At 44.7% G+C, this 142,654-nt stretch overlaps 4 protein-coding genes, 1 long non-coding RNA gene and 1 pseudogene across 19 annotated transcripts; 2 read left to right on the forward strand and 4 right to left on the reverse strand.

The window, feature by feature from the left end:
• Nucleotides 1–26,468: 26,468 nt before the first annotated feature.
• Nucleotides 26,469–26,568, reverse strand: LOC117066204 (annotated as a pseudogene).
• Nucleotides 26,569–27,520: 952 nt separating this feature from the next.
• Nucleotides 27,521–29,688, reverse strand: LOC117066023 (butyrophilin-like protein 3). Its single transcript, XM_033181534.1, is given in 5 exon segments — nt 27,521–28,046; nt 28,048–28,544; nt 29,129–29,155; nt 29,444–29,470; nt 29,685–29,688. Coding segments are annotated over 5 exon segments (762 nt in total). The 3' UTR covers nt 27,521–27,839.
• A 5,901-nt stretch (nt 29,689–35,589) lies between these two features.
• Nucleotides 35,590–51,663, forward strand: ZFP62 (ZFP62 zinc finger protein). Of its 6 annotated transcripts, none has more exons than XM_033178858.1 (3): nt 35,841–36,004; nt 37,124–37,163; nt 45,519–49,409. In XM_033178858.1, exon 3 carries the CDS (start codon nt 45,629–45,631, stop codon nt 48,230–48,232), a length of 2,604 nt encoding a protein of 867 aa, XP_033034749.1. In that variant the 5' UTR covers nt 35,841–36,004; nt 37,124–37,163; nt 45,519–45,628; the 3' UTR covers nt 48,233–49,409. The 6 variants fall into 6 exon arrangements, with proteins under 6 accessions (XP_033034747.1, XP_033034749.1, XP_033034750.1 ...); XM_033178857.1 differs by lacking the exon at nt 37,124–37,163 and adding an exon at nt 50,627–51,663 and having other exon boundaries at nt 35,876–36,004; nt 45,519–47,870; XM_033178856.1 differs by lacking the exons at nt 35,841–36,004; nt 37,124–37,163 and adding an exon at nt 35,590–35,685.
• A 7,846-nt stretch (nt 51,664–59,509) lies between these two features.
• LOC117064801 lies at nt 59,510–69,145 on the reverse strand. Of its 3 annotated transcripts, none has more exons than XR_004429689.1 (5): nt 68,863–69,145; nt 66,582–66,693; nt 63,090–63,384; nt 62,051–62,093; nt 59,510–60,298 (listed from the first exon to the last, which is right to left on the reverse strand). It is a non-coding gene; the product is annotated as an uncharacterized LOC117064801 (long non-coding RNA). The 3 variants fall into 3 exon arrangements; XR_004429690.1 differs by lacking the exon at nt 68,863–69,145 and adding an exon at nt 68,032–68,346; XR_004429691.1 differs by lacking the exon at nt 66,582–66,693.
• An 18,880-nt stretch (nt 69,146–88,025) lies between these two features.
• LOC117064803 lies at nt 88,026–96,320 on the reverse strand. Of its 3 annotated transcripts, none has more exons than XR_004429693.1 (3): nt 95,070–95,210; nt 94,777–94,927; nt 88,026–88,520 (listed from the first exon to the last, which is right to left on the reverse strand). XR_004429693.1 is itself a non-coding variant. In XM_033178867.1 (3 exons), exons 1-3 carry the CDS (start codon nt 95,808–95,810, stop codon nt 88,070–88,072), a joined length of 654 nt encoding a protein of 217 aa, XP_033034758.1. In that variant the 5' UTR covers nt 95,811–96,320; the 3' UTR covers nt 88,026–88,069. The 3 variants fall into 3 exon arrangements, 1 of the variants encoding a protein (XP_033034758.1); XM_033178867.1 differs by lacking the exon at nt 95,070–95,210 and adding an exon at nt 95,759–96,320; XR_004429692.1 differs by lacking the exons at nt 94,777–94,927; nt 95,070–95,210 and adding an exon at nt 88,861–89,000.
• MGAT1 (alpha-1,3-mannosyl-glycoprotein 2-beta-N-acetylglucosaminyltransferase) lies at nt 89,471–108,954 on the forward strand. 6 transcript variants are annotated; one of them, XM_033178863.1, is made up of 3 exons: nt 89,471–89,966; nt 90,247–90,670; nt 106,399–108,954. In XM_033178863.1, exon 3 carries the CDS (start codon nt 106,525–106,527, stop codon nt 107,860–107,862), a length of 1,338 nt encoding a protein of 445 aa, XP_033034754.1. In that variant the 5' UTR covers nt 89,471–89,966; nt 90,247–90,670; nt 106,399–106,524; the 3' UTR covers nt 107,863–108,954. The 6 variants fall into 6 exon arrangements, with proteins under 6 accessions (XP_033034754.1, XP_033034753.1, XP_033034757.1 ...); XM_033178862.1 differs by having other exon boundaries at nt 89,471–89,683; XM_033178865.1 differs by lacking the exons at nt 89,471–89,966; nt 90,247–90,670 and adding exons at nt 96,456–96,600; nt 99,206–99,324.
• The last annotated feature ends 33,700 nt before the right edge of the window (nt 108,955–142,654 follow it).

Here is a 142,654-nt window from a genome sequence, read left to right on the forward strand (position 1 = left end):
GGCCGCTGCAGACCCGAACGACTCTGTCTGACAGCTTTGGGGAGAGCCGTGGATCTCCTAACGCGGAGGTTGAGATCTGAGAACGGACAGACTGCCTGCTCAGGTGGGTCCCTGACCCCTGAGTAGCCTAGCTGGGAGACATCCCCCACTAGGGGCAGTCTGATACCCCACACCTCACAGGGTGGCGTCACCCCTGAGAGGAAACTTCCAAAGAAAGAATCAGACAGGTACACTCGCTGTTCAGCAATATTCTATCTTCGGCAACCTCTGCTGCTGATACCCAGGCAAACAGGGTCTGGAGTGGACCTCAAGCAATCTCTAACAGACCAACAGACAGTCCTTCTGACTGTCAGATGGAAAACTATCAAACAGGAAGGACACCTATACCAAAACCCCATCAGTATGTCACCATCATCAAAGTCCAGAGACAGATAAAACCACAAGGATGGGGAAGAAGCAGGGCAGAAAAGCTGGAAATTCAAAAAATAAGAGCGCATCTCCCCCTGCAAAGGAGCGCAGCCCATCGCCAGCAACGGATCAAAGCTGGTCAGAGAATGACTTTGACGAGATGAGAGAAGAAGGCTTCAGTCCATCAAACCTCTCAGAGCTAAAGGAGGAATTACGTACCCAGCGCAAAGAAACTAAAAATCTTGAAAAAAAAGTGGAAGAATTGACAGCTAGACTAATTAATGCAGAGAAGATCATAAACGAAATGACAGAGATGAAAACCATGACACGAGAAATACGTGACAAATGCACAAGCTTCGGTAACCGACTCGATCAACTGGAGGAAAGAGTATCAGTGATTGAGGATCAAATGAATGAAATGAAGCGAGAAGAGAAACCAAAAGAAAAAAGAAGAAAAAGAAATGAACAAAGCCTGCAAGAAGTATGGGATTATGTAAAAAGACCAAATCTACGTCTGATTGGGGTGCCTGAAAGTGAGGGGGAAAATGGAACCAAGTGGAAAACACTCTTCAGGATATCATCCAGGAGAACTTCCCCAACCTAGTAGGGCAGGCCAACATTCAAATTCAGGAAATACAGAGAACACCACAAAGATACTCCTCCAGAAGAGCAACTCCAAGACATATAATTGCCAGATTCACCAAAGTTGAAATGAAGGAAAAAATCTTAAGGGCAGCCAGAGAGAAAGGTCGGGTTACCCACAAAGGGAAGCCCATCAGAATAACAGCAGACCTCTCGGCAGAAACTCTACAAGCCAGAAGAGAGTGGGGGCCAATATTCAACGTTCTTAAAGAAAAGAATTTTCAACCGAGAATTTCATATCCAGCCAAACTAAGCTTCATCAGTGAAGGAGAAATAAAATCCTTTACAGATAAGCAAATGCTTAGAGATTTTGTCACCACCAGGCCTGCCTTACAAGAGACCCTGAAGGACATATAATTGCCAAGACACATAATTGCCAGATTCACCAAAGTTGAAATGAAGGAAAAAATCTTAAGGGCAGCCAGAGAGAAAGGTCGGGTTACCCACAAAGGGAAGCCCATCAGAATAACAGCAGACCTCTCGGCAGAAACTCTACAAGCCAGAAGAGAGTGGGGGCCAATATTCAACGTTCTTAAAGAAAAGAATTTTCAACCGAGAATTTCATATCCAGCCAAACTAAGCTTCATCAGTGAAGGAGAAATAAAATCCTTTACAGATAAGCAAATGCTTAGAGATTTTGTCACCACCAGGCCTGCCTTACAAGAGACCCTGAAGGAAGCCATAAACATGGAAAGGAACAACCGGTACCAGCCATTGCAAAAACATGCCAAAATGTAAAGACCATCGAGGCTAGGAAGAAACTGCATCAACTAACGAGCAAAATAACCAGTTAATATCATAATGACAGGATCAAGTTCACACATAACAATATTAACCTTAAATGTCAATGGACTAAATGCTCCAATTAAAAGACACAGACTGGCAAACTGGATCAAGAGTCAAGACCCATCAGTCTGCTGTATTCAGGAGACCCATCTCACATGCAGAGACATACATAGGCTCAAAATAAAGGGATGGAGGAAGATCTACCAAGCAAATGGAGAACAAAAAAAGCAGGGGTTGCAATCCTAGTCTCTGATAAAACAGACTTGAAACCATCAAAGATCAAAAGAGACAAAGAAGGCCATTACATAATGGTAAAGGGATCAATTCAACAGGAAGAGCTAACTCTCCTAAATATATATGCACCCAATACAGGAGCACCCAGATTCATAAAGCAAGTCCTTAGAGACCTACAAAGAGACTTAGACTCCCATACATAATAATGGGAGACTTCAACACTCCACTGTCAACATTAGACAGATCAACGAGACAGAAAGTTAACAAGGATATCCAGGAATTGAACTCATCTCTGCACCAAGCGGACCTAATAGACATCTATAGAACTCTCCACCCCAAATCAACAGAATATACATTCTTCTCAGCACCACATCGCACTTATTCCAAAATTGACCACATAATTGGAAGTAAAGCACTCCTCAGCAAATGTACAAGAACTGAAATTATAACAAACTGTCTCTCAGACCACAGTGCAATCAAACTAGAACTCAGGACTAAGAAACTCAATCAAAACCGCTCAACTACATGGAAACTGAACAACCTGCTCCTGAATGACTACTGGGTACATAACGAAATGAAAGCAGAAATAAAGATGTTCTTTGAAACCAATGAGAACAAAGATACAACATACCAGAATCTCTGGGACACATTTAAAGCAGTGTGTAGAGGGAAATTTATAGCACTAAATGCCCACAAGAGAAAGCAGGAGAGATCTAAAATTGACACTCTAACATCACAATTAAAAGAACTACAGAGGCAAGAGCAAACACATTCAAAAGCTAGCAGAAGGCAAGAAATAACTAAGATCAGAGCAGAACTGAAGGAGATAGAGACACAAAAAACCCTCCAAAAAATCAATGAATCCAGGAGTTGGTTTTTTGAAAAGATAAACAAAATTGACAGACCGCTAGCTAGACTAATAAAGAAGAAAAGAGAGAAGAATCAAATAGACGCAATAAAAAATGATAAAGGGGATATCACCACCGACCCCACAGAAATACAAACAACCATCAGAGAATACTATAAATGCCTCTACGCAAATCAACTAGAAAATCTAGAAGAAATGGATAATTTCCTGGACACTTACACTCTCCCAAGACTAAACCAGGAAGAAGTTGAATCCCTGAATAGACCAATAGCAGGCTCTGAAATTGAGGCAACAATTAATAGCCTACCCACCAAAAAAAGTCCAGGACCAGATGGATTCACAGCTGAATTCTACCAGAGGTACAAGGAGGAGCTGGTACCATTCCTTCTGAAACTATTTCAATCAATAGAAAAAGAGGGAATCCTCCCTAACTCTTTTTATGAGGCCAACATCATCCTGATACCAAAGCCTGGCAGAGACACAACAAAAAGAGAGAATTTTAGACCAATATCCCTGATGAACATCGATGCAAAAATCCTCAATAAAATACTGGCAAACCGGATTCAGCAGCACATCAAAAAGCTTATCCACCATGATCAAGTGGGCTTCATCCCTGGGATGCAAGGCTGGTTCAACATTCGCAAATCAATAAACGTAATCCAGCATATAAACAGAACCAAAGACAAGAACCACATGATTATCTCAATAGATGCAGAAAAGGCTTTTGACAAAATTCAACAGCCCTTTATGCTAAAAACGCTCAATAAATTTGGTATTGATGGAACGTACCTCAAAATAATAAGAGCTATTTATGAAAAACCCACAGCTAATATCATACTGAATGGGCAAAAACTGGAAAAATTCCCTTTGAAAACTGGCACAAGACAGGGATGCCCTCTCTCACCACTCCTATTCAACATAGTGTTGGAAGTTCTGGCTAGGGCAATCAGGCAAGAGAAAGAAATCAAGGGTATCCAGTTAGGAAAAGAAGAAGTCAAATTGTCCCTGTTTGCAGATGACATGATTGTATATTTAGAAAACCCCATCGTCTCAGCCCAAAATCTCCTTAAGCTGATAAGCAACTTCAGCAAAGTCTCAGGATACAAAATTAATGTGCAAAAATCACAAGCATTCTTATACACCAGTAACAGACAAGCAGAGAGCCAAATCAGGAATGAACTTCCATTCACAATTGCTTCAAAGAGAATAAAATACCTAGGAATCCAGCTTACAAGGGATGTAAAGGACCTCTTCAAGGAGAACTACAAACCACTGCTCAGTGAAATCAAAGAGGACACAAACAAATGGAAGAACATACCATGCTCATGGATAGGAAGAATCAATATCGTGAAAATGGCCATACTGCCCAAGGTGATTTATAGATTCAATGCCATCCCCATCAAGCTACCAATGACTTTCTTCACAGAATTGGAAAAAACGGCTTTAAAGTTCATATGGAACCAAAAAAGAGCCCGCATTGCCAAGACAATCCTAAGTCAAAAGGACAAAGCTGGAGGCGTCACGCTACCTGACTTCAAACTATACTACAAGGCTACAGTAACCAAAACAGCATGGTACTGGTACCACAACAGAGATATAGACCAATGGAACAGAACAGAGTCCTCAGAAATAATACCACACATCTACAGCCATCTGATCTTTGACAAACCTGAGAGAAACAAGAAATGGGGAAAGGATTCCCTATTTAATAAATGGTGCTGGGAAAATTGGCTAGCCATAAGTAGAAAGCTGAAACTGGATCCTTTCCTTACCCCTTATACGAAGATTAATTCAAGATGGATTAGAGACTTAAATGTTAGACCTAATACCATAAAAACCCTAGAAGAAAATCTAGGTGGTACCATTCAGGACATAGGCATGGGCAAGGACTTCATGTCTAAAACACCAAAAGCAACAGCAGCAAAAGCAAAAATTGACACATGGGATCTAATTAAACTAAAGAGCTTTTGCACAGCTAAAGAAACTACCATCAGAGTGAACAGGCAACCTACAGAATGGGAAAAAATTTTTGCAACCTACTCATCTGACAAAGGGCTAATATCCAGAATCTACCAAGAACTCAAACAAATATACAAGAAAAAAACAAACAACCCCATCAAAAAGTGGGGAAAGGATATGAACAGACATTTCTCAAAAGAAGACATCCATACAGCCAACAGACACATGAAAAAATGCTCATCATCACTGGCCATCAGAGAAATGCAAATCAAAACCACAATGAGATACCATCTCACACCAGTTAGAATGGCAATCATTAAGAAGTCAGGAAACAACAGATGTTGGAGAGGATGTGGAGAAATAGGAACACTTTTACACTGTTGGTGGGATTGTAAACTAGTTCAACCATTATGGAAAACAGTATGGCGATTCCTCAAGGATCTAGAACTAGATGTACCATATTACCCAGCCATCCCACTACTGGGTATATACCCAAAGGATTATAAATTACTCTACTACAAAGATACATGCACACGTATGTTTATTGCGGCACTGTTCACAATAGCAAAGACTTGGAATCAACCCAAATGTCCATCTGTGACAGACTGGATTAAGAAAATGTGGCACATATACACCATGGAATACTATGCAGCCATAAAAAAGGATGAGTTTGCATCCTTTGTAGGGACATGGATGCAGCTGGAAACCATCATTCTTAGCAAACTATCACAAGAAGAGAAACCAAACACCGCATGTTCTCACTCATAGGTGGGAACTGAACAATGAGATCACTTGGACTCGGGAAGGGGAACATCACACACTGGGGCCTATCATGGGGAGGGGGGAGGAGGGAGGGATTGCATTGGGGAGTTATACATGATATAAAAGTCATGCACATGTACCCTAGAACTTAAAGTATAATAAAAAAAAAAAAAAGAAAATAACCATTCAAACAGCTATAAAGTGATATCTCATTGTTGTCTTAATTTGCATTTATCTGATGATTAGCGAGGTTCAGCATTTTTTCATGTTCTTGGCCTTTTGTATGTCTTCTTTTGAGAAACATTGATTCAAGCCCTTTTCCCACTTTTAAATTGGGTTATCCTTGCACTTTTGAGGTCGTATCCAAAATATCATTTCCCAGACTAATGTTGTGGAGTTTTCCCCTATGTTTTCTTCTAGTAGTTTTATAGGTTCAGATCTTATAATTAAGTCTTCAACCCATTTGGAGTTAATTTTGATATATGATGTGAGACAGGGGTCTAATTTTTTTTTTTTTTGCATATGGATATTCAGATATCCTAATAGCCTTTATTAAAGGGACTAGTTTTTTTTTTTTTATAATTATTATGTGTTCTTGGCAACTTTGTCCAAAATACATTGACCATAAAATTGTGGGTTTATTTCTGGGCTCTCTATTCTGTTCCATTGGTCTACATGTCTATTTTTATGCCAGGACCATGGTGAATTACCATCATTTTGTAATATAGTTTGAAATCAATTATTGGGATGCCTTCAGCTTGGTTCTATTTGCTCAAGATTGCCTTGGGTTTTGTCTTTTGTGATTCCATATACATTTTAGGATATTTTTTCTATTTCTGTGAAAAAATACATTTCACCCATGAAGCCATTAGACTTGGGCCTTTTTTTTTGGATGGAAAATTTTTTTTATTACTGATTCAATTTCCTCACTCATTATTGGCCTACTCAGATTTTCTATTTTTTCATTATTCTTTCTTGGATGGTTGTGTGTTCAGGAATTTATCCATTTCTTCTAGGTTATTCAATTTTTAGCATACAATTTTTTTATAACAGTCTCTCATGATTCTTTGTATTTCTGTGGTATCAATTGTAATTTCTCCTTTTTCATCCCTGATTTTATTTATTTTAGTCTTCTCTCTTTTTTTTATAGTTTGTCTTGCTAAAGGTATGTTGATTTTGTTTATATCTTCAAAAAACTAAGCCTTTGTTTCATTGGCCTTTTGTATTTTTAGTCTCTATTTTACTTATTTCTGCTCTAATAGCAATTATTTCTTTTCTGCTGCTAATTTCGGATTTAGTTTTTCTTATTTTTCTAGCTCCTTGGGGCGCATATTAGGTTGTTTTTTTGGGGTCTTTCTTCTTTTTTTAATGTAGGTTTTTTGTTTGTTTGTTTGTTTGAGTCAGAGTCTCTCTCTGTTGTCCAGGCTAGAGTGCAGTGGCGGGATCTCGGCTCACTGCAACTTCTGCCTTCCAGGATTCTCATGTCTCAGCCTTCCAAGTAGCTGGGATTACAGGCATGTGCCACCATGCCCAGCTAATTTTTGTACTTTTAGTAGAGATAGGGTTTTGCCATGTTGGCTGTGCTGGTCTCAGACTCCTGGCCCCAGGTGATCCATCTGCCTCTGTCTCCCAAACTGCTACAATTATAGGCGTGAGTCACCACACATGGCTAATATACATGTCTGCTGCTATAAACTTCCCTCTTAGAACTGCTTAGAACTGCATCTCAGAGGTTTTGGTATGTTGTGTTTTCAATTTTACCTGTTTTAAGACAGTTTAAATTTGCTCTTTTAATTTTTTAATTGATCCATTGGTTGTTGAGGAGCATGCTGTTTAATTTCCATGTATTTATAAAGTTTACAAATTTCCTCCTGATGTTGATTTCTAGTTTTATACCATCGTAGTTAGAAAATATACTTGAAATGATTTAGATCTTAAATTTGTTAAAGCTTTGTTTTGTGACCTAAAATATGATCTGTTCAGGAGACTGTTCCATGTGCTATGGAGATAGATGTGTATTCTGCAGCTTTTGTCATGTTTGCTTGTTTTTGAGACAGAATCTTGCTTTGTCGTCCAGGGTGGAGTGCAGTGGTGCGATCTCGGCTCGCTGCAACCTCCACCTTTCAAGTTCAAGCGATTCTCGTGCCTCAGTCACCCAAGTAACTGGGATTACAGGAGTGCACCACCATGCCCAGCAGATTTTTGTGTTTTTAGTAGAGACAGGGTTTCGCCATGTTGGCCAGGTTGGTCTCTAACTCCTGGGCTCTGTGATCCACCTGCCTCAGCCTCCCAAAGTGCTGGGATTATAGGCGTGCATCACCGCACCCGGCCTTGAACAGCATGTTCTGTAAATGTCTGATAGGTTCATTTAGTCTAGTGTGTGGTTTAGATCTGATGTTTCTTTGTTTACATCCTGTCTGATGAGCTGGTCATTGCTAAGAGCGTGAGGCTGAAGTCTCCCGCTATTGAGACTGAAGGGAAGTGCTGGGAAGGGAAGCGTGTGGTCCCTTTAAACGATACAGAAGCGGAAGGGAAGCGCAGGTAGATGAGGGCGTGGCTAGGGCTCCACCCCCAGGGATCGAGGTGCTGACGGGCCTTTCCCGCCCAAATGTTGTATTTCCCAAGACCACCCTGGCCTGCCACGCCCTCTTCCTGTGCATATAAAAACCTCCCAGACCTGGCGGGCAGACACACAGGCTGCTGGACGTCTAGAGAAGCTGACACCAAAGGCCGACGACCAGCCGAAGCACAACGATGATGCAGCGTTTTGCGGGGCAGCTGGAGACGAGCCCAGGATGCTAAGCGGCCTGGCCCCAGGGGAAAACCTTCCCACTCCATGTTGAGCTGGTTAACACAAACCGCCTATATAGCCTGCAAAACTAAAAGAACACCCTATAACACACGTCCACTGCGGCTTCCGGAGCTGTGAACACTGACCCCTAGACACTGCGTGGGCCCGGAGCCCGACAGCCTGCCCGTCTGTACGCTCCGCTAGAGGTATGAGCAGCGGGGCGCCAAAGGAGTGAGCCACAAGCCTTGCTTTGGGGACAAGGGAACTTTTCCTGTTTCACTATTGTTGTATTGTAGTACCGTATTATTTTATTGCCATCTCTTTTTAAATCTAATAATAGTTGCTTATATATTTGCTTCAATGTTGGGTGTACATGTATTTACTATTATTATATCTTGTTGAATTGACCTGTTTATTATTATATAGTGACTTTGTCTCTTTTTACCAAAGTCTAATTTAAGTGAACTTAGCTACTCCTATTCTTGTTTGTTTCCCACTTATGTGGAATATTATTTTCCATTCCTTCATTTTTCATTTATATGTGTCCTTACAGGTGATGTGAGTTTTTTGTGGGCAGCATATAGTTGGATCTTTAAAAAAAAAAAAAAAAAAAAAAAACAACCCTTCAGCCACTCTGTATCTTTTAATTGAAGCATTTAATCCATTTACATTCAAGGTTATTACTGATAGGTAAGAACTTACCCCAGTCATTTTTTAAATTTCTGGTTGTTTTATAGATTCTTTTCCTTTTATTAGTTCCATTTGCGATTTGTTGGTTTTCTCTAGTGATAAGCTTTGATTCCTTTTACTTTTCATTTGTGTATCTGCTGTAATTTTTTCTTTGTGGTTACTCTGGGATTTATATAAAAATCTTATAGTTATAATAGACTTTTAAACTGATGCCAACTTAACTTTTGTCACAAACAAATACTCTAGACTTTTGCTTTCTCACAATTGATATCTTGTTGCTTCAATTTAGATCTTTCTATACTGTGTGGCCCTTAACAATTTATAGTTATCACTGATCGTTTTGACGTTTTATACTGGAGATATGAAAGATTATATACCTCCATTTCAGTAAACAGTATTCTGAGTTTGATTATTAATTTATGTCTACCAGTGAGGATTATACCTTCATATGTTTTCATGTTGGTAGTTATTGTCCTTTCACTTCCAGGTGAAGCACTTTATTTTTGTTTTTTATTTTTGAGATGGAATCTTGCTCTGTCGCCCAGGCTGGAGTGCAGTGACACGACCTTGGCTCATTGCAAGCTCCGCCTCCCAGGTTCACGCCATTCTCCTGCCTCAGCCTCCCGAGTAGCTGGAACTACAGGCGCCCGCTACCACGCCCGGCTAGTTTTTTTGTATTTTTGGTAGAGACTGGGTTTCACCATGTTAGCCAGGGTGGTCTCGACCTCCTGACCTCGTGGTCCGCCTGCCTTGCCCTCCCAAAGTGCTAGGATTACAGGTGTGAACCACTGCGCCAGGCTGATGAAGCACTTTCTTAAATGTTTCTTGTAAGGCCAGTCTTGTGGTGATGAATTCTCTCTGCTTTTGCTTGTCTGGGAAGTACTGTTAGCACTTGGAATAAATCATCCCTTTCCCTCCTATTGTGCAATATTTCTGCTAAGAAATGCACTGACAGTCTATTGTAGCTTTCCTTATGTGTAATTTGTTACTTTTCTCTTGCTGATTTTAGAACTCTCTCTTTGTAGTTGATTTCTGACAGTTTGAATATAATATACCTCAAAGACCACCCATTTAGATTGAATCTATAAAGGATCCTTTAAGATTTATGGATCTAGTCGTTCATATCTCTTCCAAGGCTTGGGCAGATTTCAGCTATTATTTTCTTAAATAAGCTTTCTGTGCCTTTCAACATCTCTTCTTCCTCTAGAACTCTCATAATGCAAAAGTTTCTTTGCTTAATAGTCATTTAAGTCCTGTAGGCTTTCTTTGTTCTTTTTTGTTTTTTTCCTTTTTCATTCCTCTGACTAGGCTACTTCAAAAGACCTGTCTTTGAGTTTATAAATTCTTCCTTCTGTTTGATATAGCCTGTTGTGAAGCTCTCAATTGCATTTTTTTGGTCATTGAATTCTTCAGTTCCAGGATTTCTATTTGGTTCTTTATTATTTCTATCTCTGTTGAATTTACTGTTCGGATCATAGCTTATTTTTTCATTTTGTTGTCTTTCTGTATTCTGTTGCTTCTCACTGCATTTCTTAAGATCATTATTTTGAATTCCTTTTCAGGCAATTCATAACTTTCCATTTCTTTGGGGTCAGTTACTGGAGAATTATTGTCCTCTTTCGTTGATTTCATGTTTCCTTTTTCATGTTTCTTGTGTCCCTGCATTAATATCTGTGGATCTGGTGCAATGGTTGCCTCCTCTGATATTATGGAGTGACTTTTGCAGGGAAAGTTTCGCCTGCAGATATGTCTTAGAGTGTCATTTGGGTAGAGTTCATTGGCTTTGGTTTTGAATGGGCACAGTAGTCTCTGTGCAGTTTTTCAGCCGTAGTGGTCTAGGCTGCAGAAGTTTGTGCAACTGGCCTGCCAGATCTGAATGGGGATCACCTGGGAGTTGTGTGCCTCGCCAGTAAGTGCAGGGGCCAAGCTGCCTGTGATTGGAACCTGCTGGAAGCAACACCCTGGCTGGTGAGGTGCTGGTGGCACACAGGGGCTGATCTGGCTTGGGGTGGGGCTTTCTTGGGAGTGGTTCACTTGACTGATGAGCACATGGCTGCATGCATTGACAGGTCCATCAGCTCACAGCCGGGCTCCCCTGGGTGGTGTGCCTGGCTGGTGAACATGCTGGCTGCATGCATTGACAGGTCTGCTGGCTCACAGCAGGCCTCCCCCCGCAGCACCACACTGGCCTGATGAGTATGCCAGCAGTGCATGGGGGCCAATTTGCTGGCTCAGGGCCAGGCTCCCATGAAAGTGGCGTGTCTGGCTGGTGAGCATGCTGGTGGCATATGGGCATCCATATGCCATTTGCTGGCTTGGGGTGGGGTCCCCCTGGAAGTGATGTGCACAGTTAGTGACCATGTAGGTGGCATGCAGGAGCTAGTTTGCCAGTTTGGGGATGAGGTCCCCCTAGAAAGTGGCGCACCAGACTGGTGATTGCATCAGGACACATGAGGGCCTACTGGCTCAGATTCGCCAGCTCACCTGGCTATTGAGTGTGCTGAATGTGTACACAGCTGGTAAAGACTCAGCTTCTTTGCTGGGCAAGATTGTCTCTTCTTTTACAGGCAGAGTGTCATGTGGATTATGATGCTGGGGTGCTGGATGTAGGTTCTGAAGGGTTGAAGTTGGGGCTCTGCAGTCATTAGGATGCAGAAGGTGAGGTGCCTCCTTGGTAGCTTATTCCCAGGAAGTAGTAACCTGTAGAAGCTTGGCTGGGGAATGGTGCAGTACTGTGTGTAAACATGATGTAATGGCTGCATACCCTCAGGGACGAAAAGGTGCAGTGGTTACTGGCTCCTGCAGCAGGGTGCACTGTAGCTGTGGATCCAGTTTCAAGATGGTGCCATACAGCAGCAGCTTTGGTAATGTGTTTGGGAGTGGCCTACAAAGTGGGTCCCTTCTCTGGGGTAGTGCAGTTGCATGGATGCCAGGCGGCTCCCCCAACTGGTCTCAGGGCCTGTGGGCACTGCAGGATTCTCTAGCAGCAAAGGTTGCAGGTGTCTATAACATTAGTGGGGATTCCTGGGGGCCTCCTGGTTACCTTTTTCCTGCTGGGGGAAGTGCCTTTTTGTTTTAAGTTAATCCTGGCTTGGAAGACAGTGTAGCAGAGGCTGAGCGTCTTCATTTCTTTTCTATGCAGCCCTCCCAAATGGTCCAGTTAGGTCATAGGTTTCCTGTCTTTTCCCTGCTGTACTCCAGCATTCTCCCTCATACACTACAGTCCAAATGGAGTTATTTATTCATTATTTGGGTCCCTTTTTTTTTTGGTGTGGAGAGTCCAGGCATTAGGGTCCTCTAGCAAACCATCTTTTGAACTCATCCTTTTTATCAGGAACTCATTGCTGTGATTACTGATCCACTCCTGTGATAATAGCATTAATCTCAGAACCATAAGACAAGGCAATTATAAATTTTTTGAAAATAGCAGCATTAATCTATTCATGAGACCAGAGAGTCCTTATGACTTAATCACCTCTTAAAAGTCCCATCACTTAACACTGTTACAATGGCAATTAAGTTTCAACATGTATTTTGGCAGGGACATTTAAACCATAGCACAGTATATATAGTTGGGTCTTTTTAAAAAAAATTTCATTCAGCCACTATTTTTTTTTTTGAATGGAGAATTTAATTCATTTTCATTCAAAGTAAACACTGATAAGTATTTACTATTACCATTTTGTAATTTTTGTTTTGTCGGTTCTCTTTCTTTCTTTCTCTTTCTTTCTTTCTTTCTCTCTCTCTTTCTCTTTTTCAGTCTCCTTTTGTAGTTTTATAGTTCTTTTGTAGTGCCATGCTCTGAATCCTATTTATGTTTGTTTTGTGCATCTACTAGGTGTTTTTGCTTTGTGGTTATGAGGTTTAACTAAAATATCTAAGTGCTCTACATTTTTGTCCCCTACACACATACATGTTATGTTTTGAAATCAGAATTTATGTAATCTTGCAATTTGTATTCCTTAACAATTTATTTTTTAATTGTTTTGTCTCTTAACCGTCATACTAGAGATAAAATTGCTTTAACACCACCTTTCTAGTCCTAGAGTATTCTGAATATGACTCTCTTACTTGTACCATTGTTTTGTGCTTTCACGTGTTTTATGGTATTCTTTAGTGGCCTTTCGTTTCAGTGTAAAGCACTCTCTTTCCTGTAAGTCAGGCATAGTAGTGATGAATTACCTTAGCTTTTATTTGTGGTATGTTTCTAATCTCTTTTTGCTTTCAATTTTTCCTTTGCTTTTTGGTAGTTTGACTATTATGTGTCTTGGTGAACTCTTCTTCAGTTTAAATTTGATTGGGCACCTCTGAGCTTTCTGTACATGAATGTTGGTATCTCTTCCCGGATTTGGGACTTTTTAGCTATTATTTCTCTAACATTTTTTCTCATCTTTTTTATTTCTTTTCTCCTTCTGCAACTCCTTTTATGCAAAAATTAGTTCTCTTGATAGTGTTCCATAACTCTTCTAGTCTTTCTTCACTTTTATTCTTATTCTTTTTGCTCTTCTGACTGGATCATTTTTAAAATTTCTGTCTTTGAGCTCATCAATTCTTTATTTGCCCTGATTGAGCCTGCTGTTGAAGTTTTCTGTTGACTTTTTTTAGTTCAATCATTGTATTCTTAATCTCTAGGATTTATATTTGGTTTCTAAAAATTTGTTTCTATTTCTTGGTCATACTTCTTGGTTTATTGACCTATTGTTTTCCAAATTTCATTTAATTTTTTATCTGTATATTCTTACAGTTCATTGAAATTCTTTAAGAGAATTATCCTGAATTTTTTTGCTAGTTATTACATAAATCTATATTTTTACAGTTTATACTTCCCTAGTTTTTTCTAATCCTTGTGTCCCCATGTTGGCAGCTATACATTTGAGGAGACTGCCACCTCTTCCAGCCTTTACAGGTGTTCATTCACAGGAATTAACCTTCACTATTTAGTTTAGCCTGTGATTCTGGATGGGCCAACTGGTAGTGACCACAGGCAGGCAGAGCTTGCTGTTGAGTTCTCTAGTTGGGTGGGCTGATGCCTTTTCTCTGAGGTCAAGTGGGGCTGCTGGCTGGGCTCTACTGTCCAGCGAGACCACTGGCTGGGCTCTGCAATCATGAGGTACTGCAGTTACCACTAATGAGGCCAGGTCACAGCATATATTCCCTGGCCAAGCAGTTTTGCTATTTGAGTTCTGCAATTGGACAGGACTGCAGGATGGACCCAAAAGTGAAGCAGAATGTTGCTCAGGATGAACTAGACTAGAGGCTGTGCTCAGTAAAAATGGATGATATGGGCTTGCTCTCCAGCTTTGGAGTGAACTCTGGGGTTGGTTCAGACTGCTGTGTGGTCTCCTGTGTTGGTCAGGTCCAGCCCCTGTGCTCTGCAAAAATGTCTGGTGGCAGGTATCTCCCTGCTTGGGCAGAGTCTTGGGTGGGCTTTGTAGCTGGGTCAAGTGTCTGTTTGGCCTCTCATGTCAAGTACATGTGGCCCTTGTGCTTTGCCTAAACGCACTGTGATGGGAATTTTCATGCCCGCGTATGGCCTTGGCATGGGCTGTGAGGCTGGTCATGGAGGCTGGCCATCTAGGTACTCAAGCCAGTTGGAACAACTTCTGGGAGAAACTAGCTGAGGTTTGTGGGTGGATCCTGCCATTGGCTGGCACTTCTGACTGGGCACCACCACTGGCAGGAACACAGACCTATCCCAACAATCCATGTTATCATCACTGTGACCTCTGCTTCACTTCTTTGTTTCTGCCTGACCCAAGATAGTCTAGTCTTGCCTGTACTTTCACTGTTCCCCATGAGGAAGGGCCACAGTGGTGGGCTTCCTGGGAAGCATTTTAGAATGCTAGGGAAGCTGGATGTCCACCTCTGGCCCTCTTCTCACTGTAGAAATGATGCATCAAAGTGAATCTTCTCTGTGTGGTGCTGTGTGGACTTGGGGGAGGGGAAGGAGCAAAGTGGTCAAAGCGAGACCATACCTCTTACCCTTCTAATGTGGTTTTTATTTGGCCCTATGGTCCACATAGGTGTCTCAGGCTCACTCCCAAGTTTTGGAGTTTCACAGAGGTGTTCTTGTCTGTGGATGGTTTCTAGTTGAACTTTCTGTTGGGGAGGAAGTGAACATGGGACTTCCTGTTCTGCCGTCTTGCTGATATTGCCCTCTGGCCTAACTTCTGATTTGGGACCTAGGACACAGCTCCCTACCCACTACCCTAAGGGGAAAACTCAGAGGAAGGCCCCAGGAGCCAGGGTCCTTAGAGCCTCCAATAGCTCATTTCTACAGAGATTTGACCCTGGAACTATTCTGGGTCTCAGTAACAGCCACCAGGACCTGTGTTCCTGTCTATAGCTGCTTTGATTTGTTTTATTCACCTTTTTGTAATGAAAAGCAACATGGTGGTTGGAATTTTTGAGGGGAGAGGTTCATTATATTGGCACTCATTGATTCCATTTTGACTACCATTATTATGTAGTATTAACTTTTTCACTTACTGTTTCTTGTTCATAATATTTGTCCTTATTTACTTTGGGAGGTATAGTGAATGGCATCCTTCAGTTATGATTAAAGATAATTGTTCTAATATTGGAAGTGAGGAATTTTTTAAAAGCCTTGTTTCATTACTATTTGATGTGTGCTAACACTAGTTGAATCTCTGAAACTGTTTCACATTTCCTGATTTCAACTGCCAATATAATGAACTGAGACTCAGATGAATCATGTTTTTCATTAAACTTTTCATTTTGAGATAATTGTACACTTAAAGCTGCTTTTTAAGTGAAACTAGTTTGCATTTTCTAGAGTTTTATTGTAAATTGAGTCAGACAATATCTTGGGAGGGAGTCTGTCTCTTTTTACTTGGAGTAATTTAAAAAACTGTTTTTTTAAAAAAATTTTACTTTAAGTTCTGGGATACATGTGCTGAACATGTAGGTTTGTTACATAGGTATATATGTGCCATGGTGGTTTGCTGCAGCTATCAACCCATCATCTAGGTTTTAAGCCCCACATGCATTAGATATTTGCCCTAATGCTCTCCTTCCCCTTTCCCCCTCCATCCCCCGAAAGGCCCCAGTGTGTGATATTCCCCTCCCTGTGTCCATGTGTTCTCATTGTTCAACTCCCACTTATGAGTGAGAACATGCAGTGTTTGGTTCCTGTGTTAGTTTGCTGAAGACGATGGTTTCCAGCTTCATCCATATCCCTGCAAAGGACATGAATTCATTCCTTTTTATGGCTGCCACATTTTCTTTATTCAGTCTATCATTGATGGACATGTTGGTTGGTTCCAAGTCTTTGTTATTGTAAATAGTGATGCAGTAAACATACATGTGCATGTGTCTTTATAGTAGAATAATTTATAATCCTTTGGGTATATACTCAGTAATGGGATTGCTAGGTCAAAAGGTATTTCTGATTCTAGATCCTTGAGGAATCACCACACTATCTTACACAATGGTTGAATTAATTTACACTCCCACCAACAGTGTAAAAGCGTTCCTATTTCTCCAGATCCTCTTTAGCATCTGTTGTTTCCTGACTTTTTAATGATCGCCATTCTAACTGGCATGAGATGGTATCTCATTGTGGTGTTGGTTTGCATTTCTCTAATGACCAGTGATGATGAACTCTTTTTCATATATGTGTTGGCTGCATAAATGTCTTCTTTTTGCCCACTTTTTGATGGGGTTGGTTTTTTTTTCTTATAAATTTGTTTAAGTTCCTTGTAGATTCTGCATATTAGCTCTTTGTCAGAAGGATAGATTGCAAAAATTCTCTCCCATTCTGTAGGTTGCCTGTTAACTCTGATGATAGTTTCTTTTGCTGTGCAGAAGCTCTTTAGTTTAATTAGATCTCATTTGTCAATTCTGGCTTTTGTTGTACTTGCTTTTGGTGTTTTAGCCATAAAGTCTTTGGCCAGGCCTCTGTCCTGAATGATATTGCCTAGGTTTTCTTCTAGGGTTTTTAAGGTTTTAGGTTCTAAGTTTAAGTCTTTAATCCATCTTGATTTAATTTTTGTGTAAGATGTAAGCAAGGGGTCCAGTTTTTGTTTTCTGCATATGAATAGCCAGTTTTCCCAGAACCATTTATTAAATAGGGAATCCTTTCCCTATTGCTTGTTTTTGTCAGGGTCATCAAAGATCAGATGTTTGTAGATGTGTGTTTTCTTCTGGGGCATCTGTTCTGTTCCATTGGTCTATGTATCTGTTTTGGTACCAGTACCATGCTGTTTTTGTTACTGTAACCTTGTAGTACAGTTTGAAGTCAGGTAACACAATGCTTCCAACTTTGTTCTTTTTGCTTAGGATTGCCTTGGCCATACAGGCTCTTATTAGGTTCCATATGTGATTTAAAATAGTTGTTTCTAGTTCTGTGAGGAAAGTCAATGGTAGCTTGATGGGAGTAGCACTGAATCTATAAATTACTTTGGGCAGTATGGCCATTTCATGATATTGATTCTTCCTGTCCATGAGCATGGAATGTTTTTTCCATTTGTTTTTGTCCTCTCTTATTTCCTTGAGCAGTGGTTTGTAGTTCTCCTTGAAGAGGTCCTTCATGTCCCTGGTAAGTTGTCTTCCTAGGTATTTTATTTTCTTTGTAGCAGTTTTGAATGATAGTTCACTCATGATTTGGCTCTCTGCTTATTTTTGGTGTATAGGAATGCTGGTGGTTTTTTTTTTTTTTTTTAATTATACTTTAAGTTCTGGGCTACATGTGCAGAACGTGCAGTTTCGTTACATGGGTATACACATGCCATGGTGATTTGCTGCACCTATCAACCCGTCACCTACATTAAGTATTACTCCTAATGTCATCCCTCCCCAGCCCCCCAACCCCCAACAGGTCCCGGTGTGTGATGTTCCCCTCTCTATGTCCATGTGTTCTCATTGTTCAACTCCCACAGAACGTGCAGTGTTTGGTTTTCTGTTCTTCTGATAGTGTGCTGAGAATGATGGTTTCCAGCTTCATCCATGTCCCTGCAAAGGACATGAACTCATTCTTTTTTATGACTGCATAGTATTCCGTGGTGTATATGTGTCACATTTTCTTTATCTAGTCTATTATTGATGGATGTTTGGGTTGGTTCCAAGTCTTTGCTATTGTGAATAGTGCTGCAATAAACATACATGTGCATGTGTCTTTATAGTAGAATGACTTATAATCTTTGGGTATATACCCAGTAATGGGATTGCTGGGTCAAATGGTATTTCTAGTTCTAGATCCTTGAGGAATCACCATACTGTCTTCCACAATGGTTGCACTAATTAACACTCTCACCAGCAATGTAAAAGTGTTTCTATTTCTCCACATCCTCTCCAGCATCTGTTGTTTCCTGACTTTTTAATGATCGCCATTCTAACTGGCATGAGATAGTATCTCATTGTGGTTTTGATATGCATTTCTTTAATGACCAGTGATGATGAGCAGTTTTTCATATGTCTGTTGGCTGCATAAAAGTCTTCTTTTCAGACGTGTCTGTTCCTATTCTTTGCCCACTTTCTGATGAGGTTGTTTTCTTCTTGTAAATTTGTTTAAGTTCTTTGTAGATTCTGGATATTAGCCCTTTGTCAGATGGATAGATTGCAAAATTTTTCTCCCATTCTGTAGGTTGCCTGTTCACTCTGATGATAGTTTCTTTTGCTGTGCAGAAGCTCTTTAGTTTAATTAGATCCCATTTGTCAATTTTGGTTTTGTTTTTGTTTTTTTAATTATACTTTAAATTCTAGGGTACATGTGCACAACATGCAGGTTTGTTGCATAGGTATACATGTGCCATGGTGGTTTGCTGCACCCAACAACTCATCGTTTACATTAGGTATTTCTCCTAATGCTATCCATCTCCCAGCTCCCTACCCCACAACAGACCCCAGTGTGTGATGTTCCTTGCCCTGTGTCCAAGTGTTCTGATTGTTCAATTCCCACCTATGACTGAGAATATGTGGTCTTTGATTTTCTGTCCTTGTGATAGTTTGCTAAGAATGGTGGTTTCCAGCTTCATCCATGTCCATGCAAAGGACATGAACTCATCCTTTTTTATGGCTGCATAGTATTCCATGGTGTGTATGTGCCACATTTTCTTTATCCAGTCTATCATTGATGGACATTTGGGTGGGTTCCAAGTCTTTGCTGTTGTGAATAATGCCACAATAAACATAAAGTGTGTGCATGTGTCTTTATAGTAGCATGATTTGCAATTTTTTGGGTATATACCCAGTAATGGGATCGCTGAATCAAATGGTATTTCTAGTTCTAGATCCTTGAGGAATAGCCACACTGTCTTCCACAATGGTTGAACAAATTTACACTCCCAACAGTGTAAAAGTGTTCCTATTTCTCCACATCCTCTTTAGCATCTGTTGTTTCCTGACTTTTTAATGATCACAATTCTAACCAGCCTGAGATGGTATCCAATGACTTTCTTCACAGAATTGGAAAAAACTACTTTAAAGTTCATATGGAACCACAAAAGAGCCTGCATAGCCAAGACAATCCTAAGCAAAATGAACAAAGCTGGAGGCATCATGCTACCTGACTTCAAACTATACTACAAGGCTACAGTAACAAAAACAGCATGGTACTGGTACCAACACAGATATATAGACCAATGGAACAGAACAGAGGCCTCAGAAATAACACTACACATCTACAACCACTTGACTTTTGACAAACCTGACCCAAACAAGCAATGGGGAAAGGATTCCCTCTTTAATAAATGGTGCTGGAAAAACCAGCTAGCCATATGTAGAAACCTGAAACTGGGTCCCTTCCTTACACTTTATACAAACATTAATTCAAGATGGATTAAAGACTTAAATTTTTGACCTAAAACCATAAAAACCCTAGAAGAAAACCTAGGCAATATCATTCAGGACATAAGCATGGGCAAAGACTTGATGACTAAAACACTAAAAGCAATGGCAACAAAAGCCAAAATTGAGAAGTGGGATCTAATTAAACAAAAGAGCTTCTGCACAGCAAAAGAAACTACCATCAGAGTAAACAGGCGACCTACAGAATGGGAGAAAATTTTTGCAATTTAGTCATCTGACCAAGGGCTAATATCCAGAATCTACAAAGAACTTAAACAAATTTACAAGAAGAAAACAAGCAACCCCATCAAAAAAGTGGGCAAAGGATATGAACAGACACTTCTGAAAAGAAGACATTTATGCAGCCAACAGACACATGAAAAAATGCTCATCATAACTGGTCATCAGAGAAATGCAAATTTTGTTTTTTGTTGCCATTGCTTTTGGTGTTTTAGAGATAAAGTCTTTGCCCTTGCCTACATCCTGAATGGTATTGCCCATGTTTTCTTCTAGGATTTTTATGGTCCTAGGTCTTACGTTTAAGTCTTTGATCCATCTTGAGTTAATTTTTGTATAAGGTGTAAGGAAGGGATCCAGTTTCAGTCTTCTGCGTATGGTTAGCCAGTTTTCCCAAGACCATTTATTAAACAGGGAATATTTCTTCCACTGCTTGTTTGTGTCAGGTTTGTCAAAGATCAGTTGGTTTTATATGTATGATGTTATCTCTCAGGCCTCTCTGTTCTCTGTTCCATTGGCCTAAGTATCTGTTTCGGTCACAGTACCATGCTGTTTTTGTTACTGTAGCCTTGTAGTACAGTTTGAAGTCAGGTAGCATGATACCTCCAGCTTTCTTCTTCTTGCCCAGGATTGTCTTGGCTATGCAGGCTCTTTTTTGGTTCCATATGAAGTTTAAAGTAGTTCTTTCCAATTCTGTGAAGAAAGTCAGTGGTAGCTTGATGGGGATAGCATTGAATCTATAAATTACTTTGGGCAGTGTGGCCATTTTCATGATATTGATTCTTGCTATCCATGAGCATGGACTGTTTTTCCATTTGTTTGCTCTCTTATTTCCTTGAACAGTGGTTTGTAGTTGTCCTTGAAGAGGTCCTTCACATCCCTTGTGACTTGGATTCCTAGGTATTTTATTCTCTTAGTAGCAGTTGTGAATAGGAGTTCACTCATGATTTGGCTCTCTGTTTGTCTATTATTGGTGTATAGGAATGCTTGTGATTTTTGCACATTGATTTTGTATCCTGAGACTTTGCTGAAGTTGCTTATCAGCTTAAGGAAATTTTGGGCTGAGATGATGGGGTTTTCTAAATATACAATCATGTCATCTGCACATAGAGACAATTTGACTTCCTCTTTTCCTATCTGAATACCCTTTATGTCTTTCTCTTGCCTGATTGCCCTGGCCAGAACTTCCAATACTATGTTGAATAGGAATGGTGAGAGAGGGCATCCTTGTCTTGTGCCGGTTTTCAAAAGGGATACTTCCAGCTTTTGCCCATTCCGTATGATATTGGCTGTGGGTTTGTCATAAATAGCTCTTATTATTTTGAGATATGTTCCATCAATACCTAGTTTATTGAGAGTTTTTAGCATGAAGGGGTGTTGAATTTTATTGAAGGCCTTTTCTGCATCTATTTAGATTATCATGTGGTTTTTGTCATTTGTTCTCTCTATGTGTTGATTGTGTTTATTGATTTGCATACATTGAACCAGGCTTGCATTCCAGAGATGAAGCCCACCTGATCGTGGTGGATAAGCTTTTTGACGTGCTGCTGGATTCTGTTTGCCAGTTTTTGTTGAGGATTTTCGCATAGATGTTCATCAGGCATATTGACCTGAAATTTCCTTTTTTTATTGTGTCTCTGCCTTGTTTTGGAATTAGGATGATGCTGACCTCATACAATGAGTTAGGGAGGATTCTCTCTTTTTCTATTGTTTGGAATAGTTTCAGAAGGAATGGTACCAGTTCTTCTTTGTATCTCTGGTAGAATTGGTCTGTGAATCTGTCTGGTCCTGGGCTTTTTTGTTGTTGTTAGTAGGCTATTAATTACTGCCTCAACTTCAGAACTTGTTATTGGTCTATTGAGGTATTTGATTTCTTCCTGGTTTAGTGTTGGGAGGGTGTGTGTGTCCAGAAATTTGTCCATTTCTTGTAGATTTTCTAGTTTATTTGCATAGAGGTGTTTATAGTATTCTCGGATGGTAGTTTGTATTTCTGTGGGATCAGTGTTGATGTCCCCTTTATCATTTTTTATTGTGTCTATTTTATTGTCTATTGTGTCTATTTTATTGTGTCTCTCTTTTCTTCTATATTAGTCTAGCTAGTGGTCTATCTATTTTGTTAATCTTTTCACAAAAGATTAACTCCTGGATTCATTGATTTTTTGAAGGGTTTTTCATGTCTCTATGTCCTTCAGTTCTGCTCTGATAGTAATTATTTCTCATCTGCTGCTAGCTTTTGAATTTGTTTCCTCTTGCTTCTCTAGTTCTTTTAATTGTGAGTTAGAGTGTCAATTTTACTTCTTTTCCACTTTCTGATGTGGGCATTTAGTGCTATAAATTTTTCTCTTAACACTGCTTTGGCTGTGTCCCAGAGATTCTGGTATGTTGTGTCTTTGTTCTCATTGGTTTCAAATAACTTTGTTATTTCCGCCTTGATTTTGTTATTTACCTAGTAGTCATTCATGAGTAGCCTGTTCAGTTTCCATGTAATTGTGTGGTTTTGAGTGAGTTTCTTAATCCTGAGTTCTAATTTGACTGCAGTGTGGTCTGAGAGACTGTTATGATTTCCATTCTTTTGCATTTGTGGAGGAGTGTTTTACTTCCAATTATGTGGCCAATTTTAGAATAAGTGCTATGTGGTGCTAGGAAGAATGTGTATTCTGTTGATTTTGGGTGAAGAGTTCTGTAGATGTCTATTAGGTCTGTTTGGTCCAGAGCTGAGTTCAAGTCCTGAATATCCATGTTGATTTTCTGTCTCGTTGATCTATCTAATATTGACAGGGGGGTGTTGAAGTCTCCCACTATTATTATGTGGGAGTCTAAGTCTCTTTGTAGGTCTCTAAGAACTTCTTTTATGAATCTGAGTGCTCCTGTATTTGGTGCATGTATATTTAGGATAGTTAGCTCTTCTTATTGCATTGATCCCTTTACTGTTATATAATGCCCTCCCTTGTCTTCATTGCTTTAAAGTCTGTTTTATCAGAGACTAGGATTGCAACCCCTGCTCTTTTTGCTTTCCATTTGCTTGGTAAATATTCCTCTATCTCTTTATTTTGAGCCTATGTGTGTCTTTGCATGTGAGCTGGGTCTCCTGAATACAGCACACTGATGGGTCTTGACTCTATCCAGTTTGCCAGTCTGTGTCTTTTAATTGGGGCAGTTAGCCCATTTACGTTTAAGGTTAACATTGTTATGTGTAAATTTGATCCTGTCATCATGACGCTAGCTGATTATTTTGCACATTCCTTGATGCAGTTTCTTCACAGTGTCGTTGGTCTTTATATTCTGGTGTGTTTTTGCAGTGGCTGGTACCAGTTTTTCCTTTCCGTATTTATTGCTTCCTTCAGGAGCTCTTGTAGGGCAGGATTGGTGGTGACAAAATCCCTCAGCATTTACTTGTCTGTAAAGGACTATATTTCTTCTTCACTTATGAAGGTTAGTTTGGCTGGATATGAAATTCTGGGTTGAAATTTTTTTTTTTTTTTGAGACGGAGTCTCGCAGTCGCCCAGGCTGGAGTGCAGTGGCCGGATCTCAGCTCACTGCAAGCTCCGCCTCCCGGGTTTACGCCATTCTCCTGCCTCAGCCTCCCGAGTAGCTGGGACTACAGGCGCCTGCCAACTCGCCCGGCTAGTTTTTTTTTTTTTTCTATTTTTTAGTAGAGACGGGGTTTCGCCGTGTTAGCCAGGATGGTCTCGATCTCCTGACCTCGCGATCCACCCGTCTCGGCCTCCCAAAGTGCTGGGAGAAATTTTTTTTAAGAATGTTGAATATTGGCCGCCACTCTCTTCTGGCTTGTAGGGTTTCTGCAGAGAGATCCACTGTTAGTCTGATGGGCTTCCCTTTGTAGGTAACCTGACCCTTCTCTCTGGCTGCCCTTAATATTTTTTCCTTCATTTCAACCTTGGTGAATCTGACAATTATGTGTCTTGGGGTTGTTCTTCTCAAGAAGTATCTTAGTGATTTTCTCTGTATTTCCTGAATTTGAATGTTGGCCTGTCTTGCAAGGTTGGGGAGGTTCTCCTGAATAATATTCTGAAGTGTGTTTTCCAACTTGGTTCCATTTTCCCTGTCACTTTCAGGGACCCTGATCAAGCATAGGTTTGGTCTTTTCACATAGTCCCCTATTTCTTGGAGGCGTTGTTTGTTCCTTTTCATTCTTTTTCTCTAATCTTGTTTTAATGCCTTATTTCAGTAAGTTGTTCTTCAGTCTCTGATATACTTTCTTCCTCTTGATCGATTCGGCTATTGATACTTGTGTATGCTTCACGAAGTTCTCGTGCTGTGTTTTTCAGCTCCATCAGGTCACTTATGTTCTTCTTTAAACTGATTATTCTAGTTAGCAGTTCCTGTAACCTTTTGTCAAGGTTCTTAGCTTCATTGCATTGGGTTAGAACATGCTCCTTTACCTCAGAGGAGTTTGTTATTACCCATCTTCTGAAGCCTACTTCTGTCAATTCGTCAATTCTGTCAAACCCATTTTCTGTCCAATTTTGTGCCCTTGCTGGAGAGGAGTTACGGTCATGTGGGGAAGAAACATTCTGGTTTTTGAAATTTCCAGCTATTTTGAGCTGGTTTTTCCTCAGCTTTGTGGATTTACATACCTTTGATCTTTGAGGCTGATGACTTTTGGATGGGGTTTTTGTGTGGGGGTCCTTTTGTTGATGTTGATGTTACTGCTTTCTGTTTGTTAGTTTTTCTTCTAACACTCAGGCCCCTTTTCTGCAGGTGTGCTGCAGTTTTCTGGAGGTCCACTCCAGACCCTATTTGCCTGGGTATCACCAGTGCAGGCTGCAGAACAGCAAAGACTGCTGCCTGCTTCTTCCTCTGGAAGCTTCATCTTAGAGGGCCACTGGCCTGATTCCAACCAGAGCTCCTTTGTATGAGATGTCTGTCAACCCCCGTTGGGAGGTCTTTCCCCGTCAGGTGGCACAGGGGTCAGGGATCCACTTGAGGAGGCAGTCTGTCCCTTAGCAGAGCTCGAGCACTGTGCTGGAAGAACCCTCCTTGTCAGCATCCACTGCTCTCTGCAGAGCCAGCAGGCAGGAACGTTTAAGTCCACTGAAACTGCACCCACAGCCACCCCTTCCCCCAGGTGCTCTGTCCAAGGGAGATGGGAGTTTTGTCTATAAGCCCCTGACTGGGACTGCTGCCTTTCTTTTTTTTCTTTTTTTTTTTTTGAGACGGAGTCTTGCTCTGTGGCCCGGGCTGGAGTGCAGTGGCCGGATCTCAGCTCACTGCAAGCTCTGCCTCCCGGGTTCACGCCATTCTCCTGCCTCAGCCTCCCGAGTAGCTGGGACTACAGGCACCCGCCACCTCGCCCGGCTAGTTTTTTGTATTTTTTTTAGTAGAGACGGGGTTTCACCATGTTAGCCAGGATGGTCTTGATCTCCTGACCTCGTGATCCGCCCACCTCGGCCTCCCAAAGTGCTGGGATTACAGGCTTGAGCCACCGCGCCTGGCTGGGACTGCTGCCTTTCTTTCAGAGATGGCCTGCCCGGTGAGGAGGAATCGAGTGACACAGTCTAGCCACAGCCTCTTTGCCATGCTGTGTTGAGTTCTGCCCAGTCCGAACTTCTAGGCCTCTTTAGCACTGTCAGGGGAAAACCGCCTACTCAAGCCTCAGTAATGACAGATGCCCCTCCCCGCACCAAGCTCCATCGTCCCAGGTCACCTCCAGACTGCTGTGCTGGCAGCGAGAATTTCAAGCCAGTTGTTCTCAGCTTGCCGGGATCTGTGGGAGTGGGACCTGCTGTGTGTGCCCACTTGGCTCCCTGACTTCAGCCCCCCTTCCAGGGGGTGAACAGTTCTGTCTCACTGTGGTTCCAGGCGCCACTGGGGTATGAAAAAAGAAAAGCCTGCAGCTAGCTCAGTGTCTGCCCAAACAGCCAGCCAGTTTTGTGCTTGAAACCCAGGGCCCTGGTGGTATAGGCACATGAGGAACTCTCCTTTTCTGTGGATTGCAAAAATTGTGAGAAAAGCATAGTGTCTGGGCCAGATAGCACAGTCCCTCACAGCTTCCCTTGGCTGGCGGAGGGAGGCCCGGAGGGAGGTCCCCCACTCCTTGCAGTTCCTGGGTGAGGCAACGCCCCACCTTGCTTCTGCTTGCACTCCATGGGCTGCACTCACTGCCTAACCAGTCCTCATGAGATGAACAGGGTACCTCAGTTGGAAATGCAGAAATCACCTGCCTTCTGCATTGGTCTCGCTGGGAGCTGCAAGCCAGAGCTGTTCCTATTCAGACATCTTGCCAGATCCTTCCAATGTTTTTCTTTATCATAAAATTAAATTTAACTATGGAACACTTCATGGATTTGCACGTCCTCCTTGTGCAGGGGCCTAATCTCTGTATCATTACAGTTTTAGTAAACGTGCTGCCGAAGCAAGCACTACTTGGAATAATTCCTGTGAGATTTAATGATTTTGTGTGTATAAAATAGCTTATTCTTTTTTGTTTCTGAGTAGCACTTTATATGCATGGATATATCATAATTTGTTCATCAACTAGTGAGCTTTGTGTTGTTTTCAAATTTTGGCTGTTACAAATAAAGCTGCTATCAACATTCACATATTTCCTTTTCTCTTGGAAAAATAATTAGAAGGCCATGCTGGATCATATGGTTAGTGACTGTTTAACTTTTAAGGAAACTACTGAACTGTTTTCCAAAGTGACTACATTATTTGACATTCCCATGAGCAGTGCATGAGAGTTTCCCTCCTTCTACATCCTCACCAATGCTTGCTATGGTCAGTCTTTGTCATTTTAGCCACTCTAATAGATGATAATGGTATGTTGTTGTGGTTTTAGTTTGCATTTCCTTAATATTTAATGACATTGAGTGTCTCTTCATGTGCTTATTTTTCATCTGTATATCTTCTTTGTTGACAGGTTTTATCAGTAATGATGGTGGCTTTATAAAACTTTTGTTCTGTATTGAAATGATCATATGGTTTTCTTTTTTACTTCATTAATGTGCTGAATTACAGGGTTTCATGCAGGGTTGATATTTAAATATTAAACCAACCCTGCATTTGTGGGACAAACCACGCTGAGTAGTTATATGTCATCTTTAAATAAATTATTTAGTTTAATTTGCTAAAATTTTATTTAGAATTTGTGTCTATGTTAATGAGGGATATGGACCTGTAGTTTTCCTTCCCCTTCTTCTGTTTTCTTTGCCTGGTTTTGGTATCAGTTAATGCTGGGCTTATAGAATCAGTGAAAAATCCTCCCTCCTCATTATTCTTTGAGCCTCACATAGCAGGTGTTCAATAACTATTCCATGGGCGATTTGGTATAGAGAAAAGTAAATTAATGTGGAATAAGCAAACAGAGTTTATGGTGGGAAAATGTATAATATAAAAACACATCATTAGCAAACACTGTGCCATCAAACCTGCAAGCAGGATTCACATTCATCGTCTCTTTAATCTTTACCTGTGAGGTGGGAATCACTATTCCTGACTAACAAGTGAGGAGCCTGGGAGGTTGTGACTTGTTCAAGATCACTTAGCTGGATGGAGTTTTCACAAAGTAAATCTTACGTGAGTCTATTCCATCCCCACTTCAGGGCAGCCATGGCTTCTGACTCCCACAGGGACAGGCCAATCCTCCCTCATCTGGAAGCTGCTGCCACTGCCGGGCTTAGGAGAGAAGAACCTCAGCACCCTGAAGGAGAGTGGGAGGCGTGACTTCCTGTGGAGAGTGGGAGGCGTGACTTCCTGTGCGCAGGCTTCGGAGAGGAAGCTGGGGTCACCTGTGGGGAGCACTCTCCCTTGGCTGTGTATGGGTCTGCGGTGTCGGGCCCTTTAAGCAGGGTCTTCTCTCTCTGATCCCAGGGCACTGGACATAGGAATATGGGAGTGCCCATTTTTCTCTTCATAGATCACATGCTGGATATAGGGTCTCAAGAAGCCTTCAAACTGACATGTTAGGGTACAAATGCAGGACTGGTCATTTGTATTGAAGAAGGAGATTTTCCCACCCTCATAGTCCAGTAAGACCCCTACTCGTGTAGGAGGGGTCCTGGGGGAGAGGTTGATAAAATGGGGATTGAATGTGAAATACAAATATTTTGTCATCAGTCCGAAGACCCAGTACCCATGATTGGGAGACAAAGTGACAGAGTCCTTCCTCCTGTCTGCGTCGTCCTGGCACACTCCCACACACTACCCTACATTTTGTCCCACGTCTACCTCCCAGTAATGTTTCCCTGCCTGGAAACCCTGAGAAGCCACCACACTCTTCCTTGTGAATCTCTTCGTAGAGTAAGGCACCTGCTGGGGAGCTTTTCTATGGGTTACAGTCTTCAGATCAGAAATGCAGAGCTGTGGGTGAGCCGTCTCTGAGTCCAGAGTCACCTCCACTGGGGTGCGGTGGGGAAGAGAGGAAGCGTGAGTTACTGAAGAGGAAATCTGGGCTGGAATAAGAGGTCGACCCTCCCACTGCAGACTGGCTCCGGGTAGGATCCGGCCAGTGCCACTATCCCCCGAGCCACGTCTCTTCTCCAGGACAGCTCCTGTGCCTCACTGATGCTTGGAGATACTCAATCACCAGAGGTTCAACTCCTCTATATCACCCAGCCCAACCACTGCCCTCCCAGGTAAGCCCATATTTGACTTTGTGAGACGTTGAGTGACTCCAGGATTCACCTTCCTTCCACCCACCCATTTCTGCTGACTTCACTTCTTTCCCCTTAGCACAGACCCCTGGAAGCCAGCTACTGGTGCCCTCAGTTCCCTGGCGTCTTGCCTGTGACCCCTCCGAGCTGACCCAGTCCCTATGCTTTTCCTTCCAAGTCCTGGGCCAAGAAGTGCATTTAGAGGCAGCGGCACCCTGGGGTGGATTGGCGCATCACAGATTTGCTGTCTGCAAGCCGGGTGGGCTCCATATTTGTCACTAGTCATCTTCCTACTCCATGCCCACTGTCACCCTCTCAGGCATCGGTACCTGCGTGTTTCCGGGCATCTCTCAATTCTGAAAGCAAGCAGACAGAACAGGCAGTTCAGCACTCCCATGGGGAACAGGACACAGGGAGAAGGGAGAGACCAAGGATTAGGACCTTTGTGAGTGTCATGGGCCCTCTCAAGAGATCTGAAGAAGGCTATGGGGCTTTTCTACAAAATGCACCTCCCCCAGAATCTAGACAATTCAGGGTCCCCATCACAAACTTGGTTCTGCAGGGACCCATGGGCCTCAGGATATAAAAATCCATAAATGAGGAACTTGGAAGAGAGAATAAGTTGAGGGAGGAGAGTCTCTCACCTGCCTGTTTGTGTATCTTCCCCAAGTCTGAAACAAAAAGAAAAAAAGAAACACACATAAGAGGCTGACATCACAGAGTGGGGTCCCAAGGGGAGCGTGGGAGGAAAGCCCTGCATGTGATAACGCTCTCACCCAGTTTATCCTGCAGTTCCCACCAAACAAAAAGCAGATGATTTGATGGTTGACACAGGACTGGGTAAAGTCTCAAAGCATCAGGCCAGGGAGGTTGAGGATCACCCACCCATTTTTCTCAGGTTCCTCCCTGTGGTCCACACACCCTCAGAGCTTGTGATCAACACCTCCCCCTACCACACACACAGCGGACCAACGGGCAACAGGCACAGACGGGGACTTCCAGGCCCTGAGGCCTATCCTAAGCCCTCCAGATATCTGAGGGGCACCTCATTAGCAGTGGATGGAGACAGCGAGGCAGCTGCTCTCCTCCACCTGCTGGTACTTCCTGTCCAGCCTGGAGCCAGGGTCTCCAGAGGCTCATGCTGTGGATCAGGGAGGTACCCGGGAGAACCGTGTGGGAGGCTCAGGACGTGACACACACACACCCAATTCTGCCTGGATTTTCCCTGAAACAGAAACAGTATATTCAGTGGTGGACACAGGAGTGTGCAAGGTACAAACATGACCCTGGCTGCTTGCACAAGTGGGACAAGCTGCAGGTGTGAAGGGCAGGGCCTCTCCTAGAATACTTAACATGTGCTCATCTCCGCAGCCCCTGCACGGAGTGTAGCTGTCTTGGGGGGAGCAAGAGATCGGGAAGGTTCATGCTAAGGAGAGGGACAACAGGTGGGGATGGAAATGGGAGAAGGCGGCTGGGAGGGGAGGCGGGGGGATGGAGATGGGAGAAGGCGGCTGGGAGGGGAGGCGGGGACAGCCTCATCCCCAGGGGGAAGTGTCACTCCCAAGGAGGAAATTTGTTCTGGGGTGAAGACTCTTATTGAGATTATCATTTTATCTCAGTCAGTCAGTTTTATTTCCTCTTTTATGAAGTCTTTGCAACTACCCTGAAATTTTCTTATAAGACTCTTGTTGTAGCTAGTAGAAATTTATTTATTTTTATATATTTATTTTTTGAGTCAGGGTCTCACTCTGTTGCCCAGGCTGGTGTGCAGTGGTGCGAACATGGCTCACTAAAGCCTTGACCTCCTGTGCTCAAGCCAGCCTCCCATCTCAACCTCCTGAGTAGCTGGGACCACAGTCATGAACCACCACACCCGGCTATTTTATTTTATTTTTAAAAATTTTTTTGTAGAGAGGAGTTCTCGCCATGTTGCCCAGGATGGTCTTACACTCCTGGGCTCAAATGATCCTCCCACGTCGGCCTGGCAAAGTGCTGGGATTACAGACACGAGCCAATGCACTCAGCCTGTTTGATTTCTGTATGTTAATTTTGAAACTACACATCTTACAGCATTCTCGTTTATTCTAGTTTTTTTAATTCTTGTGTTTTCCAAAAATGAAATCTTAACTGCAAATAAGACAATTACACCTCTGCGTTCCAATGTTTATATTCTGATTTCTTTTTTCTTTGTTTAATCCAGCTGCAATGGGAAATAATAGTGATGGGTAACGACCTTGTCTAGTTCTTTACTCTGATTGCTTCCAGTGTTTATCTAATAAGCTTATTAGTGTTTCTAATTCTCTATTGTTCTTAAGACTCTTAAAAATGTTTTGTCTATTGAACCAGTGATTCCTCTTCTTGTCAATTATTCCAAGGAAAATACGATGAAAGCGTTATGCACGCCACTATCTAAAACAACACTAATTTATTTTTTTAAAAAGACATACTTAGGAAAAAACCTCAGTGAGTCACACAGAATAGTTAAGGAGACTGTAGTTTAATGGAATATCACAGAGTAAAATTTAACATGAAAAATGCTAATGCATAATATTATTTGTAAAAATGCTATATAAAAATACAGATATAGTATGATTATGACACTATCTGAAAAACACTCACAAATTGGTGACAAAAAAAGTTTACTAAGCTAAAGTTTACTAAGTAAGAAAATTTACTAAATTATGGGCTGGGTGTGGTGGCACATGCTTGTAATCCCAGCACTTTGGGAGGCCGAGGCAGGGGGATCATCTGAGCTCAGGAGTTCAAGACCAGCCTGGGCAACATAGTAAGACCTTGTCTCTATTTTTTTAAAAAATGAAAGTTTAGGCTGGGTGTGGTGGCTCACGCCTATAATTCCAGCACTCTGGGAGGCTGAGGCGGGTGAATCACCTGAGGTCAGGAGATCAAGACCAGCCTGGCCAACATGATGAAACCCCATCTCTACTAAAAATACAAAAACTTAGCTGGGCATGGTGGCGGGTGCCTGTAATCCCAGCTACTCAGGAGGCTGAGGCAGGAGAATCCCTTGAACCTGGGAGGGGGAGGTTGCAGTGAGCTGAGATCGTGCCACTGCACTTCAGCCCGGGAAACAGGAGCAAAAACTCCACGTTAAAAAAAAAAAGAAAGAAAGTTTACTAAATTAAGAATAATTTTTCTGTTTTCCAGATTTAACATAATGAAGTGATATTATGGTACAGTGGGAGGAGAGATTTTATTTTAAAATAAACTTGCAGTTGGGCATGGTGGTTCACATCTGTAATCTCAGCACTTTTGGAAGCCAAGGTGGGAGGATCACTTGAGGCCCAGGAATTTGAGACCAGCCTGGTCAACACAGCAAGACCCTACAGCTCCAAAAAAGTTAAAAAAGTAATATGAGGTCGGGAGCGGTGGCTCATGCCTGTAATCCCAGCACTTTGGAAGGCCGAGGTGGGCAGATCACCTGAGGTCAGGAATCTCGTCTGGCCAACATGGTGAAATCTCGTCTCTACTAAAATACAAACATTAGCCGAGTATGGTGGTGGGTGCCTGTAATCCCAGCTACTCAGGAGGCTGAGGCAGGAGAACTGCTTGAACCTGGGAAACGGAGGGTGCACTGAGTCGAGGTCATGCCACTGCACTCCAGCCTGAGCAACAAAGTGAGACTCCGTCTACAAAAAAAAAAAAAAAATTAATCTGGATCTAGTGGTGCACACTTACAGTCCTAGCTACTCAGGAGGCTGAAGCAGGAGGATTGATTGAGCCCAGGAGATTGAGGTTGCAGTGAGCTATGTGATGACACCACTGCACTCCATCCTGGGTGACAGAGCAAGACCCTGTCTCTAAAAAAAACAAAAACAAATAAATCTGTGACCAAATTCAGTGGCTACACACAGAGTGGGAATTAAGCCCTATGGGCATAGCTCAACATTAGTTTGTACTTAAACCACTCCAAAGGGAGGTAGATGAGCCCCCAAAGCAAAAGCAAACCCAGACAACCTCATTGCTGTACCTGTTGGCCTCCTAGAGCAGTGCTGTTCAATGGAAAAGTAATGTGAGCCATGTATGTGGCTTCTGATCTTCTAGTAGATGCATTTAAAGTAGAAAGGAACAGGTAAAATTCATTGTAACCATGTATTTGATCTACCCAATATACTCAAAATATTTCAGCATGTAATCAACATTTAAAAATTATTAATAAGACAGTTTACATTCTCCTTTCCTACAAAGTCTTAGAAATGTGGTGTGGATTTTACATTTACAGCACATCTCAATTCACACTACCATAAGCTACATGTGAATAGTGACTGCCCTACTGAACTCAGCTCTGACCTGTAGATATCCCTAAAAGACAGGTGTTAGGCAAGTGTGTGTCCTGTGTCTGTGTGTATGTGTGTCTGTGTGTGTTATATAGACATAGTTCAAATGAAAGGTGCCTGCAATATAACAAGACTCAAGGAGGAAAAATTATCACCTAAAATAAAAAGTATCTGACAGGCACGGTGGTTCACACCTGTAACTCTTTTTTTTTTTTTTTTTGAGACGGAGTCTGGCTCTGTCGCCCAGGCTGGAGTGAGTGGCGCAATCTCAGCTCACTGCAAGCTCCGCCTCCCGGGTTCACGCCATTCTCCTGCCTCAGCCTCCCGAGTAGCTGGGACTACAGGCGCCCGCCACCACGCCTGGCTAGTTTTTTGTATTTTTAGTAGAGACGGGGTTTCACCGTGTTAGCCAGGATGGTCTCGATCTCCTGACCTCGTGATCCACCCGTCTCAGCCTCCCAAAGTGCTGGGATTACAGGCTTGAGCCACCGCGCCCAGCCTCACACCTGTACTTCTAATACTTCCGGAGGCCAAGACAGATGGATCACTCGAGCCCAGCAGTTTGAGGCCAGCCTGGGCAACATATTGAGGGCCCATCTCTACAAAAAATACAAAAATTAGTGGGGCTGTGGTGGCATGCACTTGTAGTCCCAGCTACTTGGGAGGCTGTGGTGGGAGGATCCCTTGAGCCTGGGAGGTCGAGGCTGCAGTGAGCCATGATCGTGCCACACCACTCCAGCCTGGGCAACAAAGTGAGAGCTTGTCTCAAAACAAACTATGATAAAATAAAAAGCATCTGACTTAAGATGATTTATGTGGGTTTCCCATAATCCCTTCCGCACACATACCACCTTTCATTGAGCGAAGTGTTCCAACCTGGATGTGAATATTTTTCTGTCTTGCTGCCTAGAGGTAAAAACCCAGGCTTTGACTACCATGAACCTTTAAGGGCAGCTTTAATTCTGGAGGCCTGTGAGGACCACCCAAAGCTCCTTCTAGAGCTGTGCTAGCCAATAAGGTGGCCATAGCCACATGCGGCTATTTAAATTAAATGTAATTAAAAATTCAGATCCTCAGCAGCACTGCCCACATTTCAAGGGTTCAACAGCTGCCTGCGTCTCGCTGTCCTTTGGGGGAAGCTCTAGGGGAATCAATCACCTCCCAATCCTCTACTGGCCCTGGTGCTCTCACCTAAAGCTGCAGGCCTGGGCCTGGGGCTCTGCTCCTCCTTAAAAGTCGCTGCTGCCTGTTAACTCGCCCAGACTTTCTTTGAGGTGGGTGGGGTTGTGGCGTGAAGCCCAAATGCGGTCAAGGGCTTAGTGCTACAATGAAACGCCCATTCCCTCTACTTAAGTGAACACTGTGTCTCAGCACCTACGTGTATGAAAACCAAAAATAGGCGTCCAGCTGATGCCAAACACCGGCTCACCCCAGCAATATGTAAAATTCATTCAAATAATATAAATAATTTGAGCTGTAAAACAAAATCCATCTCATTACAAGTTGTGTTGTGCTTCCAAAGCATTTCACTTTTTGTCTAAGAATTAACAGTAAACATTTTGATATATATATATAATTTTGCTAATAATCCAGAAAATAATTAACCCTAAGAGGGAAAAAAGTGTAATCTAATTCGTTACAGAGATACATGCTAGGGTAAACAATAAACAATAAAACTTAATGCATAAAACTATTTTACACTAGTATCTGACAGGCAGGTGTCAGATACACTAGGATAAAATTATACACTAGGATAAAATTCAATGAGGCACATAGAGTGAAAATATTTTTACAGTAGAATAAAAAGCCGGTGAGGAACATAAAAGTTCAAGGAAAAAAACCCTAAAAGATGTAAAACTTATGAGTGTTAAAAGTGGATAATACCAAATCTTCAGGGATTTAGATACCAAATCTTCAGGGATTTAGATTCCATTGGATACCCTTGAAAGAATAAAGCAACTTTGTTGTTTTTAATATTAACAGCATTCCAAAATATACCCTTTGCAATTATTTAAATATAGATGTTGCTGTTTTTAAAAAAGGCTGACTATAGCCAATAACTTAGTTGTATATTTTAAAATAACTAAGAATATAATTTGATTGCTTGTAACACAAAGGATAAATGCTTGAAGTGATGGATACTCCGTTAACCCTGATATGACTATTACGCATTGCATTCCTGTCTGTCTCAAGATACCTCACGTACTCGACCAATAGGGACACCTACTATGTACCCACAAAAATTAATTTTAAAAAAAAAATGTCTTCAAATTCATTTTAGGCCCTAGATTTGGAAGCCGACACCGGGGGTGGGGTGGGCAGGGGGCGAGGTCGCTGCCAAGCGGCGCCCCGGGTGGGAGTGTGGCCCGGTCCCAGGGACCGCTCCAGGGGCGCGCTCCCTCTTCGCATCCCCAGTGCCCAGCCGGGGGCGCTTCTGGTGCTGACGACCAGGAAGGGCTGGTGCTCTCGGGCCAGCAGCCCAGCGCTGTCCTGCGCCCCTCCCGGATTCCCCATTTCCCGCCAGGCCCCCCTTTCCGGGAACGTCCCCGCACCCACCTGGCAACTAATCACGTGTTCAGGAACACCTGCAGGTGGGTAGGCAGGTATTTACTTTATTACCTGTGCCCCTCCCCCAGCCCCCCCCAAGGTAAAATGCACGGAAACAGGAAGCCCCGCCCACGGTCTCCTGGCCGCGCCCCGAGCGCGCGCCCTGCCGCTGGCACTCAATAAATAGCCGAGGAAGGCGCTCCCCTGCCTCCCGCCGGCGCGGGCGGCCGGACCATCGAGTCAGTCCTCCAGCGTCCCAGAGAGGGCGCGGAAGTGCCCCAGGGCCGGCGCGGGTTCTTCCGGCCGTGCGGTCCGCGCTTTTGTCCCGCCGGCGGCCGGGCTCCCGCGGCGCCGCCACAGCCAGTACGTGAGTCCGCGGCCGCCCGCGCTCCCGCCCCCGGCCCTCGCCTGCCACGCCCTTCCCTTTTTGGCCGAGTCTTGGCTGCCCCGCGGGTCTCGGGCGGGATCTGGGAGTAAGCGTGCCCCCTCCCTGTACAGATCTCAGTAGGCGCGTTCCTGGGGAGCGGAGGGGAGGGGAGGGAGGACTTCGGGCAGGCAGAGGGGTGCAGGGCGCGCCCCTGGAACAGACTGGGCTCCCTGTGGGCCACAACTGCGACCTCTGAACGGACCAGCGTCATGTTAGGTCTGCTCAGTGTTCCGAGAAGGGCCAGGGCCCCGCTCCAGTGTTCCGCAACTATTCATCCCTGTCTTGGATGGGAGGGGATTCCTAAAAATTAGCGCTTCAAAATACCCACCATTTCGTGCTCCCTCTGTAGTTCAGTTTGGTACTCTAGGACTTGAGAGTGATGGCGAGGGCAGAGAGACCTCTAGGGGTGATCTGATTCGACCTTCTCCCCCCCCCACACACACACCTTTTTGTTTTGATCCGTGAGTGATGATGATAAGCTCCTGCTGCAGGGTGAATGGAGACCCCGGAGGCGCGTCCTGGCCCTCACCTGGGGAAGCGCACCTGCATCCAGACGGGTGCACCGGGAGGAGGCGACCTGCCGCGGGTTCCTGCAAGCAGAAAAGGAGTTAACTAGGGAGGGAGAGGAAAGTCGAGGAGTTTCTTAGACCCAGGGGCACAGCCTGCGGGAACCCGGGCGGGGGACGGAAAAGATCACTGGGGAATGCCAGGGCTGGGTGTGCTGCTCTAAGACGTTTAAAGTAGTTGGCCAGCAGGAGCATTTCTTTGTGAAAGCCCAAGGCTTAAAAAAAAAAATATGAAATATGTAATACATTCATATGGCTGGGATATTAAAAATATAAAAAGTTACCAGTGAAAGATTTCCTCCATCCCTCTTAGCTATCTTCCTAGGCCCTACCCTCTTAGGTCATTTGTTCCTTTGTATCTTTTCCGAATTTCTTTCTGCAAGTACTGGCGAATATCACTGGTTAGTGCCCGCTTTTATCACACAGGTGATAGAAATCCTTCTAACCCCTTAATTCTTTCACTTTATCTTACCGGTCTCTACATATCAGAACGCAGAAGTTTTGTTCTGTTTTGTTTTACAGAGCTGTGGTAAGTATTGGATGGGCCATTGTTTGGATGTTCTCGGTGTTCTATCCTTTTTTAGATCTATTCGGGGGCATTTGGGTTGTCTCCAATTTTTCGTTATTTCAAACAATGGTATACTCAATACAGTGTATTAGGGCAAGGATTTTTAAAGAAGAAACCTCACAGCCGTTAGAAAATTCTTTTTTTACATTAACTCAACCAGTTATTGGCAGGTTGTTACATATGACAAGTCATTCTCAAAATCACTGATGTAGAGTGTTTAAAGAACAAATAAGACTTAAGTAGTCCTTCCCTCCTGAGACTTGTCACTCTATTTAGTGTTACACTAGCCTAACAGACTATGTCAGTGACTCCAAGCCAGTCCCTGCTGGGTTTAATTCAGAAAATCAGCCTCCCTTTTAGTATCTCCTTTGCTCACCTGCTCCCTAGAAATCTCTTCTCCACTACTTGGTTTGAGAATGTTCTACTTCAGATTTTTACTTTAAGGAAAAATCAGCTTTCATTCTTATTTCTATATTTAAGCAATAGAACCAACTCACAGTAACCATCTACATTCCTAACATTCATAAGACAAATGCAACAATAGCTAGAACACAAACCATATTCTTTTCTCATCTGCATATCACTTCTCTATTCCTTAGTCCCATCTTTCCTTTGCACATTTTCCCCCTCCTAGGTACTCTTTCTTCTGGGTTGATAAGCATTTTGTGGTCACTTTCTCTTGTCTTTTTTCCTTTCTTTGGTCATCTCCAAATCAAATACAGTATCCAAGAACTTAAGGTATAGAATCCACGCGTGAACCTTGAGGTGGTAAAATTGTCTTGTGGAATATGGTTGGACTCTGCAAATTCAAAGTAGTTCCAGGCTAGTTGCAATCTGCTAATAGGAAGGAATTTTCAGCCAGAGCAGGCCACAGTTCCTGTCTTACAAGTTGTCTAGGCTCTTGAAAAGTGTCTCCTGAGTCTTGGAGGCAGAGACAGCAAGAATTTAGGGCAGGTTCTTACTGTTTGCATTCACTTTTCTAGGCCTTGGCGATAGACCATGAACAAGAAGCACAGAAGTATCCAGAGGTTGTTGGTCATATATAGTTTGGAAGGAGTGGATGGCATTCTATGTCTGACACTTTTGACTGATGTAACCAGGCTATTAGAGTCATGCTACGTGTTGAAAACTGGTTAGAAAGGGCCTGCCCATTCCGCCTTTAGAACTTTTAAGAAATTCAAAAGTTTCTGGGTCTTTCTATGGACGAATTGTGTTTTGGGGGGAATTCCTTACTTGTGTCATAGGGGACACATGACTTAGCCACCACATCAGTCTTGATTGGATTAGTGACTTATTCCTGGAACTCCAGGACTCAGTCCTGTCTCACCTCAATCCATTCTCCCACTGCAACTAGTATGAGTCATCTTTCTTTTCTTTTTTTGAGACAGTCTCACTGTGTCACCTAGGCTGGAATGCAATGGCGCTATCTTGGCTCACTGCAACCTCCGCCTCCCAGGTTCAGGCGATTCTTGTGCCTCACCCTCCCAAGTCAAGTAGCTGGAACTACAGGTGTGCACCACCACACTTGGCTAATTTTTGTGTTTTTAGTAGAGACAAGGATTCGCCTCCTTGGCCAGGCTGGTCTTCAACTCCTAGCCTCAAGTGATCTGTCTGCCTCAGCCTCCCAAAGTGCTGAGATTACAGGTGTGAGCCACTGCACCTTGCCTGATCTTTCTTTTTAAATTTTTTCTTTTTTTTTTTTTTTTTTTGAGACAGACATACAGGCGCCCACCACCACACCCAGCTAATTTTCTTTGTTTTTTGTTTGTTTGTTTTAGTAGAGACGGGGTTTGACCATGTTGGCCAGGCTGGTCTCAAACTCCTGACCTCAGGTGACCCGCCTGCCTCAGCCTCCGAAAGTGCTGGGATTATAGGCGTGAGCCACTGTGCCTGGCCTAAAGTTTTTTCTTATGACCTTCCATATACCCATCACTTGGGTTCAGCAATTATCAGGATTCTACTGTTTAACTTTTCCCTTTTTAGTTTTTCTTGATTGAAATATTTTAAAGCAAATTCCCGATACCATGCCATTTCACTCCAGACTTCAGTCTGATTTAAAAAAAAAAAGTCTGGGTGCAGTGGCTCATGCCTGTAATCCCAGCACTTTGGGAGGCTGAGGTGGGCGGATTACGAGGTCAGGAGATCGAGACCATCCTGGCTAACGCAGTGAAACCCTATCTCTACTAAAAATACAAAAAATTAGCTGGGTGTAGTGGCGGGCGCCTGTAGACTCAGCTACTCAGGAGGCTGAGGCAGAAGAATGGTGTGAACCCAGGAGGCGGAGCTTGTAGGGAGCCACTGCACTCCAGCCTGGGCGACAGAGCAAGACTCCACCTCAAAAAAAGAAAATAAATAATTTTTAAAAAGGGTCTGGGTGCAGTGGCTCACGCCTGCAATCCTAGCGCTTTGGGAGGCTGAGGTGGGCAGATTACAAAGTCAGGAGATCGAGACCATTCTGGCTAACGCAGTGAAACCCCGTCTCTACTAAAAATACAAAAAATTAGCCGGGTGTGGTGGTGGGCACCTGTAGTCCCAGCTACTTGGGAGGCTGAGGCAGGAGAATGGCGTGAACCTGGGAGGCGGAGCTTGCAGTGAGCGTAGATCGTGCCACTGCACTCCAGCCTGGGCGACAGAGCGAGACTCTGTCATTTTTATCACATGGTTGTTTTCCTACCAGACTCTTACAAGTCTGCAGGCGTCTTGATGGCAGGGCCTTGTCATATCCATCTCTTTGGATAGGAATAGCCCAGGGCCTGGAAAACAAACAGGATACAGATAATAGTCTAAGTTCCTTGCGCAACAATTAGCCTCAGAAAGAACTGATACACTAGAATGCATCTTCAGTATTGTTTATAAGGATAACTTCATTATCCTTATATGTTGCATTGTTTGTGTTGTCTTTATGTTTTAGCAGCGGAATGCACCTGCAGTATTGTTTATAAGGATAACTTCATTATCCTTATATGTTACATTGTTTGTGTTGTCTTTGTGTTTTAGCAGTGTGTGCTCTAGTGCTGTCTGGTTGTTTTTCTGCCTGTTTCTGATGGATCTTAGTATTGATTAATACAGATTTCATTTCAAGCCACGTATTTTCAGTGAAGATTCATGTTTATATTAATCCATCTTGATTTCACGCAAGAAGAAAATTGGATGAACTACATCAGATGACGGGACATTGTGCCTCCAACCCAAACAGAGGGGTTTAAGCAGAGCCAGAGCAGGGAGGCCCCTGGCCTGCACCTAGGTTAGAGAGATAAGTGGCAATGTGTCTGTGATTTTAGGCAGACCAGGCCAGTCAGCAGCCAGTCTAACATGGACTCCCAGAGGACAGGAAGAAAACTCATAATCCACTTGTCGAAGAAACAAAGGAGGAAAGATCAGACTGAGAATCAGTGAGTGGAGTGGCAGTGAGGGGTGACAGTTGCACAGGCGACTGGTGCAGAAGGCTTTAGGTGCCACAGTAAGTAGCCAGGGAGAACTTGGCACTGCCCAGTGACTAGGTGTGCATTTTACAAAAACTTGACAGTGGTTGGAGAAAGAATTGGGCAGGGATAAGAGTGAAGGTCAAGAAATGATGGCAGTAGTCCAGAAGAGAATTTAGAAGGCTTAAACTAAGGCCTTAGCAGTAAGAAGCAGGTGGGGGATAGGGGTGGGAGCTTCAGAACTACTCAGGCAATAGAATCAGCGGTCCTCCGGGCTGTTTTGGATGTGGTCAAGGGAAATAGCCCACTTCTGATTTAGGCAAAGGGTGGGGGACGCGGTAGATATGAGGGTCTGTAATTGAGAGGGATCTCGGGCAGAGATGAGGACCTGAGACGGTGTGTGGGAGTGCTGGGAGCAATGAGGGCTCCCAGGGGAGTATGGGGAGCCAGAAGAGGAAAGGCTCATGGTGGAAGGAGGGGCCGGAAACATCCAGGGGGCAGCAGCCCGGAGAGCAAGCACCACCCTGAAGAAGCTAATGCAGTGGGGTCTGAGTGGAAGAAATGAGGCATGAGGGGAGTGGGAGTGGGATGTGAAGACCACTTTTCCAGATGCAACAGGCAGTAGGATGGCGAAGCAGTACCTGGAGGGGAAGGTGTAGAAGAGGAAACATTTGCTTTCTGACATTTTGAAAACTTTTTGTTTGGTAATAATTTTAAATGCACAGAAAAATTCAAGAATACGAACAGTAGAAAGATACCCATTACTCAGATTTACCTGCAGTTAACATTTGACTTCATTTTGTCCTCTTGCTCTCTCTTTCATACATGTAAGTATTTTTCTAAACCTTTTGTAGGTAAGTTATGTACATCATGGCCCTTTATCCCTAAATACTTCAGTGTATTTCTCAAGGATTGGGATAGTCTCCTAGATAACTACAGTACAGTTTTCAAATTGAGTCAGTTTGAAGTTGATACTGCTTTTACCTAGGCTACCATCCATATTCCACCTTTGTCAGCAATGTAATTGTTTCTATCACAATTTTCCCTCCACTGCAGATCCAGTCAAGGTCAGGAATTTAATCTAGTGGTCAGATCTCTTTAGCCTTCTTTAATCTGGAACATTTCTACAGCTCTTCGTCTTTTATGAAAATGATGTATTTGAAAAGTATAGTCCCCCCTCTTCTCTCCACCCTCCATTTTAGTAGAAAACAGTTTTCATTTTGGGTTTACCTGCTGATTCAGTTCAGGTAATGCGTTCTCACAGGTGATGTGTCCTCCCTACTAAAAGCATATTATGTCCGTCTGCCCCACTGGAGGTGTTAAATTAGAACACCTGGCCAAGGCATTGTCTCTCCACTCTTGCATTTTTCCCCCTTGTAAATAACTTAAGCATTATAAATGTTTAAGACCATGCAGATACCCTGCTCCTTGTCAGAATTTCCTCTTAGATGTAGAATTCATTGATGATTCTCTCCTGATCCAGTTTTTACTCTGATAGTTGCAGAATGCTGATTTTTCCAATTCTGGTATTGCTTCTACGTTTATCAACCAGCACTCACGTTCTGCTGTAAGCAAGAGGCCTCCCTTTCTATCCTGTTTGTACCTGTGTAGACTCATGAAAGCCTACCTTCAGTGGTTTATCATGTATCACTATACTTAGTTATTATGGTGCCTAAAGTTATTATGGTGCTTGAACACTGGATGTGCAAGCTGGGTCTTGCAGCATGTCCCTACCCTGTTTTTGAGCCTCTCTTTACTTGCTGGTGTAACATGAAGCTCTTCTTGTATGTTTCCTGCTCTCAGCCTGAAATCAGCCATTTCTTTGAGAAGCTGTGGTTCCTGTCAGTAAGCAATGGTAATAGAGACCCAGAATGAGGGTACTGGATGTGCTCATTACCACCGGAGTGTTTTTGTGTTTTGGGCTTTCAGCAAACAGAACTAGGAAGTATATGCAGATATATGCATACAGCTATATCGGCTTGAATATACATGTGTGCACATATATGTGATTTAGAAATCGTAAGTTCACACCAGTACTTTGAATTCATCCCAAGATTAATTTTTGCCTTCCTCTATTCCTTATTTTTATATCCCTTTCTTTAGGAGAGCCCTGAGCCCAACAAAATCAACACATTTACTCAGGTTCTTAATACATCTAAAGTTGTTTCAGAATTGCTATTCATACCTCTGCAGAAAACCTGCTAACAGTTGCATTGCTTGTACCTCTTCCCACTGCCACTGCCCCGCCTCCAGCTTTCCCCAGACTGAATGTACTTAGGTAGTCAAATATGTTTCTAAGTTGCCTGGATTAGTTCTATGTTTCATTTTTGTTTGTTCTCTTCCTGCGATTGTGGTATTCATGTGAAATGCAAGTAGGTTGATTTGTTTTCTGTTTTAGCAGTTTTTCCCCTTTCCTATCCTCTTGATGTTTAATTTTATTCTTTGAATATGTAGAATATTATCGTGTATTTTGTATAGTAAAAACTATTAAAAAGGCTGTATACTCAGTCTCTCTCTTTCCCTCATCCTTCTGCTCCATTCTCCACACTCCTCCCGTGTAGGCAATGAACCTCACTGTTTTCTGGTTTATCATTGCTATAAAGAGAAACACACACGTGCTTGTTTTCCTGTTTTCTTTCCTACACAAAACGTAGCATGTATATTACTCTTTTTCACTCTGACCTTTTGACTTTAGGATATACAGATTGCTCCATATCAGTTCAGAAATGCTCCTCATCCTTTTTTAGAACTCCATCGTGCATATGTGCCAGTTTATTTAACCAGTCTTCTGTGCTTGGAGATTTACGTAGGTTTCCAGATTTTGCAGTTACGAATAATGCTATAATGAATCATCACTCTGTGCACGTATGTTTTTTTATATTTTTTGGAGGGGTATCCTCCTCATAAATTCATAAAGTAGGATTTCTGGGTAAATGCATATATGGTTTTGTTAGATATTGGCAAATTCCCCTTAAAAGGGGCTGTGCCAGTTTGCATTCCCAGCAGTGTATGAGAGTGCCTGTTTCCTCCACAGCCTTGTCAACAGTGTATTGTCAAGCTCTGAACATTTGTTAATGTGACAGGTGAGAAGTGGTGTTTTACGGTAGTTCTTACTTGCCTTTCTCTTATTATGAATCAAGTTGAATGTTTAAGGACCATTTAAAAGAATTGTCTGTTTATCTTTTTGCCTGTTTACCTGCATGATTTTTAGTTTATTTTTCTTCAGTTTTTTTTGTTTTGTTTTGTTTTGTTTTTTGTTTTTGAGGCGGAGTCTTGCTCTGTCGCCCGAACTGGAGCGCAGTGGCCGGATCTCAGCTCACTGCAAGCTCCGCCTCCCGGGTTTACGCCATCCCCCTGCCTCAGCCTCCCGAGTAGCTGGGACTACAGGCGCCCGCCACCTCGCCCGGCTAGTTTTTGTATTTTTTTTTTTAGTAGAGACGGGGTTTCACCGTGTTAGCCAAGATGGTCTCGATCTCCTGACCTCGTGATCCGCCCGTCTCGGCCTCCCAAAGTGCTGGGATTACGGGCTTGAGCCACCGCGCCCGGCCTTTCTTCAGTTTTTGAAAACATCAGTCTTTTGTTGCATATGAGTCATTGTTAGAAAACTTTCTCTATACTCAAGTCATGGAGGCATTTACCCATGTTTTCTAGCATTTGTACAGCTTTTTTATATTTAGAGCTCTGTTCCATATGGAGTTTATTTGTGTGTGTGTGTGTGGTGTGAAGAATGGGATCTAATTATATCTTTTTCCTTTTTTTTTTTTTTTTGGAGATGGAGTCTCCCTCTGTCTCCAGGCTGGAGTGCAGTGGAACAATCTCGGCTCACTGCAACCTCTGCTTCCTGGGTTCAAGTGATTCTCCTGCCTCAGCCTCCCGTGTAGCTGGGATTACAGGTGCACGCCACCACGCCCGGCTAATTTTTGTATTTTTACTAGAGACAAAGCTTCACCATGTTGGCCAGGGTGGTCTCAATCTCTTCACCTCGTGACCCACCCGCCTCAGCTTCCCAGAGTGGTGGGATTACAGGTGTGAGCCACTGCACCCGGCCCTGATTTTGGTGGGATCACCGGTGTGAGCCACCGTACCCGGCCCTGATTTTATCTTTTTCCATATGGCTTCGTAGTTGTTACAACACTATTAAAAGGACCATCTTTTCTCCGGTAATTGCAGATATCATCTTTATCATTAATTTCTGTGTCTACCTGGGACAATGTCTGGACTTCCTGTTCTATTCCCTCTGCCTGTCTATGTACCAGGACCACACTATTTTAATTATAGAGGTTTAATAGTATATTTTAATATGTAATATGCAGGTTGCCTTCTTTCTCATCTCTGCAGTAACTGTCTTCATGGTTTCATAGCCTTCTCCCTGATACCCCTCCCCAGGTACTGATTTTTTCTCTTTAGTGTTGTCTGTCCTCTGCTGATTTTGTCTAACTTTTCACAATAAAAAAAAAGTTTCGCCTGACTTTTGTCCTACTTAGGAATTTTTCTGCTTCTGTTCCTCAGATTTCTTCTGCCCTCTTGTTTGTTTTTCCAAGACTGGATGACATTGTTTAAAAACTGACTGGTGTTGCCCATGGTTCTGTGAATCATTTCACCTTGCCCAACGCTAAGCTGTTACGCAAGAATAGAAAAGCTCATTGTTCCATTGAAAACCCAGGGCTCTAGCATTTTAACATTAGTTCCACAGGGGCAGAAATTTTGTCATATTCATTGTTGTATCCCTAGTACTTAAAAAACAGTACATGGTACTTATCACACAGTGTGTTGTCAGTAAGTGTTTGTCAGTTGAGTGAGCAAACTTTGTTGTTTGTTGTTATTCCAGTTTGTTTGTTTGTTTGTTTGTTTTTAAAGAGAGTGAACAGGTGTCCTTTTCATTTTCTTGGTTTAGTGTCACATTTGAAGACGAGCACTCAGGATGAGGAACCAACTGAAGAATATGCAAATGCTGGAAATACAGAATCTAAGTGGCCGAAAGTGGAAGGTCTTCACAGGGATCCTATGCCTGAGTCTAAGGTTGGTGACACATGTGTTTGGGATAGCAAGGTAGAGAGTCAGCAGGAAAAGCCTGTGGAAAACAGGATGAAGGAAGACAAAAGCAGCATCAGGGAAGCAATCAGCACAGCCAAGAGTGCAGCAAATATAAAGACAGAACAGGAAGATGAGGCATCTGAGAAGAGCTTGCATCTGAGCCCACAACATATCACACACCAGACTATGCCTGTAGGACAGAGAGGCAGTGAGCAAGGCAAATGTGTGGAGAACATTAATGGAACCTCCCACCCTAGTCTACAGCAGAAAACCAGTGCTATTAAGAAATTACATAAATGTGATGAATGTGGGAAATCCTTCAAATATAACTCCCGCCTCGTTCAACATAAAATTATGCACACTGGGGAGAAGCGCTATGAATGTGATGACTGTGGAGGGACTTTCCGAAGCAGCTCCAGCCTTCGAGTCCACAAACGGATCCACACTGGGGAGAAGCCGTACACGTGTGAGGAATGTGGGAAAGCCTACATGTCCTACTCCAGCCTCATAAACCACAAAAGCACCCATTCTGGGGAGAAGAACTGCAAATGCGATGAATGTGGAAAATCCTTCAATTATAGCTCTGTTCTGGACCAGCATAAAAGGATCCACACTGGGGAGAAGCCCTATGAATGCGGTGAGTGTGGGAAGGCCTTCAGGAACAGCTCTGGGCTCAGAGTCCACAAAAGGATCCACACGGGGGAGAAGCCCTATGAGTGCGACATCTGTGGGAAAACCTTCAGTAACAGCTCTGGCCTCAGGGTCCACAAAAGGATCCACACGGGCGAGAAACCTTACGAATGTGATGAGTGTGGGAAGGCCTTCATTACTTGTAGAACACTCCTCAACCATAAAAGCATCCACTTTGGAGATAAACCCTATAAATGTGATGAGTGTGAGAAATCTTTTAATTATAGCTCTCTTCTCATTCAGCATAAAGTCATCCACACTGGAGAGAAACCTTATGAATGTGATGAATGTGGGAAGGCTTTCAGGAACAGCTCAGGCCTCATAGTGCATAAAAGGATCCACACGGGAGAGAAACCTTACAAGTGTGATGTCTGTGGCAAAGCATTCAGCTATAGCTCAGGCCTCGCAGTCCATAAAAGCATTCACCCTGGGAAGAAAGCCCACGAATGTAAGGAGTGTGGGAAATCCTTTAGTTATAACTCACTTCTTCTTCAACATAGAACTATTCATACCGGAGAGAGACCTTATGTATGTGATGTGTGTGGGAAAACGTTCAGAAACAATGCAGGCCTCAAAGTCCACAGGAGGCTGCATACTGGGGAAAAACCCTATAAGTGTGATGTGTGTGGGAAAGCCTATATCTCACGCTCTAGCCTTAAAAATCACAAAGGAATCCACCTTGGGGAGAAGCCCTATAAATGTAGCTATTGTGAGAAATCCTTCAACTACAGCTCTGCCCTTGAGCAGCATAAAAGGATTCATACCAGGGAAAAACCCTTTGGGTGTGATGAGTGTGGAAAAGCTTTCAGAAATAATTCCGGCCTTAAAGTACATAAACGAATCCACACTGGGGAACGACCTTACAAATGTGAAGAATGCGGGAAAGCGTACATCTCCCTCTCGAGCCTTATAAATCATAAAAGCGTCCACCCTGGGGAGAAGCCCTTTAAGTGTGATGAGTGTGAGAAGGCCTTCATCACATACCGAACCCTTATAAACCACAAAAAAGTTCATCTTGGGGAGAAGCCCTACAAATGTGATGTGTGTGAGAAATCTTTTAATTACACGTCACTCCTTTCTCAGCACAAAAGGGTCCACACTAGAGAGAAACCCTATGAATGTGACAGGTGTGAGAAGGTCTTCAGAAACAACTCAAGCCTTAAAGTTCATAAAAGAATCCATACTGGGGAGAAGCCCTATGAATGTGACGTGTGTGGAAAAGCCTACATCTCACACTCAAGCCTTATTAACCATAAAAGTACCCACCCTGGCAAGACACCCCATCCATGCGATGAATGTGGAAAAGCTTTTTTCTCAAGCAGAACTCTTATAAGCCATAAAAGAGTCCATCTTGGAGAGAAACCCTTCAAGTGTGTCGAGTGTGGGAAATCTTTCAGTTACAGCTCTCTCCTTTCTCAGCACAAGAGGGTCCACACAGGGGAGAAACCCTATGTGTGTGATAGGTGTGGGAAGGCCTTCAGGAACAGCTCAGGCCTCACAGTGCATAAAAGGATCCACACAGGTGAGAAACCCTATGAATGTGATGACTGTGGGAAGGCATACATCTCACACTCAAGTCTTATCAACCATAAAAGTGTCCACCAGGGGAAGCAGCCCTATAATTGTGAGTGTGGGAAATCCTTCAATTATAGATCAGTCCTTGACCAGCACAAAAGGATCCACACTGGAAGGAAGCCATACCGATGTAATGAGTGTGGTAAGGCTTTCAATATCCGATCAAATCTCACCAAGCATAAAAGAACCCATACTGGAGAGGAGTCTTTAAATGTGATATATGTGGGAAGTTATAGTGGCACATCCCAGAGGAGAACCTATGAGGGAGGGAATGCCCTGGATGGGAGCAGGATGAGGATGCCTCTGTAGCAGGCAGAGCTTACCAAGTCTCTGAACTCAAATGGAAGAAATACCTTATGAATGTAAGAATGTATGGGGTCATGGCTTGTAATTTACACAGTGTAAATGAAACCATCCTAGAGGATTGGGAGGAATCCTTTCTGTGTGATTTTCAATCATAGCGAGCAAGAAAGGCTCCAGTATCAAAGTAGTTCAGCTCTTACGGGATATAAAATAGTCCATACTTGAGATAAAAACCTACCCAAGTGATGGAATGTGAAGCAATGTCTTCAAAATTAGTAGACATTTCTGGACATAAAACACAGATGAGGAAAGGACTTCAGTTAGAAGTTACATAATCACCATCAGAAAGTTCATGTTTGGTAAATTCTGTTACTAGAAATGTAGGAAATTCAGGTATAACTTTGAATCCCAGTTACACATTGGTCAGTGGGAAAACTGAGAAAGGCCTCCAACAGGCAAATTCAGGGAGAGGTAGGTTTCAGGGAATATAAATTTACTTAATATTAGTGGTCTTTAAGTATAAACTTGATATAATTGGTTTGGGAGGGGGCAGTGATGATGACTTCTGAAACAAAATTTGGATTTCCTTTTAGGAAAAGTAGAAAGCATAGACTTACAAGTCTAACAGGAGATAGGAGAGAGTCACTCATAAAAAATGCAAATTGATGAATGTACTATTGTGATACATTAGTTGAATGGATGAAACTTTTTTAAAAAAAAGTTTCAGATGAACTCCCATAATAATGAATTTGTGATGAGGGATAACCTGGAAGTGGTATTCCAACATTATGCTACAGTAAAAGGTTCTACCGTGGAGAGGATTTTGACACATTCAGTAACTAATGGAACACACCGTCAACATGAATTTGTACCTTACATGACAGAATTGATTCAGGGATTCCTATGAATAGAAATGCTGAGAAGGAACGCATCTTAGTGCAGAAGCTAAAAAGCTAAGTACCAGTCATCTAGAGAGAAGGAAATTAATGTTTCTTAATCCTGTTAAATGTTTGATTGTTTGGAATATGTTATTGTAAAGATGTCATGCAGTATATGTGTATATTGTCTGTTGTAAAATGTTAACGAATACTTTGTTCAGGGCTCACTTTCTCTTTGTCATGAAAGCCAGCTCCTTGTGGCGAGGTAAAGTGGAATTCCAATAAAGAAATTCCTTAAATCAAAACGGGCTGTGAGTTTAGATGCAGGATACCCAAGAGCCGTTTGTGTGTCCGATCTTTGTGGGTAAGTTATATACCAGATCCAAACCAGAGAGGGCAGTGGACTCATCCCACAGGGCTAGCAGCTCGGCTGGTTTCACCAGAAGTTAGAAGGTGCCTCCCTAAGAGGAGCACAGGATAGATTTTGAGGGGATCACAGTGGAGCCATGTGATCCTCATACTGGGCTAGATCCTAACTCATGGGAGCAGGTAGGTTGTGTGAGTGGTCAGTCACCACACACAGCTCTGACAGGACCGTGTAGAATTGAACATAAAATACTGCTGTGTAGGAAGCTGTTAACTAGGTAACTCAAAGGGTAAAAATAGACTCTTCTGAGAATTGAGTAACCTGTCTGAGAATACTGTGAGTGGGCCAATCAGTAAAGGCTGAATTCTAAGTCTGGTCTCTGGTTTCAAAACCCACTGTCTTGACAAGAGAACAATCTCAGCCATGTAGTTTCCCATCTCCCTCTAGGACTCTAGCCAGATAATTTCCATGCTCTTTTCTAGGAGTATAATTCTTTCACTTTGTATCCAAACCTCTACCATTAAGTTTTGATGGCTGCAATGGGGAAGGGTGGAGTTGAGGGAGGAAAGGGAGATGGAGCATTTCTGCCATTGCTCCACTTTGGACTGTTCTGGTCATACTTGCTTTCTATCCTTCTTTGCACATGACACTGGGAAGCCTGACCCTACACACAGACTTGGACTGGTTTATTCAGCAAATCCTTGAGGATTTACTAGGCATCGTCCCTGTCCCACGTACTGGGTGGGAGAGGATGGCAGCAGGAGTAGATGCTGGCAGATAAGGATGAATAAAAGGAGAAAGGCTGTGAGCAGAACCACCCTAATGGATGTCTGAATTAAGACTGCACATGATTAGAGGACAGTGACTAGGACCAACCAAGAGGGAGGAAGTGGTGACATCTAGGCAGGATGTTGAATTGGCTTTTCTGAGAGAGGAGTAGGAACTAGGATGACCTGAGTAGAGGCAGCTATGGCAGTGCCCAGGCATCCTCCCGCAAGGCTGGTCTCCGGCAAGGCTGGTGTCTGGGAGGAAGGAGGGTGCCGTGGAGGACTGGTTCCCAGTAGTCGTGGGGACATGGATTGGGCTTCCTTTTGCTGAAGATGAGACCAGCTCTGGCTGTTTTTAACCTGAGGTTTCCATGTGCTCCTCACACAGGAGAGCTCCCGTACTTGAGCTCCAGCTGAACCTAATGCACTGTCTACTTTTGGGGAAGATGCAGGCTAAATAACAAAGGAGAGGATGGCCACAGCTCAGGTGGGGATTCTGAGTGCCTCAGCCCCCCCAAGCACCAGACAAGCTCCTACCACGGCCCCCATCTACTCACATGCTCCGGAAATGGGCCCAGGTCCTCAAGTGGACCTACAGCCAGATACAAGCCATGCAGGCTGCTCCCAGACATGGAGGGGTCTCCGTTGTAGCACAGACCTAATAAACTGGTGCAGCTGTGCCTGCTCAGACCAGGGATGGAACCTGGTTTAGGGACCACCCCCAATTCCTTCCAGAGAATGATATGCAAGTGGGAAAAATAAAGGGGGAGGGAAAAGTGGGGAGGAGAAAGAAAGGAAAAGCCTGAAAAAAAACAATGAGTATGGAATAGCCTTCCATAGGAGTGCACATCTTTCTTAGCAAATTTGTCTGAAGGTGAAAGCCTGGAAAATAATTTCATGTTTCATGTATGGAGACACTGGGTGTGAAACGGTACTGAATACCAATCCTGCAATGCAGGGGAATTTTCCTTCATGGGATTCAAATCAACGAGAGGATCACCACTAGGACAACACCTGAAGATGTGTTAGCTGAAGACAGACACTGGGGACCTGAAGTCTGTCTGCATCAAGACCTTGAGGAATTGGCCACAGCTGTACCCAGGGAGTCCCTGCGCTGGGAAGACCCTTCATTCCTCTTCTCCAGCTTCAGGCTAAGGGCCTTGACCTAGAGACATGGAGAAGGAAGCAGAATATAGTACTTCAGTTTTCTTCCTACTGAGGAGCCGTTCTCATTTAGACCTGGCAGTTTTTCTGAGGCTATGGGTAGTGTCATTGTGCTAAGGAAACTGCAGGAAACTTGTGTAGAGGCAGTGAAGTATAGTGGCCGAGGACATGGTCTCTCCACCAGTAAACCTGAGTTCAAATAAGGACTCTCACTTCTTTCCAGATGACTTTAGGCAAGAAACTAAACTAGAATGTCCTCACCTGGCTGGAGTGCAGCGGCATGATCTCAGTTCACTGCAACCTCCACCTCCTGAGCTCAAGCAATTCTCATGCCTCAGCCTCCAGAGTAGCTGGGATTATAGGCATGCACCACCGTGCCAGGCTAACTTTGGTACTTTTGGTAGAGACAGGGTTTCATCATTGTTGGCTGGGCTGGTCTCGAACTCCTGCCCTCAAGTAATCTGTCCAGCCTCAGACTCCCAAGGTGCTGAGATTACAGGCCTGAGCCGCCACAGGCTACCACGCCAGGCCCTCACCTGTCTTTTGTAAAGATGATAATAGTAGCAACCTCATAGGTTGTGATGAGGGTTGGAAGCAGTAATAGTGTTCAGGTCCTTAGAAGGCTGCCTAGAATGAGAAGTGTCTGCATAAGAATGTATGGAGTAAGTCTGATGAGTAAATGTAGTGGCCCTGTGCAGGGACTCAGCATCTAGATGCTTGGGTAATGGAGGACAACTCTTACCTGGAAGTCGAGGAAATCCCTCAAGGACCACCCCCTGCTCAGACAGAACTTCAGAAGAAACATGAGAAAAGTGATTTTTTGGATGTTTCTGAGAGGTATCTTGCTTCTGAGTAAGCAATCCATTGTCTCTAAACAAACATGTTTTGTCTTTGTCGGGCTGCAAAAGGGCTCAGCAAAGGAGCCTCCGGCTGAGGCCAGTAACCACACGTGTTGGTCGAGGGCTGCCTCATGCTTGCTTCTCTGGCCTGGGCAGCTTGCTCACTCACGTGGTATATTTTGTTTCCTGTGTTTTCCCAGCAATACTTAGATGTGCTGGAGATGACTGTAGGATGGGTTGGTGAGAGCCCGACTTCCACTGTCTTAACCATGGCTATTTCTGGTTAGTGTCCCTTAAGATCCCAGAGGATAAGTCGTGGTCCCGAGGTGGGCAGAGCAAAGCCCCAGAGAGGAGCAGGCGGAGTTCCGCTGGTCTCGGGTGCAGACCATAGGGCCATATTCCATTCAATGCAATAATATGGATTTATTTCCTGTTCTGTCATTTTCTCATCTGTAAAATGAGGGGAAAGGCCTGTTTACAAGATTATTTTAAGGCTTAATAAAAATGCTCTGTATTTTATAAAAATGTTGTACAAACGTTGTTAAATTGACTATCTTTTTAAAAGTTGAAGGAGATAAGAATGAGGGCAAAAGTTGATGAAACAGCAAACAACACAATAAAGAAGACCAACAAAGTCAAGGTTGGTACTTTGAAAGACTGAAAATTGGTAAACCTCTGATGTGATTGAAAAAGAAAAGCACAAATAAAGTCAGGAATGAAAATTGGGAAATCACAACAGATTCCATGGGTTATTTAGAAGAGTATTTTTTAACTTCCAAACATGAGAATTTCCTAGTTATATTTTTGTTATTGTGGTTACAAAACATGCTCCATCTGACTGCTATCCTTTGAAATGTGTTGAGATTTGCTTTATGGCCCAGCACATGTTTAACTTTAGCGAAGGTTTGTGGGCACTTGAAAAGAGTGCATGTTCTGCAGATGCTGCATGCAGTTGTCTACATAAAGCCATTACATTGTTTGTAATACGTTGTTCAGATCTTCTCTGCTCTTAATGAAGTTTTAATTTGCTTGTTCTATTAATGAGACAATTGTTGAGTTATCCCTACTTAGATATAGTTCTGTGAATTTTGCTTTATATATTTGAGGCCACACAAATACCAAATTGTTACATGAATTGAAATTTTATGAAGTAAACCTTGTATCTCTAGTAATGCCTTTTACTAAAAGTCTCCTTTTTTTCTGGTATTAATAACATCAGCTTCCTTTTTGGTTACTGTTATATGGCATTTCTCTTTCCTTCCTTTTACTTTCAACCTTTCTGTATTTTTATGTTTTAGATGTACCTCTTGGAAATAGCATATAGTTGTTGTTTTAATCCAGTCTGATAACTTATTTTAACAGGATCATTTAGCACTTTAATGTATAGTTACTGAAGGATTTGGGTTTAAATCTTATTCACTGCTTTCTATTTACTCCACCTGACCTAAATTGTGTTGTCTCTTCTATTGCCTTCATTTGGATTGGATTAGAATGATTGTATTCATACTCTATATTTCCATCTTTTGGTTTGGAAGTTACATACTTTTTCTCTTAGTGGCCTAGGAATTAAAAGGTGGATTCTTATCAAAACCCAATGTTAATTGATACTTTTATCTTCATCCTAGACAATGCAAGGTTCTTAGAATACTTCAACTTAATTTACTTTCCATCCTATATGCTATTGTTTTGGTTAATTTTAATTATAGATAGATATTAAAATGTTATGATTGTTTTCTATACCAGATGTTTATTTTAGATTTATCTACATTTTTACTATTTTAATTACTTTTCATTTTCTTTCTTTCTTTTTTTTTTGGAGAGAGAGTCTTGCTTTGTCACTCAGGCTACAGTGCAGTGGGAAAATCTTGGACATTGCTCACTGCAGTGTTCACCTCCCAGATTCAAGCAATTCTCCTGCCTCAGCCTTCCCAGTAGTTGGAACTGTAGGCACACACCACCACACCCGGCGAATTGTTATATTTTTAGTAGAGACAGGGTTTCACTGTGTTGGCCAGGCTGGTCTCAAACTCCTGACTTCAGGTGATCCACCCGCCTTGGCCTCCCAAAGTGCTGGGATTACAGGCATGAGCCACCCTGCCCAACTTTTTCATTTCTTTTCATTCTTCTCCACCTCTGCAATTTTTTATTTGGGGACACTTTCCTTCTCTGTAAAAAACTTTGTTTAGAACGCTCTGTCCTGGTAGAGGTAAAACTTCACAATTTTTATTTGCCTAAAAATAGCTTCATTCTTAAAAGAGATTTTTTGTAGGAATGGAATTCTAGGTTAGACCTCATAAATTCTTTTGTTGCATTGGATGCTTAAGCCACTGAACTGTGATTTCCACTCTGGCCGTTCATTTGCCAGTTTAATGTATTCTTTTTAAAATAGCTTATTTTAATATTTTTTTAATCTTCGGTTTATTCCAGTTTCACTGTGTTTTATTTTGGTGTGGATTTTTTAAAAGTAATCCTTTTTTTTTTTTTTTTGTATTCTCTGAGCTTTTAAATTTGTATATTTGTCTTTCATGAGTTTTGGTAAATTCCCAGCCATTGTGTGCTCAGATATTAGCTCTGTACCATTCTTTTTTTCATTTTTTTCTAGGACTCCAAATAAAGCCTCACTGTATCTCCTGTGCCTCTTAAGTGCTCATTTCCATCCTTTTGTCCCCTACTCCTTTACCCAGGTTTCATTCTGGATCTAATTTACCTTCCAGTTCACTAAGTTTCTCTTTAGCCATGTAATCTGGCTTGAATATACCCACTGAGTGCTCAGTTTAAGTTTTTCTATTTCTCAGTTATAGACTTCTCATTTGCTTCCTTTTTTCTGGAGATGGAGTATTGCTGTGTCACCCAGGTTGGAGTACAGTGGTGAAATCTTGGCTCACAGCAACCTCTGCCTCCTGGGTTAAAGCAATTCTCATGCCTCCCATGTGGCTGGGATTACAGGTGGGCACCACCACGCCTGGCTAATTTTTGTATTTTTAGTAGAGAGGGGTTGTGCCATGTTGGCCAGGCTAGTCTCGAGCACCTGACCTCAAGTGATCTGCTCACCCCAGCTTCCCAAAGCTCTAGATTACAGGCATGAGCCACGGCACTGGACCTTCTTCCTTTTTCGTAGTATGCCAGATTCTCAAATGTAACTTTATTTTCCTTGAACATAGTAACATTGTTAGTTTAAAAGCTGTGTCTGATAGCATCTGTGGCAGTGCTTTCTCTGATGTTGACTCTGAGTGTGTCACCTCTTCTCTGCATTAGATTTCTTCCATCTGAATACTTGAGTGGTTTCTGATTTTCAGGTTAGAATCTGACTGATACACTGCTGTCTGCATGCTCTTAACCTGGGCCTTAGAATTTTCTACAGAATCCTTTCACAGCCCACAGCCCCTCTTTGTATTTTGTTAACTTTCAATAAAAGGGAACTTGGTTCAAGAACTATAGAAGTTGTTGTCTAAACCCAAGATTCTAAAGTGAATCCAAACTGGGAAAGAAAAAAATCCTCCCCTCAAGTTCCTGGCCTTATGTATATGTGTATGTATATGTATGTGTGTATATATATATATACACACATATATATATATATATATATGGCACACTGCCATGCTTTCCATTTTGTTTCAGTTGGTCTCATCCAGCAAGCTCATTTCCTTCCACAAAACAGTATCTGGGATACAAGACAAGAGGTTAGCTATTTGCTAATAGTTAACACATTTTGGGGTCATTTCAATTCAGTATTTTTGATTTTTCATTCAGAAGTCATTTGAATAATTAAGAAGTTATTTATTAGACCCTGTCCTCAGAATATACCATTGAAACAAAAAGCAAAAAAACCTCAGTGAGCACAAATCATGGAGTTCCAGGTTCTAGCTTCTTTTTCAGGATGCTTTTTTCCTCTAAAAGCAAAGATTGACTCAAGCATGTAACAGAAATACTGTGATAGCAATACTATACTAACATTTTTATTATTCCTGTGATCTTAACACCTTCCTCCCCCACCCCAACACACACACACAGAAATTGTTTTAGCTACCTTTTTTTTTTTTTTTTTTTTTTGAGGCGGATTCTCACTCTGTCGCCCAGGCTAGAGTGGTGCAGTGGCGCGATCTTGGCTCACTGCAACCTCCGCCTCCCGGGTTCAAGCGATTCTCCTGCCTCAGCCTCCTGAGTAGCTGGGATTACAGGAGCCCGCCACCCCGTCTGGCTAATTTTTGTATTTTTAGTAGAGATGGGGTTTCACCGTGTTGGCCAGGCTGTTCTAGAACTCCAGACCTTATCATCCACCCACCTCTGCCTCCCAATGTGCTGGGATTACAGGCGTGAGCCACTGTGCCTGGCCGTTTTAGCTACTTCTATGGGAAGAGTTACATTTCCCAATTCCATTCTCATCTCTACCCACACCTAGAATCCTGCAAGTTATCTAGTTTATCTTGTTTGGAAACTGGCTGATTGACATCCAGTGGGGCTTTGAGGGGCATCTTCAAAGTCTTCCCCATCCCCAGCTCCTCAACTCCCTCTGAAGCTGACTGCCCCTTTTCATGGCCAGTGCATTTAGGAGAAGCCAGGGATCTGCCCCTGAACACACTAGGCCTTGGCTAAGACCACTGTCCACTGTGTCCAAGCAGTCAGGCACACGGGACCGTGGACAAACACCATGGCTAGAACATCTTCACAGAACATGCCCTTGATGACCCAGTGACCTTGTGGCACTTACTGTGGAGGCCTCCACCTGGGGATCCTCAGCTCACCTCTCTTGCCTTCCTGACATTCTTTAGGCAATCCCACAGCTGTAGTATTTTAGGTGGGCTGGGGCTGGTGCAAAGGGACCACAAGCATATACCCATTGTAAGGTTAGTTCTTCATTAATTAACCAGGGATTCAAAATCTTATCAGAAGGAAAATGGTGGATGGGGCAGAGAAAAAACAAATTCAGCACACCACTGTGAAGCTGTCCTTGGTGCTGGGAGTTCTTAAGGGGGTAGGAGCCAACCAGATCTGGAACATTTATTTCTTATCAGTACACAACCATTTTATTTTTTATTTATTGTAACTTTTATTTTAGGTTCAGGAGTACATGTGCAGGTTGGTTATATAGGTAAACTGCATCACAGGGGTTTGGTGTTGACTGTTTCCTCATCCAGGTAATAAACATAGTAACCAATAGGTATTTTTTCTGATTCTCTTCCTTCTCCTGCCCTCCACCCTTAAGCAGGCCCCAGTGTCTGTTGTTCCCCTCTTTGTGTCCATGTGTTCTCATTGTTTAGCTCCCACTTGTAAGTGAGAACATGCGGTATTTGGTTTTCTGTTGCTGCATTATTCTGTTAGGATAATGGCCTCCAGCTCCACTCATGTTTCTGCAACGGATGTGATATCCTTTTTTATGGCTGCATAGTATTCCATGAACACAACCATTTTAAACTAAGGGATTAGGTGATTGTTACGAAAGAAGCTAAGTAATTTGTGCCTTCACACTTTAAGGAATTCATACAAACAGGCTGTCATGATTCCTGAACCAGCCTCAATATCACCAGGGCAGCATGTGAGAGGAAGTTGAGGCAGTACCTTGGCACTGTTTTTAGCCACTGCTCTATACCAGGCCTTTACGTGAGTGCTTTTGCTTCTAAACATATACTTTTGATTTTTAACAAAAGGAAGCTTACTATATATACATGATATTGGCACATTTGCGTTTAGACAGTAGCTCACCTTTCTGTAAAAGTCAACATACATCTTTCTGCATTCTTCCTAAGGGTTTCCTAGTAAACTCATTGTATAGTGATATCATACTTTACTTAACCCCCTAATGATAAATGTTTTGGTGGTTTTCAGTTTTTGTTAGTATCAACAGTGTTGCAATAAAATACATTTTTCTATCCTGTATGTTATTCTACAAATACATTTCTAAAGGCAGAATTGCTGAGTTAAGATTTGCTTTTAAATTTTTGCTAGATATTGGAAAATTGCTCTCCAAAAATATTGTAACAATTTATACTTTTGACAATAGTGTATGAAACTTTGTTTCTCCACACCTTCACAAACACTAGGTATTATCAATATTTTTCACCTTTTACCAACTGATGGTTGACAAATGCTGTTTTTTAAAAAATTGTATTTTGAAACAATCTAACCTTGCCAAAGAAGTATAGTATAAAACTTTTTTCTTCCTGAACCATTTGAGAATAAGCCGCTGATACAATGCCCCATCACCTCAGAATACTTTTGAAGGTGTATTTCCTACAAGAACCTCCGGCATCATCAGCATACAACCATGAAAATTAGGGAATCAACATCGATGCATTACTACTACCTAATGCTCAGACCCCATCCAAGTTTCTTTCATTGTCCTGATGTCCTTTAGAGCAAAGATTTCAGTTTAGAATTGTGCATTGTTAGTGTTTGCATCTTTTTAGTCTCCTTCAATCTAGAATAGTGCCTCAGCCCTTCTTCAGCTTTCATGACTTTTCAAAATTACGGGCCCTACTCACCTCGCTTGGCAGTGACACCCTCACTCCCTGCATGGTCCCCTCTTCACCTTGCTTGGGCACTGAGACCCATGCCAGGCCATGCCCCACCACCACATGGGCCTCCTTGACTCCGTCCTCACCCTGCTTGGGCTCCAGCACCTAGCTTTGGGACACTGAAGCTCTGTCCCCTCACAACAGAATCCTATCTTGTTTGGTTTTGTGTAATGGGAGCTGAATTGTTAAGGAAGGGAAGGGAATTCTTTTTTTTTTTACCTCTTAGTAGAAATTTAAGATTTTCTATACATAGGTCCATTATTCCTAGCTTCAATAAATGTTTAAAGAAGAGTAAATATTCTTCACAACTTTACATCAAGTTCATTGGCAAATGCAAGGTTTTTTTCTTGAGGGAAGCTTTAACAGAGCCCAGGAACAGGACCTTGTGCTTGAAGGTGCATCAGCTGAAACAGGAGGTTCAGGAGGGTGGAGGCTTAGGAGGTTGGAGGCTCAGGAGGGTAGAGGTTCAGGAGGGCGGAGGCTCGGGGTGGAGGCTCAGAGGGGGTGGAGGTTCAGGAGGGTGGAGGCTCAGGAGGGTGGAGGCTCAGGGGAGTGGAGGTTCAGGAGGGTGGAGGCTCAGGGGCGTGGAGGTTCAGGAGGGTGGAGGCTTGGGGGTGGAGGCTCAGGAGGGTGGAGGCTCGGGGTGGAGGTTCAGGAGGGTGGAGGCTCAGGGTGGAGGTTCAGGAGGGTGGAGGCTCGGGGATGGAGGTCAGGAGGGTGGAGGCTCCAGGGGGTGGGGGCTCAGGTGGAGGTTCAGGAGGGTGGAGGCTCAGAGGAGAGTGGCCGTCCCTACTCATGAGCACCATCCCAAACATCCCTTCGAGAGAAACCAGACATTTGACAGAAACTGAAAAGCAGACTGTTGGAGATTATGTTTCTTCTTGAAGGCCTGGATGCAGATTTTCAATTATGTAGTCTTCTCCCCAAGGCAAGTTCATCCCAGAAGAGTCTTGTGGGGAAAATTCCAGTAAGTTGAACACTTAATTATCATAAATTTTAATGGGGGAAATTGTTATGCATTCCAGAGCCTCTGAATTAACATACCTGTATGCTAAAATCCTTTACATCCCAATAGATAGACTGAGTTAATGTCTGCTAAAAGTTAACTCAGTGATGAGGAGCTTCCCTTCAATAGTTAGCCGAAAAAACAGCTGTTTGCTACCTGACAGCTTTCCCCACCCCTCACTGCCAACACCTGTCATTCAGCTTCCTACGCAGTGTGAGGTGCCACATTCTTCAGTTTGTGCTCACAGTCAAGCCTTACAGCTCAAAGCTCAGATCAGTAGACTTTAGTCCAAAACAAACCCACAAAACAGGAAATTTGACAGATCAACATAGTGCCAGTGATGATGTCACATGCAGTGAATAAGCCATTGTATGGAAAAGCAGAAAAGATGGGAGGAGGATGCAGAGAGAGTCACTGCTGTTGGATTCATCTTCAAAGATGGGCCACACGGTGGTCTCGTTTCGTGGCCCTCAGCCACTCACCAGTGTTTTGCAAGCTGTTTCATGTTTATTAAATTAATTCTTCATCCAGTTGATGGCCTGAAATAGAGACTGGGATAAGCCTGAGTTAGCAGAAGCTTCATCTGCTCTGGGAAGCAGGTGGTAGGTGGCAGGGCTATGTCTGTGGACACTGAGGGACCTGGCTCTCAGGTGGTCACACATGTATCTGCAGAAAAATGTGGGTTTTATAGCTATTCATATTCATTTCTGGAGATTCTCATTTGATAGCACAGGAATGTTATGCAGTGTTAATAAATATAGCTTTTTTATCAACTTGAATAAAATGTATTCTTACAGGAAATTAATTGAATGCTGTGGCAGTCCCTACTCATTGCCTCTGCAAAGAGTAGCCCATAGATCTGCAGCCCACCTCTATTGTCACCATCCAGCCCCCGTGGCTCTGGAATGACAACACAGAATGCTTTCCAAGGCGGCGTGGCCCTTACATCAGTTTACATGTTCATGAAAAAACGGGTTTCGCCATGTAGGCTGCTTTGTGGCTTGACCTCTGATGTGGGTTCACTTGTGCCCCCTAAAAATATATGTTCAAGTCCTAACCCCCAGTACATACGAATGTGACCTCATTTGGAAATTGCATCTTTACAAAGGTAATCAAATTAAGGTCACACTGGATTTAAGGGGCCCTGAATGCAAAGACTTGTCCTTATGCAGAGTGAGAGATTTAGAGACACAGGGGTTTACACCGTGTAAAGACTGAGGTAGGGATTGGAGTTGTGTTACTACAAGGAAAAGAATGTCAGGGATTGCTGGGAGCCACCAGAAGCTGAAAGAGGCAAGAAAATATTTGCCTCTAGAGCCTTCAGAGGGCGATGGCCCTGCTAACAACTTGATTTCAGGCTTCTGTCTGCCAAGTCTGTGAGAAAATAAATTTCTGTTACTTAAGCTTCTCAGTTTGTAGAATGAATAGTCATGGGTCACTTAACAACGTGGATACGTTCTGAGAAATGCATCATTAGGCCATTGTGTGAACATCATAGAGTGCACAAACCTAGCTAGGAGAGCCTGCTACACAGCTAGGCTGCCTGTCATGGCCTACTGCTGTGAGGCTGCGAACCAGTACAGCATGTGACTGTACTCTGAATACTGTAGGCAACTGTAACAATAAGTATCTGTGTGTCTAAACATAGAAAAGGTGCAGTAAAAAATAATGGTGTTATAATTGTATGGACTACTGTCAAAAACGCAGCCCACTGCTGACTGAAATGTTATGTGGTATGTGACTACTTTGTTACAGCTACCCTAGGAAATTAATACAGGCTGCAAGAGCCAAAGAACCTTAATTTTTTTTTTTTTTTAGAATTTGAAAGTTTCATACTGCACTTGAAATTGGGGTGAGAACATCAATTTGGTAATGAAAGTGTCACATAAATGATCGGCTCAGTTGAAACTGGCTGAGGACAACTGTACAAGAAATTTATTGTCAAAAACATTTATTTTTTCAAATGCTAATAGTAAGTATTAACCATTTCGGATGGTTTGCATGTGCTAGGTTTTACTTATGTTAACTCATTTTTACCTCATAACAGTTACCTTGGTGAGAAATTATTATCCACATTGATATCTAAATATCAATCCACAGAGGAATAAATTTGCTTAAGACCAAAGTCATAGTTATCAACTGTCAGGGTCAGACCCAGACCCGGGGCGGTCTGCCTGCAGAGCAGTTCTGGCGACCACACTCTGCCACCAAAAGAGCAGGGCAATTCCCATTCTCCATGAAGAAATGCTGTTTGGAGATGCCAGGGATATCATTTATGCTTTAGGTCTTACCTGTGTGTGATGGGGTTGAGAACGAATGTCCTCCATGAAGCAGCTGTAAATATTAACAGCTGTATTAGTAAAGTTTCTCCAGAGAGATAGGAGAGAAAGAGAGAGATGGATGAGTGGGGATTTATGGGAATTGGCTCATACAATTATGGTGGCTGAGAAGCCTCACAATATGCCATCTGCAAGCTGGAGAATCAGAGAAGCTGGTGGCATGGCCCGATCCAAGTTGGAAGGCCTGAGAAACAAGGAAGCACATGGTGTAACTAAGTTCAAGGCTAAAGGCTTGCGAGCCCCAGAGGGTCACTGGTGCAAGTGTCAGAGTCCAAAGGCCAAAGAAGCTGGAGTTCTGTGGTACAAGGGCATGAGGAGAAGGGTGTCACAGCTCTGAAAGAATTCACCCTTCTTCCCCCTTTGTGTTCCATCTGGGCCCGTAGGTGATTGGATAGTGCCTGCCTACATTGAGGGTTGATCTTCCTGACTCTGTCCACTGAGTAGGCTTTCTCAAGTCTTTATCCTTGAACTTACTTCCACCATGTTCTTCCTTATTTCTCAGGCCTTCCAACTTAGACCATGCTACCAATTCTTTCTTAGAGTTCTGAAGGCTGGCAAGTCCAAGATCAAGGTGCAGGCAGATCTGGTGTCTTAGGAGAGCCCACCTGCTTCTGGTTTGCAGATGGCAGTCTTTGGTAGTCTCACATGGCAGAGAGAGCGAGCAAGCTTTTGTGTGTGTGTGTTTGTAATGCCACTGCCATGATCTGAATGTTTCCTCCGAAATTCACCCATACAACAGTCTCCTCCAAAAACATGGTCCTTCCCAGAAACAGTGCTTCCCCAGCCATCTAGGCATCCCTCAATCCTGTCAAGTGGACACCTAAAACTATCACAGGGACACTCTACAAGTAACTGGTAAACCCACCAGAAGATCAGGGTCCAGATGCAGAAAGCAGGTGCTGATGAGTTTTAAAGTATCTTGGGGTCTCCTAGTGGGCTGCTAAAACAAATACCATAGACTGGGCAGCTGAAACACACATTTGTTTCTTACTGTTCTGAAAGCTGGCAAGTCCAAGATCAAGGTGCAGGAACATTTGGTGTCTGATGAGGGTCCACCTGCTTTCTGGTTTGCTGATGCCAGTCTTCTTGTGGTATACTCACATGGCAGAGGGCAAGCTCTTGTGTCTCTTTGTATAAGGCCACTGTGATGGTCTGAATGTGTCTCCCAAGATTCATATGTTAGAAACTTGATCCCCACCAGCTACATGGAGGCGGAGGTGGGAGGATTGCTTGAGCCCAGGAGTTTGAGGCTGCAGTGATCTATGATCCTGCCACTATACTCCAGCCTAGGCAACAGAACAAGGCACCATCAATCAGTCAGTCACTCAATACATAAATAAGTCCATCCATCTACCCCCAATGCAACAGCTGTGAGAGAACAAATATCTGTTCTTTATAAATTACCCAGTCTCAGGTATTCTATTACAGCAGCACAAAATGGACTAAGACAGCCACTAATCCCACTCATGAGGGCTCTACCATCATGGCCTAATTATCTCCCAAAGTTCCCACTTCCTACTACCATCACAATGGGGTTACCATTTCAACATAGAAACTTTGGGGGCACACAAGCATTCAGTCCATAACATGGAGCGTCTTAGCTTGGGTTGCTATAACAAATACCATGCCGGCCGGGTGCAGTGGCTCATGCCTGTAATCCCAGCACTTTGGGAAGCCTAGACAAGTGGATCACAAGGTCAGGAGTTCAAAACCAGCTTGACCAACATGGTGAAACCCCGTCTCTACTAAAAATACAAAGCCAGGTGTGCTGGTGGGCACCTGTAATTGCAGCTACTCAGGAGGCTGAGGCAGGAGAATAGCTTGAACCCGGGAGGCAGAGGTTACAGTGAGCCAAGATTGCACCACTGCACTCCTGCCTGGGCAACAGAGCGAGATTCTATCTCAAAAAAAAAAAAAAAAAAACCATGTCATAGAGCTGTGGAGAAGTTTATTTCTCAGTTCTGGGGGTTAGAAGTCTGAGATTGTGGTGCCAGCATGGTCAGGTTATGGTGAGGGTCCTCTTAGAAGGTGCAGATGGCTGCCTTCTTACTGTATCCTCACATGGCAGAAAATCAGCAAACTAACTCTCTCTTTTTTTTTTTTTTTTGAGAAGGAGTCTCACTCTGTCGCTCAGGCCGGAGTGCAGTGGCGTGATCTCGGCTCACTGAAAACTATGCCTCCTGGGTTCACACCATTCTCCTGCCTCAGCCTCCCGAGTAGGTGGGACTACAGGCACCCACTGCAACGCCCGGTTAATTTTTGGTATTTTTAGTGGAGACGGGTTTTCACCATGTTGGCCAGGATGGTCTCGATCTGATCTTGTGATCTCCTGCCTCAGCCTCCCAGAGTGCTGGGATTACAGGCGTGAGCCATCTCTGTTCTCTTAGGCAGTCATTCCATTCATGAGGGCTCCACTCTCATGACCTAATTACCTCCCAAAGGCCCCACCTCCAAATACTATCACACCAGGAAATAGATTTCAACATTAATTTTGGGGTGACAGTCCATTCGTAACATGGAATAAACCATGAGACTGCTGACCAGAACATGGAAAGTGCAGCCTTGTAAACAGTCCCTGTGCTGGAGCCTGGCTGATTGCCAGACACAACAACCAGACCCTCACCTTGACCCCCACCCCCAGCCACACTGGAACCTGAACCGAGAGGCCACCCTTTCCCTGCAGGACCAGCTCCTGGAACAGCGGTTCTCAAACTTAAGCAAGTGTCAGAATCACCTGAAGGGCTTGTTAAAACACAGGCTGCTGGGCCCCACAGTTTATGATCCAGTAAGTCTGGGTGGCTGGTAATTTGCATGGTTACAAGTTCCTGGGTGATGCAGATAACATTTTGAGAACTGCTGTTTCAGAAGTTCTCCACATTAAAGTCTGCCAGTCCTGACTGGTACCTAAGGGGTCATGAGGTAGTCAGTGCACAAGATAGAAAGTGAAAACACTGTCTTCAAATTTAAAACAAGACTTCCTAACACCAATAGGTAGCTTTTGATGAAGAAATTATCAAGCATGGCTGTATTCATTTCTTATTGCTGCTGTAACAGATTACTACAATTTGGTGGCTTAAAACAATGTAAATTTATTATCCTAGAGTTTTGGAAATCAGAAATGGAAGCCCAGGTGCAGTGGCTCATGCCTGTAATCTCAGAACTTTGGGAGACCAAGGCAGGAGGATTGCTTGGGCACAAGGAGTTTCAGACCAGCCTGGGCGACATAGTGAAACCCCATCTCTACAAAAAATCCAAAAATTAGCCAGGCATGGTGGTGCATGCCTCTTGTCCCAGCTACCTGGGAGGCTGAGGTGGAAGGATCACTTGAGTCCAGGAAGGTTGAGGCTGCAGTGAGCCATGATTATGCCACTGCACTCCAGCCTGGGTGACAGAACAAGACTGTCTCAAAGAAAAAAAATAAACTAGAAATGAATCTCACTGGGCTAAAATCAAGGAGCCAGCAAGAGTTGTGTTTTTTGTTTTTTGCTTTGAGATGTGGTTTTGCTCTGTCACCCAGGCTGGAGTGCAATGGTGCAATCTCAGCTCACTGCAACCTCTGACTCCCAGGTTCAAGCGATTCTCCTGCCTCAGCCTTCTGAGTAGCTGGGATTACAGGCGTGCACCACCATGCCCAGCTAATTTTTGTATTTTTAGTTGAGACAGGGTTTCACCGCATTGGCTGGGCTGGTCTCGAACTCCTGACCTCAGGTGATCTGTCCACCTCAGCCTCCCCAAGTGCTGGGATTACAGGCGTGAGCCACCACACCTGGCCTAGGAGTTGTGTTTTTATGGAGGTTCTAGAAGCAAACCCATTCCTTGTCTTTTCTACAGACTGCCTACATCCCTTGGCTTATCCTCCCACCCGCATCTTCAAAGCCAGCAGTGGGTGGTCAAGCCTGTCTCATACTGCATGACCCTGAAACTGACTCTCCTGCCTCCTTCGTTCACCTACGAGGACCCTTGTAATTACATTGGGCCCTCTGGGATAATCCAGAATAACATTCCAAGATCCTAAACATCCATAAAGTTCCTTCTGCCGTGTAATACATATTCGCAGGTTCCAGGGAGTAGAATGTAAAGATCTTTTGGGGGCCATTATTCTGTCTACCACAGTGGTGAAGACACACTAACTACCTGCTAGTCTCTGTATTTCCCTATCTGTGGGCACATAACTAGACTACACTTTCCAGCCTTCTTTGCAGTTGGGTGAGGCTGTGTGACTGTCTCTCCAAAGGAAGGTGAGCAGAACTATCTGTTACTTCCATGCTAGGTCCATGGGAATGTCCTCTTCATGCTCCTCCATTTTCTTTCCCCTTTCTTAGGACATTAGGGGATGGCAAAGCCTAGGTGCCTATCTTACTTTGTTTTCTGTTGCTTATAACAGAATACCTGAAACTGGACAGTTTATAAAGAAAAAGAATTTATTTCTTACAGCTCTAGAGGCTGTCAAGTCCAAGGTCAAGGGGTCGCATCTGCTGAGTACCTTCTTGCTGGTGGGGACTCTCTACGGTCTCGGGGTGGTACAGGGCATCATATGGTGAGGGGGCTCAGCGTGCTAGCTCAGGTCTCTTCTTAAGAAGCCACCAGTCCCACTCCTGTGATAATCCATTAATCCATTAACGCCTGAATGATGATTCCATTCATGAGGACACAGCCCTCATGACCCAGTGATTGTCTCTTAAAAGCCCATTTCTCAATACTGCCACATTGGCAATTAAGTTTCAGGATGAGTTTTGGAGGCGACAGACATTCAAACCAAAGCAGTGCCCGAATGACCCAAAAGAAAGGAACCACCCGCTGACCTGAACACTCATCCTGGACTGTCAAGTGAGCAAGAATTAGATTTCAGTAAGGTAGAGGTTATACTGTGGAGCCTTTGCATGTGGGCTCTGCTTCTTTTTTTTTTTTTTTGAGGCGGAGTCTCGCTCTGTCGCCTGGACTGGAGTGCAGTGGCCAGATCTCAGCTCACTGCAAGCTCCGCCTCCCGGGTTTCCGCCATTCTCCTGCCTCAGCCTCCCGAGTAGCTGGGACTACAGGCGCCCGCCACCTCGCCCGGCTAGTTTTTGTATTTTTAGTAGAGATGGGGTTTCACCGTATTAGCCAGGATGGTCTCGATCTCCTGACCTCGTGATCCGCCCGTCTCGGCCTCCCAAAGTGCTGGGATTACAGGCTTGAGCCACCGCACCCGGCCGCTTCTTATGGTATTTAGTTGATCCTAACTAATATATAAACAAGCATATTTCTTCACAGGCCCTTGACTCCCAATATCCATTTCGCAGAAGACCTAACCTGGTACTGGCCCAACAAGACCGAGGCCGCCTGAGATAAGCAACCACAATTTCTTCCTCTCCCCTTCAATCACGTATTGACAACAGGTTCAGGGCAGGTACAACACTGAGACGTGCAGATGCCTGCTTCCTTTGTCCCTCTGGGCATACTTTCTTTCTGCGGCCTTTTGTGATTCAGCACCCATCCTTCAACTCTACTGCCCTCACCGCCTTCGCCAACTTTGTCCCGTAGGGCTCCTTAGCTTCCACCTTCAAACTTGCTGGGCTTGGCCCCAGTGTTGCCAGGCTTCCCTTCACTCTGCTGTACTATCTCACGGTTCCTCGATTCCTCTGCGTCCTTCACTGTCAAACTTCATGGATGAGTAGCTGACCGTGTGGGCCCCACTTTTCTCCTGCTGCCGCCCTCCCGTCCTCTTTCCACCATCCACTCAAGTTTCTACTTTGCTTATCCAGCTGGTATTTACTGAGCCTCTCCTTGGTGCTGGGGATAAGGCAAGAGTGAGAGGGTCCGTTTTGCTGCTTCCATCCAGCATAGACCGTTAGGTCCTTATGAGGTCAGGGAATCCACACTGATGGGGAAGCCCCGGGGAGGAGAGGGAAGAGGAGGGAAGCAAGGAGAGAGGAACCCAGGGAGCAGAGCTTGACCTGGTCCTGGGGATCTGGGAAAGACAAAGAGGCATTGTTAGAGCCGGCAGCTGAGGGCTGAGGCCCAGTAGTGATTAGCCCAGCAAAGGAGGAAAAGGAAGAAAGTTGCAGGTAGAGACTTCGGTGGAGAAAGACGGATCTGGAAGGCACCAGCTTGTGCACGTGGCAACTGAGGTCAAGGACGCGCCTGAGAGAGAGGATGAAAGTGCCCTGGGCACCGGGTAGGGGTTTGGAGGTCGCGAATGGAGAAGAGTTGTTGGGCAGGTCCGGGTACCCGTAGCCAGAACCCCAAGGGCGTGCGCAGTTTGGCGTCCCTGCCCCCTGGCGGCCCCGCCCCCTGGCGTCGCTGCCCCCTGGCGGCCCCGCCCCCTGGCGTCCCGGCCCGAAAGCCCGCGCGCGGCGCTGCGAGGTGCGTCCAGGAAGCCGCGCCCCCTGCTGGGCCTCCGTGCGCTGCTCCGCGACCCGCCCAGGCTGTGACGAATAGGCCGGTTCTAATTTACAGAAACACGACGGCCTGAGACAGGAGAATCGCTTGAACCCGGGAGGCCGCGGTTGCAGCGAGCCGAGATGGGGCCGTTGCACTTCAGCCTGGGCAGAAAGAGCGAAACTCCGTCTCAAAACAACAAACAAACAAACAAAAACACAGGACGGAAACCGGGAAGCTGGGTGACGGCGCCCACGGCTCCTATTCTCCCGGCCTGTGTCCAAAAGATTTCTCTCCGAGCCGCCCTGGCTCCCGCAAGCGGAGGAGAGGGCGGGACGTGTCGGGGCTGCCAGCTCAGAGGCCCTGGGTCGGATCTGCTCTCCCGCCAGCCCGAGGGCGGAGCTGACCTGAGGCCTCCCCGCAGAGATCCCCGAGGTGGGAGCGGGAGCGGGCTGTGGGAACCGCAGAGGAACGCTGGGCGCAGAACGACCTCGTCCACCCCCGCGATAAGAGACTTCCGCAGTAGCACCGTTTCCACAGCCCAGAGCCGTGTTTCTGGGGTGACTGCAGCCCCAGTAAGTTCCTGCCCGGGAAAGCTCAACGCTGTCAAAAGAACTGTTTGCTCCAGCGGGCACATGAAGGTGAGGAGGGTAGGAGGCTGCCAGTGACGCCCTCAGCAAACCCAGGCCACCTAATCACGTGACCCGCCCTAGTCTCCTTTTGTGGAGAAGGACCCTCTTCCCTATGGCAAGCTACTTAAGGGCCCAGTCACCTCTACACATTTCCCTAGGGCAAGCTACTGAAGGACCCTCTTCCCTATGGCAAGCCATTTGAGGCCCTGCTACCGCTACACAAATGGAAGTTGAGTTCAGTTCATGCTGGACCCTCTTCCCTATGACAAGCTACTTAAAGGCCCAGCTACCTCTACACACTTCCCTGTGGCAAACTACTGAAGGAGATCTGCTGTTACTGCTTTAGCTGCTGTTCTGCTTAATCTCAGACAGCTGGAAGGTAGTGTTCCACCCTCACCCAGCCACCCAAGTAAATTAGAATGATGACTGACTGAGACCCTAATGGTGGTGGCTTCGACAAGATGGAAGTCTGAAATGGAGGCCCAGGGCTGCCACGATGGCTCTGTAGTCATCAGGAAAGGGGCTCCTATTATCTTGTTACCCACTCCCCTCTTGTGCCCCTTCCTTCCGGTGGTCCAAGAAGGCTGCCCCAGATCCGGCCATCTGGCCTGCATTCAATCAGCAGAAGCTTCCTGGAGAGCAGGAGGAGGCACTGTGCTTGCATCCCATACCAGTGGCCAGAACTTAGCTTCAGGGAAGCTCAGGAAATAGGATCCGGGAAGCCATAAGACCTCCCCAAACTGCAGTAACAGAGCCAACAAGACAATGGATTAAAGATGGAGAGAACAGTTGATCCATCACACAAGTTGTTCCAGATAATTCTTGTGTCAGAAGGGGAGGCTGAATACCAGGACCGCTGGCCCCATTTCCAGCCCCTCCACTCTGAGTACACTTCAGAGGGCTCTGGCAGAGTGAGGGGGTCTTGGCGGTGCAACAGAGAGTAAAGATCTAGCACACCCATTGTGGAGACATTTCATGGGGACAACCCAGTGACTTTACGTGAAGCAAAATGGGATTTTCCAACCTTGAGATTCTTATTTTCTGTGGTATGTGTGTGGAAGAAGTACAAAGGTGGGGGTTGGGAGGAAGAGCAAATGAGCTGTGTGTATGAGGAGCTGGGGCCTGGCTCTTAACAATATCACCCACCCCCTCCCCAGGCTTTCCTTGGGGTAGAAAGACTGTGGCCAGGGCTTTCAGTGTCAGCAACAAGCTACAGAGGTATAACCAGTGCTTTTGGCTAAGTCACATCACTGATGGGCTTCTCTTTCCACCTTGGTAAATCAATCTTCTGTAAAATGGTCTTCAACGTTTCTTTTTTAAAGCAGAGGAACTTATTTTTCAGATAAAAATTTAGATAGAACTATCAGGGGAACCTGATGGGGGCCAGATATCGGGGGAACCCACCCCCAATATTTCATCGTAGGTTCTTTTTATTTTCCATAAGTGTCGGCCAGCTGAGAAATAAAGAGAGTACAGAGAGAGGAATTTTACAGCTGGGCCACCAGGGGTGACATCACATATCGGTAGGACCATGATGCCCACCTGAGCCTTAAAACCAGCAGGTTTTTATTAAGGATTTCAAGAGGGGAGTGGGTGTACGAATAGGGAGTAGGTCACAAAGATCACATGCTTCAAAGGGCAAAAGGCAGAACAAAGATCACATACTTCTGAGGAAACAGGACAAAGGGCAAAAGGCAGAACTCCTGATGAGGGTCTATGTTCAGCAGTTCACATATTGTCTTGATAAACATCTTAACAGAAGACAGGGTTTGAGAGCAGAGAACCGGTCTGACCACAAATTTACCAGGTCAGAGTTTCCCAACCCTAGTAAGCCCAAGGGTACTGCAGGAGACTAGGGCATATCTCAGTCCTTAACTGCATAGGACATTTCCAAAGTGGCCATTTACAGACCTCCCCCCAGGAATGAATTCCTTTCCCAGAGTATTAATATCAATATTCCTTGCTAGGAAAAGAATTTAGTGATATCTTTCCTACTTGCACATCCGTTTATAGGCTCTCTGCAAGAAGAAAAATATGGCTCTTTTTGCCTGACCCTGCAGGCAGTCAGACCTTATGGTTGTCTTCCCTTGTTCCCTAAAAATCGCTGTTACTCTGTTGTTTTGCTTTGGTTTTTTTTGAGACGGAGTCTCGCTCTGTTGCCTGGGCTGGAGTGCAGTGGCCGGATCTCAGCTCACTGCAAGCTCCGCCTCCTGGGTTTACACCATTCTCCTGCCTCAGCCTCCCAAGTAGCTGGGACTACAGGAGCTGCCACCTCGCCCGGCTAGTTTTTTGTATTTTTTAGTAGAGACGGGGTTTCACCGTGTTAGCCAGGATGGTCTCGATCTCCTGACCTCGTGATCCACCCGTCTCGGCCTCCCAAAGTGCTGGGATTACAGGCTTGAGCCACCGCGCCCGGCCACTCTGTTGTTTTTCAAGGTGCACTGATTTCATATTGTTCAAATACACATGTTTTACAATCAATTTGTACAGTTAACACAATTATCATAGTGGTCCTGAGGTGACGTACATCCTCAGCTTACAAAGATAACAGGATTAAGAAATTAAAGACAAGAATAAGAAGTTATAAAAGTATTATTTGGGAATTGATAAATGTTCATATTAAAATGAAATCTTCACAGTTTATGTTCCTCTGCCACGGCTCCAGCTGGTCCCTCCATTCGGGGCCTGACTTCCCGCAACATAGAACCATCAAATAGATGAAGGTGGAGCTTCTCACATAGAGACTGGAGGATTGGGGTGTTGCCCACTGGGCCTTACAGACTCTCCCAAGTGATCTGAGTCACCTCCAAAGAGCTAGGTATCAACTCCAAAACATGCTGTGTCCCTTTCTTCCATTTAGTAATCAAAGCCTTACCACCAGAGGTTTGGCAGGGCATGGGCCCAGCTTCCTTTCAAGGCTCTGGCCAATGGGATGTGAGCAGAAGTGATGGGGCAACTTTCAGGTGATGACTTTGAAAAGAAAGCTTAGTCCTCTGCTTCCCTGTCACCTGAAAGAGAAACAGAGGCCTGTCTTGTTGAAACCAGTGTGTGTTGGGTGTCTTTTTATATAGCGGCTTAGCCAGTTGCCTAAGAAGACCAAGGCTCAATGGAACACACTTTGAGCTTCTCCACAGTTTGAGAACCTCTACATTACCTATACCAGGCCTTCCCCAGCACTCAATTTATGGAAGACCATTTCTCTTCTCATGACACGTGTCCTCATGTCGGTTTGGCCTGTTTTAAAGCTTTCTCAACTCCATCTCAATAAAGAAATCTGCAGCTTTGTTGGATGAGAGGATCTAAAAAGTTGGTTCTTCCAATCAGTCATAAATATAGACACTAATTTATAAACCGATATAGGAACACACAGCAAATTAGTAGAAAATCCGATTCCCGTTTGCTTTTCTCCTTGCATTGTTTCCTGCCAATGCTCACTATTTCTTTATCCTTTCCACTCTTCCTCACTCCTCCTTCCCTTTAATTTTTCTGTTGTGCCTAAATAAGCCGTCCATGCGTGGCACTCCCTGGGCTCTGATAAAAGACTCAACAAGACAATGACTTAAAGACAGAGTGACCAGCTGATCAGTCACACAAGTTGTTCCAGTGTCACTATTTTCACAGGTGTCTCAGTTTGAATGATAAATTATATGGACACTCTACTTAAAGAACAAACACCTTTATGTCTGTCTTGCTTCAAAGTCCAAGTTGAGCATACCTGCCTGGCAGCTCTGCCTCAATTTCTTTTAAATCATTGCTTTGCCATACTTCAGCACACTGTTGTCATCTGTATGGTTGAAGCTGGACTGCTGCCATGTTGAGTCACCAGTGACTTTTTGATTCTTTAATTCCCAGTTTGACTGGCATTCCTCTCTGTGTGTGTATTTAGTTCTATGCAGTTTTATCACATGTGTAGGCTTGTGTAACCACTGCCACAGCCAAGATACAGAACAGCCAAGTTTGTTTTTGTTCACTATCATCTCTCCAAAACCTAGTGCCTGGCACAAAGACACTCAGTACATACTTGTTGAATGGGGGAATGAATGAATGAATGAATGAATGGTGTGCTAGTTTGGGTTTTAAGATGCCATAGCTGAGATGCAAAACCCAAGCAGTATAAGTGAGGTACATGTGGCAGTGTAGAGGTAGGATCAGCAGGATAGCTGTGCCATCTCTCTCTGGGCCAGGCAATTGCTGCAGTCCTACTATGTCCCCAGCAGATGGATAGGGGAAAGGCAGGGCCTAGTCTTTACAAGGGCGGGGTCTGCAGTTGTACACCTCACTTCCCCTCATATCCTACAGGCCAGAACTTAGGTGCAAGTACACACCAAGCTCCATAGGAGGCTGAGGTACATGGTATTACTTGCCTGCAATTCTTCCTTCCCTCTTTTCTCATAGTAATGTTCACCAAAGTGGAGAGTACTTTTCTACAACTCATGCAGGGCTTTGGCCAATGGAATGCGGTCAGAAGCGAGTTAGTTCTGAGTTGAGGTCTTACAAGGCCCCTTGTGTCTCTGCTCGTCCACTGGCCCTGTTGCCACCCCAGGTGGTCACTGGTCCAGAGGATGAGAGACAAGTAAAGCAGCCCTGACTCAGCTCATAGCTTGAAGCGGAGCTGCCTCCGCCAGCCTGCAAGAAAAATAAATGACTTTTTTGATAAGCCACTGAGATTTTGAGGTTGCCTACCATGAGCTCAGCCTTAACTGAGTTAGTTCTACTAGTAACGAAGGGAAGAATGAACATTTGTGGACTTCGAGCATTCTGCAGTATGAGAGGGGCCCCTCCCTGGATGGAGCAGGGAAGACCTTACCTGTAGGGACTCCGTAGGAGTCTAGAGCAAAGCCCGGGCGGCTTAGTTAGCATCGACATGCTGGAGATGGCATGCTTTCCTGGGACTCTCATGGGCAGACGAACTGGAGATCTGCTGAATTGGTTCCAGCTAGAAACACCTCCATCTGGAGGCATCTTGGGGGTAAAGGGAAGTTTGGGGTGGGAAGAATGATGATGGAAAGCTGTGTCCAAACAAATAAAACTGTCGCATTAACAAGTTGAAGAAGAGTTTTCCCAGTGAGTCGAGAACTGGTGCTAATAATAGAAGCCTCAGATAACTGTGCTTTTTGCCATATTAAATAGTTCATTTGGGCTATCTGTTGCCAATACAGTTGTAGAGAATGATGCTGCTCCAGTTTGGATTAATACAGTATTTGGAATGCATGGAAAAGATCACTGATGCCTTTACTTGATGCCTTACCTCTGAAGGATTATTTCTTCACAGCATTGGCCCTCGGTTTTGTGCTGAATGCAGCTGTTGAAGGAAGCAGCTCTCTGTATTACTTGCTGATTATCCTGCCAACAGGAATTTGGGTGTGCAGAAATGACATCAAATTCTTTGCACTGGGAAACTGCTAGCAACAAACAAGAGGTTAAAAAGCTTTTGAAAGCACAGCAATTTTGGTGTGAATATCCATTTTGAGATGGATGAATTAGTTCCTGATAAAGTATTAGCTGCTTATTTTAAACTGGTTGAGGAAAAGAAAACATGGCTTTAAAAAGTTCTTCAAATACATATGTGTCCTAAATTTTATCTGGTTTTTACTGATATTTATCTGTCTACTTTCTATTATGAAAATTTTCAACACTTAAAAATGTCAAAAGAGGCCGGGCGCGGTGGCTCAAGCCTGTAATCCCAGCACTTTGGGAGGCCGAGACGGGCGGATCACGAGGTCAGGAGATCGATACCATCCTGGCTAATACGGTGAAACCCCGTCTCTACTTAAAAATACAAAAAACTAGCCGGGCGACGAGGCGGGCGCCTGTAGTCCCAGCTACTCGGGAGGCTGAGGCAGGAGAATGGCGTAAACCCGGGAGGCGGAGCTTGCAGTGAGCTGAGATCCGGCCACTGCACTCCAGCCTGGGTGGCAGAGCAAGACTCCGTCTCAAAAAAAAAAAAAAAAAAAAAAAAAAATGTCAAAAGAAACCACAAATGCTTTTCATCTAGATTCAATGGTTGTTAATGTTTTACCATATTTGGTTTTTCTCCTCTCTCTGTCTCCCCACAAACACATGATACACACCATTTTTGAAAATAAGTTGTCAGTATGACATCATGATTCCTAAGTGCTTCACTATGAATCTCCTAAGAATAAAGAAAATCTCCTGTATAACCACAATACCACCATCATACCTAGGAAACTTAACAATGATTCTACAATCACAACTAATATCCAAGTCAGTTTACCATTTTTGAAATTGTCCCTTAAAGGTTTTTATGCAGTGTCCCCCGAGATCTAATCAAGGCCTGTGGATTCCATCTGGAGGCTAATCTGGAAAATCCCCCCACCTTAACTTCTGTTTGGTTTTGAATTACGACATTGACTTGAGGAATTCGGACCAGCTGTCTTAGAGAAGGTGACACATCCTGGTTCTGATGGTGCCCTTTATCTTTTACTTTTAAGCACTTATAATGAAAGTTAGGTTTTAGGTTTGAATAAACTCTTTTCTCTTTCTTTCTCTTTCTTTCTATCTTTCTTTCTTTTCTTTCTTTTTGGCTATAAAGAATATTTTATAGGTATTCCATGAGGAGGTCCTCACATCGGGTTTTTGCACTACCAGTGATGCTCAGGGGGATGACCTGGTTGAGAAAGTAATTATTATATGTCCATGAAAAGGTACCTTTGCCTGGGAACATCAGCTGAGGCAAGGTTTACATGCTATTGCTTTGCAGGATGGAGGTGCAATGCTAAGAAAGAAAGAGGGGAAAACTGAATTGCAGGGAAAAATACAAGCTGGTCCACTGCTGAATTGGCCGCTGCTTGATAAACAGCACAGCTGACTGTTTGGCTGTGTGAGACACCTTTGGAGGTGCTGTGTAGCTCCACTGCATCTCAGAGGAGTCGTGCAAGACAAAGCTCGCGTGGTATTAAAGCACTTGTATTTCAGGACTGTGTTACTAGGTGCCTCCACACAGCCCCGGGGAAAGCCAGTTCGCCCATGGGTCCTGCTGGACCTGGGCACAGGAGTTGCTGCAGTTCCTGTCCTGGCAGGTGTAATGACACGGTCTTGCCAAAGGCAGCGGGGCCTGTCATTACAGGAGGTAAGGTGACAAGGTGGAAGCTGGAACTTTACGGCCATCACCAGGGCTGCTTTACCTGGGAGCAAGGCGAGTGGGTCCCCAGGGATAGGCAGGGTCAGATGGATGTGCTGGGTGGATATAAATTGGATCCAACATTTTTTTCCCTTTTAAATTACTGAATGATTTCTGGGGTGTACTTTGCCCCTGTAGGAGTATTCTATTGCCCTGCCACTTTTATGTAATGGTTTCAGTATCCATTGATTATTCTTGCCTGTACCATTTATTACAGCAGGAGATGCAAGATATGAGGGTTAGTTATGTTCGTTACCACTAGGGCGTCATTGTTTGTTCGCTTTTTCAGGAGCACAACTAGGATACTTTATTTACATATGTAATGAATATATATGTAATAAAAATACATATATAATGAAATAGTATGAGTTTGTATTGCTATTGAAATTTAACATAACAGTGTTTAAATTCTTTTTTATATTTTATCTTTTTCCTCTTATACTGAAAAATTCCTAGTTCCTAATAATATTGATATATAGATATAGTCTGAGTAGTATGTTCAAGTTACCCAAATTAACCTTTTCGTTTATTGTTGGTTTGGATCAATTTTATACAGAGTTAGTAATTTATTTCTCTTAAGGTCCAATTTTAAGGCATTTTCCTTTATAAATTACTTTTATTTCTGAATATATAGGGAATAAATGGTTCAAAAATCAACATTGTGTAAAAACGTTTGATCAGAGAAGTCTGACTCCCGTGCACATCCCCACCACCCTGCCCCAGTCTCCCTACAGGGATAGGTCATCAAGTGGATTCGTTTCTGGTTTTCCCCCTCCTGTGTTTTTTTTTTGCAAATGTGAGCAAGTACATATATACATTTTAATTTATCCTTCTTTACACAAAATGTAGCACACTGTATATTCTGTTCTGTCTTGCTTCTCTCTCTTAATAATGTATATTCAAGGCATCATTCCACATTGGTTCACAGACACCTTAAATACCAATTTCTTTTTTTTTTTTTTTAGACGGAGTCTTTCTGTGTCCCCCAGGCTGCAGTGCAGTGGCATGATCTCGGTTCACTACAACCTCTGCCTCCTGGGTTCAAGCAATTCTCCTGCCTCAGCTTCCCAAGTAGCTGGGATTACAGGCACCCGCCACCTTGCCTGGCTCATTTTTTGTATTTTTAGTAGAGACGGGGTTTCACCATGTTGGTCGGGCTGGTCTCAAACACCTGACCTCAGGTGATCTGCCTGCCTCGGCCTCCCAAAGTGCTGGGATTACAGGCACGAGCCACCATGCCCAGACTTAAATACCAAAATTTATCAATTGTTTATCATATGTCAAATGTATTAGGGTAGGCTAGACAATGCTCCCGTAGCAAAAAAAAAAAAAAAAAAAAAAAAAAAACCTCAGTGGCTTTACAAATAAAGGCTGATCGCTTGCTCACATAAAGTCCTTTGTGGATAGGACAACACTCCTTTATCTTGTAATTGCATCACCTAGAACACGTGTCTGTATGGTGGCTTATTGGCTAGAGCCGTTACATGGACTCAAACTGGTGGAAAATGTGTGTTATGTTCATGAAGAGGAAACTGAGATGGCATTTGGTGGATACTACTAGCACTATCTCAGCCACACAAATCTTTATATAGGCCTCACAACAGCTCTGTAAATTAGATAATTTTATTACTCCCATTTTACAGCTAAGGACATTGAGGCTGCAAGTGTTTATATGCCTTTCAAAGTCATAGCATTCCTGTGTATCAGGGTTAATTTCAAATGTAGGTTTCTCTGCCTTTAAAGCCTGTACTTTATACCCAATTCTATGGCCAATCATTTTTGTCCACTAATAAAGAATGGCAAATCCATTTCATACATGCATGAATGCAAATCTCCAACATTAGAGATCAGTACAATTGGTACAGAACAATAAATATTTAGAGTTAAGATTCAAAAGGTATTTTCTACAAAAAAGTGCAACATTAAAATTAAATCCCTGGACCAATAAAGACTAAAACATTACAGGACACAATGTTTCAGCAAATTGGACAATAAAACAGTTTTATTTATAATTTCTGAATCCAGAGCTAATTGTTATAAGAATTTTTTAAAGCTCAAAGTGAAACTGTAGACATGTTTTCTTCCTCTTCCTAAATAAGAGCATCATATATTCAGCACATGAGGGAAGTTATAAATCTTTCAAAGCCCTTGGTGTGGCTCTGAGGACTTATGTCAAGTAATCTCCAAGGATTTCAAAGTCGAAAAACCTTCCCTTTAAAGGAAGAAATAAAAAACTCACATGGCCATTGGACAGTGCCTCCTGCCCCACATCATCACTTATTGCCTAAGACTCCACGCAACAGTGTGTCTAGTGTGTGCGTTTAGAAAGTGAATACAACCAACTAAAACTGGGAAACCCAAATTAAATGAAGCATTGCCATTTCCTTGGCATTTGAACCCAAGGCAGGTGACCAGTGTGCCATGGCATCTCTGTGTAGGCCTACACTCATTTTTTCCCATACTTACTTTTCCAATTGTACTTCCTTACTTCTTTAATGGGAAAACAATGTATCCTTCTTGGGATGCCTATTTTTCTATTTTCCATTAACCCACATGCTGGGACTATAGACTCAATGAAAAGGTAGGGTGGTTCCGGAAGGGTGATTTTCCCTCACCTCTGAGTGTGAAACTAACACCTGCCTGTTGACCTAACACAGTTTTCACAAAGAACACCCTGCAAGTTTCATGATCATATCATGGGCTTTCAGGCGTTGTGGACTGTGACTACAGGTCAGAAGGACCATCAGCCAGTGTACACACACACACTCACAGAAGTTTCATGAGACCAAATTCAGGCAATACACTCTGATCCCCACCCTCCCCCACCTGCCTACCAGACTCTTGCCTGTCCATCAAAGCCCACTGCCTGCCCCACATAGGCCAGGTCTGTCCATCCCTCAGAATCAGGACCTTTGGGCTTGGTTTTTTCCTGTTATTCTTCTTTTTCCCACCCTACACGCCATCCCTCAACAGAAAATCAGTTAGTGTGTGAAAATGCTCACACACCGATGTTATCATGAAGCGCTGCACTCTTCCCTGCCTTCCTCCTGTTCGGGCTGTTCCTCTAACCTTAGCTAGAGGCAAGGATAAGCATCACATCCTGGAGAAGGCTTCTCCAAGTCTTTGGCAGCCAGGACCTTGGGCTGGGCTCCAGGGCCTTGCAGGGCTTCCTTCCAAAGAACCGAGGCTTTCTTCACCAGTTCTCTCTCTCTCTCTCTCTCTGCCCGGCCACAATTCCTTCGGAGGCCTTCTCACCCTTTGCTAACACTTACTCATTCAGACTCTTCTGCCAGAGCCATCTGGATCTTTTAAACTGGCATTATAGTTTTAAAAAAATTCAAATCAAACTGGTATTTAAAACAAACAAACAAAAAACCCTAATCATTGTTAATGTGTAAATGGTTGCCACTGGGATAAATTTGAAATTTTGTATTTTAAAAAATCTAGCCAGTATTTAAGTTCTGCTATGTGTGCCTAACACTGTTAGGAGCACACAGTTAAGACACAAGTTCTTGCATTCAAGAATCATACTGGAAGACAAGATTTAAGTAAACAAAAGCCATTTAAGGATGACCCAAAGAATAAAATGAGTCTGGAATGATTAATAAAATCATATAATGACACTGTGTTTCCTCATCTGTGGAATTACAGAGGATTTGATCAGGTTATCCATAAAGTTCCCTCTTTTATTCCAAATAAATGACACTAGATATTTCAAATTTTATTATTTTTATATATAACATATAGTTTATATTATAATGTAATAATATAAATTTTTATTTATATAAGTTATGTATTATATATTTAATATATAATACATAATAAAATATAATATATAAATTATGTTATATAATAAAACAATATAATAACAGTACTATGTGCCAGACACCATTCCTAACAACTCTTCCAATTTTCATAATACCATGAGGTGGCCATTCTAAATCTTCCATGCGGCAGATGGGGAAACTTAGGCACAGAGAGGTTCAGAATTTGCCCGTGGGCACACAGCATTGCTGTACGATTGACATTTGAACCCAAGGCAGATGACCAGTGTGCCGCGGCATCTCTGTGTAAGCCTAAACTCATTCTTTCCCATACTTACTTTTCCAATTGTACTTCCTTACTTCTTTAACACGAAAACAATGTATCCTTCTTGGGATGCCTATTTTTCTATTTTCCATTAACCCACAAACTTGGCCCTCTCAGTTCAAACTTGTACAATTTGTAACCAAGTTTCTAACATTCTCTTGGCTGCATCTCTTCTCTAGGGATTTCGTTTACTGGAATCTACAAATTTTACTCAGATTTTCGCCGAAAGTCCTGCCTCATTCACTGTATCACTTATCTTTTCAAATTTTCTCAAAATGTGGTAGGCAAAATCTTCATCTTGTAGCTCCCTTTTTTTCTACCCCATTTTAACTTTTGATTCCATAGCCTCCCTGGGAAGACCTCCTCACAGTGCGTCACTGAAACCGGAGTTTCTTCCATGGCTGCTCCCGTCTACTTCATCCCTGCAGCTGCTGCACATCCACCCAAGTCCTCTCAAGACACTGCTGTGGGACTGAGAAATAGGAAAAGGAGGAAAGCCAGGGACAGCCGTGCCACAGTGAATTCCAATACAGGGCAATGAAAACTCATGCTGACAGCGTACTGTGGTTTCGAGGAGAATGGCATTTGAACTGCGGTTTCGAGGAGAGTGGCATTTGAACTGCAGTTTTGAGGAGAGTGGCATTTGAACTGGTAATAAAGTCCGAGGACATCAAGGACTGAAGGGAGAGCTACTGCCCTGGGCTGAGGGAGGGAGTTGAGTCTGGGGTCTCTGTGTCCCTCAGGCCAGCCATCCCTGACCTCTGCCCTGGAACAAACTGCCTGTGGTGTTCTATGTAGTGTCAAAGCCCAGAAAACGACAAATCATGGTTTTTTACTTGGAATATTCTCCTCACCTGGGTTGCAGCCGAGTAGATCTGAGCCACTGCATATATTACATCCAGTTCCTCACTGAAATTTCAATTGTTTTTCACCCAGTTGAGAAGGCATGGCAGAATGTAAGCAAGTCAGCTTGCTGTGCCCACAGACATGACCTCAAATGGGTTTGATTTATTTAGTCAGGTCAGTCATCTGAAAAGGTCAGCCCTTAGCAGTTCCTGGGAATTAATCAGTGGTGTGACACAATGCAGCTGTGATTGCCACAAACCATTGACAACTGGGCGGTGGCAGGCACAGTACTAGGTTATTAACCCCCAGCAGCCTGTGCCCCCTCTTTTTTTAAAAACTTGCCTTGAACGCCACTAATGAGTGCTTGCTGGGGCGTTAAACAGTCTTGAACCTACATTCTTGCATTGTTTTGGAAGGCGTCCTGTGTTGATACTGAGTGGGGGCCCGTACAGACCACATTTTGTCACAAAATAAGGCAGAAAAGAGTGAATCATACACCTGGCAAAAGATCAGAGAACTGTGCTTGGAAAGATTAATAGATGTGTTTCCCTTTTTATGATTAATGAAGATTATTACTGACAATTATTTAAAATGTTTCTAATAATTACAATGGTTGTTCTGGCTTAAAACTCATTTCACAAAAGATAAAGAATTATACAGTTCTAATTAAGGTTTAGGAGTAATAGTTAAAACTGGTTTTCCCAAAGTACTTTTCAGCTGTTCCTGTACAAGGAGATGAGTAAAGAATTTGCTCAGGGTCTGTGATGAGCTGGACACTGCAATGAGGACCAGAATCCAAGCTCCTGACCCCAGACCCAGCTTAGATGATAAGGAGCTTAAATACTCATACTGGAGTTTGGTTGTTCTCGAAGAGGGATTTATGATCCCCAAACCAGGAGCTCCTTTCTCCCCTCGTTGCTTTCAGGACCTTGTGCTGACGCACCTACTCCCAGGAGGCAATCCTGACTGATTTTACTGCCCTCCAAACCAGTCTTTATGTCAGCACTTCTGAACCGACTTTAGTCTTTTGTTTCTCTGTTATTTCTTAAGAGTGAATTTCCTTTCTCCATGTGACCTGAAATATCTTGAAGGCAAAAGACACTTCTATTTATGACTGTGCTTCCTTGACCTTCCTCTCCCACCCTTCTCCCTCTGTACCCCTCTTCCTGCCTCCCTGCCGCCCCTCCCCTTCCGCACACAAGTGGAGGCCCAGTGCAGGAAAACCTCAGCCTCCTGGCATCAGGAAGGTATCGAATTCTCACTGGTAATGGACACACCCCCTCTGGAGGAGCTGGGCTGAAAAATTACTGACCTGGACAAATGCTCCTGATTCAAATGTGAATTCAGACTTAAAAAATAGACCTGGTGATATTCAGAACTTACAATATCGTTTAAACAGACTGGCTTTCTCTGTGAAGATCACTCTTTAGGGGCCCTGAAAAGGAGAGGCCAGGTGGGAAATGCGAACTGCTTCCTCAGGGAGGAGAGTGCAGGGCTCTCCACCAAGTGCCCCCTGGAAGCTCAATGCCTAGCAGCGCCAGGCGCCTTCCGATTGCATCTGAGAACCTAAAGCCCTCAGATGTTTATGCAGCTCTTTGCAGTTTTAAAAGGGTTCCCACACACATGGTTTCACCTGATCCTCATGAGTGCCTTGCCAGGGTGAAGGCCAGGTTTCACTGTCCTCGCTGTATTTAGAGGAAACCAGATCCCTGGAGTCCACGGAAATGAGAGGAGCCAGGATCTGAGCCCACACATAAATATTCATTGAATTCAACGAATACAGAAATATATGATTATTTTAAGGTAAACAGAATGTCCTTAAGAAGCTCATAATCTAATTGTGGATAAATGTTCAAAATATTTTTTATTACTTATTTATTTTTGAGATAGAGTTTTGCTGTGTCACCCAGGCTGGAGTGCAGTGTTACGTACTCCACTCACTGCAACCTCCGCCTCCCGGGTTCAAGCGATTCTCCTGCCTCAGCCTCCCTACTAGCTGGGATTACAGGTATGTGCCACCACACCTGGCTAATTTTTGTATTTTTAGTAGAAATGGGGTTTTACCATGTTGGCCAGGCTGGTCTCAAACTCCTGACCTCAGGTGATCCGTCCGCCTCAGCCTCCCAAAGTGCTGGGATTACATGCGTGAGCCACCGCACCCAGCTCCAAAATAAAAATAATTAAAATAACCGTACAAGGAATGAATAAGGCAAGAGCAGACATACTTCATTCTGAAATGAGGCAAGACAGTGCTGTGATGTTTTAGGGAACTGAGGTAACTTTTATCCCATGACTGAACTGAACTGAAATTTCTGTGTCCTCCACCCCACCCCATTCCAAGTTTCTGCTGAGTATTCTGGGTTTTGCTAGAATTCCTTATGACACATAAAAAGTCTTCAGCTGTACACCTTAGCCATGGCGATGTCTGGGCTTGTCACATCATCTTCAGTCCTGTATTTACGGTGCAACTCAGGGCCAAAACAAAAAAGATTTTTTTTTTTTTTTTTAATTTAAAAAGTCACAGGAAACATGAAAAGGGGGAAGAGGGAAATTTGTCTTCAGTGTTCCAGGAAAGTCCACCCTCTCCTTCTAGGGGTGGATTTTAGTGGATCTAATGAATCACACATGAAAAGAGACGAAAAAGAGGAAGGAGTTTCAGGAGAGTATTGACCAGGTCAAAGGAGAGGGTGGGGAAAAGAGCCATGAAATAATTGGGAGACAAACTTTTGGGGGCTTTTGACTGACTGGATGTGGGAATGTTGTGGAAGACTTCTGGCCTGCCATTTCCTGAGAATGGGACTGCTGAGAGAGGAGCTGGGAGGAGCACTGCAAATTTCGCTTTGGACACATGAGTCATCTGTGAGGGGACCAAGTTGGGAAGGCAAGCAGGGAATTGGACATGTGGGCCTGGAGCACAGAGAAGGGACTTCAGCAGGCATATTTAGGTGTTGCCATGGTTCCAGTGTTCCCTCCAAAACTCATGTTGAAATTTAATTCCAAAGTGGCAGCATGGCAAGGTGGGCCCTGTAAAAGGTGACTGGATCATGAAGGCTCTATTCCCACTAATGAATGGATTCATCATGGGAGAACTGGCAGCTTTGTAAGAGAGGAAGAGAGACCTGTGCTACCACCTTAGCATGCTCAGCCCCCTTGCCATGTCATGCCCTCAACCCCTCAGGACTCTGCAGAGAGTCCCCACCAGCAAGATGGCTCTCACCAAATGCAGCCCCTCAACTTTGGACTTCTCAGCCTCCAGAGCTGTAAGAAATAAATTTCCTTTCTCTATAAATTACCCAGTTTCAGATATTCCCTGTTTTTAATTTTTAATTTTTTGAGACGGAGTCTCACTCTGTCGCCCAGGCTGGAGTGCAGTGGCGCGATCTCAGGTCACTGCAACCGCCGCCCTCCCCCCGCCACCCGGGGTTCAAGTGATTCTCCTGCCTCGGCCTCCTGAGTAGCTAGGATTACAGGCGCCTGCCACCACGCATGGCTAATTTTTATATTTTTAGTAGAGATGGGGTTTCACCATCTTGGTCAGGTTGGTCTTCAACTCCTGACCTCGTGACCCACCCACCTCGGCCTTCCAAAGTGCTGAGATTACAAGTGTGAGCCACAGCACCTGTCTTCAGTTTCAGATACTCTGTTATAAGCAATAGAAACAGAGGAAGTATCTTTGACATGGAGTGGATACTGGAAGCCATGTGACTTCTGTGGGATCATCTCAAAAGAAAGTGTAAAATGAGAAGACGCAAGGGCCCAGGAAAGAGCCCCAGGGAACTCAGCATTTGCACAGCAAGTGCTGGGTAAAGGGAGAAAAGGGAGAAGCCTGTCAGGAAGCTGAGGAGGAGCAGCCAGAGGAGGGGAACCCAGGAGAGCATGCTGATAAGGGAGTCAGAAGTGTGTCAGAAGAAGGAAGCAGCCGACAATGTCAGAAGCTGCCAAGAGGCACAATAACATTGAGCGAGGAAGTGAGTGTGGTTGTTTCTTTATGGGCCAGAGTTTTAAAATACCAGGATGAAAGGGCACCTAACAAATAGCAAATACACTAACTTTTGTATTTTGTACCTACCAGACTTCAGACTAAAAAAAGCACAAAGAATACTTGCCAGAGTAGGGAGAAGCCCAGGAAATTACAAGATATCCAGTTTCTGAAATAAATTACAATTATCATCTGAATAGTGTGAAAAAATACACCTGAAAAAATGTGTGAAAATGGCCAAGAAAACATTGAAAATCAAGGTCACTGGGGGAAGACTTTTACCGCCAGTTATTAAAATTTACCATCAGCTGAACTGACTAGAACAGCTGCCAGAATAGATAATTCAACAAGCCAAGATGGGAAGCCCTGAGACTTGAGCTTGGTGGGGACCGTACGTAGGCCCTCTGGCTACCTTCTTTCTCGATGAATAGGTCACACATCTAACTCCCTTGCAATTAGGTTCACCCACTCAGGTGCCCTTGAGTTAGACTTGAAAGGCAGAAGACAGCGGAGGCCATTTTCCTGCTGCTTCTCATGTAGATGCGAGGCTTCCATAGGAAAGAGGGTCCACCTGTATAAAGAGCCCAACAACCATATTCTCCAGATGTTCAGTCCCTCTTCACCCCCCCAATCCAAATGACAGTCTGAGAGACTGACCATGGAGACTCCACCTGCTGGTCCTCCAGGTGGAGTAACTGATAACAAAAATCTCTAGCTTACTCCTAAGTGTTTATTCTGAAGGCAGAGAATGTACAGCAAGATCAGACTTTTGGCCCAGCTAGCGCTGACTATGCAATATCAAAATTGCACGTAAACAGACTTAAAAAGCAAACGACAAACTGGGAAAATGGCTGTAACATAGGTAACAAAGGGCTGATATTCTATAGAGTTCTTGCAAATGAATAAGACAAAGATGAATCCAAGTGGGCAAAAGATATGCGCAGGCAATCTGCGAAAGTGATGCATAAAAACAGGTTCAATGTTACTAGTAATTAGTGGAATAAAACTTAAAACAACAATGCGAAACCACTGTTCTATCATATTAACAAAGATGACAAAAAATGGTGTGACAGTGCAGGGTGTGGAGAAAAGTTGATGTCGAAGCTGTGCCGTCTTTCTATGTCTTTCACATTAATCAAACACCTTCAACAACGAGCACCCCTTTTGACACAAGTTCCTGGACTTTATCCTTAAAAAAAAAAATGACGTGCACATAGATTTAGCTACAAGTAATTTTGCAAAAGTGAAAAGTTGAAAACAACCCAAATGTACAAAAATAGGGGAGATAATTATGGTACATTTGTATAATAGTATGCACTTGGTCATTAAAAATACCATAGGAGTATATTTTTCATAGGCTTATTTCTGGCTGCTGGTGTTACAGGTGGTTTTTGCTTTTGTATTTTATTTATCATTTACTATTTTCCTGTAATTATTGTACATTTTAAAATAATAATGTATTAAAACTGGCAATTATATGGTGAAAAGGAGAGAAGTGCATTAGTAAATTCTGAAGCAACTGAAATTGTAACTGACCATTAATAAATAAGCATCATTACATACTAACATTTACCTTAAACTAGATTTCATTTTTCTACTATGAGAGGAAAGACCTAAAATGCAAATTGACTCGAATTACAGAAAATAAAGTTACAATTCAGGAATATCTGTCTTTGAACTGTGAAATTTGTACCAGTTATATGTGTGTGTGTGCGCGCGCGCGTGTGTAAAAAATATTTGGAAAGATATCCACTAGTTTAAAACAGTGGTTCCTTTCAGCAGGGTGGGATGACAGGGGGACAGGAGACAATGTTTCGTTTACACAACTCTGTATGATTTGTTATAATAAGCATGAAAAATCGAAGGTCACTTAAGTAAAAATGGTTATAATTATGAAAATACTTAGAAATATGTAAAGTATTGTATGATTAGAAATCATAATGCAAAATATGTATACTGTACTTGCAACTATGTTCATATATTTCCATGTGAGAGAAGCCTGAAGGGCAATACTCTACAATGAAAATAGTTGTTCAAGTTCATTCATTCGTTCATTTATTCCACAAGTGTGTGCTAAGCTGCTACTATGTGCCAGGCAACTGTTGCAGGCACCTGGATACAGCAGGCAATCAAAAGTCAAATGTGCCTCCACTCAGGGAACTTAAATTCTAGTAGCGGGAGACAGACAATACATGGTAAACACAGCGAGTATTTTAGGAGGTGGTGAGTGAGTGTCGTGGGAAGAGTGGAGCAGGCCAAGGGAGACTAGCAGTGCTCTGGGTCAGGGGCACGTTTAAATAGGTTGGTCAGGAAAGGCCTCACTGAGGTGACACGGGAGTAAAGATTTGAAAGAGCTGAAGGGGTCAGTCCTGGACACACCTGGACGGGGGGTTTTACAAGCAGACAACAGCCAGTGCAGAGGCCAGTGCAGCTAACAGAGGAGGCGGACAGCAGGTCAGATAGCTAGGCAACCAGTGGGTTGTCCGGCTCTGCGGCCATCGTAAGGACTCTGGTAAACTGAGGAGCCGCTGCGCAGCGTGGAGCACAGAAACCACAGGATCCCTGCGGCTGCTGCATGGAAACCCAGCGACTGGGAGGGTGGGAGGGCAGGGAGACCTAGGTGCTCAGGTGAGGGATGAAGGGGGTGCGGACATGCTGAGGTGCTGCATCCTAGACACAGATTGAAGGCAGCGTCAACAGGATTTCTAGTCAGGTTGTGTCGAGGGTGTGAGAGGGTGAAGCTGGCTCTTCTGGTTCTGGCCTGAGTAAATGGAGCCGCCATTAATGCTGATGGGAAAGACAGGTGGGCCGAGCGGGTTTGGAGGTGGGGGAAGAAAGAGTCTTACTTTCTTCTTCCTTGGAATAATATATTCCAAGCAAATATAATTAAGTAATATATATTTTCTCCTTTAAGAAAATTCCAAATATTATGGTATCGTTCCAAAAAAAAAAATCATTTCAAGAGTCCTGACGCAGCAACCATTACATTCCCAGTAACGGGAACGTTCAGTCAGTCCGTGCTCCGGAGAAATTCCACGACAGAACACAGGCCGGGCCGAGATCCCGGCGTTCGAAAAGCGGGGCAAAAACGGAGGCTGCAAATCCATGCCCAGTCCTGGTAAGATGCTCGAAAACGTCGGGAGAGAGCTGCACAGGAACTTCAAAAACGAGAAGCGGCTCCTAGGATTCAGGGTGAGGGAAAACCGCGGGGCACATGTGGAACTCGGGGTCCGACGTCTGAAGGAGCGGAGGCCGCTTCCGAGGAGCCCGGGGCACCACGGGAACGGCGGCGCCGGCCAGGCCGCCCTCCTCCCGGCAGCCTCGGGCAGGCCGCTCCCGCGCCGCGACGGCGGGCCCGGCCACAGCGACCAACAGCACCTGTCAGAGATGAAGCGAGAAACGGCCGCGATGAACGAAATAAAACCTTCCTCCACTACTGGGACACAGCTCGCGTCCGAGGAAGCAGCACACACAGGCCGCGGAGCTTTCCGAAAGGCTTCGCGCCAGGACCCGCGACCAGCACAGGGGCCCCCACCCTTTTTGAGAAGCCGGGTCAAGCGGGCAGTTGCTGGGCGACCTTTGGGCGGAGGCAGAGGACAGGGATGCCCCGCACAGGTTCCGCCCCCACTTCAGCGTCCTCGCCCCGCCCAAGCCCCGCCCAGCACCCCAAGGGCCAAACCCCCGCGACGCATGCGTGCTTCTTCCCGCGCGCCTCCACCTGCCGTGCGCTTCCGCCGCTGGCCAGGCTCTTCTGCCCCTCCCCCTCCTGTACGGCCGCTACTCTGCGCCCGGCTTCGTTCTCACAACCTGGTTCTGCCCACACCTGTCCTTCAGCCTTGTGAACAGTGGCTGTAGAACAATCTCAGGCCCTCCAGACCCACCTCCCTTGCTCCCGTGGTGGCGGTGGTGAAGGGCTGGGGACGTGGGGTAGAAAAATCGGCGGGATGTGGGAGGCCGCAGTCCCGGGGCCCACTTCCGGAGGACGAGCGGAAGTGGCTGCGGTGGATGGTGGGAGGGGGGAAGGAGTGCGAGGGGAGGGCCGGGCCGCTGGGGGTCGAGGGGGTGGGGCCTGGGCCGGCGCTGGGGATCGGGCTTGGGGCCTGGATTGCTACCCGGGCGGGCCGCGGCTCCTAGCCGAGGCGGGGCGGGCGGGAACCAGGTAACGAGCTGGCTCAGTTAGGGCGAGGGTCGTCCGCAGGGCGGCCGGGTGGGGGTCGGAGTCCAGGGAGGGTCGCAGTGTCACCCCCTTCTCCTGTGAACACGGGGTACCGGGTTCCGGGGAGAAGGGTGGGAGGAGTTAAATTCTTGGAGGGGGTGGAGGTCATGTGGACGCCACGCCCCTACAGAAGGAAAGGATAGAGTGTGTGTGTCTGTGTGTGGGGATATGTGTTTAGGAATAAACTTGAAGAGGATGGGGCGACAGGGGTGGGTTTCCGGGCTGAGAAATAGGAACACTGTGGGGCTGCTGCAAGCAGGACTTGGGCCTTAAACATTCCAGGAGAGTGTTCTCGGGAGTAGCCCCGGGAAGGATTTTAACAGAGGTTGGGAATTATATCTCTGGCACAGTTTTGCAAGCGGAGGGGGAGCTTAGTTGAAGGAAAAGGAGCAAAGAATGCATGTAGAAGATGCCAACATCTCGGTCTGGAAAGGATTCATTAACTAGTTTAGTTGAAGAGGGCTGGTGGACTAAAACACTTAGCACCCTAAGAAGCTTGGGAGATTCGATTATTATGTTGCGCTTTAGACAGGCGGGCAGGAGAAAGGGCGTTCTTTTCTCGATTTCTTAGAAGACAGTCTCCGGTTACTTTTCTGTGGCGAGAATGGGTACGACCCACCTTTTATCCTGAATCATGTATATGTTTGTACATATATAATGTTTATATTGTATGTGTTTGTATATAAACACTTGATGAGGTGACTGTGTTCTGGCGTGCGATACCTGAGTTAAGTAGGTGCTTCGTATAACCTTGCGGAGTGTTTAAAGTTGTTTGATGATAGAGCCTAGTATGGACTCTTAGGTGGGGAGTGGAAACTAGAAGGTTTTAGGACTCTATTTGGGTATGTACTAGATTAGAGAGTGTTATAATGTTTAAATGTTCTGCAGGTTAACACGAAAATCTGCCACCTGGGCCATGCCGCTTCTAAGGCCTGTTTCTTATGAACCTCCGCAGAAGACAGATGGGCCAGTTCTCACAGTGGATAACTTCCCCTGCGTGAGCAAGAGATGGGATAGTATCCGGGATCTGTCCATCACCAGACTCTGAGCTTAATAAGGCAGCTGAATGAAGGGAGGTAACGGACCCCTGAGAAGGGCACTGAAGTCTGCAGTGGGGGGGGAGGGGCCTGGACACACCCCTTCCCCCCCAGACTCCTCCCCGTCAGGGTCAGCTCAGCCATGGACTTTGGACCTGGATAAGAAGAGAGAAGCTGCACTTTGGTGGATCTGATTTGGGATTATCGGTTTTGAAAATGGAGTGTTGAATGGGGGTTTGATGATCTCCTGGGGAGCAACTGAGACAAGAGGAAAGGTAAGGCTGCTGTCTCATTTCCCATGTAATGTCTTACTGCCCGTGTGCAGAAGTTGTTGAGCGGGCGAGTTTGCAGAGGCTATTATTCAGGAAATCTTATCCAGATGGGGACACTGGAAGCTACACCTCTCCATTACTCTGTCCGGGTGTAGACTTGTTCCCACCTGTCCTTACCCAGGCTGGATGAGTGCCTTGTAAGGGGTTGTGAGCAATGGCAATTGAGAGGTTTGGCCAAGGAGAACATGAAAATAATTCAGGCTTCCGAAGGGAGGTTGGATTAGATTACCTTTAAAGGCCCTTCCAACACTGAGATAATAGGATTCCAAGTCAGTCTGGGTTAAGACTGGAATGGATTACCTAGGCAGAGGCAGCTGCTCTGTTTTGGGGAGCTAACTGAAAAGGACTACTGGTGGGAGGAGAAGGCGGGAATGGTCTAGATCACCTCCTAAATTGTCTCTCTTCGTCTTTCTATAACAGGAGCTTAGCCCATGAAAGCTCAGGAAAAGAGCAGAGGAACAGAACACAGGTTTGGGAATCAGGAAGGAGTACTTGTGTTCTAGCTTTGACTTTTTTAGTCAGTGTACAACCCTACACAGGCTATGTTCTCTTCACCTACAAAATGGGGAACACTGACTTTCCAGGTCCCTTACAAGTTGTTACAAGGAGCAAATGAAACAATGAAGGATTTTGAAAAGTATCCGGGGCCATGTACATAGGAAACAATAACATTGATATTGCTACATGTGCCTTAAAAGCACAGAAACAACTCTGAATCAGGAGTTCTCTTTTCTTACTGAAATAGTGTGCTGGCAGAAGCCGAAGAAGACGTCCTTAGTTAAAAGCCTGAATTTGTTTCATCATCTTGTTGTTAAGCAGTACTTGGGATCATCAAGTTGTAGAACAGGCGAATGGATCCAAGGAGAACTTGGATTGAAGATTCCTGCAGATACTACATTGGTCCTTAGGGCTCTCCAGTCCAATTTCAGTGTGCCCCTTTGAGGTAGCTGGTTAAAGAGCGGGTGGAGGGATGCCGAAGCCTTGAGGGCAAGTGTCTGGCTAGGAGTTGGTACTGCATTTCTTGAAGTGAGTGGTGGTCTTTGCCTTCCTGTGCCATATCCTCGTTATCTTTCCAGCTCTTTGAGATGACGTTGTTTTCCAGACTGACATCTTTTTGCCCTTCGTATTTTCTCAGGCTGTATTCCCACTAAAAGCAGCCCTGTTTGTCTTTATCTTCTCGCTTCCTGTCTGCTCCCTCCTTCAATTCCAGTTTACTTGTGCCAAGATGCCAGCTTTTCCCGGTGACCACACACAGCAGAAAGGAGAGGTGGAGCACGGTGTTGGGAATTTTGAGAGACAGTAGGATGTCTGGGCAAAGGGCAGGAAGCCTGGCTTCTGGCACGTCTCCGCCTCTCACTAGCTCAGTAACACCTAGGCCTCACGTGTTCCTCGAGGATGGGTGCCAGGGAGGTCATCTGCAAACTGAAAATCCTGTACTTACGCCTTACTTTCCCTGTTAAATTTTTTCTTCCACCCCCTTCCCCAGTCTTTCCTTTTTTGCCACAGGAGTTTTCCTCACTCCCTGCAGCGGCCTGAGCGGTGGGCAGTGGCCTGGGTGGAGCTGCTGCTCCCAAGCTGTTCTTTCTCCTCTGATTTGATGCCTGGGGCAGCCCCTTTGAGGCCAGGCTGCTCCTTTATCAGGTGTGGGTCTCAAGGTGGATATGCCACCTTCCCCAGCTTCACCCAGCACATTGCTGGTGTCAGTCTTTGCTTAGACACAGGGGTCACAGTGGTCCTTCAGGGATATGTGATGCCACGGTGCCTCCTCAGCCATCTCTGGGATCCCAGGTACCAGGGAGTTGTGTATTTGCGTAGTGCTTCTATCATGTGATCCATTCAATCTGTTTTGTCCGTTTTCCCTCATCACTTTGTTGTGAGGAGAACACAGCAGAGATTCTTTTCCCAGTTTGAGGGGAAGCTACGGAAGCCCTGAGTGGGAAGGGTTTGCCTAAGGGTAGAGTGGTCGGCACTGAAATCACCTCCCAGTACTGTGCTGTTTCCACAGCATCTGACCTGACAAGGGCCATCTGGGTTCTGCAAACCTCCAGGGGGAGAAGCTCTGTGCCTGCCAGACAGCCTCTCTCTGGTGGAACATTTCCTCCTTAGAGTGAGCAAGCATTCCTCTCCCTGACCTTCCCACCCTCCTGCCCTCCACCTGACCCTTCCATGAGACAGTCCTTTCAAGACAACCGTTGGCTTTTTTTCACAGGGGCACCAGGATGCCAGGGCATAGCACTCAGCAGGTGTCAGGCTACTTAGCCAAGAGCAGTGATAGACTTCACCAGACTGTGTGTGTGTGTGTATTTCTTTTCTGTTTTTTTTTTTTTTTTTTTTGAGACGGAGTCTTGCTCTGTCGCCAGGCTGGAGTGCAGTGGTGCGATCTCAGCTTGCTGCATCCTCCACCTCCCAAGTTCAAGCTATTCCCCTGCCTCAGCCTCACAAGTAGCTGGGACTACAGGCACGCGCCACCGTGCCTGGCTAATTTTTTGTATTTTTAGTAGAGACGGGGTTTCACCATGTTGGGCAGGATGGGCTCGGTCTCCTGACCTCGTGATCTTTCTGCCTTGGCCTCCCAAAGTGCTGGGATTCCAGGCATGAGCCATGGTGCCCGCCCATGTGTGTATTTTAACTCAATTATTTATATTCTTCTTTATTCCAAAAGGAATTGTAGGTGGCTAACCAAAAGTTACATTTCACAGACATTGTTTAGTGATTATTATGTTAATCTTTCCTCTTTGACCTGGATGAGATGAATTTCTGGGTCTCTATTGTGGGGTGAGGGAAAGTGGCAAACAGAGAGATTGGGAGGCAGAGAGAAGGGAAACAAAACACTGATTCTAAACATTTGCTTTTACTTTTTTTTTTTTTTTGAGATGGAATCTCACTCTGTCACCCAGGCTGGAGTTCAGTGGCATAGTCTCTGCTCACTGCAACCTCTGCCTCCCAAGTTCAAGTAATTCTCCTGCCTCAGCCTCCTGAGTAGCTGGGACTACAGGTGCATGCCACCACACCTGGCTAATTTTTGTATTTTTAGTAGAGATGGTGTTTCACTATGTTGGCCAGGCTGGTCTCGAACTCCTGACCTCGTGATCCGCCTGCCTTGGCCTCCCAAAATGCTGGGATTATAGGCGTGAGCCACCGCACCCGGCCTGCTTTTACTTTTACTGATGTTTTCATTTTAATTTAAGGGCATGAATTCTTTTCAAATTGTAAAAAATGTCAGGGATCTTGAGCATGGTTTATGGGAGGGCCATTTCCTGCAACAGTTTTCACTTCCTTTTCATCTTTTCAGTTCTCTTTTGTTGGTGGTGGAGTGGGCAGGAGAGTATTGTTCCTCCTAATTCTGGTTTAATCCTGTGACTGTTTATCCTCCTGTTTTTTCATTTTGCACATAATCCAATCCCAAGCCCACCCCCAGAATCCTGGGCCCTTGTTTCTATCCTTCTTACCCCTAATCACTGCTCGCCATGTAACCTCTATCAAGAGTTCAGAGCCTCTTTTTCCCAGGTCAGTTTGGCACTCATTTACCCTGGTTTCTTGCCTCTCAGACCAAGTGCTTTCTTTTGCCTCCATCACACCCATTCTGATTCTCTAACCAGACCCTTTCTTTTTGAGATGGTCTTTTGCAGTCCGGGAATTTCTCCCTTTGGATCTTCCTGTGAGCCTTGGGATTTAAACAAAGGGTGGTAGAGAGGGGGTGTGCGTTACAGTGCACAAACAGCCCTCATATTGTTTCCCCTTCACCTGCCTTAGATGGAGAAGCATCAGAGTTAGTGGTGGGAATCTGACATCTCATGGGCTGATCTTCCCCCACCTTTCAGCACCCCCTGATGTCTCTCCTTTCTCCTGGAAGGTGATTTTGGCTCCTCATGTCTTGGATCTACAAAACAGTGTTTCCCAGCCTTTTCACTTTTAGGAAACATAATTGTTTTTTCCTTTACGCCTGACACCTAGTGTAAGTGTGCAGAGCCCCCAGGCCCCGACTCTTGTTCATTAGAGAAACATAAGGCAGAGGTGACAGACAACTGGCCTCTGACTGGCACACCCACCTGGGCTCCAGGCTCCTGCCACAGTGCACGCAGTCAGCTAAAGTGGAGGCCACGGGCTTGGCGCACACTGCACATTGGTGGGCCTGCTCTTCTCCTGCTCCTCCTCCAGGTCTGGGCTCTGGCCACTTCCGCGGAGGCTTAACGGCAGCGCCTGAGAGGACACAGAGCCCTCTTAGAGCACTGGCGCTGGAGGATGTGTGCGAGGGTGGATGAGGGGGGCGCAAGAGTGCCCGGTCTGAAACCTGGCCATGCTCCCCACCAGGTCTTGTGGCCTCCAGCACGCTGGCACTTACCCTGAGCCTCAAACTAGTTATCTGTAGAATGGGGATGATAACGCCCACTCCGCAGAGCTCCTGAGGCTTGAAGGAGAGGCCGAGGGAGGGTTTGGCCCCTGAGGCCTCTCACTATGCCTGGTAACCCTTTAGCAGTTTTGATTTAGGTCCTCGCCTCCACGCAGGGGCCCTTTGTTTCTCTAGAACCCTGCACGATTCGTGGTTTCATGTAGAAACAAGTTAGTGAGCAGTCAGTCAGTAACCACAGGCCTCAGAGTTCCGGACTGCTCCGTGCTCTGGAACACGGGGGAGGGGTTGATGTCAGGGGCGTGGGTCCTGATCATATGGCAGCAGCCCTTCTAGGGGAAGTCAGCTACCCAGCAGCCAGTAGCCCTCGGCTATCCACCCTCACTACCTGGGGTCCCATGGTGAGAGTGGGCATCAGGCTTCTGCAGAGGGCCAGGCCGGACGGAGCTGGGGGAGGGAGTGGGGCTGGCTCCTGGCTTGCACCGGCCTCGTGGAATCCAGGCCTCAGACCTGATCGCTGGCGAAACAGGCTCTATGCGCTGGAGACCCTGGTCTTCTGCGTCTCTCCTCCTCCTGGCCAGACTTTGCTTCTGGCTCAGCCACAGGTATTTGCTGTGGAAGAGCTGTCCCTCCCTCCCCTGGGTGGGCCTGGGTCCACCTCCACCTCCTCTTCAGTTCCGCACCTTCCTCCCCTTGAAAACTAGCCAGGCGCAGACCGGTTCTGGGCTTTTCCATTGTGCTCCCGCCAAAGCTTGTGACCGAGTCCTTCCCGCCTAGGGCTGGTGGGCCTACCCTGCTGGCAGGTCTCTCCCTGCTTTCTTTACTTAGAACTAACGCTCTCGTTCCCCACCCACAAAGGAAAAACAAAAGGGAAGAAGCCACAGCTGGCCCTGGCTTGCTTTGGCACAGGTGTTTTCCCCCGGCCCGGCGTCGGGCACCCTGGTTCCTCTTCTGTCCTTGCCCCACGCGCCCTGGGGCCCCCACCCAGGCTCCTCAGCCTCCCCTGGGTTGGGGCGGGGGACCGGCTCCCAGCCCTTGGCCTAAGGTTTGGTGAACGCCTTTCCTGGACTGCGGGCCCACTTGAGGCGCGGCTCCAGGCAGGGCGGCTGCGCTGGGGGGCCGAGGGCAGGGGTGGGGTCGGGCGTCCACCCTCAGGGTTGCGCGAGGGAGCAGGAAAGCCGACTCACGAAGTTGGGGGCCTGGGAAAACTTGGGCCCTGGGTTGACTGAGAAGCAGCGGGGAAAGGAGGCGGGCCAGGAGGAGGGGGCCCGGCGGACGCCGGCCGGGGGTCGGGACGCGGAGGGGCGGTCGGTCCCGCCCATGAGCCCGCCCCGCCCATCCGTCCGCCCCGCCCCGCCTGCCGTGGAAGGGCCACGTTGCCCGCCCGGGCCGTCTGGCCCCGGCGCGCCGCAGGAAGGGCTGGCGAGTGGAAAGGCGAGGCGGCCGTGGCAGCGCCTGGGCACCGGGCTTGCTCCCTGCGACCCCGGGCAGGCCAAGTTCGGGGCCAGGACGGTGGGAGGCCCTGGTGAGTAGAGGTCCGGGGTCGGAGGTCTGACCGGGGGAGGCCTCGCGGGCGCCGAGAGGGAGCCCCAGGGACGTCAGGTCGCCCGAAAGCCCCGGTGCCCGTGAGCGCTAGCGAGAGGGGGCTTGGCTGGGGAGCGGCCCGGGCCGACCCGGTCCGAGCTGCGCCTTAGTCCCTTCCCGAGCCGGGAGGGTGGAACTCCGCCTTCTGCTTTCGGAATCCCGGGCCTCCAGCTGTTAGAGGGAGGGAGGGCAGGCTCCGCGGACTGGGGAGGATGTTGTGAAACTCGGCCCAGGGCGTCCGTGGGTGCGGGGCAGGGAGGGGGTGGGAGTGCCCGGAGGGTTTGCGGAGCGAGACTAGGGAGGTGGCCTTTCCCCCTAACCTCACTCCAGCAAAACCAAGTTAATAGAGGTTGATTCTCCTCAGCATAAAGGAAATGTTGACTCTGTGTTGAAATATATATATAATAAATTGGCAAGAAAATTTTTCTTCCTACCTGTTTGCTAACGTGTGTGGAGTAGAGAGCCCCGGGACGTGCAGTGCCCGCGTCTGATAAACTTTGTAGCAGAGGGACTGTGGCTGGCCCGCTCTGTCTCCCGCAAGGCTGAAGCTTCACTTCGGTTAACCCTTGCTGCTGTAGCGGGTCTGCTGTTTTGTTTTAGAACATCACTGGCTGAGAAGTTGTCCAACTTTATTTTCAGTCATTTACAATATTTTTTCAGGCCATGTAGCCTTTGCTCTTACATGCTCACATCATCCAGGGTCTGCCTTCCATCAGGAATCACTGGGTCCTGGTCCTTCCCAATTCCGGGGACCATTGAGCTCACCCATATCCCTGCTTCTGTGTCTTATTCTCACTGTTAGAAGCACTGCAGTATGTCTGACCTCAGTGGCCTATGTAACAAGGGAAACTCATTACTGTTTGGGGCATTAGAAAAATTGTCACTATCCTCAGTATCCAGGCACTGGTACCTTGTGATGAACCAAATCAGCCCTGTCACCTTATAGATGAGAGAACTAAGGTATAAGTGGGTCAAGTGACTTGTCCAAAGTTGCCTTGCTTGCTGGCTGGATCGCCTGAATTCCAGGCCTCATGCCTTTTGTGGCACTTGTATTTAGCTCTTCTTTTCCAGGATGAATAACCTGCATCCTTTCCCTCCTAGGTCTTATTCTCTAAACCCTTGAATTATTTAGTGTATCTTCTCTGACTACCTTTCTTTTTTTTTCCGTCCTGAAATTATGGGCTTGGTACATGATACAGGAGTCCAGCCAAGGTCTAAGAATGAACATGAAAGTAGTTCAGTTAGATTTCCATTATCTGTAACATGTCTATATTTTCTGGAATTTTTACGTAGTGCTTTTTAACATTAAGCAAAGCAGAGATAGAAAGGAAAATCTGTTACCATTTCTTCCACTTCTATACTTAATTTTAAAGCTAAATATAACTTCTCTCTTATTGCTCATGATTGGAAGTTCACTATCTGGTGTTCACTTGCTGTTTAAGCAACATTTTTTGCCAGATAAAGGAAATAGGCTGGAGAATACCATGGCATTAGAGTGTTAGAAAGGATCTCACAGCTCCTAGGCAGTCCTTCAAATAATTCAGAAACTGAGTGAGCCCCATAGGGGTGGGTAGCACCTATCCAGATTTTGGCTGAAGGGTTTGGTACTGAAACCCACCACCTGGGTTTTGGCTGAAGGGGTTGGTACTGAAAAGACACACTTGTCATCTCCCACCCTGGTGCAGATGTCTTTGTACTTGGTGGTGTGGATTGGCTGTGTCACTTCCCTAAAGGAGTTGTGAAAACTCTAGAAAATGAAAGTCAGTTTTGAGTCTGTGCCTTGCATGTCAGTCTCATAATGATATCATTAGGAACTCAGGTCAGGATTAAGGACAGTTGTTCTATTTAAAAAGGAAGGTGTAGCAGATTGTATTTTCCCTAAAGGGCCTCGCCCATAAGTATCCCCTTCCACTTGTAGTTATAGTTTGACATTGTCCACTTCCCACCTAGTGGTGGGGTTTGTGATTCTCTCCCCGTGAATGTGGATAGGAACTTGTGGTTCCCTTGACGAGTGAGTAAGACAGACCTGATCCAAGGCTGAATCAGGAACGGGACACACCTTCACCTGGCTTGCTCGCTTTCTTGGAACACTCCCCTTTGGAATGCAGCCACCACTTCCAGTACATTTCCAGGCCACATAGAGGGGTTCTAGCGAGCACTCCTGCCAATAATGTCTCAGCTGCTGCCAACGTCATCCTACAGACATGTGAGAGAACGTGAGAGCCTCCAGGGGAGTCTAGCCTTCAACTTTTGAGTCTTTCAGCAAGGCCTCAGGCATGGTAGAGCAGAGACATCCATCCCCTCTGTGTTGTACTGTCCAAATTTCTGACCAATAAAAAGTGTGAGAAAGAGTAAGTGATAACTGTTGTTTTAAGCCACTAAATATCGAGGTAATTTATTATGCAGGAGTAGATATCTAATAAGGAAGGGGACATGAGTGGAGACGGGGCGTCAGTATTTGGACTTTGAACTGAGCACAGAGGACAGGGAGGACTCTTGCCCTGCTTGTCAAGATTATCTAGATTCTGTTTTTCTCATTGCTTCAGGTACTGCTGGCTGCATAATGAATCACCCCAGAACTTAGTGGCTTACAGCAACAGAATCATTTTATTAACATCTCAGCTGTGTGGTTCTTGCTTGTGGTCTTTCACATGGTTGCAGTCAGGTATGGCTGGGGCTGGGATAATCTGGAGGGCCGTCTCCTGTGTCTAGCAGTTGATGCTGGCTGTCAGCTGGGACCGTACCTGGGGTTGTCAGTTGGAATACCTAGAGGGGTCCTGTCCGTGTAGCAGGGTCCTAGGATTAAGCATCTTAAGAGGACCAGGTGGAAACTACTGCCTTTTATGAGTTAGTCTCACAAGTCACATAGCATCTCTTCTCTTCTTCCCAGAACCAAAGGGAGGGAGCACAGACCCTTAGCTCTGGAGCCAGGGGTGTCTTTGTCACTTGTAAGAAGAGCGTATGGAATGGGATATGTGCGGTCATCTTTGGAAAATGGAACGCTTCACTCTCTTGCTGCTGCTTTGACCATCTTTCTCCCTGGTTTCACTAATAGTGCGAGCAGTCTTCCATCTAGCCACTTGAACCTCACGCATGTGCCAAGCACTGTGACGGGCACAGAAGTCATAGAGTCTTCTTTCCTAAGGAGGAAGGTGGGAGTCAGGTGCGTGTGGCCACAGATTCTGTTATGGTGTGGAGAGAGTGCTATGGGAGTGTAGCCACAGGGAGGCCTGGCTCTGTCTGCGATGTTGCAGGAGTCACCTGAAGTGGCCTGAAAGGATATATGGGTGGCTGGCAGGGGGTGCCATGGGTCAGATTCCAGGATGAGGGACCAACTGGAGCAAAGACCCAGCAGTGTCCAGGTTTGCTTACTGGGGAAAAAGCAGCCTGCTGAGGCCAGAGTGCAGGGTCCATGGGGTGAGTGGTTGGAGGTCAGGTTGAAAAGGGATGTTTGAGCCAGTCTGTAAGAAGGGCTTTGTATGTCATAATAATGAGTTTGAGTTTTATTTTGTGGGCAGCGCAGCCTCTGATGGCTTTAAGGCAAGTTATTGTGACCAGACGTGCTTGTCAGGAGGGATGCACCGTTGCTGTTGGGAGGGTTTGTGAGAGGGAAGCAGGATGAGTGACAGGTGGACCAGCTGGGAAACTACATCAAGAGTCCAGACTTAAGATAGTCCTTCCTATGAAGGAGTGAGTTCAGGTTAACAGGCTGGAGGGCTTGACATGGGCTGCTAGCAGTCAGAGTAACTTTGTACTTCCATTCTCACAGTTTTGAAGTTTTTGGGCCTAGACGTATTTCAGAATTCAGAATTTTTGGAGTTTTGAAAAGGTGATCTGGTGAATTTACTCTGTAGTGGAAGATCAGAAGCAGCACAGCATAAGCCACCATGTTTATTTCTGTAGCAAAATGTATGAATAGCCACAGCAGGAGAGAGAAAAGACTATAAATAGCCCCATATTAGATCAGATCAGATTTTAGCAAGTGAGGTTGGATGAGACTTTACTGCCAATTGAGTTAAGAAAACTTCTGTTTTTTAGTGCTTCTTGGATTTGGCAGTTGCAGTTGAGGAACTGTGGATGTGTTTAGATCCCAGGCACGTCTGCTGAATGTTGAGGGCCCTAGCACAGCGGCTTGGTGGTGCTGGTGGAGCCAATCCCTGTCTTCATGTAGCTTGCAGCTGAGGGGGCCTGAGAGAAATCGAGCAGGTGGTTGCGCTTGTTGCTGTTGGTGAAGGGTAGGTGGATCTTATGTGGTCCCAGGCGTCAAGGAAGGCATCTTGGCAGAGACACGAAGCAGAGTGTGCCAGGTGAAGAAGATAGGGAAGAGCAGAGCTGACTCAAGGGCACATGCACAGACCCCAAGGGGAGGGTTGGCCATTGGGGTACCCGATGGGAGTGTGGTAGAATGGAACAAAGAGAATGGGGAGAAAGGAGTGAAGTAACTGGCCAGTATTTACGTGGTCATGCCGGGCACTGTTCTAAACACCTAACACGGCTTATCTCATCTGATCTTCACAGCAACCCAGTTTGAGTCTCAGAAATGTGACAAAACGTAGGGTGATGCCTCTGGGCTGTCTGGCTTGCCTTTGTTACTGCTGCACTCTCCTGATGGTGGCCTGAGCAGACCTGAGCAGTGCTTGCTGGAGGAGCAGGTCACCGCTGCTGGCCAGGGTCTGGGCTTGACCATCCTTTTGGGCACAGCCAGCTGTGAGAGGGTGTGTGGCTCCTGGTTCATGTGTGTGCACACAGCACTAACTTCCAGGCAGAGCTGAGGATCCTATCCCAGGAATTACATGGGTAAACAGTAGGAAAATAGCACTGGAGCCCAGGATGAGCCTATGTGAAGAAGCAGGTGGGCTGGAAATAGGGGTGTCGTGTACTCTTACAGCAAGAGGAGCAAGTTTGAAGCACAGGGCTGTGGGGTGGAGAACAACGGTCCAAGCACTAAGGTGGAGACCAGGGCTGGGCTGGGGCAGCTTTTCCTGTGGGCTCTCCAGCCACTCCAGATGTGTGCAGATTTGCTAAGTAAAAACCCAGTCAGAAGATTGCTTTGACCTGCATGACTTAGAAGGGTGCGGCAGGAGGTCCTAAGTGTCAGGTAGTGGGTGTGGGCCACCAAATTCTAATGTTTGGAGAAGAGTAAAAAGTCATCTAAAGGGTGCAGAAGTCATCTGGAGGGTCCCATGAGGCTTTGCCATAAGGGCTTGCAGGTCGTTGATAAGTCAGGGACGGGCTATCCCTCTAGCCCCCTTTTTTATTTCTTTTTTTGGGATGGAGTCTTGCTCTGTCATCCAGGCTGGAAGGCAGTGGCGCCATCTCAGCCCACTGCAACCTCCACCTCCCAGGTTCAAGGGATTCTCCTGTCTCAGCCTTCTGAGTAGCTGGAATTACAGGCGCACACCACCACACCCAGCTAATTTTTGTATTTTTATTTTAGTAGAGATGGGGTTTTGCCATGTTGGCCAGGCTGCTGACCTCAGGTGATCCACCTGCCTTGGCCTCCCAAAGCTCTGGGATTATAGGCTTGAGCCACTGAGCCCAGTGTGGCCCCGCCCTTCTAAGCCATGCAGAGCAGCACTTCAGTGAATAGAGTTCAGTGCCTCTTCTCCATCCCTGTCCTGTTATATAAAGTCTTTTTCTTGCACAGTCATTTAGGAGGCGAGAAGTTGGGAGACAAGGAATCCTGGCCATCAGATTAGAGGGGAGGTTCCAACATGGACAACATCCTGAGGGGAGAGCGAAGAAGAAAGTGAAACTCTGCCGGGCGCCGTGGCTCACACCTGTATCCCCGCACTTTGGGAGGCTGAGGAGGGTGGATCACTTGAGGTCAGGAGTTCGACACCAGCCTGGCCAACATGGTGAAACCCCGTCTCTCTTAAAAATACAAAAAGTAGCTGGGCAAGGTGGCAGGCGCCTATAATCCCAGCTACTCAGGACGCTGAGGCAAGAAAGTTGCTTGAGCTTGGGAGGCAGAGGTTGCAATGACCTGAGATCATGCCACTGTACTCCAGCCTGGGCAACAGACAGATCGAGACTCTGTCTCAAAAAAAAAGGAGATAAAGAAACTGAAACTCTTCTCTGCATCACTCTTTTCTTCCACATAAAGTTTCTTAAAAATCAAATATGGGGATATGGCCCACAGCTCTGAGTAGCTTCATCCATCTGTATGGCCCCAGCTGGGCACAGCAGTAAGGCCAACTGAAACAGTGTTTGCCCTGAATTCCTCAGTCACTTGATGACATGTATCTAACTGATCTATAGTGTATGAGCCCTGATATAATAGGAATTTAATTGCACAGTTACATGGAGATGGACTTGAGGTTTCTGAGAAGACTGATGTCCTGGAGTCGTGGGGGTGGTTGGTTTCTAGGAAGAAGACAAGTGGTGGTGAATGCTGCAGGGGCTGGAGAAGTCTCGCCAGGAGGGAGACAGAATCCAGGTCTCTTTAGACGCCCTTCAGGATCAGCCCTTTTAAGCCAGATCTGCTGGTTTGAGAGCCCAGAGCCTCAGAGATTAGATCGGAGGCCCCAGGTTTTGACCAGGATTAGAGAGTAGGCTGTGAAGCAGAGGGTAACTGGCAGAGCTGTTGGTGTAAGAGGGTGCATGCCTGAAGCTTCCGGGTGTGAAGGAAGATCAGAGGCAGGACAGTCAAGGAGTTATGGTCTGGAATGGCAGCTGGCTGGGAACTGGGGAGTGTTTCAGATCCTTTCCAGTAATGTGGTCTGGTAGAGCTTGGAGGGTGGGTGGGGCCATGCCTTTTTCTCATTGGTTTCTGTCCTGGTTCCTTCCCAGAGCCTGGCAGAGAGCAGGTGTGTGATGCATGTCGTCAAGTGACTGACTGAGGAATTCAGGGCAAACAGATCATCTCAATTTGCCTTGCTGATGTGGCCAGCTGGGGCTACCCTGATGGATGAAGCTATTCAGAGCTATGGGCAGTGTCTACATATTTGACTGTCAAGAAACTTCATGTGGAAATAGCTTCAAACTTATACAAATTGCAAGAATAAAAAATAGTATAAGGATACTCGTACACACTGTCTTTACTCAGATTCACTTGTTAATATTTTGCTCCATTTGCTCTCCCTCTCTATGTATGCAGTATATTTTTGTTCTGAACCATTTAAGAAGGTGCATCTGTCCTGGCCCTCTACCTCTAAATACTTCAGTGTGTATTACCTAAGAATTGGAATTAATCAGTTATCAGTGATACTTTAACCTACTGTCCATATTCCAACTTTGTCATTTTACCCAATAATGTCTTTTTTTAAAAAGTTTTTTGAGGTTTCATTGACATACAATTGATATAAATATGTGCAATAAACTGCATATAAAGTGTACAGTTTGATGTTTTCACAAATATGTGTATGTGTGTGTATATATATACACACCTGTAAAAGTATCACCACAATCAAGATAATAAACATACCCACCTTTCCAGAAATTTCCTAAAGCCCCTGTGTAGTAACTACCCCACTGCCCTTCTCTGCCTCCATTCCTAGGCAACAACTGATCTGCTTTCTGTCATATAGATTAGTTTCTATTTTCTGCAGTTTTATGTCAATGGAATCTTAGTGTACGTGTTCTTTTTTATTTTTCCCAAAAAGACCCATATTGTGTAATTATTTGGAGATTGTGTTGTGTGTGTCAGTGATTTATTCAGGTTTTTTTTGCTGGATATTATTCCATTCTATGAGTAAATCACAATTTGTTTATCTGTATTTCCCTGTTGATGGGCCTTTGGGTTATTTCCAGTTTTGAGTGATTATGAATAAAGTGACTATAAACATTCCTGTATAGGTTTTTGTATGGATATGGCTGAAAGTAGGAAGTGTGGCATGCAGGAGAGACAGTAGAAAGGAAGTAGGGCATGCAGGAGAGATAGTAGAAAGGAAGTGGGGCATGCAGGAGAGACAGTAGAAAGGAAGTGGGGCATGCAGGAGAGACAGTAGAAAGGAAGTGGGGCATGCAAGAGAGACTGGGCTTGGTTGTAACAGCCTGTTATCCCTGGGGAACTAGCTCACTCACCAGAGGACATTATGAGGGCTCTGCCCCGGCCCCCCTTGTGATCCAAACACCTACCACTAGACCCCACCTCCAGCACCACCACACTGGGGGTCAAATTCCAACATGTGTTTCAGAGAACAAACCATATTCAAGCTATATAGCATAGCTACATAATTATTATAACACTATTAATAAGACTATCTTGGCCTTGGGAATTTTAAGTAGCACCTTTATTACATATTATATTTCTTTGTGTATTGAGTGTTTCTGGAGCTTAAATTCTATTTCACTGGCTAGTCTGTTTATGTACCAGTACCACACAGTTGTAATTATGGAGGTTTTGTAGTATGCAGTATATGTATATGAATGTATGTGTGTGTGTGTGTGTGTGTGTGTGTGTGTATAATTTTTTTGAGACAGAGCCTCACTGTTTTGCCTAGGCTAGAGTGCAATGGCACAATCCAATCATGGCTTATTACAGCCTCAGCTTCCCAGACTCGGGTGATTCCATCTCAGCTTCCTAAGTAGCTGGGACCACAGGTGCATGCCACCATGCCCAGCTTTTTTTTTTTTTTTTTTTTTAATTATTTCTTGTAGAGACAGGGTCTCTCTGTGCTGCCCAGGCTATTCTTGAACTCCTGGGCTCAAGCGATCCTCCTGCGTTGGCCTCCCAAAGTGCTGGGATTGCGGGTGGGAGCTACTGCACCTGGCCAGTGTGCAGCATTTTAATATCTGGTAGGGCTAAGTCCCTCCTCACAGCTTATTTTTACTGTTTTCCTAGTTGTTCATGTGAACTTTATTGTCAGTTCGTCTAGTTCCATAAAAAGGTATTTTTATTGGGATTTTTGATGATGCTGAGATGTCCTGACCAAGAACAAGGGATGTTCACATGTTCTTTTGTGTCTTTCGGGAATGATAGTTTTGTTCACATAAGTTTTGAATGTTTAAGTTTATTAAGTTTATTTCTAAATATTTTCTCATTTCTCTGGCTTTTGTAAGGAGGGTTTTCTCATCCATGTTTTCTTTTCATGAGTCATTTGTGGATATAAAGGCTATCCATTTGTGTTTGTTGATTTTTATATTTCATTACCTTGCTCAGTTCATTGATAGTTTGGTTTAGTTTATTATTGATTTTCTAAGAGTTTTCCAGGCATATTCTCACAAGTAAAGATAATAGAAATAGTTTGCTTCTTTTCCACTTCTGCTTTGAATTGTTTTTTTCTTGGTTCATTTGCATTGACTGCTTCCTCCAGCAAAACGTTAAATAACGCTGGAGATGATGGGCAGCTTCATTTTGCTCCTGACATTCGTGGGGTGCCCCTGGTGCTTCCCTGTTAGGTAAGGGATTAATTTTAGCCCTGAGGCATGATATTTGATTTTAAAAATCAGTAATCTTGGGGCAGTTGGGTTAGAGGAATGGTAGGCAGATGCTTTCACTCCTTGCTCCTCCCTCCTCCTTCCCCGCTGGAGGGAAATGAGTTCTGACAGGTAGAAAGAGAGGAGTTAGGATTCTTTTTCTCTCTCCCTCTACCAGCATCACATTCTACCTCTCCCTCAAAAATACGTTGCTGAGAATCAGCATAGATGTTGACTCCGTAGAGAGCTCTGGAATCAACCTCCTGGCCTTCCTCCACCCTCACTCTTGGCCTTTTCCTGCCCCCCACATTCCTCTACCTGTGGGGTGTGGAGCCACACGCCTTTGTGTGACGGTTTGTTTTCTCTCTCCTGTCTTTAGGTGCATGGCTGCTTCCTAATCCCGTAGTCCAGAGGAAGCATCCCTAGGACTGCAGGCAAGGGAGCCGGGCAAGCCCCGGGCAGCCTTGAACCCTCCCCTTGCCTGCCCTCCCCCGTGGGGGCCAGGATGCTGAAGAAGCAGTCTGCAGGGCTTGTGCTGTGGGGCGCTATCCTCTTTGTGGCCTGGAATGCCCTGCTGCTCCTTTTCTTCTGGACACGCCCAGCACCTGGCAGGCCACCCTCAGTCAGTGCTCTGGATGACGACCCTGCCAGCCTCACCCGGGAAGTGATTCGCCTGGCCCAAGACGCCGAGGTGGAGCTGGAGCGGCAGCGTGGGCTGCTGCAGCAGATCGGGGATGCCCTGTGGAGCCAGCGGGGGAGGGTGCCCACAGCGGCCCCTCCCGCCCAGCCGCACGTGCCTGTGACCCCAGCGCCAGCGGTGATTCCCATCCTGGTCATTGCCTGTGACCGCAGCACTGTTCGGCGCTGCCTGGACAAGCTGCTGCATTACCGGCCCTCGGCTGAGCTCTTCCCCATCATCGTTAGCCAGGACTGTGGGCATGAGGAGACGGCCCAGGCCATCGCCTCCTACGGCGGCGCCGTCACGCACATCCGGCAGCCCGACCTGAGCAGCATCGCGGTGCCGCCGGACCACCGCAAGTTCCAGGGCTACTACAAGATCGCGCGGCACTACCGCTGGGCGCTGGGCCAGGTCTTCCACCAGTTCCGCTTCCCCGCGGCCGTGGTGGTGGAGGATGACCTGGAGGTGGCCCCGGACTTCTTCGAGTACTTTCAGGCCACCTATCCGCTGCTGAAGGCCGACCCCTCCCTCTGGTGCGTCTCGGCCTGGAACGACAACGGCAAGGAGCAGATGGTGGACGCCGGCAAGCCCGAGCTGCTCTACCGCACCGACTTTTTTCCTGGCCTGGGCTGGCTGCTGCTGGCCGAGCTCTGGACTGAACTGGAGCCCAAGTGGCCAAAGGCCTTCTGGGACGACTGGATGCGCCGGCCGGAGCAGCGGAAGGGGCGGGCCTGCATCCGCCCCGAAATCTCCAGAACGATGACCTTTGGCCGCAAGGGTGTGAGCCACGGGCAGTTCTTTGACCAGCACCTCAAGTTTATCAAGCTGAACCAGCAGTTTGTGCACTTCACCCAGCTGGACCTGTCCTACCTGCAGCAGGAGGCCTATGACCGTGATTTCCTCGCCCGCGTCTATGGGGCTCCCCAGCTGCAGGTGGAGAAAGTGAGGACCAATGATCGCAAGGAGCTGGGGGAGGTGCGGGTGCAGTACACCGGCAGGGACAGCTTCAAGGCCTTCGCCAAGGCTCTGGGTGTCATGGATGACCTTAAGTCGGGGGTTCCGAGAGCTGGTTACCGGGGTATTGTCACCTTCCAGTTCCGGGGCCGCCGTGTCCACCTGGCGCCCCCGCCGACGTGGGAGGGCTATGATCCTAGCTGGAATTAGCCTGTCCTTCCTGGGCCCCTCCTTGCCACATCATGAGCTGAGGTGGGACCACAGTCCCCAGGCTGCATTGGCCTGCCTGTGTTTCCCTTTTAGGTGCATTTATCTTTTTGATTTTTCCGAGTGGCATTTAAGTGCACAAATGATAAGGTGAGGATTATTCTCCCGTTCTCAAGGGAGTCAGATCAGGGGAACTATTCTAGGGTGTGTTGCGGGGTATTAAGCAGGAAACCACTGTGTGGTAGGGGGACACTGGGCTTGTTGAGGCCAGAAATGTCCAAGTCCTGAGTTTTCTCCTGGAGCATGTGCAGAGAGTTTGGCAACGTTTGCTCTCTCTCCCTGACCTGGCTTTTCCCTCCTTCTATACCTGTTCCCTTTCCCCCAGTGGGGGCTGGGTTATGGGAGAAGGGGACATATTTGTGGCCAAAATGATACGAACCAAAGGGGCTGCCTTGTCAGGGCCTGGTGGAGTTGGTCGCTCCTTGGGCCTCACTGCCTCCTATCCTTCTCTCCTGTCTCTGACCCCCACTTAGCCCTTCTCTCCCTGCAGCCTAGCAGTTTATCGTTCTGAGATGGAAAGTTGAAGGGGGCAAGCAAGACCTCTCCTCAGCCCATGCCCAGCTGTCAGGGGAGAGGTGCAGGGAGGAAGGCCTTGTGCCGGGCCAGCCCCTCTCTTGCCTTACCTCAGAGAGGGACTATGCCCTGACCCTTCCTTTCTGAAAATCAGTCCCCTCTCTGTTGCTCTAGGAGGCTCCTGCTGGCTTGGTAGAAGACAGAATTCAATCCGTGTGTCCCATTTCCCTCTGGGGTTTGGCACACAGGCTCCTCCCTGCAGGCTGTGGCTCTGGTGGCCTTGCAGCATGAGGTGGAGCAGTGACCAGATGGAGCAGTGACCAGGACGCCTCTGGCCCAGTGCTGCCCAGCCTCCCTGCCCACTCCCAGGCGCCCCGTGTCCTCACAGGCCAGGATGCCATGGCAGGGTGGAGAGGACTTGGTGGATTTTTGTTTCTTGCCTGACCTCAGTTTCATGACAGAAAGTGGAAGCTACAGAATTATTTTCTAAAATAAAGTAAAGGCTGAATTGTCTGAAAAATACTATGTGTGTGTGTGTCCTGGAAAAGGAGGTGACAGGCGGGGGAAGAAAGGAAAAGGGAGAATGAAGAGTTAAGGAGAGGGCTAGGTGGGCGGGAGGAAGCAAAGTTGAGGAAGGAAAGTGGATGAGTGGGAGAGAAGAGCCAGCGACAGCCCAGGGGATGGGGGCCAGGTGGGAAAGGAAGTGCAGGCCACAAGGTAGAGAGGACCCCCAAGCCGTGCTCCTGCTGCTGATCATCCTGTAGAGCCAGGAGGCCACAGCAGGAAAGCTGGTAAGTGTCTCCTGCTTCTGCCTCCTGCTGGCTGGGCAGGCTTGGTCTGGGGAAGAACCAGCTCCTCTGATCAGGGTGGTCCCTGAGAGGTGCTTTGTGCCCGGAGCCCTCTGCTGGCCCAGGCAGTGCTTACTGAGTGCCCTTTATGACCTGCCGGGGAGCCTCAGGGTGCACAGCTGATACCAGGGTTGGCCTCACAGTGGCGCTTGGACTCCCAAACGCAACCCCAGTGAGTGCCTGTTTTGCTAACACCCAGAACACATACGCAGACAAAACTGTTACCTATGCATGTTACATGCAACATTCTGAGAGTTTCTGTTCTCCACTAATTCATTTAAAAGAACAAAACACGGCCGGGCGCAGTGGCTCTAATCCCAGCACTTTGGGAGGCTGAGGTGGATGGATCACGAAGTCAGGAGTTCAGGACCATCCTGGCCAACATGGTGAAACCTAAAACTATTTTACTAAAAATACAAAAATTTGCTGGGCATGGTGGCGCATGCCTGTAATCCCAGCTACTCAGGAGGCTGAGGCTGGAGAACCACTTGAACCTGGGAGGCGGAGGTTGCAGTGATCTGAGACCACTGCACTCCAGCCTGGGCGACAGAGCAAGACTCCGTCTCAGAAAAACAAAAAGCAAAACGCTTTTTGTGACCACGAACTTGGTTTCCTGATTTCCTGCGTGGGTTTGAAAACTCGGGCTAGGCCAGGCGCGGTGGCTCACGCCTGTAATTGCAGTACTTTGGGAGGCCGAGGTGGGTGGGTCACCTAAATTCAGGAGTTTGAGACCAGCCTGGCTAACATGGTGAAACCCCATCTCTACTAAAAATACAAAAATTAACCGGGCGTGGTGGCGGGCACCTGTAATCCCAGCTGCAGGAGGCTGAGGCAGGAGAATCACCTGAACCCAGGATGGGGAGATTGCAGTGAGCTGAGATTGTGCCCCTGCACTCCAGTCTGGGCGGTAAGAGCAAAACTCCATCTCAAAAAAAAACCAAACCAAACCAAACCAAAAACCCTGGGCTAGCAACGTTCTTGGCAGAAACTACTTTGGAGCTCCACACCAGATGGTGGCAGAGGTGTCTGGGGAGCTGCGTCAAGGCCGTGGCCTTGGGAGCAGCTCTGACCTCCCATCTGGGCTCAGAAACCAGTGTCAGACATCCATTTTATTTTAGCCTTTGAGATTTGTGTGGAGCAGGTTTTGCCTTCCCCTGTTGCTTAGATGGGTTATTTAGCCCTACTTTTTTGTTAAATAAGGGGAGATGGTCGTTATCTGTGATGTGCAGATGTGGAGTAGGCCAGGAGATAGCTGCATTGTGCCCTTCCCAGTGGAGCCAGGAGGAGTCTGGCTGCCAGGCTCCATGTCCTTAGCATTTCATGCAGCTAACCAAGTGCATTGTTCTGAGTGCTCCATGATAAATACAAACTTATTTAATCCTCAGAGCTAGCCTCAGTGGTGAGTAGTGTTTAGCTCTTGTTTGACCAGTGAGGAAGCAGGCACGTAGAGGTTAACTTGCCCAAGGTCACACCGAGGGTTGTGGGAGAGCCGGATTGGCATGAACTCTGCTGTTAGCCACTGTGTGATGCTGGACTGTTCCATTCCAGCCTTTACCACCGTTTCCAGGCCATTCCCCAGCTGCACTTGGATTCTCAGGCCAGGCACCAGTGGTCTCCTGTGAGGGTGGTGAGGGGGCTGGGTGGCTCGGGGAGGTCCAGGAGAGATGATGGAGGAGTAGAGTTTGGGGCCTGCGGGGCCAGAGGACCCCCTTACAAGACAGAGACTGGATCTCAGGCTCCCGAAGGAAGGAGCACCTTTAGGGGTCTCCTGGTATTCCCTCGTCAAGGCTTGCTCAGGTGGTGCGCATGTGTGCATGGTGGCTGCCTCCAGACCCTGAAGCTCCTGTGGGTACCAAAGCAAGTGGAAATGCCAGATGGAAAAGCCCTGTGTTACTCAGTGCTGTAGAGTTCAGCCAGCCTCCAGTTTGCAGGTTTACAGAGCTGTCTTTCGCCTGGCTGCTGCTGCTGCTGCATTCCTGCTTCTGCCTCCAGCTGTGACCACCTCCTGCCACTCCTGCTGTCCCTGCAGGTTCCTGCTCGCTCTGTCTCCAGGACAGACTGCCTTCCCGGCAGCCTTCCCTCCTCAAGCCTCTTGGCCTTTGCAATCCTCTTACCTGGGTCACTGATGGGATCTCATTTGTGTAGATTTGAGTCACCCTCAGTGTAGACAAATGTCTGATGGAGTCTGGCCAAGGCTCTCCCGAGCCTTCGCTGGGCCCTGCATCAGGACCCTGCCAAGGCTGTGGGGCAGGGGAAACTGAGACAAAGCCCTCAGGGCAGGCCAAGAGGGTGAGAGGTGGGGGGCATTTAGAGGGTTAGATACAGAGCACCCCTTTAAAAATACCAGCTACTGGTTTTTCATATTACATGTTCATTTTAGATAATCAAAACAGACTGCACACGCTCCCTCCTGTGTGTTTACATGTGGGTGGTGTATCCTACCCCACGTCTTCCTCACATCTACACATAATATGCATAGCTAAAACATTTACCACCAAAACCCATAGCGTTATGTACATATTTGTCTGGCTTTATAGCTTATATAACTTTAAATACATATGGATTTATATAACAGAAGCTTGCCCTCTTTCTGAAATATCTTTTTTTTTTTTTTTTTTTGAGATGGAGTCTTGCTCTGTCGCCCAGGCTGGAGTGCAGTGGCGTGATCTCAGCTCACTGCAAGCTCCGCCTCCCGGGTTTACGCCATTCTCCTGCCTCAGCCTCCCGAGTAACTGGGACCACAGGCGCCCGCATCGTCGCCCAGCTAGTTTTTTGTATTTTTCAGTAGAGATGGGGTTTCACTGTGTTAGCCAGGATGGTCTCGATCTCCTGACCTCGTGATCCGCCCGTCTCAGCCTCCCAAAGTCCTGGGATTACAGGCTTGAGCCACCGCACCTGGCCCTGAAATATCTTAACATGGGATTTCAGGCTCCCTGATGAGACCTCTGTGGAGGTCAGTGTTTTGCCACCAAAGGCCTCTCAGCCTCCATCTGTTCTCCCACCTACCCACATTCTGGCCCCTGGCAATTCACAGGGAATTGACACTAGGAAGTAGACGCCGGGGGCCATATTTCCTGGAGACCACCCTGGTGGCCGATGTCATAGAGTGCGGTAGGACTGGGCCGGCCCTGCTCTGGGCCCATGACCTGCGTGTCTGACTTGGGTCCAGCTGTTCTTCCTGCCAGAGCCTCTTCCTGTGAGGCGGGGATAACACAACCTTCTGTGGTGGCTGTGGGATTAATCTGTGTGGCTGCATTGTGAGCAAAGTCTGGTGGAAAGCTCTGTCTCCACTGCTTTCCTTTTCCTGCTGTTCACCTTGGCTCCCTCGACACTTAATCCCCCCCACATGTGTCTGGAGTGAGCAGAGCGGGGGCAGTTGACAGAAAGGGGGCCGGGTAGTGCCAAGGCTGTTCCTTTCCCCCACTGCCTCCCTTGGCTAACTTGAAGTCTGACTCTTTATACCAGAACTGTAAGACAGTGTGTCAGAATAGATTCAGTCACAGAGCAGGAAGCAGGATCCCAGCGCCTGATGGAAATGAGAGGTCGGTGGTGCAGGGCTGGCACGGGGGTTCCGCCACCATCAGGGCCCAGACTCCTTCTTAGGTCTCAGTCTCACTCTTCTTAGCACGAGGCGTCCATACCAGGTGTCATTTCTTGGCTGCGGGAGCTCCATCCAGCACACATTTTAGGTAGGAAGAAGGAGGAAGAAGGTAAAGGGTGGATGGCAGCTGCCTCCTCCTCTCCTGGAAGCTCACAGAGTGCTGGGTCAAAACTCCCTGGGTGGAACTGGAACACACAGGCAACCCTGTCAGCAAAAAGGGGCTGGAAACAGTATTTTTGAAGCTGAATCAAATTAAGATTCTTGTTACTAAGGAAAAAGGGAGTGATTGTATGGGCAACTGCAGGGACCACCAACATACACGGTGCCTGGAAGACCAAGCCTGTGACAGTGACCAGGGATTTGGAGAAGGCAGGGTGATGGAGACCTTTGGGAGAGTGCATTAGGAACCCTGACCTGGAGAGGGACAGAATCAAACCTGCACAGGCTGGAGTGCAGCGGTGTGATCTTAGCTCGCTGCAAGTGCTGCCTCCCAGGTTCACCCCATTCTCCTGCCTCAGCCTCCCGAGTAGCTGGGACTACAGGCGCCCACCACCACGCCCGGCTAATTTTTTGTATTTTTAGTAGAGACAGGGTTTCCCCGTATTAGTCAGGATGGTCTCGATCTCCTGACCTCCTGATCCGCCCACCTCGGCCTCCCAAAATGCTGGGATAACAGGCGTGAGACACCACACCTGGCCTGTTTTTCATATTTTTTAGTAGAGACGGGTTTTCACTGTGTTGGCCAGGATGGTCTCAATCTCCTGACCTCGTGATCCGCCCACCTCAGCTTCCCAAAGTGCTGGGATTACAGGTGAGCCACTGCGCCGGGCGCAATCCTCATTCTTTATAGAATAAAAGCAGTCTGCAGACGGCTTTCCCTCACGTTCCACTCACTGGAATGTGGTCTAGCTGCCTTCCCTGCAGGAGGTGGGTTGCACCCTCAGTGCAGCAGCCCTGCATCTAGTCAAAACATCTCAGCACAGCTGTAAGAAGAGGAAGATGGCTAAAGACAGGCAACCTTCCCTGCACGGACAATGTGGCAAGTCTGTCAAAAGCCTCCTTTGGAAATACTGTCAAAGTTTTTATTGGGAAAAGGGCAAAACCTTTCAGGATCAGGAGTAGGTGAGTGGCAATCAGGCCTCACCCTTCACCGAGGGCCTTCCCTGAGGAGGGGCCTGCAGGATGTTGGCAGCGGAATGGGGCTGTGTGGCTCCTAGGTTAGATCATGACAGGAGACGGCCTCTTCCTGGTTCTTGCTAGAACAGGCACACCTGGGGCCTTGAGCTCCAGGGAGCTCATGGAAGACATCTGGCTACTCTGAGCCCCTCGCTGGAGAGTCCTGGGGAGTGGCCCACAGCTACCGTCACCCACAGGGGCTGTGAGGACGTCCCCGCCCAGTATCTAGCACAACCACATGGGACACCGCAAGCAACTACTGCCCAGCCGAGGGCTGCCTGAATTTCTGACTCACAAATGGTGGGCAATGTGAAATGGGTATTTTAAGCTGCTGAGTTCTGCGGGAACAACAGTAGAAACCAGAACTCTCGGATGCTGTGTTCTGTCCTTGAAACGGTGGAAGATTTTATGTGACCAGAATGGAATGTTTGAACAAATATTTTGAGAATAGAATTTTAAAACATTTACTCATCAGCACCCGAGGGTGAGGAACAGTCTCATCTAGGAGACTGGTTCTATTATTTATGTGGACGTTCTTGAATTAAAGGATGGGAATATTTTTTCCTTCCAAAACTTTTTGTCAATTTTATATTCTCTTTTTCAAGTTTTTGTTATGAAAACATTCAAACCCACAGTGAAGTTGAAAGACTAATACAAAGAAGAACCATATTCCTTCCACTGAGATGATCCGACAAGTAATATTTTGCCACATGGCAAATATATACCGTATACTTTTATGTACCACTTGATAGAAAGGTAAAGAATGAATATTGTTTTTTTAATAACTTTTTTCTTATATAAGTAATAGGTGCTTATTGTGTAACTACCTAAAAACATTGAAAAATAAAAGGAAAATAACATTCATACATAACCGCACTGCCCGGATTAACTGTCTTTGGTTCTTGGCTTGCTGAGCAGGCGTCTGACCTAATCTTGGTCTTCGTCGGGCAGGAGCGCCCTCTACTGGCGGCGGGGAGTCCTCAGCCTCCGTATGAACCAATGAATCAAGAAGGTGGTTTCGGAGCCTGACGGCCTCAAACCTGGGTTTTCAGAAACCAAAATCCGGCCGGGCGCGGTAGCTCACGCCTGTAATCTGTAATCCCAGCTCTTTGGGAGGCCGAGGCGGGCGGATCACGAGGTCAGCAGATCGAGACCATCCCGCTAACACAGTGAAACCCTGTCTGTACTGAAACTACAAAAAATGAGCCGGGCGTGGTGGCAGCGCCTGTAGTCCCAGCTACTCGGGAGGCTGAGCCAGGAGAATGGCGTGAACCCGGGAGGCGGAGCTTGCCGTGAGCCGAGATCGCGCCACTGCACTCCAGCCTGGGCAACACAGCGAGACTCCGTCTCAAAAAAAAAAAAATCAAAATCTTGGGCGAGGCCTCACCTGAACCAGCAAGTGTGACTTCCCTGTCCTTGTCCCATTGCTCCCTTGAATTGGAGCCTGCCCCGATGCCCGCCTGGCTCCAGGTCAAGCCCTAGCAGTTCTCCACCCCAGTTAGACAGCATGGAACCTGTGGTTCCAACTCCTCCTCCCTCAGCTGAACCGGTGCCCCTGATTCTCCCTAAATTCTCCTTCGTCCTCCAGTTCATCTTTCTTGTGCTTTTGCTCCCAGTTGGGGGAAAACGTTCCTCAAACCGCAAGGATCATCCGCACAGAAGAAAACTTCTGTGACCAAATGTGCAGGGATCTCTCCCCACCTCCAAGCAGTGGAAGTCAGCCAGGTGTCCTCCAATTCAGCTCCAACTTGTCTACCTGGGGACAGTGACAGATCCCACAGGTTAGGGCTCCATCCCCAAGACTCATCCTTGCACCCTACCCCACCAGTCGAAAGTCGGGGCCTCCAGTACTTCTGACCAACTGGGTTCAAGCTGGGATTCCCACAACCCCTCTTTGAGTTTGATTAATTTGGGAGGGGGGGTGCTCACAGAGAATCAGTTTACTAGGAAGGATATTTTAAAGGATACAGATAATTAGCCAGACGAAGAGGTACCTAGGGTGAGGTTTGGAAGCACAGGCACTTCTGGGGCCGTGGAGCTGGGGTGCACCACCCTCCCGGCACATGGATGAGATCTTCACCCTCCTGTCGTCTTCCATGTGTTCAGCTATCTGGAGATTCTTCAAACCCAGTCTCCTTGGTTTTTTATGGAAGCTTCATGACGTTGGCATTGCTTTCCCCAGGGTATAGGATGGGACCCTCTCACAGGGGTCCTGGAGTCCTGCCTTGGGGCAGCAGAAGGTCAGAGTCCTGCCCCTCACACACCCAACACTGTAACAAAAGACTGTAACAAGGGCTGTGGGAATTATAAACCAGGAACCCTGGGTTGAAAACCAATACATAAACCAATATATATACACATATTGTGAAAAGAAAATACAAGTTGGGATCTCAAAATCACTAAGCCGAAGGGAAAAATCAAGCTGGGAACTGTGCCACACAGAGCTGCCTCCCATTCACAAATAAAAAGGCTACATACCTCCCTCACAATTTGCCCTTATGGGCAAGATTTTTACTCTAAAAGAGTTCTGTTGAATTTCACCCTGACCATGTAAATTGATAGCTTGTCTTCACGGTGATGGGGCAAAGGAAAGGACTCCGCCATTTCTTTGCTCACCTGAGACAAATGCATATCTGATTGCTTCCTCTGCCCTACTTTATCTTATGTAAAAGTGCAGATTCACCGAGCTAGCTGAATGTCTAAGTGACTATTCCTTTACCTCCCTTACATGTGAAGGGCCGATCAAAGGCTCAGAAGAATGCAACCTCTTGCCTTTTATCTACCCACACCTTTTAAAAATGTCTTTGTCTTTCTGCAATACCTGCCCTTTTTCCTTTAAACATTGAAGCCCTCAATAGCATCTTTGGAGAAAGACACAGACTTGTATCCTGGGTGTGTGTCCTTAACATGGGCAAAATAAACTTCTACATTGACTGAGCTCTGTCTCAGATCCTTTTTGGTTTACAATTGGTAACCATGAAGGGATTCTGAGTGGAGCTACCCCTGGCCTTTGACAAATCTCCTGTGGGTCAGATCTCCTGTGGGTACGTGGTACCAGCTTGGGCTATCTTTATTGGTCAAATCAGTCTTTATTGCTCAAATCAGTTGGACAATTTGCTGAAGCCTGGGAGCTCCCCCTCCAGAGAATCCTCGATCTTCCAAAATCTGGTTGAGGTTTAAGGTTTATTTGGCTGTGCAACTCTTTTTCTGGGGTTTTATTCACTTTCAACAAGGAGGGAGAATTTTCCTGCTTCCATGATGATGGAGTGCAGGCAACTCCTTTCTGGAATTTCAGCCCTCTTCCAACAGGGAAAGCAAGTTTGCGTCTTTTCCTGCTTCTAGGATGGTAGAGCACAGTCTTTAGCCTGATCTCATTCCTAGGTAAGTAGCTGAATGGGGGTTTTGTCTTGGAAATTCTCCTTAATCACTAAAGTTAAGATGAACAACCAGTTGGTCTTAATTCCTCCTTACCATTAGAGTGCTAAGCAATAATATAAATTGTGTGATCATTTGTTTGTTTTAATTGTTTTTCAAAAATTTGTTAGTTTCTGTTTCTGCTGTTTCTGCTGCTTTTTCCCTTTAGGTTTGACCAACTCTACCCGACTTGATCAAATCCAAAGAAAAGTTCCGAATTATGGGGAATGAGGCCGCTGGATTGGCTAAATTCCCTCAGCTGAAAAAAAGGAAGAAGAAAAAATGGCCAGCAACAAGGAATATGGGAGTTATTAACCAGCAACCGTGGACGAAAACCAGTACATGCATCTCGATGTCGTAACACCACACGCACCTTGTCCTGTTGTACCTTCCACCTCCTGGTGTCTCCAGTGCATTTCATTTTACTCCTGCCCTTTTTTCAACCTATCAATTTACGCCTCATTGCAAATAGCATATTCAAGTATCCACGCTTGCATAAGGAAGCCTCTATCATTTCTTTTCTTTTCCTTTTCTTTTCTTTTTTCTTTTTTGAGATGGAGTCTGGCTCTGTCCCCCAGGCTGGAGTGCAGGTGGTATGATCTCAGCTCACTGCCACTTCCACCTCCCAGGTTCAAACGATTCTCCTGCCTCAGCTTCCTGAAAAGCTGGGATTACAAGCACATGCCACCAAGACCAGCTAATTTTTGTATTTTTAGTAGAGATGGGGTTTCACTATGTTGGCCAGGCTGGTCTCAAACTCCTGACCTCAGGTGATCCGCCCACCTGGGCCTCCTTAAGTGCTGAGATTACAGGTGTGAGCCACCACACCTGGCCTATCATTTTCATAAAAAGGATATAGTTTGTTTCTCCTTCACAAAATTTGGGATAATGACAAAGATCCCAGTCATCTCTCTTTCTCTCTCTCTCTCTCTCATTTTCTTTTTTTTAGACAGTGTCCTGCTCTGTCACCCAGGCTGGAGTGCAGTGGCACAATCTCGGTTCACTGCAGCCCGAGAATCTCGGGGTCAAATGATTCTCCCACCTCAGCTTCCTGAGTAGCTGGGACCACAGGTGCATACCACCAGGCCTGGCGAATTTTTTAAAAAACTTGTGGAGACCAGGTCTCACTATATTGCTCAGGCTGGTCCCAAATTTCTAGGCTCCAGCGATCTTCCTGTGTCAGCCTCCCATAGTGCTGGTATTACAAGCATGAGCCACCACACCCAGCACCAGTCATATATCTCTTAAGAACGATGGTTTTGGAGGAGTTGGGGTGGGAAGTCAGACTCTTCTGCTAGCACATTCTGACTGCTTCTTTAGGAGCTCCAACAGGTGACCACAGGGAGCTCAGATGAACTAGTTTATCTGCCTCCATTTGGTGGTAGACAGGGACTGAAGTGATTTTGCACTTAAGTGATTGAAGTAATGGTAATCTGAACATATCATGGTTTACTGTCAGACCCTTTCTGTCAGGAGAAAGTAAGAAATTTAGCTTTGTGACAAGTGCGTGATGAGCAGGAGAGGAGAGAGTAAGATGTTCAAACACATTTCACAAAGTGGAAGCGTCAATCTAGATTGGGCTGGAGTCCAACGAAGACAGTAACTGAGTCACTCTCAGCTTTTTGGCCAATAGCTTTTTCTCCTTGCCTCATTTTTTTCTTACCACAGACAGTTCCTTCTCAAGAACCTCAAGCTGTATAACGTGAAACAGCCTCAAACGCTCTTCTCCTTTGACGCGTTCAGAGAACCATGAAGTGACCATCCCAGTGACATTAGTGATAGGATCAATTCATGCTGAAATGCAAGTGATACTCAGCAGAATTCATTAGGGTGACAGTGGGATAGGGTTGAGTTGAATTAAGAACTAAGATGATAGGAAGTTCGATGGAAGTATATTGGGAATTTCATCGGTGAGATGGGGCTAGATTCTTATCTGCCATATTTATTTATAATATGCCCGGTTCAGATAAAAATAACAAGTGGAATAATGCTTTGGAAATCTTTTCTCTTCCAAACTCATAGCAACAGTGTATAAATAAAAGATAGAGAGACACAACTTTAGTATAAAATAAATATATCTGGAACAGAAACGGAAGAGAAACAAAAACAGTGAGTGAGACCATATCTGATGGTGTCCTGGACTTGTTTTGCCCACGTATGGACTGGTCATTATAAAACTAGTTTCTGAAGGGAAAATGTCTCTAAATACTGTAAATGAAAAAGTATCTGAGACATGTCTCAATCAATTTAGAATTTTATTTTGCCAAGGTTAAGGACACATGCCTGGGAGGCAGGTCTGTGCCTTTCTCCAAAGATGATTCTGAGAGCTTCAATATTTACAGGAAATGGGCAGATACTGGAGAAGGGAGAATAAATTTTTAAAAGGTGTGGGTAGGTAAGAGGCCAGCAGTTGCATTCATCTGAGCCTTTGATCAGCTGTTCACATGTGAGGGGAGTAAAGGAATAGTCACACATTCAGCTAGCTTCATGAATCTGCATTTTTACATAAGATAAAATAAACACAGGTCAGAGAAAGCAATCAGGTACACATTTGCCTCAGGTGAGCAGAGGGATGACTTTGAGTTCTGTCCTTTGTCCCGTGCCTGTGAAGATGAGCTATCAATTCACATTGTCAGGGTGAAATTCAACAGAACTGTTTTAGGGGTAAAGATCTGGGGCCTGCAAAAAATTTCTTAGTGGTCATATTGTGAGGGAGGTATGCAGCTTTTTTACCTTTGTAGTTATCTTATTTAGGAAGAAAATGGAAAGCAGGTTTGCTTGATGCAGTTCCCAGTTTGACTTTCTCTTTGGCTTAGGGATTCTGGGGTCCTGAGATTTCTTTTCCTTTCACATGCTGTGATTGGATGTCCCAAATGTCCAGGGTTACGTCAAATAATTAATTTATTTTTTCTCTTTCTTTCTTTCTTTCTTTCTTTCTTTCTTTCTTTCTCTCCTTCCTTCCTTCCTTTTTCTCTATCGCTCTTTCTTTCCTTCTTTCTTTCTTTCTTTCTTTCCTTTCCCTTTCTTTCTTTCCTTCCTTCCTTCCTTTCTTTCTCTCTCTTTCTTTCTTCTTTCTTTCTTTCCCTTTCTTTCCTTTCCCTTCCCTCCCTCCCTCCCTCCCTCCCTCCCTTCCTTCCTTCCTTTCTTTCTTTCTTTCTTTCTTTCTTTTTCTTTCTTTTTTTCTTTTCTGAGACAGAGTCTTGCTCTGTCGCCCAGGTTGGAATGCAGTGGTGCAATCTTGGCTCACCGCAGCCTCCACCTTGTGAGTTCAAGTGATTCTCCTGCCTCAGCCTCCTGGGTAGCTGGGACTACAGGCATGTGCCACCATGCCTAGCTAATTTTTGTATTTTTAGTAGAGACAGGGTTTCACCTTGTTGACCAGGCTGGTCTCGAACTCTTGGCCTCAAGTGATCTGGTCACCTTAGCCTCCCAAAGTGCTTGGATTACAGGCATGAGCCATTGCACCCAGCCTCAGAGAATTACTTTCTAACATTCATCATACAGGCTGATCCTGGATTGCCAAACTAGATGGCCGGGTAGAGATGACCAATTATCTGATAGACAAGAGGTATGAGCCTGAAAATAAATGGGGGGAGTCAGGGAGACGGGGAAAAGAAGAGTCAAGAGAAAAAGAAAATGGAAAAACTAGGCTGGGTGCGATGGCTCACACCTATAATCCCAGCACTTTGGAAGGCCAAGATGGGAGATCACTTGAGGTCAGGAGTTTGAGGCCAGCCTGGCCAACATGGTGAAACCCTGTCTCTACTAAAAACACAAAAATTACTTGGGTGTCGTGACGCACACCTGTAGTCCCAGCTACTCAGGAGGCTTAGGCAGGAGAATTACTTGAACCCAGGAGGCGGAGGTTGCAGTGAGCCGAGATCATGCCACTGCACTCCAGCCTGGGCGACAGAGTGAGACTCTGTTAAAAAAAAAAAAAAAAAAAGGAAAAACTAAAATTCCTCCTGAAAATGAGTGCGCCCAACAATATTCTAAAGCACAAAAAGTCTAATGCTGAGATAAGCAACGAAGAATTAAACAATGAGAACACAAGCTCACTCTAGAACCAGAGGAAAATACTTGAAAAAGTATATTAAAGATATTTTTAAAAAGATAGTGTAGATATGGACATACAGAATGGAATAACAGACACTGTAGACTTGGAAAGGAGAGAGGAGGAAGGGGGCTGAGGGATGAAAAATTACGTAATGGGGATGGAGAGTGTCCTCACTGGTTCAGAAACCATAAGGGGTTGACCAGGTATGTCTTGGTCACTGCTGTGTCTCCATATCCTAGAACAATGGCTGGCACAGAGTAGGTGGCGGATATACATTTACTGAATAGGTGAATGGATGGCTGGGCAGGAGGGATGATGGGTGGTAGATGGATTAATGGGTGGGTAGATGGATGGATGGATGAATGGGTGGTAGGTGGATGGTGGATGATGGATGGATGATTGGGTGGATGGATGGGTGGGTGGATGGATGGATGATTGGGTGGATGGATGGGTGGGTGGATGGATGGATGACTGGGTGGATGGATGGGTGGGTGGATGGGTGGATGGTTGGATGGATGGATGGGTGGGTGGATGGGTGGATAGTTGGGTGGATGGATGGGTGGGTGGATGGGTGGTAGGTGGATGATGGATGATGGATGGATGATTGGGTGGTGGATGGTAGGAAAAAAAAAGAAATTACCTTATGGGTACAATGTACATTATTTGGTGACAGCTACATGAAAAGCCCAGACACCTCCATGTAATATATTCATGTAACAAAACTGCACTCTATAAAAAAATTAAACTAAAAAAGAATGTTTAATATTAATCCCAGGAGTCCTGGCATCAAGGTTATTCATCTATGAATAGGGCCCAGGCCCTCTTGCCTGAGTGTCAAAGTAAAGAGATACTTTAGGGGTTGTTAAAAAAAAAAAAAAAAAATTGTACTTCAATGGAAAACTCAGCATTGTCTAAAGGATAGCCCTCCAGTGCATCAGATTCTAGTCTTTCTTTGTCTTTTACAACCATTTATGTTTTCAGTAATTGATAGCAATGCGAAATGTTCCCATAGACAATAGATGTACAGATTCTGTCCTGTTGGGTAGAGATCCAGTTCATTTCCCGCCCCCTATGGAAAACTCAGTTTATCTCCATTTATACATTCATTTCAATATTTGTGATCTATAAATACGTCTGTTCTTCAGGTTGTAGTGCCTGCCTGATTCCCTCATTAATGAGTAAAATAAAATCTTTAACATGTGTTTATTTAAAAAAAGATTTAAAAAGTCAAGGGAACCCAACAATGTGAATACACTTAACAAATGCTGAAGTGTACACTTAAAATGTTTAGGACAGTCAGTTGTATGTTTATTTTACCACAACTTAGAAAAAGGACAGAAGTCATAGTACCTTCCTTTCAATAAAGCCAAAATAGACCAAGAAATTATTGAAATAAAATAAGTAGAAATTACACAAGAATAGTTAGCCTTTAAAAAAGCAATGTAATAAAATAAAATATACAATTTTGAAATAAATATATTTTTTGAAAATATATTTGAAAATAAAATATATCCTTTTTGAAACAAAAATGCAATATGAGAAAAAACTATTGATGGGATTGTTCAAAGACTGCATTAAACATTGAGCTGATTAACAGTGAAGGCTCCAGAATACAGAACAGAGAGATCAAGGACCAGCGAGAAAGAGAAGAGCCGACTGCCAGGGCGGTGGCTCACCCCTGTAATCTCAGCACTTTGGGAGGCTGAGGCGGGAGGATCCAGATGTAGGTGCAGTTACAGAAGTGCAAGGTAGAATACCTGATACGGTTTGGATGCATGTCCTTTTCAAATATCATGTTGAAATGTGATTTCCCAGTATTGAAGGTGGGGCCTAATGGAGGTGTTTGAGTCATGTGGGTGGACCCTTCGTGAATGTCTGGCTGCCCTGCCTGTGGTAATGAGTTCACGGGACAGCTGGCTGTTTAAACAGCCTGGCACCTCCTGCCTCTCTCTTTTGCTCCCTCTCTCCTCATGTGACATGCTGGCTCCCACTTCACCTTCTGCTATGAGTGAAAGCTTCTGGAGGCCTCACCAGAAGGTGAGCAGATGCTGGTGCCCTGCCTGTTCAGCCTCAGCACCATGAGCCAAATAAACGCCCCCCCTTTTTTTTAATAAATTACCCAGTCTCAGGTATTCCTTTATAACGATGCAAAATGGACTAACATGGTATGAAAGCCAAAGTACAACATTTCTGGCTATAGGACTTAAAAAGAAGAGCCCCAGGAAGCTAGATAGTACTGGGGAGATGGGGTGTGTGTAGGGGAGAGAGAGAGAGAGAGAGAGAGATCGACAGAGAGAGGGAGGATATGGTAAGTTATCCCATAAACTATTCATGAACTCCTGGGCTCACCTTGAGCTACACATACATGAATCAGAACCTAATCAGTATGTAGAAGACTTTTGTTGCTCAACAAACAGAAAGCATGCTCAGGTCCCAGACTGACCACTGATGGTACACATATGAAAAAGATCAGAATAGTTATACAAAGGTCTTGAAAACTGACATTGGAACCACAAGCCACAGAAGGTAAGCTGGAATTTGTGGCTTGAAATGAACTAGGTCAATTGCTTGTGTGAACCCCCCAAATTTGAGACAGATCTCAGTTAATTTAGAAAGTTTATTTTGTCAAGGTGGAGGATGTGCCCATGACACAGCCTCAGGAGGCCCTGACGACATGTGCCCAGGGTAGTTGGGGCACAGCTTGGTTTTATACAATTTAGGGAGACATGAGATATCAATCAATACATGTAAGAAGTACATTGGTTCTATCTAGAAAGGTGGGGACAACTTGAAGCAGGGAGGGGGCTTCCAGGTCACAGGTAGGTGAGAGACAAATAGTTGCAGTCTTTTGAGTTTCTGATGAACCTCTCCAAAGGAGGCCATCAGAATATGCATCTATCTCAGTGAGCAGAGGGATGACTTTGAAAGAATGGTAGGCAGATTTGCCCTGAGAAGCTCCGGCTTGAATTTTTCCTTTAGCTCAGTGATTTCGGGGGCTCAAGATATTTTCCTTTCACACTTGAAAAGGCAAAAATATTAATGGGGTCTCACCTTGTTGCCTAGGCCAGTCAAATTCCGGAGTTCAATTGATCCACCCACCTCGGCTTCCTAAAGTGCTGGGATTACAGGTGTGCACCACTGTGCCTAAAATATTGATTCTAAGCAGACTGTGAAAACTTAAGTATGCATACTGTAATCGCTAGAACAACCACAAAAAACTATGCAAATTAATACAGTTAAAATCACAATAGATAAATTAAAATGGAATATTAAAATTGTTCAAATAACCCAAAGGAAGGCAGGAGAGGGGAAACAGAGGAAGAAAAACAAATGGATCAATGAAAACAAATAATACTATAGTAGCTACAAATCCAAATATGAATAATTATATTAAGTATAGATAGTCTAAACACATGAAGTAAAAGACAGACATTGTTAGGCCAGTTTAAAAAACATTATCCAACTGTATTTAAATAAACTCATTTCATATATATAGTTAGCTTAAAATTAAAAAATGACAAAATAAATAAACAAAAAACAGTAGCATTTCTATATACCAACATTGAACAATCAGAAAAAAAATTAAAAATGTAATCCCATTTACAATAGCCACAAATAAAATTAAATACCCAGGAATTAACCAAATAAGTTAAAGATGTATATAGTGAAAACTATAAAACCTGAAGAAGGAAATTGAAAAGGACACCAAAAAATGAAAAATATTTCATGTTTATGGATTAGAAGATTAATATTGTTAACTTGTTAGTATTCCCTAAAGCAATCTACAGATTCAATGCAATCTGTATCAAAATACTGATGGCATTTCTAAAGAAATAGAAAAAAATACTAAATGTTACACGGAACAACAAAAAACCCAGAATAGCTAAAGCTCAACCTATTCTGAGCAAAAAGAACAAAACTGCAGGAATCGCATTACCTGACTTCAAATTATACTATAGAGCTATAGTAATCAAAATAGCATGGTACTGGCATAAAAACAGACACATAGACCAATGGAGCAGACTAGAGAACCCAGAAACAAATTCACATGCCTACAGGGAACTCATTTTTGACAAATGTGCCAAGGACATACATGGGAGAAAAGGTGGTATTTTCAATAAATCAGGCTTGGAAAACTGGATATCCATATGCAGAAAAATGAAGTTAAATCCCTGTCTCTCACCATATATAAAAATCAAATCAAAATGGATTAAAGACCTAAATCTAAGACCTCAAACTATGAGACTACTACAAGAACACATTGGGGAAACTCTACAGGACGTTAGTCTGGGCAAAAATTTCGTGAGCAATACCTCACAAGTACAGGCAACCAAGGCAGAAAAGAACAAAAAGGGACCACATCAAGTTAAAACACTTCTGCACAGCAAAAGAAAACATCAATAAAGGGACAACACACAGACTGGGAGAAAATATTTGCAAGCTACCCATCTGACAAGGGATTAATAACCACAACATATAAGGAGCTCAAACAACTCTATAGGAAAAAATTGAATAATCCAGTCAAAAAGTGGGCAAAAGATTTGAATAGACATTTCTCAAAAGAAGACACACAGGCTGGGCGTGGTGGCTCCTGCCTGTAATCCCAGCACTTTGGGAGGCCAAGGTGGGTGTATCACCTGAGGTCAGGAGTTAGAGACCAGCCTGACCAACATGGTGAAACCTCGTCTCTACAGAAAACACAAAAATTAGCCAGGCATAGAGGCACATGCCTGTAATCCCAGCTAATTGGGAGGGTGAGGCAGGAGAATCACTTGAACCCAGGAGGTGGAGGTTGCGGTGAGCCAAGATTGCACCACTGCACTCTAGCCTGAGGGACAGGGCAAGACTCCATTTCAAAAAAAAAAAAAAAAAAGACGCACAAATGGCCAACAGGCATACATAAAGGTGCTGCTCAATGTCACTGATCGTCAGAGAAATGCAAATCAAAGCTACAGTAAGATACCATCTCACCCCAGTTAAAGTGGCTTATATCCAAAAGACAGGCAATAACAAATGCTAGTAATAATGTGGAGAAAAGAGAACTCTTATACATTGTTGTTAGGAATGTAAATTGGTATAACTACTATTGAAAACAGTTTGGAGGTTCCTCAAAAAACTAAAAATAGCACTACCATATGATCCAGCAATCCCACTATCAAATATATACCCCAAGGAAAGGAAATCAGTATATCAAAGAGATATCTGCACTCCTATGTTTATTGCAGCACTGTTCACAATAGCTAAGATTTGGAAGCAACCTAAGTGTCCATCAACAGGTGAATGGATAAAGACAATGTGGTATATATACACAATAGGGTATTATTCAGCCATAAAAAAAGAATGAAATTCAGTCATTTGCAACAACATGGATGGAACTAGAGATGATTATGTTAAGTGAAATAAGCCAGGCACAGAAAGACAAACATTACATGTTCTTGCTTACTTGTGGGACCTAAAAAATCAAAACAATTGGACTCATGGATGTAGGGAGTAATAGGATCATTACCAGAGGGTGGGAAGGGTCATGGGCAGCTGAGGGGAGGTGGGTAAGGTTAATAGGTATAAAAAATAGAAAGGGTGAATAAGACCTACTATTTGATAGCACAATAGGGTGACTACAGTCAATAATAACTTAATTGCACATCAGAAAATAACTAAAAAAAGTAATTGGATTGTTTGTAACACAAAAGATTAATGCTTGAAGGGATAAATATCCCATTCTCCATGATGTGATTATTATGCATTGCACGCCTGTATGAAGACATCTCATGTACCCCATAAATATATACACTTACTATGTACCTATAAAATTAAAAATAAAAAAGATGAAAATTATATACCATGTAAACACTAATAAAAGAAAAGGTGGAGTGGCTACTGTAATATCAAACAAAATGAACTTTATTTATTTTTCTTTTTCAAAAACTTTTATTTTAAGTTCTTGGGTACATGTGCAGGTTTGTTACATGGGTAAGCTTGTGTCATGGGGGGTTGTTGTATAGATTATTTAATCACCCAGGTATTAAGTCTAGTACCCATTAGTTATTTTTCCTGATCTTCTCCCTCCTCCCACCCTCCACCCTCAGATAGGCCCCAGTGTGTGTTGTTCCCATCTATGTGTTCATGTGTTCTCATCATTTAGCTCCCATCCCTTATGAGTGACAACATGCAGTATTTGGTTTTCTGTTCCTGTATTAGTTCGCTAAGGATAATGGCCTCCGGCTCCATCCATGCCCCTGAAAAGGACATGATCTCATCTTTTTTATGGCTGCATAGTATTCCATGGTATACATGTACCACATTTTCTTTATCCAGTCTATCGTTGATGATCGTTTAGGTTGATTCCATGTCTTTGCTGCTGTGAATAGTGCTGCAATAAATATACACGTGCATGTGTCTGTATAATAAAACAATTTCTATTCTTTTGGGTATATACCCAGTAATGGGATTGCTGGGTTGAATGGTATTGCTGTATTCAGTTCTTTGAGGAACTGCCACACTGTCTTCCACAATGGTTGAACTAACTTACACTCCCACCAACAGTGTAAAACATTCCTTTTTCTACCCAGCCTCACTAGCATCTGTTATTTTTTGACTTTTTAATAGTAGCCATTCTGACTGGTGTGAGATGGTATCTCATCATGGTTTTGATTTGCATTTCTTTAATGATCAGTGATGTTGAGCTTTTTTTTCCATATGCTTGTTGGCCACATGTATGTTTTCTTTTAAGGAGTGCCTGTTCAAGTCTTTTGCCCACTTTTTAAAGGGATTGTTTTTTCTTGAAATTTATTTAAGTTCCTTATATTAATAGATGCTGGATATTAGATCTTTGTCAAATGCATAGTCTGCAAAGACTTTCTCCCATTCTGTAGGTTGTCTGTTTACTATGTTGATAGTTTCTTTTGCTGTGAAGAACTTCTTTAGTTTAATTAGATCCCATTTGTTAATTTTTGCTTTTGTTGTGGTTGCTTTTTGTGTCTTCGTCAAGAAATCTTTGCCAATTCATGTGTCCTGAGTAGTATTGCCTAGGTTGTCTTCCAGGGTTTTTATAGTTCTGGGTTTTACATTTCAGTCTTTAATTCATATTGAGTTAACTTCTGTGTATTGTGTAAGGAAGGGGTCCAATTTCAATTTTCTACATATGGCTAGCCAGTATCCCAGCACCATGTATTGAATAGGGAATCCTTTCCCCATTGCTTGTTTTTGTAAGGTTTGTTGAAGATCGGATAGTTGTAGGTGTGCAGTGTTATTTCTGGGTTCTCTATTCCATTCCATTGGTCTATGTGTCTGTTCTTGCACCAGTACCATCCTGTTGTGGTTACTATAACACTGTAATATAGTTGGAAGTCGAGTAGTGTGATGCCTTCAGTTTTGTTCTTTTTGCTTAGGGTCTCCTTGGCTATTTGGGCTCTTTTTTGGTTTCATATGAATTTTAAAATAGGTTTTTCTAGTTCTGTGAAGAATGTCAATGGTAGTTTAATGGGAATAGCGTTGAATCTATAAATCACCTTGGGCAGTATGGCCATTTTAACAATATTGATTGTTCCTATTCATGAGCATGGAAGGTTTTTCCATTTGTTTGTGTCATCTCTGATTTCTTTGAGCAGTGGTTTATCGTTCTCCTTGTAGAGATTTTTCACCTCCCTAGTTAGCTGCGTTCCTAGGTATTTTTTTCTTTTTGTGGCAATTGTGAATGGGAGATCATTCATGATTTGGCTCCCGGATTGATTGTTGTTGGTGTATAGGAATGCTGGCAATTTTTGCAGATTGATTTTGTATCCCAAGACTTTGCTGAAGTTGTTATCAGCTTAAGAAACTTTTAGACTGAGATGATGGGGTTTTCTAGATATAGGATCATGTCATCTCCAAACAGGGATAGTTTGACTTCCTCTCTTCCTAAAATGAACTTTAGAGCAAAGAAAATAGCCTGGGATAATTAAGGATGTTATATAATTATAAAAGAGTTAATTCATCAATAAGATTACAATCTCAAATGTGCATACACCTAACAAAAAGCTTTAAGTTTCATGATCACTTTCCAATAATAGAAGAGGAGGAACTCTTCCAACTTATCACATAATGCCAGTATTACACTGATACCAAAGCTAGATAGCTCAAGAAAATTAAAATGCAGACCAATATATTTCATAAGCATAGACAATTCTCAACAAATTTTTAGTAAATTAAATTCATAAATGCATAAAAATAAGAACACACTACAACTAAAGTGGGTTCATGCCAGGAATTCAAGGGTGTCTCAACATTCAAAAGTTACTTAATGTAATTCTCTATATCAAGAGTCCAAAGAAGGAAAACCACATGATCACGTAAATTGATGAAGTAAAGCATAACAAAATTCGAAAACTATTTGTGATAAAACTCTCAGCAAACTAATAGAATGAAACTTCCTCAATCTGATAAAGGCATCTACAAAAAACCCCTATAGCTAACATCGTATGTAACGGTGAAAGACTGAATGTTTTACCATCAAAATCAAGAAAAAGGCTAGGATATCTACTCTCATCACTTTTCTTTAAAATTGTCCAAAAGAATCCTATCCAGTGCAATAATGCAAGAACAACAACAACAACAAAAAAGATGTACAGATTGGAAAGAAAGAAACAAAACTGTCCCTATTCACAGATAACATGATTTTCTGTGTAAAAATCCAAAAGAATCTATGAAAAACTGGTAAATGAGTTTAGTCATGCCACAGGATTCAACATGAACACACAGAAAATGATCATATTTCTATATATTCACAAGGTAAGACTGGAAACAGAAACTTGAGGAACAGCTCTATTAACAATAACTAAGAGCTCAGAAAAAGACATGTGTAGGTATAAATCTAACAAAATGTGTCCAAGATCTGTGTGCTGAAACTACAGATATGTTCATGGAAGAAATCAAAGAAGACTTAAATAAGTGGAGAGACACACTGTGTTCATGGATGGGAAGACTCAACGTAGTAAAAATGTCAATTCTCCCCAAATTGATCTACAAATTTAATGAAATTCTCATAAAAATCCCAGAAATGGTTTTTAATAGACATTTACAAGCTGACTAAAATTTTTATGAGAAAACAAAGGAACTAGGATAGTTAAAACAATTCTGAAAAAGAAGAAAGTGGGAGGACTCACTAATTGATTTTTAAGACTCACTATCAGGCAACAGTAATCAATCTTGTGGTATTGGCAAAGGGATAGGCCCATGAATCCATGGAATATAACAGAAAAACATATTTTATCTGACATAACTATAGTCACCTCTGCTCTCTTTTGGTTATCAGTTGCATAGAATATCTTTTTCCATCCCTTTACTTTTAGCCTATGTGTATCTGTAAGGCTAAAGTAGGTCTCTTATAAGGCAACGTATAGTTGAATTAAAAAAATACATCCAGCCACTCTATGTCTTTATTGGAGAATTTAATCCTTTACATTGAAAGTAATTCTTGATAGATAAAGATTTGCTACTGCCATTTTGTTGTTGTTGTTGTTGTTGTTGTTGTTGTTTTTATTTCTGGTTATTTTGTAGATCCTTCTTTCTCTCTTGTTTATCTTTGTGTTTTTATTTTTTCATTGCTAAGTTTTGATTCCCTTCCCTTTATCATATCTATATCTGTTACAGTTTTTTGCTTTGTGGTTACCATGAGACTTACATAAAACATCTTGTAGTTACAATAGACTATTTTTTGTTGGTAACAACTTACCTTCAGTTGCATACAAAATTCTAGACTGTTACCCCCTAACTTATATTTTAGATGTGCAATTTATATCTTTTTGTATTACATATATTTTAACAACTTATATCAATCACTATTTTTTTTACCATTTTGACTTTTAGCTTTTATACTAGAGATATACATGTTTTACAGAGCGTCATGTTCAGGTATTTTGAATTTGTCTATGTATTTACCTTTACCAGTGAATTTTATACTTTCATATGTTTTCATGTTGGTAATTAGAGCGCTTTAATTTCTACTTGAAGAACTCCATTAAGCATCTTCTGTAGAGCAAGTCTAGTGGTGATTAATTCCCTAAACTTTTGCTTGTTTGGGAAATACTTTATATCTCTTTCATTTTTAAAAGACAACTTTGCTTGATATAATATTCTTGGCTGGCAGTTTTCTTTCAATACTTTGACTATATTATCCCATTCTCTCCTGGCCTGCAGAGTTTTTGCTGAATAATCTGCTGATAGCCGAGACTCCCTTGTATATGACTTGATGTTTTTCTGTTATTCCTTTTAAAATTCTTTCTGTCTTTGATTTTTGACAGTGTAATTATAATGTGCCTCAGTGAGGACCCCTTTGGATTAAATCTGTTTGGGGACTTTTGAGCATTATGTATCTGGATGCTTACATCTCTTCCAAGACTTGGAAGTTTTTAAGCAATAATTTAATTAATTAACTTTCTGCCCCTGTCTTTTTCCTCTTCTCCTTCTGGAACTCCCATAATGCAAACATTTGTTTGATTAATGATGTCCCATTAGTCCCTTAGTCTGTCTTCACTCTTTTTCATTCTTATTATTTCTTTTTTCCTCTGACTGAACAATTTCAAAGGATCTATCTGCAAGATCAGAGATGCTTCTCCTCGATCTAGACTTCTGCTGAAGCTCTATATTGTCTTTTATTTGACTCATTGAGTTTCTTAGCTCCAAGATTTTCATTTGGTTCTTTTTTATGACATCTATCTCTTGTTAAATTTCTCTTTCAGACAATAAATTATTTTGATTTTGTGAAATTCTATCTGTATTCTCTTGTATTTTGATGAATTTTCTTTTCCTTTCTTTTCTTTTCTTTTCTTTTTTTTTTTTTTTTGAGATGGAGTCTCACTCTGCGGCCCAGGCTGGAGTGCAGTGGTGTGATCTCAGCTCACTGCAAGCTCCACCTCCCAGATTCACGCCATTCTTCTGCCTCAGCCTCCCGCGTAGCTGGGACTACAGGCGCCGCCAACAGCCCTGCTAATTTTTTGTATTTTTAGTAGCGATGGGGTTTCACCATCTTAGCCAGGATGGCCTCAATCTCCTGACCTCGTGATCTGCCTGCCTTGGCCTCCCAAAGTGCTGGGATTACAGGCGTGAGCCACCAAGCCTGGCCTCTTACTGAATTTTCTTAAGGTAATTATTTTGAATTTCTTTTCAGCCATATTGTAAATTTCCTTTTCTTTGGGGTCAGCTACAAGAGAGTTGTTTTCCTTTGGTGATGTCATATTTCCTTTCTCATGTTTTTTGTGTTCCTGTGTTTATGTCTGCAAATCTAGTGGAACAATCACCTCCTACAAACTTTACAGAGTGACTTTAATACAGAAAGACTTTCACCTGCATACGGGTTTTGGTGTGCCAGTTGTGAAGGCTGTGGTGGCTCTGGTTCTGAGTCGATGCAGTGGCATAGCCTTTGTGCAGCTTCTTCAGCTGCAGTCAATGTCAGTGATGACTGTAGGTGCCTCAGTGGCCTAGGCTGTAGGAATGTGTGGCAGTGATAGGGGCAGCACAGGTTGTTAGGGTCTTTGGTGGCAAGACCTTTTGGGGTCCTTCTAGTTTTCCCCACAATGGGCAGACTTAGCCAAGAGGGCTCCTCTTGGTGTTAGGTCTGACATGGCCTACAAGCAGTTTCAGCAACAATGGGTTCCAGGGCTCAGGTGCTCAGAGTAGCGGTGTAGTTGGGGCCCTAGCCTCAAGGGTCTTGCAAGCCTATTGTGGCAGCTGGGTCTTGGGCATAGGCTCCCGCTCTGAGTTAGGGTTGAATGCAGATTGCCAGAGTCTGTGATTCTGAGAACCCCCAGCCCCCAGCAGTTTGAGCCAGGGCATCAGGTTTAGTTGTGATTAGGACCTTGGGAGGTAGGGCACAACAGTGGCCTGGCTCCAGGAAAGAAGAGATGCTCTGGAGATTTGGGCCTGGGGAGCAGGGGACAGCTCTCATGAACCAGAGCCAGTAGAGCACAGTGGCAACTCCGGTCCCACATGATAATGCATTGTTAGAGGTGAGTCTGGACCCTGGGATGGTAGGACTCGGCAGTAACTCAGACTCTGAGGCCAGGTGGAAGTGGCAGCAAAACTCTGGAATGGTGGAGCACAGTTGTTGCTTGGGCCCTGGGTGGCAGTGACTCTATTCCTGAATGAGGAGGTGTCTCAGCAGCTCAGACTCTAGGAAGCTTGTCCAGTTCCAGGGAAGCAGGGTACTAGAGTTGTTTGACCTGTAGTGTGGGGTGTCTCAGATCAGCCACTGCTCCGTTTTCCTGGAATGTGGGGTACCAAGTCAGCTCAGTTTCGGAATGCATGGCTCTTCAGCTCAGTCAAGTAACTGATTCCCTGGGAGGTGACACTGCTTCAGCTCAGGCCCAGGATGTATGTGGCTGCTCTGAGTGGCCAAGACATTGTTTCCCTGGGATGCAGTGTGCTGCTGCAGCTTGGGCACAGGGGAGCATGGCCGCTGTGGGTGACCAAGGTACTGTTTCCTCAGGACACAGAGTGCCATTTCAGCTTGGGCCCTGAGGGGGCAGTGACTGGGAGGCGTAAATGGAGCAGCTTTCCTAAGACAGTTTTCCCTGGGGGGCAGTGCATGGCTTCAGCTCAGGGCCCAAGGGGCAGGGTGCGACTGTGACTGGGGGGTGGGGGGTGGTTATAGGAAGGAGTCCCACAGCTGCTTGGCCCCAGAGGGTAGGGTGTAGCAGCAGTTTGGCTCACGGATGGGCAGATCTTTTGGCAGGAGTGGTTCAGTAATGGCTTAGCCTCAGGGATAGAAGGGTGCCATGGCCACTTGTCCTGGAGAAGGACACACTTCGGCAGTGGTTCAGTTCCAAGATGGAATAGTGCAGGAGCCACATGGGCCATGTGGCTGGTGGGGCCACAATGTGGCTCCTTCTCTAGGGAGAGCACAGGATTCCCTTACGAGATTCCCAGAGGGGTCCAGTGCCTTCAAAGACAGCAGGGGTCCCAGTGGTGAGGACTGTAGGTGTCCAAGGTGTTGATAGGTCTTCTGGAATCCTCTTGCTCACCTTTTCCCTTCAGGGAAAGGTTCCTCCTGTTCTGAGCTGATCCTGGTTGGGTAACAGGGTGGGGAGGCCGGGTGTTTCTTCGGTTCTCTACCACATTGCCTGCATTTGTGTGCTCCACAGAGTTTCTGCTACTCCTTTGAAGTACTCCAGCACACTCCTTTAGTTATTTTCATCAACATAGAATTGTTCACTGTTTCAGCTGTCTTTGTAGAGGAGATGAGGAGTAAAGGCTTCCAGTCAGCCACCTTGCTGATATCACTCTGCCAAGATTCATGTTTTTGACAAGAGTCAAACCACAGAAACACACATACACACTCACACCTCATAAATAAGGTGAATATTCAAAATAGAGATGAGAAGACATTGCAATGTACTTAAGTAACAGTAGATTAAGGTACAGATCCTACAGCTCTTTTAGGACAATACAAGTATCCTAATAAAATGGAAAAATATATGGACAGATCATTTCATAATAAAACAGAATGGATAATAAGCCATGTGAAAAGATGTCAACCTCACTCATAATCAATGAAATGCAAATTCAAATAACAATGAGATACAATTTTATATTAATCTGATTAGCAAACATTTAAAAGTTGTAAAAAGTAAAAACAGGAAACAAAACGAACTCTAGCAATTTGGAATATTTTTCAGTGTTCGATCCCATAACCCCAACCCAGGACTTCATTCTGATAAACAATCTAGGGAAACCTCTGCACACAGGTTGCATAAACCTGTTCATGGATGCAGTGTTTGAAGTGGTTTGTTCTTCAAAAATGATGATTAAATGGTGGTATGTTCATGCCATGAAATTATATGTAGCAATTAAAATGAATGAACTCCTCAAACCCTTTGCCTCAGTGCAGAACCATCTCCAGAGGCCAGTGATGGCCACTTTTGCTTATGGCTCATTTCTTTGCTATCTACTATCTCAATTTTTGCATTGCCATCCACTTTTATTAGAGTATGTGGGTTTTGCACTCAGAACAAAGGAATTTTGTTTTAATTATGGCTTGTCCACTCTGTTAATTTTTTGGTCACGGACAACTAATTAAATTATTCTGTGGTTTTGGCCTTAAAATATCCATAGGGGCCGGGCGCGGTGGCTCACGCCTGTAATCCCAGCACTTTGGGAGACCGAGGTAGGCGGATCACGAGGTCAGGAGATCGAGACCATCCTGGCTAACACGGTGAAACCCCGTCTCTACTAAATATACAAAAAATTAGCCGGGCGAGGTGGCGGGCGCCTGTAGTCCCAGCTACTCAGGGGGCTGAGGAAGGAGAATGGCGCGAACCCGGGAGATGGAGCTTGCAGTGAGCCGAGATCACGCCACTGTACTCCAGCCTGGGTGACAGAGCGAGACTCTGTCTCCAAAAAAAAAAAAAAAAAAAAAAAAAAAAATCCATAGGACTATCTGTTATCTTAAGAGATAAAAAGAGGTTGTGAACTCTGCTCAAGTTTCATCCTGGATGTGGAAAAGGACAACTGCCATTGGTTTTAGAAGGATAGTGATAGAGAAAAATAAATTTGCCTTGATGATTGCAATATATGATCCATTTAATCAATGCCCTTGTTTCCAGTGTATTTTCAATATACTGTTACAGAAAGTATAAAGGGTAATACAATATTATTTTTCTTTTTTTTTTTTTTTTTTTTTTGAGACGGAGTCTCGCTCTGTCGCCCAGGCTGGAGTGCAGTGGCCGGATCTCAGCTCACTGCAAGCTCCGCCTCCCGGGTTTACGCCATTCTCCTGCCTCAGCCTCCCGAGTAGCTGGGACTACAGGCGCCCGCCACCTCGCCCGGCTAGTTTTTTTTTTTGTATTTTTTAGTAGAGACGGGGTTTCACAGTGTTAGCCAGGATGGTCTCGATCTCCTGACCTCGTGATCCGCCCGTCTCGGCCTCCCAAAGTGCTGGGATTACAGGCTTGAGCCACCGCACCCGGCCACAATATTATTTTTCTAGTTAAAATCTTATCATGGAGGTTGAGGAAGGGTGGTCTATTGCTATTGAAAAGTGATTGTCACAGAACAACTTAACACTACCGAACTATATGCTTAAAAATGATAAGCCATGATTGCATCACTGCACTCCAGCCTGGGTGACAAAGCAAGACCTTGTCTTGAAAAAATAAGTAAATACATAAATCAGTGGGAACTGAGCAGCAGATCCTCCTCCAGAAGGAACATGCATTTTTTTCACCAAACCAACCCCTATTTCACATTACCTCCCTGTCCTGTAGGCATTGGGATGTGCGCCCCTCGGTTCTTAAAAGTGATTGAGATGATAAATTTTATGATACATATATTTTTACCACAATTAAAAAAAAGAAACTCAGGCTGGGCATGGTGGCTAATGCCTGAGGATCATGCAAGAGGGTTACTGGAGCTCAGTAGTTGAGGCTGCAGTGAGCTGTAATCACATCCCTCCAGCCAGGGTGACAGAGCAAGATTCTGTCACTAAAAATAAGAATAAAACAATAAAATCCTTATAGAATGATGCACTAAAAATGTGTACATTATATTTATACATAAATGATACCACAACAAAGTTGATTTGAAAAAAGAGATTTGAGGCCAGGCACGGTGGCTCACGCTTGTAATCCCAGCACTTTGGGAGGCTGAGGCAGGTGGATCACGAGGTCAGGAGTTTGAGACCATCCTGGCTCACACAGTGAAACTCCGCCTCTACTAAAAATACAAAACATTAGCTGGGCATGGTGGCGGGCGCCTGTAGTCCCAGTTACTCAGGAGGTTGAGGCAGGAGAATGACTTGAATTTGGGTGGCAGAGCTTGCAGTGAGCCAAGACCGTACCACTGCACTCCAGCCTGGGTGACAGAGCGAGACTCCATCTCAAAAAAAAAAAAAAAAAAAAAAAAAAAAAAAAAAGAGAGAGAGAGAGATTTGAAGGGCTACTATGTGGAAGACGGAATTTAACTTTGCTTGTGATCCCAAAGGTAAGAATAAAGACGGATACATTGAAGCCTGTGGGAGACTGAATTTGGCTGAGTGTAAGATGAATGTACAATGGTGAGGAAGTTGACCAGGAAACAGCGATCTCCTTTCCCCAAGGCTTTCAACAGGAGCTGAGTGGCCATGCTTGGGTACTGGTGCAGAGGACTTCTGTGAATCAGGTAAGGACTTCAAAAGTTGCTTCCAAATAAAATATACTATCCTGGATTGTCCAACCTTTTCCCCCTGTCCTCTTCTGAAGAACCCAGGGACGCACATCCCAATGCCTACAGGACAGGGAGGTAATGTGCAAATAGGGGCTGGCTTGGTGAAAAGAATGCATGTTCCTTCTGGAGGAGGGTCTGCTGCTCAGTTCCCACTGATTTATGTATTTACTTATTTTTTCAAGGCAAGGTCTTGCTCTGTCACCCAGGCTGGAGTGCAGTGATGCAATCATGGCTTATCGCAGCCACAACCTTCCAGGCTCAAGTGATCCTACCACCTCAGTCTCTCAAGTAGCTGGGACCAGAGGCATGTGCCACCACCCCGGCTAATCTTTTATTTGAGACAGAGTCTCCCTATGTTGCCCAGGCTAGTCTTGACCTCTTAGGCTCAAGCCATCCTCACATCTCAGCCTTCCAAAGTACTAGGATTATAGGCGTGAGCCACCATGCCTGCCCTCATCCCACACCGACCCCACCACTGATTTTATTTGAAAGAATGTTGACATATATTTTGAACTTTCAGAAAATATAAAAATTTAGATTTTCACCTGAATCCTACTGATATTAACCTATCAGCAAAATTTTAGTACAAATCAACCATTATGTTGCCCAAATACCTTAACAGGTGGAAACCAGTTTGTGAGCTCTGTATACCAAGTCAGATTATTTCTCTTTCCTGGTTCTTCTTCAGCTTTACAGAGCAGTGACATCATCTATAGAAAATGGTAATCTTTTTTAGCTTTTAGAAGTGTGTGGTTAGCCTCTTTATTTTTATTAAAATATTTTATTTTATTTTCCTTGGAATTACAGCCATCAATATGTGCACACAAAACTCATACACAAATATTTCATAACAGCATCATTCATATGAAATAGGCAAAAGGTGTAAACAGACCAAATGATCATCAACAGATGAATGGATGAGAAAATGTGTCATATTCACACAATGGAATATTAGCCATAAAAAAGAATGATAAATGATCCATGCTGCTACATCGATGAAGCTTCATTATTAAGGGAAACCATCTGGACACAAAAGACCACATGTTGTAAGAGTCCATATATGAAATGTCTGGAAAGGCAAGTCTATCAAGACAAAAAATATATTTCTGCTTGCCTGCAGTTGAGGGTGAGAATGAAGAGTGATTGCAAATGGGCACGAATTATTTTGGGGGATAATGGAAATATTCTAAAATAATGGATGCACAAATCTGTGAATATATTAAAAGTCATTGAGTTGTACATGTTAAGTGTGTGTATTGTATGATATGTGAATTACATCTCGATAAATCTGTTAAAATAAATATATGCTAATTATAACAAATGAAACCCGGTTGTTGTGTGAAGAAAAAGTTCTCAGTCTTCCCACCTCCTTCCCATATTCAACACCCCTCAACCAATAAGCAGCATTGCCATGATCAGTTTGGGGTGAACCTGTCCCTCCTTTTCTTTATGCTTGTGTAACCACACATATGCACCTGTGTAGATTTCCCCCACCATTCATTTTTTGTAACAGAAATAGGGCAACACTACGCAAATTACTGGGAACCTGCTTTGCTCATTGACCTCTGGCTTTGGAGTGCGACCCTGGCACTGGGTAGCTGTCTAACTGTGCAAAACGTACTGAAAGCTCTGTGCCTCAGTGCCTCTTCTGTAGAATAGAAATGAAAATGGTAACTACCACACAAGGTTACTGCAAAGATTAATTGGGTTAAGATGTACAGAATTCTTAGACTAGTGCCCAGCACATAGTAAGTGCAATGTAAGTTTTAATTACTACTTTTCTTTAATGGACCAGTTAATCTTTTTTTGTTTGCATCCTTTTGGAAAGCAACATTTTCTTTCAAGATTGTACATGGTATTTGGTGGCATTTGCATTAATTGTATGTAAAGTAAGACCCAGTAAGATGATAGGGTCTTAAATATTTTTAGTGTTTTCCTTAACGGTGGTATGCTCTCTGAGTGAAGGACGAGACTATTGTACTCACCACCTTGATGTAATTATTTTAGGTGGTATCTGTCGCCTGTTAGACTGTGATTTTCTTTGGAGTCAGAGATTTTATTTTCTTCATTTGTTTCAGGCAAAAGGAAGGCACTCAACAAATGTTTGTGTTCCAGTAACACTAACTAGCATTGCGTGAACATCTACCATCTGCCAAGCACTTTACATACATTGTGTCCTTAATCTACAAAACAGTACCACAGGATAAGCCATAATAATGTCATTTTACTGAAGGGAAACAAAGGTGCAAGCAGATCAAGAAAGCTCTTCAAGGTCACAAAGCTAGTAATGGCAGAGCTGTTTCCTCTGTACTATATTATGACCCCTTAAGTGGATACGAATCATCTTAAATGTTTCTTGTTTTATTTCCTGTGATATGTAGAACACGGTTCATTGCTCAGTAGATAATTTTTGAACGAATTGATAAATAAATGCATTTTCTTTTTAAATTTATTGTGAGTAAAAACAGCGTATAAAGAAATAAATGTTAATACATGAAGTATACTATGTTTGAGAACAATGTAAAACATCAAACTTGTCTTCAAGGAAATTAATACTGAGTTGATTCAATGAGACACATAAATGGGGATATGTGAGCATTATATGAGGAGCTCAGGGAAGGGAGAGACTTGAGGTGGTGAATATGGTAAAAGCTCTAAGACAGAGGAGTCATTTAGTCTGATTGGTGAAGGACTGGCAGGATTTGGGTGAAAGCAGAAGTGTGCAGAATGCCAGGATGCAGAGTCACATGCACCAAGGGAAGAGTTGTGTCCCGAGGACACTGAATAGATTCACTTGATTTAGGCAGAGTACGGGGAATAGAGAGAACTGAGGGCTCAAGGCGAACCTTGGTTTTTCAGTCAGTTGATTTTAATTGCCACATTGGGGCCCGGAGGTCTCCAAGGTCATACCTGGTAAACAATTTTCCCCCGACTCCTCTTAAGGAGGCCTTGGCAATGCTCCTGAGGCAGGATTGCTGCTGCGCCCAAGGGTCAGGAGGTGGTTTGATAAGACACCAGTTCCTCCGGGCTGAGTCGGTTTGGGTGAGTGAGCGAAGGTGCCTGGGGGAGGACGCTCCTGCCTGCTGGGCAATGGGACTTGGGCAGTTTGGCCCTGCCCAGGGAGGGAGCCTCTGTAACCATCGCTTGTCCAGGACAGGAGCCCTGGGTAAGTACTGACTGGATGGGCTACTCTGACTTCATAGCTAAACATCCAGAAAACCAGAAATATTTCATTCGGCAATTAGTATGAGGTTTTTCTGTGTGGGATCCCCAGTCTGAGGAAGTAGAGCTATTAAATTCATGCAAGAACATATTTTGTCACCGACAGAGTCTTTCTCTGCCACTTACTCACCCATCCATTCACTCAACTGAATACAACATGTCAAAAAAATGCTTTTTTTCTCCCCAACTGCATACACTTAGGGAAATAAGTTTATTTATGTAAAGTGTGAAGCTTAAAATCATTTTCAAGTTTCTTCTAAATCTCAAATTCTATGATGCCAGGGCTCTAATATGCAAAGTAAATTATAGGCCTCAGTGCCAGGAGACAAAGAATGGAGCAATGGTCAGAGCTGTGGAAGGTAAATCCAGGAAGACTTTTTGAAGAACTAGATGATGGAAGGGAATCTATCCTATTTGGAGACAATGTTCTGTGTGGGAGTCAGAGTTAAAACAAGCTACTTCATTCAGTCTTTGTTAATACTTAATTCAGTCTTTGTTAATTAAGCTTACTGAACTCAAACCGTAGTTTTCTGGTCTTACACTGCAAAATGTGGGTTATTATTAAGTATTTTACAGAAGCGTCATAAAGATCACCCTAAAGCCACATGGGGTATGATGAGATACTGTGTGATTCCTCGAGTGAGAGGAGCAGGGTCGGGCGCGTCTGCAGAAGAGGAGGATGTGATGGAGGATGGGTGGAAGGATGCTTTGGTGCCTAGTAAGTTTTGATAGTGGGTTTAATCTCCCAAAAACTAATAAGAGAGCTACACATGCAGGTATAATAAAAGGGTGAAATTAGATTCAAATTTAAGGATGAATGTTCTACCAACGAAGATGTTTCAGAAGGAGTTTGTAGAACCCCCTGCTTCCCTCAGACAGAGGATGAAATTTTCTGGCTTGAATGTGGCTCTATTGCAGTCAGACAATATCATTAAATTAGTAGACTGGCATGAAGAATATGAAGAATATAGTACTACATGCTGTTGAAAATAATTTAAACATGATTTCTGATTTCAATAAGTATATTATTTTTAGAGGTCATGCCTAGACACACAGATGTACACACAGACACAGACACACAGAGATGAGCACAGACCAGGCATAGTGGCTCATCCCATTGCTTTGGGAGGCTGAGGCAGCAGGACTGCTTGACCCCAGGAGTTCAAGACCTGTTTGGGCAACATAGGGAGACCCAGTCTCTACAAAAAATACAAAAAATTACCCAGGCCTGGTGGTGCGTGCCTGTAGACCCAGCTTACTCAGGGGGCTGAGGTGGGAGGATCACTAGTGCCACTGCACTCCAGCCTGGATGACAAAGCGAGACCCTGTCTCAAAAAAAAAAAAAAAACTGCAAAAAACAAAACCCAGAGAGGTGAGCACAACCATTGATCTTTGTAATGCAGAAATTCATCTGTATCAAATATGCACATGAAATGCAAGAATGCTTTATGCGTGCCAAGGGGATAAAAATAGGGATTAAATTTTAAACAGATAATTTAAGATTAGAAAAATATCAGGGTTGGATGGGATGCTCAAAACCACCTAACACATCTTCCAGTTAATGCAGGAACATTTTCACATCATCCTGAAAAGTCAACTTTCACCCTCTGAATGAGCAGGAAGCTTTCCAGTGACGGGAATATCACATTTCCAGGCAGCCTATTTTTAGACTGCTTCATTTTATTCAAGTTTTTTTTTTTAATTTAATATCAAGCCACAGTCTGCTCTCTT

The sequence above is a fragment of the Trachypithecus francoisi genome, unplaced genomic scaffold (genome assembly GCF_009764315.1).
Source record: "Trachypithecus francoisi isolate TF-2019V2 unplaced genomic scaffold, Tfra_2.0 Lachesis_group2, whole genome shotgun sequence".
NCBI classification, from domain to species: Eukaryota; Metazoa; Chordata; class Mammalia; order Primates; family Cercopithecidae; genus Trachypithecus; species Trachypithecus francoisi.

Excerpts from the sequence above, each read along its gene's own strand:
- LOC117064803 (XM_033178867.1), bottom strand. The coding sequence starts at position 95,810 with ATGGAAAAGCCCAGAACCGGTCTGCGCCTGGCTAGTTTTCAAGGGGAG. Across the intron at positions 94,928-95,758 it reads TAGTTTTCAAGGGGAGGAAG|GCGCTGCCGTTAAGCCTCCG; the intron begins GTGCGGAACTGA and ends GTGTCCTCTCAG. Across the intron at positions 88,521-94,776 it reads GGCAGGAGCCTGGAGCCCAG|GTGCTGTTGGTCGCTGTGGC; the intron begins GTGGGTGTGCCA and ends CATCTCTGACAG.
- MGAT1 (XM_033178863.1), top strand. The coding sequence starts at position 106,525 with ATGCTGAAGAAGCAGTCTGCAGGGCTTGTGCTGTGGGGCGCTATCCTC.